Here is a 144,179-nt window from a genome sequence, read left to right on the forward strand (position 1 = left end):
GTAGCACCCGAACTAGACAGACTGGAGCACAGAGATGCTGCTGACCATCCTACACTGCATAGGACAGCTCCCCCCAACAAAGAATGATTTGTCCAAAAATGTTAGCAGTGCTGAGGTTGAGAAACCCATGAATGAGTACATGCCGTAGAGAACAATGTGGGTTTGGGAAGGGAACTTGTTATGAGCAAAAGCTAGCAGTTATTTTTTCCTGGGAACATTTTGCTAGTTGCCTAGCTGCAATTTTGCAATGTTGATTATTACTTAAGAGGAAGCAAAGCATTCTCAGACTGAGTGGGAGACACAGATGTGAACCTTCCTAATTATGAGAAAGTTTCTCTGCCAAGGACACTCAGGAATACAAGTTGTGCACTTACACAAATAGAAGACATTCAAATTATCCATCCTCTCAGGTTTCCATTTTTATTTTTTTCTGAAAGAAGCGCTCACAACCAATTCCTTTTGCCTTAGGCACAGCAACAGAATTCTCTGAATGGAACTCCTTACCATACCAGGAAAGAATGAATTCCCCTGGAAAGTCTTGCATACCTCTCTGCTGGAGGCTCAGGTCCCCACACATCAGGCCAGGGTGTTGTCTATAAGTGCTTGGTATTCAAAAGCAAAGGACAGCAGCTGGGGTGCTACCTGCGAGCTAGTTAGAAATACAGATCTCAGGCCCAGCCCTGACCTTCTAAATCAGAACCTGCATTGTACCCAGATGGGGGCAGGGGTGGGGTGGGGGGGGTTACTCTGTACTTTAAAGATTAACAAGTACTTCTTGATAGTCTTCATTCTATGGTAATGAAGCCCTAATTTTTTGAGACTGAATAAAATGGACTTAACTGTTATTAAAAATAGGCAGGCATTTGCTTGTGACTAGGTATGTTGTATGGGGCAGCCTGGTTCACCTTTTGGGCTTCAGTATTCTCATTTGTAAAAAGAGAGTAAAGACAAGAGGACCTCTATGTTCTTTTCTACTTTTGACACTGTGGGAAATACGATATTTTTCCTCCAGTGTAAACATGGTTTTTAACTGAGTTGTCTTGGTGAGGGTAAACTTCAGAAAAAGAAGGTCTCTGGCCAGTACATAGATACACAGACCCAGGTTGATCATCACTGATTTCTTATGCAAAATATCCCACCTCTAACCTTGAATCTGAGCCTACAAAAGTCAGGGGTGTGCCTCTTGGTTGGCACTTGGGCCTACTCTTTGCAGTGGCAGTCCTTGCCCCCCACCCCCACCCCCACCCCGTGGCCTGGACGTCATGGATTATCGACCCACTGTCAAGCGCCAGCCTTGGCTGTGCAAGTAGGCTCTGCCCGGGTGTGCAAGGTGGGCTCCTATGCAGTGCCTACTTGCTCCTGGGCATCCCAATTGAGTCCTAAAAGAGAGGCTGTCCAGCTACCGTCTAGCCAGGACCCCTTGAAAACAGAAAGGTTGGGCATAGGAAGATCACAAAGATGAAAAGTGTCTGCAATCCCACGTCTTCCAAGAGCTTCCTCTGGAGAGTGCCTGGGGAGGTGGTGCTTTTGATTGTTTTGTTTGCACAGTTCAAGAGACTGAAAGATCACAATGGCCCGCCAAGTCACAGAATTACCACGCCTCTCTCTTCCCATGAAGTACAGTGTATAGGTGTGTTGGGGTGGGGGGGGGGGGGGGAGGAGGGGTGCTCAAAGTGACTTTTCCTCTGGAAAAGATGGAATCATTAAAGCAGAGAAGTTAAACTTATTTTTATTATAAATCAGGGCATAAAATAATAGCTTATTATTGTATAGGTAGCCAGTGTAAACTGCTCTATGATCTAGCAGTGAAGTAATGTCACCTTTCTTCATTTCCCAAATCAAATTAGAACCAGGCTCAGCTGCCCACCACCAGACCAGCAAAAAGGCCGGTATTACTCCCTTGCCTCATGCCATGCAAGACCTCAGAGGGTTTCTGCCTTGTTTCTCCAGCAGGTAGTGAGGTGGGAGGCATGGGTGGCGTCCAGACTGGTGGCTCCTGTAGAGCTGGACTGTTCCTCACATTGGCTCTGCTCTCCCACGTGCTGGCTGGCCCTGCAGCCTCATGCATAGTCAGCTCTCTGCCGGCCAGGGGGCTCTCGCAGATAGCTTAGTTCACTCCCCTTGTCCCATTAGGAAGAGTTTGGACTCTAGAAATAGAAAAGAATAGCTCTTCCACCCCCACAAGAAGGAGGAAGTATCTTTCTTTCATTCCTTGCTAATGAGGCACAATGCCGCCTCCTCGTGCCCCTCAATGAATAAGGCACAGAGATGGGCACACACAGAAAAGACTAGTAAATGGAGGTTAAGCTCCCAGGGGTCAGTCTGCTCCACTTAGAATGTTAGGTTTAGAATACTCTCCACAACTGACCATCTGAATCAGCTGGAGAACTTAGCACATACAGATCCACCTATGGGGGAGCTCATCTGTATCTTCTCAGATTTCCATGGTTGTTCCAGATGCTTGGCCTGGCTGGGGAATCACTGGAGAAGGAGAAAAGCATGAATTTGGGAACCAAACTGCCTGGGATTGCTATTCAGCTCTGCCACTTACTATCCTTATGAACTTAGGCAAATAACTCTATTTCTCTGGGACTGTTTCTTTTTTTAAAATATGTACTATGTGTTGGGCGTAAAAACAGTCTGTCTTCTATCATAATGGTAAAAATTGTGAAGTGATTATTAATGCTTGGTGCATTTTAAAACACTAGTCGGATTTGCATTGCTACCATGTTTTGGAGGGCAGTCTGGCAGCTGTCCTTCAGTATTTTCAATGTGCATGTCCTTCGATGTTGATATTCCAACACGGATTTATCAAACAGAAATATTTCCAGAAGTGCACAAGATGTATGTATAAAGGTGATTATTTTTGCTTTGTTTGTAAAATAGTAAAAACACCACGTGTAAACAAATTAAATTTTCATCAATAGGGCATAGATTGGCTAGTGTATGGTATATGAATACAGTAAATCACTACCCAAATCCTAAAAAGGAAAAAGTGAATTATATGTACAACCATGCAGTTGGGGAGTGGAGCAAATTCTTCACCTTCCCTTCTTTAGTGCTTCTGTCTGACTAGTCCTATCAAATAAAAGGGTAATATGCAAATTAACCATCACTCCAACACATAAGATGGCTGCCCCCATGTGGACACAAGATGGCTGGCAGGGGAGGGCAGTTAGGGGTTACTAGGCCTGCATGGGAGGACAGTTTGGGGGGACCCAGGCCAGCAGGGGAGGGCAGTTGGGGACAACCAGGCCAGCAGAGGGCAGTTGGGGGTGACCAGGCCTGCAAGGGAGGGCACTTTGGGGGGATCAGGCCAGCAGGGGAGGGCAGTTGGGGGTTACCAGGCCTGCAGGGGAGGACACTTTGGGGGGACCCAGGCCAGCAGGGGAGGGCAGTTGGGGACAACGAGGCCTGCAGGGGAGGACAGTTAGGGGTGACCAGGTCATCAGGGGAGGGCAGTTAGGGGCAATTGGGCCGGCAGGGGAGCAGTTAGGCATTGATCAGGCTGGCAGAGGAGTGGTTAGGGGGTGATCAGGTTGGCAGGCAGAAGCAGTTAGGGGCAATCAGGCAGGCAGGCAGGCGAGCGGTTGGGAGCCTGCAGTCCTGGATTGTAAGAGGGATGTCTGACTGCCCGGTGGGATCGGGCCTAAATGGGAAGTCGGACATCCCTTGAGGGGTCCCAGATTGGAGAGGGTGCAGACTAGGCTGAGGGACACACACACCCGCCCTTCCCAGTGCACAAATTTTGTGCCCTAGGCCTCTAGTTATCAAATAATATAATAGACACAAGTCTAGATTAACAGAAGAGAAGAACAATTTAATACATGCACACCGAAGAATCTCGAAATAATTCTCAAATCATAAAATGAGGCTCAAATGAGGGCATCTTTTTATACCTTTTAGATGAAGAAGCAATAAACCTGCAAGAAATGAACAGGACAAAGAAAGTGCTCATTAGAAAGGAATCTAAGCAGATGGGGTATTCCTTAGTGAGGAGTCTAAACGAAGTTTGGGCTTGAGTTGTAAATTAGTAAAGGCAGCACGAGGCTTGTTTGCACATGCTTTTGCCTCTGGTTTTATAATTTCTGTGATAAAGTTGTCTCTCAGACCTTCAGGAGCGGGGAGGGCACCTATCCTGGATATTTATTTCCTGCTTTTCAGGGGGACAGAAGGGTAACATAGAGTTCTTCCTGCTCTTGCTGCTTCTCAGGTAATTTTAGTTCAAAATAATCAGGTGGCTCAGTTGGTTGGAGCATTGTCACGTACACCAAAATAATCAATATGCCATTCTGGGATAACTTAGGTCAGCCTGCCCTGGGCCCTGACAATGTCAACAATATGTTGACTGAAAAAGCTTTACACACACACACACACACACACCACACACTACATGGAAATGATTGCATAGGAATAGAATATGAAAGTATACATCAATATATCAGGCCGCTAAAAATGGTTGCCACTGGAGCATGTTTTGGGGAGATGATATGTTTAGTGCTGTTTTTATGCATTTCTTTATTCTTAATTTTTTGCAGTAGCAGGTGACTACTTTCATAAACATGCTCAATGTTTGGCTTTTTACATTGCGCATATATTACTTTGGTAAGCTAAGATGAACAATGAAGGCGAACACTTTTTAATTACATAATATTACCCATCCCACTACTGTTTCATAATCAACATGTTATCAAGCCTTACTCATCGTGCATAATTTATTACATCAAAGGCCTCTCTTCTTGGTCTCTGTATGAATAATTGGCTCCCTTCTAATCGACTCTCTCTGCCAGGTGATCTATTCTAGCTAGGCCGCACAGAGCAAAGAGCTATTGACTAATTTCATGGGGGCAGTTGGTAAAGAGAAAGATACAGGAGTAGTTAAAACCTCTCAGAAAATCACCATTTAATGCCATTTCCTGGACCATCTCCAACACATGAAACTGTGTTCTTTTTGAAATGTTCCTTCTATTAGTGATTTTTCAACCAAAGGCACCCCCCCCACACACACACCCACACATACACACACACAATGCCAAGGGGCATTTGGCAATATCTGGAGAAGTTTGGGATTGTCACACCTGGAGGTAGGGCTGTTACAGGCATTTGTTGGGTAGAGGCCAAGGAGGCTGCTAATTACCCTACAAGGCACAGCACAGCCCTCCACACAGGGGAGAATTTTCTGTCCCAAATTGTCAATAGTGCCATGAGTGAGAAGCCCTGGTCCACATCAAGATAAAAGAGGCACTCCTTTTAAGTTGGTTTGCCTCATAGTCAGCTTCTACCACTTAAAATTATATTCTGCCACCCAGTTTTATTGAGGTGTAATTTATAAATACAACTGTAAGATATTTAAGGTATACAACATTAGGAATTTATAAATGTATACACTGTTAAAGGATTCCCACCATCAAGTTAATTAACACGCCCATCACCTCACATACCCCCGCACCCCCTTTTCCCTCCGTTGATGAGAACATTTAATTTCTACTCTCTTAGCAAATTTCCATTACACAATACAGTGTCGTCAGTATATTTCATATTAGATCCTTGGACTTCATTCACCGTAGAGCTGAAAGTCTGTACCCCTTTACTATCTTCTATTTTCCCCATTCCTGAGCCACTGCAACCACTTTTCTACTCTCATTTCCATGAGTTTTGACTTTTTAAAAAAATTGATTCAATATATAAGTGATACCATGCAGAATATTTCTCTGCTTGGCTTGTTTCACTTAGCATAGTGCCCTCCAGGGTCATCCATGTTGTTGCAAATAACAGGATTTCCTTCTTTTTTAAAGGCTGAATAATAATTGCATTTATATATACTGCATTTTCTTGATCCACTCCTCCATCAATGAACACTTAGTTTGTATACACTCCTTAGCCATTGTGATCAATGCTGCAAATGAACAAGGGAGTCCAGATAACTCTTCAAGATAATGGTTTCATATCCTTTGTATATGTATCCAGAAGTGGGGTTGCTGGATCACATATAGTGCCCAGATGCAGGCTTAATGGAAGGGACCCTCGGGCAGCAGCTGGGAATGTATGTAGTTAAATTGATCTCAGGGAGAAACTTGTAGATGCATATTTTCCCCGTACCAAGCCCAGGTGATCCTGATTGCTAGTTTTATTGGACTTGTGAATGGAGGGCCCCCCAGCTATCAGAGCCAGACATACCAGGGACTCACCCCTTGGGTGGCAGCTTCAAAAGCTGGGGCACAGACATGTGTACAAGCTCCTTCCAGGGACATACCGGTGGCTTGGGGCAGACTTCAGGGAGCCAGTGGGAGAGGTGTCTGTCAGTTTCCCTGGTCTCCAGGGAGGATTGCCGCCAGCCCCCATATGTGCGCAAAATTAGAAGCCTGATCCATAGGCAGCAGCTTTCAAAGTAAGTAGATGGACCTTTACTGGGAAAGACTAGGACAGTGGTCGGCAAACTCATTAGTCAACAGAGCCAAATATCAACAGTACAACGATTGAAATTTCTTTTGAGAGCCAAATTTTTTAAACTTAAACTTCTTCTAACGCCACTTCTTCAAAATAGACTCACCCAGGCCGTGGTATTTTGTGGAAGAGCCACACTCAAGGGGCCAAAGAGCCGCATGTGGCTCGCGAGCCGCAGTTTGCCGACCACGGGACTAGGAGATTGGCAACTTTGCCTGTTCCCTCTGCACTGAGCCCTGGGGAATAGCCATACTTACCAGTACTTGAGGCCCATTAACAGTTGCCCCTTAGTTTGCTGTTGTCTGATGAACAGACTTGTTGGCTTTAAGGACTAGATGTTTTGGGGAGCCTGTCCTGTCCCTCAGTTGGGAGTCTTAAAATTTGGGGTACTAAGTGTTGGGTCCAATAGTAATCCTGCTTTACTAGCTGAAGTTTAACCCACAGTTCAGCAGCTGAACTTCAAGGGAAATTGTACTACCTCATGCATGTATTTAAATTAATGATTCAACTCTTGCTGTGGCTTACTGAAGACCATCCTGAAATACTAAAAAATGTTTGGATTTGGAAGTCAGATGACTTGAATGCAATCTTTGCTGCCATCAGTCACTAGCTATGTGGTGTGGAACAATCTTCACGGGTTCTTCCTTTTCCATAAAAACTCCCCGTGTAATGTAGTAATCAGAATCAATTCCGGTCACGGATGTGAACTGCTGTGCAAAGCAATGAACAAGTGTGAGCGGCCCTGTGTTCAGAAAAGAAAAGCTTTTCTGACCGTTTTGGGTCACACATTCTCTTTTTAATGGTCTTTTTGTAGAACCAACTAGGTGATAACATCGTAGTACAGGTAAAAACTTACTTTCTTGTATATGCATTAATATGCATAGCTGCAGAAGGCATCCTCAAATAGCTTTGTTGTTTTAAAGTGCAGGAAAAATAACACTTAAAGATGTATTAACTGACACTGCTTGTGTAATGTCTAACTTACTGTAGTGAAGCCCTTTTTCTTTGAGGAATCAGTTTTTCCTGAAAAATAAAATACTTTAGGGTCATTTGCAAAGACCAGACACATTTCTTAAGACCCTTCTTCAGAAGCACATGTGAGGCTGTAAGCAATATGATTTCCTGGCTTCTGACATAACCCACACATCTGGAAAAGGCAAAGTGTATTTCTTTGAAATGCCAAGGCAAGACTGCAGCTCATCAGGCACACCGTCTTCTCATAAAGTGGAGGTTCTTTTGCAGGCCCAGATGTAGCTGAGAATAAAGAGGAGGGATGGGGAATACCCCAGCCCTTCCTGGTCCTCCCTCACAGGATGGCCAGTGAGAGGTACAGAGAACAGCGTTTCTATTCTTTAGAAATGATTATAATAAATGTTTTCTTCCCAAATGCCTCTCTTATCTTCTTAAAATCTAGAACCACTGTATTAGTTTCCTATTGCTGCTGTAACAAGTTACCACAGACTTAGTGGCTTAAAACAAATTCATTATCTCATGGTATTGGAGGTTAGAAGTTCTAAAATCAAGGTGTGTGTAGGGCTGTGTTCCTCCTGAAAGCTCTAGGGGAGACTTGGTGTCTGTGTCTTCCAGTTTCTAGAACAAGCATGTCAAACTCAAAGGCTAACACGGGCCAAATAAATAAGGCATGCTTGTTTTACATGCTGCCTGCATTCCTGGACCTGTGGCCCTCCATCTTCGAAGGCAGCATCAGGGCATATTCAAATCAATCAAGTGGGGGTGGGTGTGTACGTGCACGTATGTGGTATGGTGTGTAGTATGTGTGTGTGGTGTATAGTGTGTGTGACCTCTACTTCTACAAAGCCAGCATCAGGGCATATTCAAATCAATCAAGAGGTATGTGTGTGTGGTGTCCTGTGTGGTGTAGCGTGAGTGTGTGTGTGGTGTGTGACCTCTACTTCTATTATCACATCCCCTTCTCTGACCCTTTTGCCTTTCTCCTACAACGACTCTTGTGATTCCATTGGGTCTGCTAACATAATCAACGGTAACTTTCCAGAGTAAAATTAGGGTTCTCTTGCTGAGCATAATAATATTGGTGTGGACAAATCTCTGCCACACACAGGCAAAAGTCTGTGGTAAGCATCATTATTTCACTTTTGTCATTTTTTTCTAGCAAGACTTCTTATCAGAAAGTGTTTGGCCAGAGTGATGGGTTAGAGTGGCTGTTACCAATAAGGGAGTGGGCAGCTCCAGAATATGAGCAGAACTATTTCTGAAATCCTGATTCTAAGGTCTAGGCCAGTGGTCGGCAAACTCATTAGTCAACAGAGCCAAATATCAACAGTACAACGATTGAAATTTCTTTTGAGAGCCAAATTTTTTAAACTTAAACTTCTTCTAACGCCACTTCTTCAAAATAGACTCGCCCAGGCCGTGGTATTTTGTGGAAGAGCCGCACTCAAGGGGCCAAAGAGCTGCATGTGGCTCGTGAGCCGGTTTGCCGACTATGGGTCTAGGCTAATGGATAATGTGTGCTCATGGCCTGGAGATCACCATGGAGTAAAGAGCTAGTTGAACAAAGAAGAAAGGGTTGGGAAAGGAGAAAGAATAGGCTGTGATTAGAAGAGGAAATTTCAAGTTGACGTAAGGCTCACAGTCTGAGGTGTGGCTGTCCTTAACTGGCATGGAAAATAGGTTATTATGGTTGATGTATAGGTGCTATGGAAACAAGGTAATTGAAAAGAATGATGTCAGGGGATCACAGTGGAAAGGACCATTGAATTGAGATGAAAAACCAAGATACTCATCAAATCAACAGTAAACAGGAGGAGGATTGGTGTCAGTGCACAGGTTTACCTCCAATTGAAAAGGTTATTTTAGCTATCAGGGAAATAGTAATGGCAGATATTTATTGTATGTGACAGTCAATAAACTATTTTTTTTCCAATTCATCTATTGATGGACATCTAAGTAGTTTCCATGTCTTGATATTATTACTAGAAGTGTTGCAATGAACATAGGAGTGCATTTATCTTTTCAAATTAGTGTTTTTTTTTTCTTTGGATAAATACCCACAAGTGGAATTGCTGGATCATGTGTAAATTCTATTTTACTTTTTTCATAAATCTCCATGACTTTTTCCAGAGTGGTTGCACTAATTTACAATCTCATCAATAGTGTACAAGGATTCCCTTTTCTCTACATCCTTGCCAAACCGTATTTGTTGATTTATTGATGGCCATTTTGTCAGGTGTGCGATATCTCTTTGTAATTTTAATTTGCATTTCCCTGATGATTAGTGATGTTGAGCATCTTTTCATGTCTTTTGACCATCTGTCTTCTTGGGAGAAACGTCTCTTCAGGTTCTCTGCCCATTTTTCAGTTGGATTTTTTGGTTTAGTTGTTTGAATTCTTTATTTTGGAAGTTAACCCCTTATTGATGACATCATTTGCGAATATCTTCTCCCATTTAGTAGGTTGTCTTTTCATTTTGCTGATGGTTTCCTTCTCTGTGCAAAAACTTAGTCCCATTTTTTATTTTTTTCCTTTGCACAGAGATATAGCCAAAAAGATACTAAGAGCAATATCAGAGTTTACTGCCTACATTTCCTTCTAGGGGTTTTATAATTTCAGTTCTAACATTTAAGTCTTTAATCCTGGACCTGTGGTCTGTGCTTATTTTTGTATATGGTGTAAGAAAGTGGTCCAATTTCATTTTTTTGCATGTATCTGTCCAGTTTTGCCAATAATACTTAAATAATTATTACTCCATTGTTTATCCTTGCCTCCTTTGTCATAGATTAATTGACCATAAAAGCAGGGATTTATCTCTGGGTTGTCTCTTTGATACCATTGATCCATACATCTATATTTATGCCAGAACAATACTGTTTTAATTATGGTAGCTCTGTAGTATAGTTTGTCATCAGGGAGCGTAATATCTCCCACTTTGTTCTTCTTTCTCAAGATTGCTTTCACTATTTGGGGTCTTCTGTGGTTCCATATAAATTTTAGAATTAGTTATTCTAATTCTGAGAATGCCACTAGTATTTTAATAAGCATTGCATTAAACTGTATATTATTTTAGATAGTAAGGACATTTTGACAATATCAATCTTTTCAATCCATGTGCAAAGTATATAAAATTATTTTAAAACTATTTTAAAATAATTTTAGAGTTACATAAAAGTTGTCAGGATATAGATAACTTATTTCCTTCATCCAGGTTCTTGTAATTTAATGTCTTACATAACCATGTTATAATGGTCAAGACTAGGAAATTAACATTGGTATAATAGTATTAATAAAACTGAACTTCATTCAGATTCCTGCAGATCCCCTAATGTCTTTGAGGATGAAGTCCAGAATGCTGTGTTGTATTTAGTCATCATGTTCTTGGTCTCCTCTGATCTGTGACATCTCGGTCTCTTTCTTGTTTTTCACCCCGTTGATACTTGAGACTCCTCTCAGGAATTTTGTGGAATGTCCCTCAATTTGGGTTTGTCTGACATTTTCTCCTGATTAGACTGGGTTTGTGGTTTTGAGAATACACACAGAGCTTAAGCGTGCTTGTCATAGCATCATATTAGGGAGGCAAATTGTTCCAGTTTTGGTCATTGGGTACTAAGTGGTTTTACATGAATTACTTATTGATGACTCCAACCATCCAATGAGGCAGGTATTACCATTATATTCCTTCTGTATAAAGGAAACTCAAGCTCAGAAAGAATAAGAAACCTTTCCAATCATTCATATCGTATGTGCGTTGAAGCCAACAGTCTGACTCCAGAGTCTGTGTACTTTGCTATGCTCTCAAAGGAGAAGAATGCTCCATAAACATCGGAGATAAGGTTTCTTTTTATTTCATGTTTTTAAAGAGGTGAAAGATAGCAGTTGCAGAAGGGATGAGTTCCTAAAGGACAGTATGTGGAGGTAGAGAAAGAACCACAAATGGTCATAACCAAGAATGCTGCTAGGTGGGAATAGTGGTGGTGGGGGGGGGGAAGAGTAACTAACAAAAGTGAAAGGTGCAGCACAACTAAAATCATGGAAGTGAAAAGGGGGGAAAAATGTTCATTGAGGGTGCATTTTGGTTGCAGGGCCATTGAGAATCAGCCTATGGTAAGAAGGGAGTTAAGCTTCAACAAAACCATACATAGAAAGGTAGAAAACAAAACCAGATTTCAGGAGATCAAAAATTGTTTAGAGACAGGAGATAATGAATTTAATAAGAAAAGTGATGTAGGAGGGACAAATTTTTCTTTCCAGGGCTCTAGGGAAGGAGAGAAGGCTCTGTACTAGGGAAATGTGGATGCTAAATGCATGAAAACTGCAAAGGAAGGGTGGGAACCTTGGAGTTAGGGGAACCTTGCCTCCCCATCTATTGGAGGTGAGCCTAACAGACCAAGGATAGTGGCATTGTTGAGGTGAAGGTACAGACACACCTAGGATGTTAGGATTTTTATTTGATGATCTTCATTAGTAAAACTGGAGGCAAGGCCATCTGCACACATTGGGAGAAAACTTAGGAGAGGTGTCACCTAGTCCTGGAGGCAGCTACCATCCCTGGGCCAGTGCTGGGCAGGCTGGTGGAAACAGGGCAAGCAGACGTCATTCATGCTGACAGAGGCATGTGAGGGAAAGCAGAGATCAGAAATACGACTATCTGGATTTTTACCTGACAAAAGACTCAGTATTAGTTTTTCTAAAATGTTCAAAATTAAATATGATGCTAACTTGCTATTAGGTTGTTGAGAAAAATATCTAATTATTTTAAAGGATAAGCCTAAACCATAACAAAATATACTTACTGCTAGAATAAGATACTGTTTTTCTCAGAAATTTGTCTTAAGACAATCTTAATTACAGAATTATTGGTGTTTAGCAGTCATAAATTTAACAGCAAAGGCATAGTGTTTCCTTTGTATGTTAGAGAGTGTAGGTTGTGGACAGTATACTCTAATCAAAGCACTAAATATAACTAACACGGGTTAGGGTTAGAATCATCCATTTCAGAAGCATTTTAAATCTGTAATGTTACTGAAAGTGTTTTTTTATATATCCAGGGGCAGAACTTTATAAGAAATTTATTAATTACTGACAACATACCCTTCAACATTATAGATTGCCTTTATAACTATGTTACTTAACATAGTTATAATACTATACTAACATCCTTTATATGAACCAGAAAGAATTTAAAGAATTTACATTGAACGATATCAATATTTGGTGATTATTTTATTACCATATATTATTACATACCATTTTATTTAATAGGATATTTATAAATCATATTTTTTAAAAATGTATGCATGGCATATGTAAAGCAGTAACATTAGAAGGAAAGAGAAAAGCCCTGAAAGCATTTACCTACAAGTTAGTAATACTGAAAAACACTACGTTTGTGCATAGGAACGACTGCAAGTTTCATAATACATCAGAACACTGGTCCATGTTCAGGTGCTGTGAGAACCACTCGTATAGGAAAAGTTCAAATCAGACGCATCCAGGTTCTTAGAAGTGCACGCCATCTAAAAAAACAACACTCCCTCAACATAGCAGAGTTTTCTCTTTGTTCTGGCACACTCAGCAATGTAGACAAAGGTGTATTTGGTTTAATGTGATTTTATTATTCTTAGATAAGCTTTAGTTATTTTAAGGAGATATAAAATTTTAAAGTAATATTGTATATTTTTTATGTGTACAATTGCTTGTCATCATATTCACAATTTTAAAAGCCTGTCTTCCACTAACCAGTTCATCCAGTGACACGAAGGAAGACTAACAAAAATGCTGTAAGACTTTCAATGAAAGGTTTAAATGTAAAAATGGATTATTAATCTAGACCCTCTGGTCTAAATCTTCAGTGACACCTCATGCTGGAAACAAAATATGAAATGTTTTAGGCAAATTTGTTGTTTTCAATACTTACATTGACTCTACAGATTCAAAATTTTGACTGAAAATGCATAGAACTGACATACATATTGTCTGAAGCCACTTTTATGTACATTAACTTACAAAAAAAGAAAAATGTATGTTAATCCTACATCTCAGTTTAAGATTCCATCATGTTTTTTTTATAACACATGCAAAATCTGTCTTACACCCTTGACATCACAGTTGAATAAAAGAACGTCAGATGGTGGCACTTCTTTTAAATCACCTGAGGACAGTAGTTAGGAGGGTGATTAATTTGCCTTACTGATAATAAAGGTCACTCTACCATAGAAACAACCTAATGTTTGAAATTAATAAAATTGCACGATTATCTTTTTTGTAATACCAACTTAAATGGGTTGCATTCACTATTTGATAAAATATGTAAAACATTATATGCATACAAAATATGAAATATTTTTACATGAAAAATTAAAAATATTTTACAAATAATTTTGTTCATTGTAAAGCATACAATGCACCATTTATTTCATTCATAGCAATACTTTGCACCAAACATTGCTATATTCAATCTTAACACTCCACAAATATAAATTTCACTTCTTAGTACAGTGCAAACTAAGAAGTGAAATTTATAAAGTCAACATACCATTATCTTAAAATATTATAGATGTAAAACAGTTTGTAAAAAATGTACACACACTGAAATGGGTGCTTTGCGGTAATTTACTCAGTGGCCCAGAAATCAAGCCCCTGCTTTCTTCACTGTAGGCTGAGAAACGCGGTCACTTGAGCAGATTTTCATGCCGCACCATTCAACTACCAGGGTGAAGACTTTAGCAGAGGTAAAGGGCGGTATATCTTTCTTCTGAAAACACTGTTGAAGTTTTAGTGCTATTAATATTTACATAATAATTAAGAAATAACTTGAAAAGACATTTTACTTTAAAATATTTTTCAATGTAAGGCACAGAGCAACATTTACAGTCTAGAAGCAAGTAGTTTATTCATAATAAATAATTATCTTTTCAGTCATTATTTATTCTTTACCTGAAGAAAGTGGGTAAATAGTGCAGTTAAAACATGCCTGGATTAATAAAAATGATTGAATTTAAGAAATGCAAATAATACTTGTGTAAAATGTTATTAACTTTAAAAAGAAAAAGCATTATTTTGTATATAAAATATACATCCTACAGTGTTATAGGTAGAAAAAACTTTGAGGCACTTACATGAACAATGAAGAAGGAAAGCACCAAACCACTTAATATGAGAAATAGTTTACTTTGGTAACTTTGGGGTTCATAAGTCGAAAACTCAAAAGCATTTCCTTTTTATTCTGACAGAAATAATTCCAATAGAAAAAACTTTTTCACAGAATGTGAAATGTAGATGGTATCTCACCAGCCTGTGGCATATCCTTTCTATTTGAATGATTACAGTCTATGTAATTTTGATGTTTTTAATTCCTCTTTGAAAAACATTAAAATGTGGTTTGGGAACAACATACATCAATGCCTCCATGTGAACTTGCTGATGTCCAACATTGACAGTTTAGTAACTGTAATCTTCCACCTTTTAAACCAAAACCAAGGTAAAAATTGGGCTTTGAATTACAGGAATCTACTGGATGTCAAGTCAGGGAAAGGTCTGTTTTCTGATGGATGGTGAAGAGACTGAAGATGTGTGGTGGTCTGAGAGTTATTTATAGTATTTAACTCAGCTGGATAGGTTTCATTTAAAACTCCATTCGGAAACTGAAAACAAAAACAGCAATTTATTAGAATGGATCTTTAAAATGTATTTTTAAAATCTTCACCCTACATGATGTTAAACTTCAAATTACTGTATTATTGCTAAATTTTAAGTCATTCAATGAAAATATACTGAGCACATATATTAGCACATTTATAACCTTTTGGTTTCTCTAATAGATGATACAGATGAGTAATGTAACTGTGTCCTTCAGATTTGGTATTCCATATATCAGGAGAGCATTTGATCAAGGCATTGCCTTCAGTTTGGATAGAAACTAATCAAAGAGTAGCAGTAATAAGTAATACGGGGTGAGGTGAAAGTAGGTATACAATATGACACAGAGTTTATTCGTATATTATTTTCTATCTGATCAACTATAAGCCTACTTTTGCCCCACACTGTATAATCTCTGTAATAAGTTGACTTTGACCAGATTTCATCTCGGTCAAATTCTGGGGACCAGGGAATTTATTACACTTGAGATTATTACATTGGAACTGCAGATGACCTAAGTATTTCCTACTACTCAGACCATGGGTATGATATCCTAAACCAATTTCTTAATTAATAACCTGATTCTGTAATTAGGGCCACTATGATTACTGTCCTAATTTCAGAATCAAGTTATTAAAATGCTTTCTTGCCATCTTACAATGAAATTGGTCTGGTTTTTATAACTGCTACGGGGGGAGATGGACACACAGATAGTTCTGTAGTGTTTTATAGATACCAGAGCCTTTAGAGTACATACTTAGAGTTATAGAAACTTTCAGATTAAATTAGTTCCTTCAAATAAAATCTACCTTTAACACTAGGCTTCAGTAATCAAAATATTGATTACTTTCAAAGATCCTTCAAAACATATATTAAATATATAGTAATACCCACATAATCTAGATCTTCAATGATGGCAACTCTGTCAAGTCTTCAAATGGAAGGTATATTATTTGCCCAGAGAATGTTGGATCTTAAATAAGTTACTCTAAATGTATTATCTAGAGCAGTGCTGTTCAATGGAAATGTGAGCCACATAAAAAAGTGAAAATATATTTTCCTTAACCTAATACAGCTGAAATTCATAATTTCAACATTCTTTTTTTCAAATTAAATCCCCAAAATTGGCAGATATTTTTAGTACACCTCATCTGGGACTAGCCACATATAAAATGGCTACCCAGCAGAGAGGGGGAGAGATATAGGTCTACAGAATTCTTATTATTGATTAAGAAGTAGTGAAGGGATCACTGTAGAGAACTCATGAGCTAATGCGAGCCCTGTTCAAAATGTAATATTACACAAGTAAGTTCTCTACCACTTAAGAGAATGAGTTAAGGTACCTACCTATGATTAACTTCACAGCAAGCTGAAATAGTTAGTCAGGATGTTCTTCAAAACTAAACTTTTAAATACATTTTTAAATGAACTATTTTATAATGGAAAAGCATAAATGTAAACATGCTGTGTTCCTGCGCGGCCAGAGAGAGCAGATACGCTCAGGTTTACTTAGGTTAACATTTTTTTAAGTGATTTAGATTTAAAGTGTGCTTGCTGCTAGAAGGGTTTTGATGACACATTTAAACAGTAAAAATACAACATCAACCTCAGGCCCCGTGATAGAAAGCCAGCTGTATTGCCCCTTTAAGAACATCAGAAAAAAACATTTCCCCTCATGGGATAAAAGGAGGCTGTGGCACATAAGACAGAGGGATTGCTAGAGAATACGAAGGAGCCTAGAATTAAATTCCAGTGACCTTCGGAGGCAAAGGCATGCAAAGAAATACCTTTTAACCCAATTTCAGCTATATATCAAAACACCAAGAAAATTATTTTTAAAAATCAAGAAAGATAAATCAAAATCTCTATTCTAAACAATATACTTGTAACTACTTTTACTGGGTAACTTAAGGACATATTCAGCCCTTGACTGCTTTCTCCTTTACAATTCAGCTAAATAGGATATACTAGTACTTGCGTTCGTAACATACTGGCTTATAAAAAAAAAAGTAGGTCACAGACATAATTAGAAATGTTCTGATATAAATGCTGTAGATAATAGATTAAGTCATCCTGACATAAACTAAATAAACTCTTTTAGTGATTCTTCTTACATGATAAATACATCGTTTGAAAACATCCTTACCTTGGTTAAAAATCCCTGTGGGCCTGGCATGGTTGGATTGTACTGCATCTGAGCCATATTGCTCTGCTGAGGTTCCAGCCGATATGGGTACATGGACACAGCCGCAGCATAACATGTCTGTGGAGTTACTAGAGTGGACTGTAGATTTAGTTCATGCTTTTGGTTTTCAGGAACTTGTAAACATGTGACAAAATCTTCTAAGTTAGAAGTAGTAGTAGGGTATGGGGATGGTTCAAAATTCCCTAGGGGAAAGTCTACCTGTGTCCGCTGGGACTGTTGTGCTAACACAGACGAATGACACGGAATAAAGTTCTCTGTGTAAGGCATAGTATCAATCTCAGATTTGTAGGGAAACTCTTGATTTGTCCCAGGTAAGTCTGAAAAGACATTATACTGTTGTAGGTCTTGCTGAGGACAATTAAAAGGCACAGATTGGTTAGAGCTCCAATTTGCAAACATGCCATTGACTTGCATATGCTTCATTTTCTGGCACAGTTGCTGCTGCTCCAACTGCAGGTGCTCCTGGACCATACAGCTTGAGTTCAGCGCCCTGGACGGCTGCTGCTGGTAACCTGGACACGCAAAGGTAGACTTATTTAAAGAATCTTGGACGAACGTCAGGATTTCATCTGTTACGTCAATGTCTCTGAAGTCATTCTCACCAGAAAAGTCAGTTCTGAAAAATTCCTCATTCTGCTGCATGTGTTTGTCTTCAAAATCAACACCTAGGTGTTTCATAATGCTGTACAAGTCACTGTTCTTATTGTCTGGGAAGAGCCCTCCATGAGCTTCAGAAAGTGTCGGGTTCATTTCCTGAGAATGACCAATTTGCTCATGTTTCAGGATATCATTGCCCGCTGGTGCAATACTGTCCAGCCAATTACTACATGTGTCCATAGATTCGTTTAAAAAATTTCTTTCGAAAGGAGCACTACTTGAAGCAGGAGAGAGATAAATAGACTCATCTTGTTGCATAATGGCACTGAAGACAGAACTGGGATGGGGAGAATCCTTACTGAGAGTTGACTGGGTAGCAGAATCTTTTCCATTAGCACCATTTTTAGTCCTTATTGATAAGGGATCCGTCATGGGAGGAAAGGGGTTGGTTACCTCGTACAACAAAGCTTCTCCAGTGGCAAACATAAAAGGCAACTTAATATTTCGTTTTTTTAGATGCTCTGTTCCTTCTTCATCTCTAAAATTACAAAAACAGCAAGGAAAATACAGTGTATGTCAAAATAAAAGTGCTTTTCCCTACTGTCAATTACATTTTCCTAGTGCCATAAAATTTTTTGGAAAAATTTAAATGATTTAGAATTTGTCCCAAAAAAACAGTGTAGTCGTTAGGACAAAGATCTCAACATAAACACCAACTGCAAGAATTTGGGAATGTGAGTGGGGGAGACATCGCTAAATAAAACACAAAAGCCAGAAGCTATAAAGGAAAAGATTAGCATAATTCACAATATGAAAATTGTGTGTTCACATCATTTAAAACATCAAATATCGAGGAATAGCATTAATAAGATGTACAAGATTCAATCCATAGGTAAATATTACACAACCATGTACCCTTATGTAAATATACATACATCCACCGTGTTCATGAGTTGGAATATGAAGTATTATAAAAATGTTAATTATCTCAAAATGAGCTAGAGTTTCACTGTAATCCCTTTAGATTTTTCTGGTGGGAACTGACAATTGATTTCTAAAATGTATTATGAAAATAAAAAGTGGTCAAGAAGAGCCAAGGCAATGTTGAAGAACAAAAAATCCTATACAATCAAAATGGAAGGCATACACTTAGATATGATGTGTGCTGTGATTGCAAAAGTATAAACAACCACAAACACATCATCTGATCAAAACGCAGTGCAGGAGAGGAAAGATGGCATTTTCAATAAATGTTACTGGTCAACTGGACATATATATCCAACTTTTAAATAGTGTACAAGCTTTCATTTTAATCCATTAATATACTCACCACAGATGATTTGGGAGGTTTATGATTCCCCCTGCAAAAATTATCTACTACAACCTAAAATATAAACATAAAACTTTGTGGCACTGTAAATTATGGCTAGAGGCATTGCTTCATAAATATTGTGGGGCTTTAATAGATATAAAAAGGAAAAGAAAACTGATCTTGATTTCTTATCTAAAGCCACCTACAAAAATCACTTCTCTAGAGAAAATTTACAATGCACATACTTGACAAAATACTCATTTCCAGAATATGTAAGAAACTTAAAAATCAATGCTTGCTTAGAAAACCTATGTTAAGCAAAGCAATGATATATTTACTTTACAGATGGCACTAGATTTCCATCTTTCCTGAAGTTTTCTTTCTTCTCCTCCCATAGATCTACATATTTAGTTGTTCAGTAAAGTTTGTCAATTCTGTCTTAATGTTCTTCACCTATGTCTTCTCCTTTTAAACATACTAGTATTATTCTAACTTTTTAATTTTTATTTGCAGAGTAAATTCTCTTAGAATTTAAGTTTTTAAGCAAGAGTGTTTTTAAAGTGTTATTAAAATAAACAATGACAGCAAGCATTCTAAGTCTTTGTGCTTACGTTAGAGGTCTCTGAGTTGCAATGATGTAATCTGGTCTTCCATTTTTATAAACCAAGCGGGCATTAGACTGGACCCAGGCCCATCGATTGTCTTTGGTAAGAAGCCTGAACACTATCATGCCACTCTCTCCAGTCTTAATCACTAAAATAAAAATGAAAAAAAATTATCTATGTCAAATTTGACATATTTATCACCAAAGATCAACTACTATATATTCCTGTGGCAGCTGTAGAGCAGTTAATCATAAAGGTATGATATTGAGTAGACAATTATTCAAACAGTTTCCTGAAACATGCACAGGGTATATGCCCTTTTTATGGACATGTTAACAAGGAACTACAACTTACTCCGCATATGGTACTCAGCACAGTAGAGCATATCAGCAGCATGAAGAAACTGATACCCTGATCCTCTCATGCACAGCTCTGCTTCAGAGTAGCCCAAAACAAGTTTTCCTCTGTGAAAAAGATAAATGAAGTTGAAATTACGTTGTTACTTCATTCATATTAAATGGTGTCAGCTATATGCTATTTGCTGCAATAGGTTTTACTTAACACTCAGAATTTTACATTAGCAGGTGGAAATCTCTGTAACTGCTCTCTTTTGCTTTGGCTACAAATTTCAGTTTTAGACCATTTTCTTCTCCTGAATAAAGACCACAAAAGTTAAAGATAAAACTAATAGAGCAGATTATGTAGGAAAACAAAAACTTTAGTAAAAATCTAGAATGCTTGTACTCCATTTTTAAAGGGAAAAAAGCAATGACATGGAGTATGATATTAGGCATTCATATATCAAAACATAATCTCTGGAAGTTACTAAACTTCCAGGGCTAAAATTCAAATAAAGTTTGTATAATTTAAAATGTAAAACTAACAATCTTACTACTTAAGCACATCATCGTTGACATAGAAATTGGGGCAAGTGGTATAAAAAAATTATGAAAGAATAAAATTATTTGATGAACCTGAAATTATTTTAAAGATGATACTGAAAGAGCATGAAATAACAGCTACTATAATAATGTACAATATTATAATCTACACTTTATATTTTACATTCTAGGAGAGACTTGCTGCATTGTACAATATATACATCTAATAAAAGCAAAACTGGAAAAGTTTTACTTACTTGGCGTCACAACCAGTAGGTGTGAAGTCTAGTTTGTGTTTTGTTCTAAAAATGAAGTTCTTGGTTCGGATTTCAAGTATGGAGGGTGGCTGAAGTGGAGTGGCTATGGCAAACAAGGCTAACTGAGGGGGAAGCACCGACCCGTCTTTCCCTTTCTTGTTCTGGCCGTGCAGGTACTTTAACCTCCCTTGGAAATTCATTGCCTTAAAAACACAAGAGTTAGCTCATTAAAATTAACAGTTTAAAATCATTCCTTTTTAAAAGGCTCAGTCCTGGCCACATCTAAGATTCTTGAAGCTGACAACTGCTATTTTCTTTCATTCCTTTCTCCACAGGAAAACAATCCTCAAGTAGTATGAGGGCTATTCTGAAGGGAAGGAGAGGTGAAACACTCCTGGCTTTTTAATGGTCACAACAAGAATACCTGTATCATTTTCTAAGTGTGCAAGTCCCCCATCACTGACACCTAGCACAGCTGCTTGCACACCATGCACTCAAAATATATTTCCTGACTGAATAAATGGTGATCAAGTACATACTAATTTTCAAACACACATGAACTATATTCCACAGCTCAAATACAGTTTTATTAAAACATTAAAATGACTCATGAAATCACAAAGAATGCAGAGCTCTATCAGAGTAGAGATAGAGAATAATTGTAGAAGACAGAGGAAACAAATGCAATTTAAGCAGGAGCATGATCTATTTAGTTGTTTAAAACAGTAATAATGAGGCCAAGGAATAATTCCAATATCAGTATGATAACAGCACAAGAAAGAAAAGACCCAATTACACTCATACTCCATCTCAGAAAATACATACTAATTGATCATCAATACTATGAAAACTATCCCAAAGCAATTCTAACTCTGGGTCTGCAACATTAGGACATAAACAAAAATCATTGTTTGGTAATGTTTAAGATTTGATTATCTGTTTCAAATTCCTGATAACTCACAAAAGTAATATGCAACATACCTTGTAGTCTCTTTCTTCTGTGCTGGTGGGGTGTGCTATATTTTCTGGGGAGCTGGGGATACACTTTGGGATAGCTATGCTGCCCTTTATTTTCTAAATAAAAAACAGGGCAAGTTTTGACACAGATTTGCATGCCTCTTCATGTGTCATAGGTAGCCTAGGAAGCCAAGTATTGCAGTTTGATGAAAAGCTCCAAGATGAATGGAACTAGACCTTCTCACAAAGGGTTCAATGATCATCTCCACTGAGGATCACAGCATAATATGTACCTTTGGTAAAGGCTCTGAAAAGTCCTGCAGTAAGAAAACTCATCTAAAACTTGAGAACTGTCTCCCAAACTTAGTTGGGCACTTTCTCTTCTGGAGTGTGCTATATTAAGGGTGCAGACCATCTGCAGTCTCAGTATCCTACCCAGGTGCTCAGACCAGGCAATAGCATCTCATACCACATGATGGTTCTGCAATCATGAATGTACAACCATTTTTCTACATGGCAGTTTTTCTAGCCATGTGGAAAAGGCCAGTATAATTTCTCTGTCTAGGAGGCATTACATCCAAAGAGAGTAAGCATTCTTCTATTAAAGAAGGGCTACACAGTTCATCATCATATTCCTAAAAAGTCCTAAAAGTAGGCAAAATACAAGCTTCTAGGTTATTTCCCTCAATCTGTGTGGTTTTGGAGTTATAGAAAAGATTAAAAAATCACAAATAATGATATTTTAAAAGTTATTTTCCTTACTTAATGAAATAGATTTTTAAAGCCAATATAACTCAAATATAACCAAATAATATTGGTTTCATTTCAACTATTTTATTTCTATACATTAATAGTAAAAGACAGGGTCGTAAGATTTTGCATCTTACCAGAAAACCAGACGAATTATCCAGCAGACACCGCAGTCGGCATATGAAGCACCTCTCCATAAACGAAGTGTTTTCTGGAGGAAGCTGGTCTGGGTCACAGTAGACTTCTGGCTGGGGGAGGCCATTCACTTCTGGAGAAATAACAGCAACACAAATTTATTTTCCACTTTGCTGTAAAATAAAGTGTTTAGATAGTTGAAATCTGTGTTAATTTCTAAATTGGAGTCTGTACAAAAAGATAATCATTTTTACAAAAGGAGCTAATGAAAAGAAACTAAAATTTACTCAGTTTTTTTAAAATTTCTATTGACCAATAACTGCTAACAGTTTTCCCATTTTTTAATGCCATTTTATTTTCTTTCTAACACTTCCACAAACTTCTGGAAACACTGTTTACATTGAGAAAAGGGTGTGTTTTTTTCTATACTTGGATATGCTAGTTTGCTTTTTAAAAATTGTGTGCCTTTTGAAACACAGAACATTTTACACACACTCCTTCCCATTTTTCACAACAGTATGAGTAATTTTATAAAATGCATTACTGAGTATGGCAACACTTTCCCACTTGATAGTCATCAATGGCTGTCATATTCCTTAGATATATTCATTTTTTTATTAATAGCAAATAAAATCATTATGTAAATAAACAAAATAAATAATACAATCATTCATTTTTTGTAGAAAAAAACATTCCATAGCTCACCAGCCTGTGTGAACTACAGGTACAGACACATGGCTTCCCACTACCTTCCTACCCTCACCAAGGAGTTCCTTGCCCCTATAGGCTCTCTGCCTCTTTTCATAGAATTATATCAAAAACACCAAAACTACCTTTTTTAAATTTTAGTTATTTAGAGAGTGAGAACGAGAGGGAGGGACATGGATTTGTTGTTCCACTTATTTATGAATTCCTTAGTTTCTTGTATGTGTCCTGACTGGGGATCGAACCTGCAACCCTGGCATATTGGGATGGCACTCTAATCATTGAGATACCCAGTCAGGGTCCAAAGCTATCTTTTTATAAACATTCTTACCATCAATTCTTTGTCCAGAGTCTGTATGTTGTAAAGGGTTTAATGGCCAGTGTAGCTGACGCTGAAATTCAGCTCGGTCTTCAGTATGGATAAGTTCATACACACTCTGATGTATGACATCAGACTAAGGAAAAAACACACAAAGAAATAAAACAATAGTACCGATTTAAGAAATAAATATGACGTACTAATGTAATTTCAGAACCTAGCTAGATTAGTGATGAATAAAGCAAATGGCTTGCAAAGCTCTCCAGTTACCCAAGACAGGAAAAGCTAGAAAGAGACTAGCTCTAATTGATAAGCCAGAAGTTATTTGCCACATAAATGTTTTTCAGTCAAGTAAGTCACCTCTTCACTCCTTAACTGCAACATAATACATCCTGCTTATTTTTATCCCTTTTTGATCTTTTAAGTCCTACGTTTTTAACAAAACCTTATGGAAATACCCAGTTGTCTCTGACTTCTCTAAGCTGAATAGTATTCATTATGTATTTTCTTCACTGTTTTCTAACAGTTTTCTGTAGATTGAATTATTCTAAGTAGACTCCACAAAAGTAAGGAATATGCCTTTACCAGGGGAGAATTCTTCCTCCACTAATTGCCTTCCAGCATTTATTCCAGTGATGAGCCCTTAATCCTTAAATCAGTATTTTTCTATTTTTTTTTTTTTTTTTACTGCAACTCATGGTACTGAATACATTTTCCATCCATCACATATGTACATATACATACATGGAAGTTTCACAAAACACTTTGTGTATTCTATTTTATGCCATACTAAGCAACTAAAAAGAATGGTTGATGGTGAATCACTATATCTACATCATTGCCCACTAAGGAGTGACAACTTGCAGTTCAATGGTGCCTAAGCCACCACCCATGTCAGACACGAATGTTTTCTTAAAGAACACCTAGGCTAATGTGTACATATAGGGGAAAAATAGATTGGGAAATAGCTAATCTCTTTGATTTCATGATGGATAGGAATTACCTTATCAAATAATTAAGATAACTAGGTAATTAAGTTTCAAACAGGCCTTTCAACAGACATCAGTGTATTTTCTTCATAATTTAAAAAGTCTGAAAGCAATTTTAAGGCTGGGCCAGCAAAATTATCTTCGGGAATATCTTTAGAAATTGTGGTAACAGCTAGATTCCATTAGTTTAGCTCTTTAGCGAAATCTCCCTATGAACTTGACCTCCTAGCATTAAGCCATCTCTATGACAGCCATTACACAATTGCCAGAGTTATCATCTGAAACACAAGCTGGAGTATACACATTCCCTTTAACATAAACCTTTAGTGGCCTCCAGTGTGTATAGAGCACAGATTAATCTTCAGTTTAAATACTAGTGTGAACAGTGCTTCTCAAACAAGCAGTTGACATCACCTGTGAGCTTGCTAGGAATACAAATTCATGGGTCCTGCTTTGATCTACTGAATCAGAATACTTGGGGGTTTGAGGCCTAAAGATTTTATAAAATTTTATCAAGTTCTTCAGGTAAGTCTTATGCAGGTTAGGATTTAGGAACTATTGATTCATAAGTATACGTAGCATTCAACTGTGCTCAAATCACATCTTATATTCTTTTCCCTCAAATATATCAAACACCTTACTCACCAGTCCACTTATTCACTATTCATTCAATAACATTAAACAAACCAGACACATTCAACTCTTTGAAGGACTTCCAGTCAACTGCTTATAGTACTTCTGTCTTTTCTTCCCTGTGTTCCCTCCACAACTGTCAACTCATCTGAATCCTACACTTTCTTTAAGTTAGCTTAAATACCATTTCCCTCAGCAAAGATTCCATAATCCCCACATAAATCAGAATGAAAGGTATAAGCGATGGTATACATTTACATATTACCTCATTTACTTCATAGTTGCCATATGTTCTCCAGGAGATATCCATACAAATTAAATGGCAAATATCCTCTTGCCTGCCCCATTCAAACCCTACCTGCCCCTTACCTGAATGTTTCTTTTATATAGGAGTTCCTTCATAAGTGAAAGGAGAAAAACAATATGCATAAATCCCATAAACATTTAAGGAAATTATAATGTAGTAAATTATAAATAGTATAAAATATATTAGCTGAAAATACATAATTTTTCTTCTATAGCACATATTTTGATATTTTATATATAGCAATTATCAATTGTGTCCCTAAAGTATAAGATACATAAAAAGTACAATTTTTTTAATGACCTGAGAATAAATATTTACCTGCTGAAATCCCAGATAATCTTGTATAGTAGAAGAAGCATAAAAGACCAAGGCATCTGTAGTGACAACCAACACAAAGCCATTCAGAGCCTACCGAGAAAAGTTATAAAATCAGTATGTGACTAATAATATTGTCACTCATAAATATTGACTTCAATTAAGGCTGTTACTTTTATTGCTAAAAACTCTTCTCTTTAAAATGGCTAAATGATTACAAATCACACACACACACACTCACAGACATACCACACATCTGGGGACTGGAGCATTACACGCTACTGCAGTACAAATACAAGTGGAATGCGACTCTGGGTGACTTCTAACTCAGAATGAACTGGAAATAATTAAACGATCCATGAATGGATTCTCCAGTTGCAACTGTCATCCTAATTATAAGGAACTATATTTATTAAAATTTACCTGTAATAAGAATTCTCCTTCATGAAAGTTCTGGCCTTCCCCAAATTGTGTTCTACAGTTATCCTGGATTCCATTTCTGTCAGTTGGGGAGGATTTTAGTGCAACTTTGGAAAAACCAGAAAAACAATGTAAGAAGTTTTAAAAATAAATGGTTTCCAAGGGCTCCGAAGGAAAACCTCTGTGTACCAAACCAAACGAAAAAAGGAAATGCCGGTGTGTACTATAATGACAGTAAATAACCCTTTGCCCATGGATGATTTCCAACTCAGGTGACAGATTCTTATAATTTTTGATGGGTTCCCTATATAATTTTTGGAATATAACTTAGTTTAGGAATTTCAAAGGATTGCATGGTGCTGTTATAAATACTCCTCCCATTCCTATACTAGTATTACTTATGAGAATAAGGTTCATCAAAACATAACCCATAAAAATAATTTTAATACCTACAAATAATATTCTAAACATCAATGAACTAGTGGGGGTCAAAAGAAAGAATCAACCATACACCTTATCAAGAATATATTTCCATTAAATTTAGAATGTCTTGATGGTTTGGGGGTAAAATGCTGTCAGTATTATTATTGGGTGCATGTTAAATCTACAAATCAACTCATGAAAAATTATCATATTTATGATGTTGAATTATCCTATCCAAGAACATGTATGTTTTCCCATTGGCTCAAGTCTATATTCTTTATCCCACTAGAGTGTATTAAAGTCATCCACAATAAAGAGTCACACATTAATTTTTTGTGTTTAATCCTAAGTATCAGACATTTGTCAAGTGGCTTCTCCTTCATTACTATCTTCTAACTGCTTGTGAATAATACAGAGTGTCCCCCAAAAATGTACACACACTTTTTTCTGATGGCTCAGTTGATGTTTGTTTCTTTTTATATTTAACCCATGGAATTAATAATTATTCAAAGTGTGTATACATTTTTTGGGATACCCTATTTTCCGGCATATAAGACAACTGGGCGTACAGAAGATTTTCCTGGTTAAAAAGTCGTCTTATACGCCGGAAAATACGGTATATGAAAGGAAGGCTGATGGCATGGTGGGATGCTTACTACTAGCAGTGGCATATTGTAATGTTTTTCTCCTCTTCTTTTTTTCCTCCCATCTCTTTTTCTCATTGTGTGTGCATGCACACACATGCATGTGTGTATTTGTAGTCTGGGAGGCAACAGCTGAACAGAAATAGTAACTACTATTTACCTATATAGAATTTTTCCAAGCACTCTCAGATATTATCTTACTTAGAAGCATGTGAATGTTGGTGTCTGATATAATTAAGTTCACATCTTAGCTCTGCCACTTAACGTGTGAGCTCTTGCAGCCTGTCTCCTAATATGTTAAGTGATAACTGAAATCAACCAACCATCGTGCAGGATTGCTGTTAAGAATAATGAGAATATAGGTGAAGTTCCTGGCATATGTTCAATAAATGGAAGCTTTAATGATTAGCCCCATTTCCCAGGACTTACGGACTGACTAGTTACAAGTATAACCATTCAGATACAGCCACAATATCTTTCCATTTGTCTATTCTCTTTTAACCTGTGATGGTTAAATAAGAGAAACCATTAAACAAAACGGACTTTGACTTTACTTTCAAGACTTCTGATTTCAGTAGATTGATGTGAGAAAGATAATGAGGCTTGGTGAAAACTGGAGACTTACTAATAACCAGCTTTTCTCTTGATCTGAGTAAAGCATCCTATACAATCCTATATAATAAAAGCATAATATGCTAAGTGTCCGACTGATCAGTGGACTGCTGGACCAGTTGCTATGATGCACACTGACTACCAGAGGGCAGACGCTCTGACTGGTAGGTTAGCTTGCTGCTGGGGTCTGGCCAATTGGGACTGAGCGGCCGTATGGGGACTGAGTGAGAGGACCAGACACGCCCTGGAACCCTCCCACAATCCCTCCCCTGCCAGCCAGCCAATCTCTCATGGTCCCTCCCTAGCTGGCCAGCCCCCATTGACTCCAATCAGGACTGGGTGAGACTGCCCCTATTGCTGGCCAGGCTGAGGGACCCCACCCGTGCACTAATTTGTGCACTGGGGCACTAGTCATATAAAACCATTTCTTGTTTGAAGTTTATGTTCTGGTAAATCATCAAGTGCATGTGTCACACTGGGATCTCATGCCAAATTCTTGCCTTTGCAGAACCTGAAACATATATCTTTGAAAGAAGAGGCCAAAAGTCTGGCCTCTGAATATAACAACTGCAAAAGGCCAGATAACAGATTTCCTTAGGCCAAAAAAATACTTTTAGGTAAATTAATTGATCTAACAGTTAATCAAGACCAAAGGAAATGCTTAATCTCTTCTCACTGAAAAGGCTTTTTCTCCTTTTCTACTCTGTACGTTTTGTTGTTGCTATTTGCTTTCTAATGGCCAAATTTGCTTAAATGCATTAAAACCTCATGCTGTCAGGGTTAACTCCACTTCTTTTCCAAAATCTCCAGTATGTGGCACAATTTAAGAGTTATACCAAATATCAGTAAGATTTCTATTAAAATGATATCAAAAATGTACACACAAAACTAAAACTCTTACATTAGGAAACAAGTGAAACAATCTTAAAAATTGACACACTAACAAGTGTCAAACTTAAACTCTCTAAATTATCTTAGTAGGAATCGTTTACAATTAATTTTTAATCAATAGAATTGATGTTAGTTCCAACTAGAGTTATTGGTCCACTGAGAAGATGAATAAGGAATGAAAGAAACCATTCATCTCAGAGTAATATACAATTTGTTTTTGGCTTTGCATTGGGGATATTAGCCAGTGTAATTATACATTAGACAGACTGCCTTTAAGTAGGGAATCTAAGTTATGGAAATAAAGAACTAGAAAAGAATGTCAAAAATATTAAGTACCAAATGAGATTTAACTAAAGTATTACAGGAACTTGAAACAGAAAAGAAGAAACTTGTTCTAAACAGCAACGCCTACCATTCTAAATGTTGGAAGGATATTTAATGTGTATAACTATTGCTTAAGAAGGAAAAGTGACAAGTGCATTTTGGGGAAGGATCACTGGAGGGCACTTGGAAAAACAAACGAATGTTTCTGTTGCTCTCATGTTTAAGGTTAATAATCAGTAAAGGATTTAAGTAAATATTGTGCAAAGATGAGTCCAGGAAGGGTGAACTCCCTTTCCACTGTCATCTAAAAAAATACAATGTGACATTTTAGAAAACTTCTTTTATGTCTTGGCCTTTCAACCCCAGCTATGTAATTTATGCCTTCCATGAAGTTCGATCTCTCTTTCTTGATATACCCACTACCTCTCCCTTAAAATTACTAGAAGCTATAGTAATTACTACTACTCACTTTCACACATACATCTCATGCCTTGGTTAGAAAGCTGAAGAGTCAGAAAGTGACCTAGGGTATTGTCATCAGTGCCTCTCCCTAGCATCTGAGTGGCCTTCAGTAATTTCCTTAGTAGTAATATACATACTGAGCACACATTGTATGTCAAGCAGTTTCCATGTATTATATCTTATTTAATGTTCATAATAGTCCTATGAGACTGGACGTTCTTGACCTTTCAATATTTTCGGAAACTGAGACTTATGGAGGTTAAGAACCTTTCCCAAGGTCATAGAGCTCTAAGTGGCAGAGCATGGATTAGAGGTAGCCTGACCCTGAATGTGTGTGCTATTATTAACCAGCTACCAGACGTCTCCCCCTGCTAACTCCCTTCGACCTTTAGTTCCCTCATCTTTAAATGAGGAAGTGATAGATCGGGAGACACATTCTTGTGAAGCCTAAAATAACATGTAGAGTACCTGGGTGATAAGACCTGGAATCTATAACTCACAGCTATATGCTGTGTTTACACACCCTCAAACCATTATGGAAAACTAACACGAAGTGCACACCAGGAATAGTGGTGTATTTTCTCACCTCTAAACAGAGAGTATTAATGAGTATCCAGTAAGACTTCTGTGTTACCCACAATGTTATCTACAACAAAGATTTGAAAGTACCACAAAACAGTAAATTGTTATAAAAACTATATGCCTAGTCAGATGCATAAGGACACTTTTAACATATACCATGGGAATTAAACACACGACAGTTCATAGAAAAAAACTGTAATCTCTGAAAAAAAGTCACTAGCTGATTCTGCTGCTCGGGGAGCATTTGCGTACTAAACAGACATTTGTTAAAACCCCACGTGTGGGATTACCACACCTTCCAAAGTGTGCAGAAGTGACAGTGAACATTCCGTGGAATGTTAGTAAACTAAGAATATTTCAACTATTTCTTCACTGAAAGATCAATGAAGTACAAGTAAAACTTTAATTGATGATGGAATTTAAGTGTAAATATGTTAAGCTTATCAAACTGTCCCATTACAGACTGATTCAAGTCTTATTCCCACATGCATTTAACCATATCCATATTTCCTAGTACGGCACTTTTCATCCTTATATATCTAAGCTCAGATTTCCATTTTCCCCTATAAGCCAAATATTTCCTCTCCAGAAAATAGACTGAATTGTTAGAGAAATTCAAGGGGAAGAAATATTGGCATGTGGTAAACTATATTTTGTATTTTGTTACTATAGTTTGCATTTAAACAGAATGAGGACATGATAAATGTCTTGCCAGGGAAAATCATAAGCCTTTTAAATCTAATTGTTGCTATAAATTCAATTTATTTTATAATATTTATCATCTCACTTCTGGAAGAAAAAGTTAAATTCCATTCCCACACTGATATAAGCATAAAAGAGAGCAAAGCTATCACTTATAAAATTCAACTACATAAACTTTTATAAATTAGGTAGGGTTAAGTAATGCAGTATTTCTTAACAAAAAGGAAAACATATTTGGTTTAGCAAGCACACTGTATCTATACTTTCTACCCTCATCAAAGCAAACTATGTCACTTGTCCCTGAACAAAGTGTCTAAAGTTGAGTGTGTGCCACTTCTGAAACAGAGGGGGGTAATAAATTATTACACATTATAACAAAAAGGCTGAAAAATACAAAAGTAATTCCACAAAGGGATTCTCAGATTATATTAATATCAGGTCCATATGCCTCTACCTATATTCAACAACAAAATTCTCCATTAAAAAAAAAAGTAAAATATAATTATTCTGCAAAAATTCTTTATCATTGATGTAACAATTTTAATTGTAACACTTCCTTCACAAATCTCTTATTTTTAGGACAAATCCACTGCCAACTCAAAACATCAGGCAGGCAAGCACTTTTCCTGTCCTGAGAGGACGAAGACAACGTGGACCGTGGAGGTTAAAGGTCTTACCTAAGGCCACAAGATTAGTGAACTGAATTCGCTGTATGTCTCCTGCCTGCAGGTGCTTTGGTTACATGACACTCTCCCTGTACCACGCTGAGATAAGGAGAGGGAATGCTGGCTTCATCACACACGGACTAGACACCTGAAACTAGACGCTGTCAAGAATCCAGCTGACACTGAAATATTCTCTAAAACTGACCATAAAGGGCACCCCCACATCATGTGGGCAAACTGAAGGCTAGAAGAATCAGAAAGGATTCAATACAGACAATTTGAGGTTGAGCTGAGCCAATTTGACTGCTTACCACCCACTGCGGGCACCTGAATGGTTTGATGGCTTCTATGGACAACCAAGAACCAGAAATTACTTTCTCTAGTATTTTTCTGTATGGACTTCCAATCCATTTTTGTTTACACTTTCATGTGCCATTTTCTCTTTGGCCCTCTAATTTAAGAACTTGAAACACCAAATGAAAGCAATTTTAAGTGAACTCATTATCACCTTACCATGGTTTCATATTTCACACATGTACAAATTTGCTTTCCTCTACCTCTGCCCATCATTAAGACATTTCATCTTTGCTATTATTCCTCTTACGCTATATACTTTCCCCTGGAAGTTTTTATTAGCTTCCATGGTTTAAAATATTAGTCCAACTATATTATAATGACTCCAAAATCTAAATCTCAGCCATGATCAAGCAAATTTGAGCTGATTAAAACTGGTTGATCAAAAAGTCAAAAAGCTGTAAGAGCAGGATTTAAAAATAACACATAAAAAGATTAATAAATAAAAATTAGTCATAATGTGTGTCATTACAGGCCTTAAGGTGATTAATGTTATATTATATGAACACAGTTTCTAAAACACTGTAATGTGAAGATGTAATTTTCCATTAACCAGGTCACAAAGCATCACAAAAAAAATCAAGTGATTTAATTATAGACATGTATTTGGGAAAAAATTAAAAAGTCGCCTAAAGTTGGCTGGCTTTTAGTATTATCTCCTCCCTCCCCCCAAAATAAGACTAAAGGATAAATTTATGACCAACTGGACCTTTCATGGCCAAGCAATTAAGGATCCTAGAGTCATAAAACACTTGGTAATGATCAAAGAGAAAACCCATTAAAGTAATAAATTTAAAAGACAGGAAAGAAGCAAAACATGTAATAAAGGATGTAATGAGTTTGAATTACAGTTTGAATCTTTGATATATATTTGTCACTGTTTTTTTTAAAAAAAAATGTGTCAAAGCAAACAAAACCACTCAGAGATGAAAGTAACCTATAGAAAATCATAAAATACTAAACTTAATCATAAAATCTAATAAACTTCACACTTTAAATTAGAATATGGGATGAAAAAGAGATTACATTCCTGATCCAAAGAGTTTATATTATTAAGTGTAAGAGCCAAGATTTGAATACCACCTTAACCTGACTCCATATGAATGCTATTCTTTTTATTCATCCATGTCTCAATTTGATTATATAAAGTTCATAAATTAAAATTCAAAAGAATCTCTAAATTTTATCGTTTTAGATATTGAAAGTGTCACAAATATTATAGAGTTTCATATTTAAATGTGAATTCTGGGGGGAAAATACATAGCTAAATTACAATGTAAGAAGGCTAATGCCATGGGTAAATGAAACTGAACACTATTTGAAGATTTCAAATGTGCTGATGTTTTAGGCCCATGGTTGGCAAACTGTAGCTCGTGAGCCACATGCAGCTCTTTGGCCCCTTGAGTGTGGCTCTTCCACAAAATACCACGGCCTGGGCGACTCTATTTTGAAGAAGTGGCGTTAGAAGAAGTTTAAGTTTAAAAACTTTGGCTCTCAAAAGAAATTTCAATCATTGTACTGTTGATATTTGGCTCTGTAGACTAATGAGTTTGCCAACCACTGTTTTAGGCAAACAAACCCACTTTGAACATTTCTAGAATTAGGAGAATATGAGGTATAACTTCCAGTTATAAAATAAATAACTTTGGGGATTATAATGCACTGTATAAGGAATATAGTCAATAATATGGTAATCACTTTGTACAGTGACAGATACAAACCCATTTAACTTTATAAAATATCAACCCTTCAAATGGCTTTTTACTTCATTCATTTTTACTGCTTGTTCAAGCTCATTCTTGGCATTGATATATGCATATATTTGTTTTTCAAGATAATGTTCTTGTTACAGATACCAGAACAGGATTGAAATCCAGGGAAACATGCAAGCAAAAGATGAATAAACACAATAGCTCTCTTTTAAAAACCCAACAGGAAATGAACCGTTAAAGCACCTACCAAAGGAAGACTAAGAAGAGAGCACAAATAATTTTTAATTTAAAATAAAATCAACGAAGACCCACAGTAAACAGTGAAGTTGAATAAATGTTGGGTCATCACGTAATGTTAACTGTTCTCATCCTCTCCTCACACAGCATTTTTAGACTTACTGAGATTTAAAATATTCCAGTATGCAAATAATACACTTTATAAAATGGTGAATATTTTAATGATTCAAGACTCAGATTTCCCCCTACATTACCTAGTTTACAAAATAACCAGAAAACTATTCCCTATGACATTTGCAAATGCAAGATTCTGGAATTAGAAACTCAGATCCCTAAACTCACTTTTGTCAGACAATGTATTTGCATAAAAGCATCTTTCTGTTTCTTGTGGAAAGAAAAACTGTTCCCTTTCCACAAAGTAAATTTCTTCATCTATTTAAAGGGTCATACGGAATAACCCATGACTCAGATAGCATGTTGGAGGTAAAAGCTTTCACAGTTAATGATTACATTTTAAATGATGCAATACTTACTCTGAATATTTTACAAAATTATCAAATACTACATGCCATTGACCCCTACTACTGTATCATAGAAAGAAGACTTTTCTATCTTTTTACCTCAGATATTTGTGTCTCAACAGAGAACATGGATTAGTTATTCCCAAGTTTTTAATTCTGGGGATTGCTGTCCAAAAGGAGAATAATTTAAACACAATACTTATATGATGATGAGTATTTTAAAAGGTGATAATGAACTCTAATTCAAATTTTCATATGCTGAAATTACTCTTCCTAACAATAAAACATTACCGTACCTATTCAGATTGGTCAACAAGACCAATGCCCACTGTTTCATCCTGACACTGAGAGAGACAGTAGAGGAGGAAACTACCCTTTCTCTGGAGATCAACCAATTTCAAAGGCTGGATCGTAACTGCCCACATCCTACTCTCTCTTAATAAACTATTATTGATCACAGTCATGAAGTTACTTAAACTTAGTAAATATTTTCCATCTCAGAGGTATTTGAGTTTAATACTCATTTTGTGGTTTCTTTCTTCCTTTTATGTTCCACCTTTTTTTTTTTTTTAATTATTATTAAACAAGGACAGTATCAACTTAACATTCTGGAATTTGGTGAGAAGGTTTGAAGGTGACGTTAAGGATTTTAGGACCCCTTCCAGTCTGCATCTCCAGCACGGAAGTGCACACATAGCTCTACTTAGCTGTCCTTGGGCTCCCTGCTGCTGTGACTTAATCTTTCCTGAGAGGTGAAAACTGACAATGTTTAATTGCCAACATCAGAAAACAGCAATTTGGATCTCTGTTATTTGCTAAAAACAGAAAGGATCTCCAGCAATACTTGAAAAATACAATAATTTAGAGAAGTCTTTAAAAAATAAGAATAAGCAAGGAGGAATATAACGTAACACAGAAGAGCAGTGCTACTGAGGAAAACTGACTAGAACTTAAGCAGCTTCTACTGTCTTAATTAATATAGTATTTCTGTTATTAGTATATGACTAATCTCAACACGTGTCTAAATGTGTCCATTGAGCAGAACTAAAAAAAATTATCACCTTATTCTGTAACTTTTCATGTCTCAAATTTGCAAAGGAGGTGATTTTTTTAAATCCAGAGGCCTATGTGTACATCCCATCGATGCTAACAAATAAAAAATGTAACAAGACTGCCAGACTGCTGTGAAGCACAAAAGGAACATCCAGCAAAGAAGAAAAGGTGCAGTGGCCCAGGAACAAGATGACAAATATAAAGTGATGACAAAGGAATGCAGAGGAGGGCTAAGGAAGGCACAGGGCAGTCTGAAAGCACCGAGAAAGGAGAGAGTGATACTAGTAGGTTCAAAAGAGGCGACAGAGATTTGAGTCCTTGAATACGCCTACCTGTCTCACTGTCCAACCTAGCCAGTCACAGACCATGTAAGAACTCTGACTACAACAATTCAATAAAACAAATTATTTCTTGCATCTGGATATTTATAGACAGAGAATAAACTAATTGGTACAACCAACAATGGCAAATTGGCTATTAACAGAAAGATTATCTGGAAATAGTAAAAAAAAAATACTAACATCTTAAGCAGAAATATATGTCTAAACACATCAATCTAGAATATTCAATATGAACTTTACATTGCTTTTCAGACATAAGTTAATGAAATTAAGTTAATAAACATTTATTGAATGCCTACTATGGGGCGGGCATTGTTTTAAGTGTTTAAGCTATTGTCAAGGAACCTCCATTGTAGTGAGAGAAATAGGCAATATCTGGCATGTTTGAGTACACCCCCCAATAAAGCACTATATTATAACATTTTTATAATGATTATGTCATTTGTAGCATCAGCAAAGAGTATAAACTGAAAAACGATTCTCTGAGCTTCACTGCCTAGAATATATATGTAGTTCAAGAGTTTTTAAGGATTAAACATTCAAAGTTTCCTTCAAGTATGTCTTTAACTGAAGCCCGAACTAATAACACATCCCTTGAAAATATTCCTTAAATGTTGCATTACAAGTATTTAATGGAAATTATTAAATATACTGTATGTCAGTTTCTGAGATACTAGACCTTAAACTATTAGGGCAGAAATGTTTTCCCCCTTTGTTTCTTCTTTGTGCATTCAGAACCCACACAGTGTTTACAATAAAGCACAATCTTGAATTACAAAATTTATTATAAAACAATTTAAATTTAAGTGTCAAGGAACTGCTTCTAACCTTAACTGAAAAAATGGCTGTCTTGTTCAAGCACTTCAGTTATATTTTAGAATGTTTTAATTAAATATGTATAAATATTAGTGTTGTACTTAAAAACTTTTAAGCATTGCTTAAGCAGGATAGCAGAGCCCCGAAGTTTAAAAAGATCCATCCAAGTTATATTATTTAAACTTGCAATAAATAGATGTATTTTCTTGGAAAAATATCTATTGTTACAGTAAAACTTGAGTTTCCTTTCTAACAAGATTGTATGATTACTCGTTTATATTGTCCTTTCCGCAGGAATTCACACACCCCCTGTTTGCATCCTGTTATTCACTTGGAGCTTCCCTTAACTTCACTAGACTGTTTCCCTAATAGTGGTTTTAGCACACAGGAATCCTACTGACTGCCAACAGTTTGCATTTCATATGCCTTCAGGTCATAAGGATTACCTTAAAATTTTACCCTGTGTTCTCTCAAAAGATAATATTGCCATCCTAGACCACTAGACACGACTTTGGGATCTTCTTTTACTGATTTTTTTCCCTTACTTCCATCTAACGCTGTTCTTGTACTTGGCACAACCTAAGAAACTGTTTAGTGTACGCTTGCCACTGAAACCCAAGCAAACACATTTGTCATCTTCCTCAAATTTTGTACACTTGGATTTATCTTTTTGAAGGCAAAGTAAACAATGTTTTTAAAATTTAATTCAGGGTTTTATCAAGGCCATAGTAAATCATTGCCTCAGATTCATCTAGGCTGCTTATTAAAAACTAGAGGCCTGGTGCACAAAATTCGTGCACTGCGGGGGGGGGGGGTGCTCAGCCTGGTCTGTGCCCTCTTCCAGTCCAGGAGCCCTTGGGGGATGTCTGACTGCTGGGGAGCGGGCCTAAGCCAGCAGTCAGACATCCCTTAGCGCTGCCGTGGAGATGGTAGAGGCTCCCACCACTGCTGCTGCACTCGCCAGCCATCAGCCTGGCTTCTGGCTGAGTGGCGCTCCCCCTGTGGGAGCACACTGATCACCAGGGGGCAGCTCCTGCATTAAGCATCTGCCCCCTGGTGGTCAATGTACGTTATAGTGAGCGATTGAGCATCCTTAGCATATCATTAGCATATTATGCTTTTATTGGTTGAATGGATTACTGGACGACTGGACACTTAGCATATTAGGCTTTTATTATATAGGATACAGATTCCTGATTTCAACATAGAACTTATGTAGAATCAGCATAAAAGGTGCATGCCCTAGAATGTGTATTTTTTTAATATATTTTATTGATTGTTTACAGAGAAGAAGGAAGAGGGATAGAGAGCTAGAAACATCGATGAGAGAGAAACATCGATCAGCTGCCTCCTGCACACCCCCTACCGGGGATATGCCCACAACCACGGTACATGCCCTTGACCGGAATCGAACCTGGGACCTTTCAGTCCGCAGACCGACGCTCTATGAGCCAAACCGGTTTTGGCATAGAATGTGTATTTTTAACAAGCTCTTCAGGCTATTCTGAAGCACAATAAAAACCAGTAATACAAAGGACCTACAATTCAAGATAATATAACTGATTAAGGAATGATGCAAATAGGGGAATAAGAAACTACTATCAAATGCACTGAACCAGAACAAAAAATAGTCATTAACAGAGCTAAGAAAATCCTTTGTAACAACTAAGAGCTCCACAATGAGCCTGCTAAACTATGGCATTCTTTGGAAATTCCTTAACTTGAGGTACTGAACACGACACACATCTAATCATGAAAAAAATATATATGTAAATGTATACATTAAATACACATATATATTAATGTGTGTATATGTGTGTATGCATGCACACATAGCCTAGAAAGCAGGAATTATGTAAGTATTAAATAGCACACTGGCTACACATCCACTAAGCAGCTTCGGCTCTGCTCCACTGCTTCTAAATGGGGAACAACTTGTACACTTTTCTCTCTCTCTGTAATATACAGTTTGATTTCTCATTATAGAGCAGCAGGAAATGAAAAGGCAAAATGACTCACATCAATAAATCTTTATCAGAGTCAAGGAATACTAATGCCTTCCTGGCTTTCAGACTGTTCACTAACTCTCTAACTCTCGAGACCACACCTTACATGTCATGGAACCCGACCATAAGGCCAACCAATAAGCACAGCAAGTGAAGAAATGCTGGGGATCAGGACAGCATTCCGTGAAGCTGGGAATGGCCTCGGGGTACAGTCAACCACAGGGGCTCCTAAACTTCCACATGCAACATCTAGCCCCACCACCAGAATGTATGATGCCCTAGGTCTGGGGTGGGGCCCAAAATCTGACACTGCTCACAATACCCAGGTGATGTGAATCTGCTTGTCTGCAGACTACACTTGGAGCACTATGAATCCAGGGGAAAATTCCCATGTTTTTGCCATGTAAATGGTTCCCAGAAAAGAGAAGTAATTGAGACATGGTCAGGAAAAACAATGTAGGGAATCTGGAAACTTGGGTTCTAGTTCCAACTCTCTCATAAAATGGCTCTACAGCTGATAAACACACACAACATACACCAATGACTATCACATAACTCATCTAGATGAAGGGTCTGATACAGATGAAAACAGAAAGTTCAAAGACTTTTTATATAGATCAGAGAAAATTTGAATGTCTACTATGAACCCTTGAAATTATTAGCTTCAAACCCATGTTTATTGCCTAGATCACAACCATTAAACCATATAGCTATTATCCAAAATAAAAAACAAATAGCAACAAAAAAAGATGCTCAGATTGAACACATCAAACCATCTAAATATAAACCTAAAAGGAAATAACTGTTTTGCAATATTCTAAACACAAATTACAGATTCAAGTATCTGCATATGTGACCAGGGCAGCAGTATCAGCACCATCTGAGAGCATGTGAGCAGTCTCTGGGCATACTTAAACCTCCTGCATAAAAACCTTCCTCTTTCAAGATCCTAAGTGATTTGTAAGTACACTGCAGTGAGACGCCCTGACAGGCCACTGAGATTTTATTAATCCTTTACTGTTTGTAAAATAACATTATACATTTAAAACACTGAACATTTCCTGAAAAAAAATCTATTTCTGACATATAAACAGATAAAAAGAAATCAATAAATGATTTAACATGAGAAGACACATTGAAACATTTCAAACAAAAACTTCCATTTTAAATGCTTCATGGAGGAAATACTGTATGATTTAGTATTAGCTCAGTGGTCGGCAAACTGCGGCTAGCAAGCCACATGCAGCTCGCGAGCCACATGCATCTCGCAAGCCGCGGTTTGCCACTCTGTTGACTGAGTTTGCCGATGACTGAACTAGCTCAAATCTCTAACTTTGCAGCTGGGTATACTGAGGTAGCGAGCTGCTAACTAGTTTGACTGAATGGAGACTGAAATCGAATTCTATTAACTCGTATAATGAAATGCCTTTTTCAGTGGAAAAGAAAACTTTTAATTACATGTTCCTAACATACAGTTAATATAAAGCAGAAGTATACATAATTTTGAAAGGATAAATGAAATGACCTATCTATAAAAACATACTGAAGGAAATCCATAGTGCTTATTATGTGTTTTACTCTTTCCATTAAAAAAAAAAAGAGAGAGAGAGAGGGAGACTTCCAAAAAGCAAATTGGAAAAAGAAGTGGAACTGGAAAGTGAAATACTTACTATGAGCATAAGCTCCAAATACATAATTATCAAAGAATGACACCACATTATCATTTAGTGGCAGCATCTGTTTAATGAATAAATCTGGAAAACTGACTTTTGGAAATATGAGAAATTTGGCTTTGCTACTTAAGTTTTACCATACAGCAATAAACAAAACTTTTTCACATATGGTTAATTTTTGCAGTTTTCAACACAGAAGCAGCCAAATTCAACGTAAGCATTTTATAAGCGACTATAGAAAAATTAAAGCCTTTTGTCTTACCATCAAAGAAGCTCTTGGCCCTTAGGTAACTGACACTGAGCCTAAGAACGGAAAGTTTGTCCAGCTTATTAATAACATCTTGTGGAAAAGGCAGCAGGTTCGCCAAACGGTCCAACTCTGTATTGAGTCGGTCTCTATGTCGCTTGGAAGGATTTGACTTGATTCCTTCAGCTGGGATTGGCTTGATGCTGAAAAACAAACAAAATGTCATGAAATACTCTAAAATATATAAATCAAAATTTTCTATTGCCTTATAGCATCTCCTCAAATATTTCTCTCATAAAACAAACATCTGAAATCTACTTTCAGTTTACATAAATCCTTCCAAAATTATCCTTTTTAAAATCTTAATTAAGCAAAACAAGGGAATGGGTAAAATTCTTCATAATTTAGTTTTTATTAAAAGCTTACGAATCCATGATAGGACTAAGTATATCGTATATACTTTCTATAATGCATACATTTGTGGTACAGTGATTTCCAACTAACAAATCTACTAGGATTGTATTACCTTTAAACGCAACCATTGTTAGGGAAGGAAAAAAAAATCTGTAATAAATTATGTGAAAATCATGCTTCGCAATCTTCTGGAAGCATTTTGGCATCATTTATGTTTGTAGATAAATAAGAGCAACCCTAAATAAAAAACTTATATTCATCACCCCAGCTTCCTATATTTAACAATTTCATCCTGTTAGGGACAGCTTCTCAAAACTCTTTGGCACCTCCAGATGGTCCTAATGCCATCTAATGTGTCTTCCAGTATTAAAATAAGAAAACATTTGACTTTAGATATTTACATTTGTTGAATGACAAATATTGGAAGTTAACTGTGATTACTGGAAAATCTTGCTCTTATGACTGGTCAGTAATTCTACTTTATTAGCATCCATAATTTGTGCCCCAATTAGAAAATTCAATGACATCCCAACATTTAGTTATGATTTTCATCTGAGAGAAAAGAAACTTATGGTTACAAGTAGACCTTGAGTTTAGAAATGAGAAGCTGGACTACTTTACACAAAGGCCTTAGTCAGAAATTCACAGCAGAAATTCACAATGAAAAGAGAATTTACAGATCCTTAGACACTCATGCTAAAATATAGAGAAGCTATTAAAAAACCAAACAAAGTAATTTTAAGCTCATGCCTGCACCTTTCCATTTGACAGAAAAATAATTATTTTGAGTGTTCTTATAACAAACACCTTTTTTCCAGTGTTATTGAGAAAACAAAAACATTTTGACAGTTCAAATGATAGTATCTTTAAAAGGCAGAAATTGACTTGAGTATAGTGCTATTGATGCAATCTAAACATTTCTAGATAATTTATTCTCAATGTTATATGTGAATTAGTAATAGTTTATGCAAAAGATAAAAAATACAAAATTTTAACATTTTTTACATTGTCCCTAATATGTCATTTCTTCAGAACGTGCCTGTTTCTATTTTAGTTCAAATTATTTCTGCAAAAAAGATTTAACTGGTAAAATGGCATACATACAAGTCAGTAGAACTACCTCCAGACTGTTTGTGTAACTGCATAATTAAATGGTGACTGTTTATGTATTTTCCCTTAATCGTATTGCATTTATAATCAAACTGAAGTCACACCTTAGTTACTACATTTCTCCAATTAATCAACTGAATTTCAGTTTTTACCTACAATGCATGTGTACCTCATTGAGTAATTCTCTATGGATCAATCACTTGTTACTTATTTGCACCTGTCATGTCCTTGGCAGGTCAGAAAAACACTCTTCTACATATTCCAAAAGTGTTATGGGAGCTAAGTATCGGGAACAACTACCTGAAAAAAGATTTTTACAGAAAAGGTGGTATATGAGATGGATCTTGAAAGATGAACCGTATTTCAGGAGGCGACATGACTGGGGAAGGGTGAGCTGCGAGAAGTCCCCTGTGTGAAGTGTGAAGCACAGAGTGCGAGAGAGAGAAGGGGGAAGTTCGTTGCGGTTCCTGATGAAGTGGGGGTCCTCTTCCCCGCTGGGTGCTGCTGGAGGTGGAGTTCTTAACAAGAGCCCCAGAAAAGGAATTTTCTGAGTCCTGCATGGGAGAACGGGTGATTTTTATTTGTGTGGAATTAAATCCCTGCGTTTCTAAAGTCCCATTTCCCTCAGTCCAGTCATAGAAGCGCAGGTGGGGTTTCAGCAAAGCTAGGAGCAAAGCCAGTGTCCAGAGTTTCCTTTCCATGTAGGAGCTGGGTCCAGTTCAGCATCAGGCTAGTTCCGGTCCATTAGTCCGCTGTGTGTGCGAATGCAGGGAAGCAGGAGCAAAAGAGCCCCACAAGCCCAGAATCACAGGGGTCCCAACAAAGCCAAGTGCATAAGAGGTCAAACTCCTCTGTTTAGGGGATTATGTACCCCAAATCTTCCTGCCCTTACAGTGGCCACACCCATTTTGGCCCATGATATCTGTCCCCAGGTATGACTGACAGAAAGCACCTCCGCCAGTCCCCCAACTTTTCTGGGCATGCACCTATTCTTCCCTTTGTCCACTCCCCTTGCCCCAATGCTTTGCAGGGAACATGCCTATAAAGTCTGGCCTCCCCCCTCTTCCGTTCCTGTTATTAGTATCAGTTGGGGCCACATTCTTTCAACAAATATTGACCACCCACCATGTGGCGCAAACACAACACTCAGCATGAACAAAACCCACTAAAGCTGCGGTTCCCATGAACTTACATTCCAGTGGGAGGATACATACATAAACATATAACGTTTCGGGCTGTCAGTGTTAAGAAGAAAAATAAAACAAGGTAAGGAAGTAAGGAGTGACAGGGTGCTGATTTTGACAGCTAGTGATGTTTCAGCACAGACACGAAGACAACAGAGGATGAGCCATGTGGGTGTCTGATGAAAAAAATGTTCAAGGTAGCAGACTCAGCAACTCTCCTCACAGAAATAGCAACCAAATTGGACTTTGGCATCTGGAGTCATCTTGAGCTTTCAGCTAGGATTGGCATGCCAGTCTAGTATTTTTATTTTACTAAGCTGACTGGTGACAGTGAGCACAGAATGCACGGCAGACCCCTCTGAGCACTTCTTTCTAAAATATAACTCCAGGTCATTCCTCTTATTTAACCCTTTCAGTAGCTCCACACAGTCCACATTCCTTAGCCTAACAAACAAAGTGCTCCTTGATCTTCCTATGGCCCCTAACTATTCCTCTGGCCCCACTGTTTCCAGCTAAAGCCTTCTTTGTCCATTATATGCCAGAGCTAAGAAATGACTTGCAGTTGCCAGTATGTACTTGGGTGCTTTCATAGTGCTACTCCCCTGCTGTCGCACCAGCTTCAAAGCCCTGCTCAATTAGATCACTTTTGTAAGGTCTTCCCCTACCTACTCACAATGGATTCCTCCTGTACTACTTCAGCACCTTATGCATCTTATGTAAATGTCTTACACAACCATTCCATTAAGGAATATTCAGTGCAGATAACATTTCCCATAAATTAAAAATCAAATCCAGCCCTGCACTCTTGGTAGCTTTCCAGTAAAGATTATGAAACACTGGGGAGAAAAGAGTAAAACAAACACTGAAGCAAGACAAGACAATCCGATATGACACAGGGACAAATTTCAACAGTACAAGAGAGACTTAGAGGTAATCTTCCAAGTAGTATTGCTGCCTACCTTGTGCTGGCTCTTTGCAGTATTCAATCCTGAACTAGATGAGACTGATTCTTTATACAATGCAAACTTGTCCACAGCTCTAACGTAGTAGTATGCACGTGATGGAACATTTACCATGAGTTCACATTTCCTAAATCAAGCTTTCTATAACCTATATTGCATATACTTGTTTGTGGCTCTTGCTATGAAATATTAACCATTTCTGTAACCCCACTGCTCAGCATAGTACCTGACACAGAGTGGACTCTCAATTAATGTTTGCTGATCAGAAATGTGCAGAAAAGAAATTACAGGAGTCTGACTGAAGGCATTAATAGTAAGTATAGACTGCCTTGAGATATTTAAGCACAGCACTTTGTGTCTATCATAAAGCTGGGCACATAGCCAGACTCAGATGTTCACTGAATTAAACATACTTGCTGACCAATCCTATCTAATAAAACAGTAATATGCAAATTGACTGTCACTCCAACACACAAGATGGCTGCCCCCATGTGGACACAAGATGGCCACCACAAGATGGCCAGCAGCAGTTGGGAGGAACCAGGCCTGCAAGGGAGGGCAGTTGGGGCGATCAAGCCTGCAGGGGAGGGCAGTTAGGGGTGACCAGGCCAGCAGAAGAGGGAAGTTGGGGGCAACCAGGCCTGCAGGGAAGGGCAGTTGGGGGGGTACCCAGGCCTGCAGGGGAGGGCAGTTAGGGGTGATCAGGCCTGCAGGGGAGGGCAGTTAGGGGTGACCAGGCCTGCAGGGGTGGGCAGTTAGGGGCAATCAGGCTGGCAGGGGAGTAGTTAGGCATCAATCAGGCTGGCAGGGGAGTGGTTAGGGGGTGATCAGGCTGGCAGGCAGAAGCGGTTAGGGGCAATCAGGAAGGCGGGCAGGCGAGCAGTTGGGAGCCAGCAGTCCTGGATTGTGAGAGGGATGTCCGACTGCCCTTTTAGGCCCGATCCTACTGGGATCGGGCCTAAAAGGGCAGTCGGACATCCCTCAAGGGGTCCCAGATTGGAGAGGGTGCAGGCTGAGCTGAGGGACACACACCCCCATGCACGAATTTCATGCACCGGGCCTCTAGTTTAAGTATAGGAGATAAGGGAGAGGAAAACGCTGGGTAGGAAAGGTTGCAAATGACTAGAGTCTGTAGCTTAGGATAACAACTGTATTTCCCAATGCGAAGTATATCAAACAATGAGAAGAGAGATTTGAGCACACCCCTCGGTAATACCAACAGTTAGGTGTAAGGTTGAGGAAGAGATTCAGGCAAAGATGGAGGAGGAGGAATGATAAGACCAAAAGGAACAGGGTAGACTATTTTGGAGACTAGAGAACAAAATTAAATGCACAGAGGTATTAAATAAGTTAAAGACTGAAAAGTACCCACTGGACTTGGCATCTCCAATCCAATGATGTGAAAGCTAAAGTAATAGCTTTAATATAATTTTCCACTGATTCTGGGAGAAATATTCAGAAGTATTTTGTGAAAACATTTCATACTTATCCATACATACTGAAGATGTACAGAATAATAAAAAATAAAAATCTTGTATCAATTACACTTGTCTTGGGTTATGCTGGTAATTTTACTTTTGCTTTGTCTTTAAACCTATGCCAAATTATACTGCCAAGTGCCTATTTAAATAAAAGGCTATATCTGAAATATAAATAAATGTCCCAGTAAGACTGGATTTCAGAAGTCAGCTGAAATAGTCTGTAAGATGTTGCTCAGGCAAAGAAAAAAAATGTATTATTTTTCAACCTGAACCTCAAAAGTCTTGTCTCAACCTGTAACCAAAATTGTTGTGAAAGCAAGACTCCAGCTGACTGCATGCCATGCCTCTGTCTTAGAAGCCTGCACGCCGTAAGTACCGGTGGTGACAGGCCCAATGGCATGCCCAATGCCAGTTTGAATGTTATCTTTAAAGCCTTAATTTTTCACTTCCCAGTCTAAAATGTCTGTTAGGCTCATCACTTGCGCTCAGTGTTTGAAACAAAGTTGAATAACTTAGCAACCCAGTTTAAGTTACTGTAATTGCATTTACATTTTTAAATGAGATTTATCATAAAGTCTCAAATGACATGCAAAGATATCGACTCAGTTATCCTATGAGAATAAAGGGACGTTTTCTAACAAGAGATTACCTATCACAGCACTGAGCATGGTTTATCAACTTTCCTCTAGGTGATTTAATCCACCCCCACTGCTTCAGGCTGCACACCAGTAACTTGTTTATCTTTATTTCCAGCCCCTGTACCTGGACGTCCTCTCATTCCTACTTCCCAGAACTTAGGCACTCCTTCTCTGCATCTACTATGATACTACTTCCATCCAACAGGTAGGAAATTGAAGTTTTCCTCAGTGAATCTCACTACCATACCAACTACATCCAGTTAAGCCCAACTTTTAAACCTATCCTTTCTTCATTTTCTCCCTATGGTTTCAGTACATAATTATTGATCCCTGAATATAAATGCTAAATGTTTAGTCTTAAATTACATGCTTAATATAATATTGGAAAGGTGATCTGTGGCACCAATAACATTAAATTCCATTAATACACCTGGATATTTTGCTTCCTCATATGAGGCAAAAAAACGTTTCCAACTTGAGAATCCTGGCTGGATGTCACCTGTAGTGAGTCAGAATTCTATGGCCACTCTCCTGCAGCTGGCTCTACATCTGTCGTGGGTTAGTCCCGTCTCCTCTTTTTTTACCTAAGGAGAGGCCCTGAGGTACAAACAACATACTGGTATCATCTCCAGCACAGACTTGAACAGTGAAAACCTGGAATATGAAATATGCCTTAGAAATCACTATTACTTGCATGATCCTAAAAAAATAATTAAGAATGTTGTTTCCTTTCTCCTCCTGTATGAATATACTTTTTTTTTTTTTTAGTATTTCCCTTTAAACCCACATAAAATGTACCTACTATCCCCAAATCACTAAAACATTAGCAAAAAAGTCTTAAGTAGTGGTCAATTCTGAAAGGAGTGAATAACTCTCCAAAACATACTATGTGCACGGTAGTACAAATCTCTGGTAGATACAAACACAAAAGACAGGCCTATCTTTAAGAAGCATATCTTTTGTACTAGGAGGAGATTCATTCTATAACAAGACAAAATCAAACATAATGTATTGCTCAATAATGTAGATGCTATAAAAGTGATGCTCAAGAGTTCAGGAAAGTAAGAGCTCAGGTAGAGTACTAAGGGAAAGTTTCATGGTGATGTAGCATCTAAATCAGGTCTTAAGGACAGGTAAAAGTCACTTCTGATTTCATGATGTCAGAGTATATCGTTTTCTGCAAGTACCCTTCTCTTTTAGAAAATCACAAGGAAGCCCTAACCGGTTTGGCTCAGTGGATAAAGTGTTGGCCTGTGGACTGACGGGTCCCAGGTTTGATTCCTGTCAAGGGCACATGCTGGGTTTCGGGCTCGATCCCCAGTAGGGGGTGTGCAAGAGGCAGCCAATCAAAGATTCTCTCTCATCATTGATGTTTCTATCTTTCTCTCCCTCTTCCTTCCTCTCTGAAATCAATAAAAATATATTTTAAAGAAAAAAGAAAATCACAAGAGACAGAAACACAAAGTCTATCTCCAATAAACTTAAGAGACAGCTAAACCCAGATGCAAATAAATATGAAGATGGAAAATAGGTAGAAAAGATATCAATGACAACAGAGAGCAAGAAGGGAAGTGTAATAATAGTACATTACTTCGCTGAGCAGTAAACAATGCTTGCAGTTTAAAAAATTATGAAACGCTGAAAGTAGATTTAATCTAAAATTGTGATAACATTATATTGGGAGGATGAAGAGCCGTGTAGGAGAGAGGAAATAGCACTAACTATCTTATCATAACGAATGTCAGGAGATCAAACCAAGCATGCTAACCTGAAGACAGCATATATATTAATGGATGTTTTAATGTGCATGTATTATTTAATAGAAATATTTTAAATAAATCAAAAAACAAGAAAGGAGCAAAGTGAAAATGACTACAATATATAATACAAGACATTTAAAGTACATCTCAAGTAGAAAAACCTTCGAACAGACACTACTACCACTCCACACATACACAATCCCAACAATAAGTTCAATTAGCTATCCCATCATTTTTTGTCTGTGGAAAGCCAACTGTCAAAATTAACATTTTTAGGCAAAAATGCAAGGACAGATTACCAATGGGAATGTGAACACTTTGCAAAGCAATCTGGCACTGTGTCTCAGAGCATAATATTTGACTCAGTCTTAAAAGTATGCATACCTTTGCACCCCCAAACTTCATGTATGGGAATTTTGCCTAAGGAGATAACTAAGAATTTGCATAGAAATTCACATACCTCAAAGGTATTCTCTGAAAAACTAGTTAAAATATTTAAAAGTTGGAAAAAACAGAACTTCCCCCTAAAAAAGAAAAATAGTTAAATTATAAACCACTAAGAGAACAGAGTACTAACAGCCATTAAGAGCAATGTTTTAAAGGAGAGAGGGAGGGAGAAAATCAGTAAGATAAGAGGAAAGACACTTAGAGGGAAGGTTATGAATGCACATATGGGTTTAAGTATGGAAATATTATTGGGAAGTTGGTAAAAACCTAAGTTTTGGGATCTGATATTCAAACTCAGCTTTTCCATTTCCTACCTGACAATTTTGGATCTGAACCTCGGGTCCCTGTCTATAAAGCTGAAATATTACCTTTTCATAATACTATTATAAACCTAAAAAAATGTATACAAAACACAGTGCATGCTTGTATCATAGTAAATGCTAATAAACAGTTGTTTTTTTTTTGTTCTATTAAACCACTATATAGATAAAATCAACTTTACAGAAGTATAAAAGTAAAAAGGTACTGTTGTTAAAGATTTGCAAGGTACTTATTTCTAAGTAACTGTCTTAATTATTTACATCAATAAGCATGCACTATGTAAGTTTATTCACCAGTGAAGTAGCACATTTCAGCCATATCCAGAATTGAGAATGTAATCATCTACTGCCTCTTACTGTTTCACAGGAGAACTGATTGTTCTGGAATAATGTAAGCTAAAATTATTTAAATAATAGAATTATGTTTCTGTTTCATTTATACCTTTAGCTGTCTTTGAAGTTTATAAAGTGATTTTGTTCTGCTAATTTTAGTTGTGAGAGTGGCATTTTAGTTTTAGGTTTTGACTATCCTGCAACATTGGTCAAGAATTTGCCCAAATCTATAAAAACAAAAAAACTAGACCTTATCTTTTAGTTTAGACCTAGTACTCTTTCCATTTATATCTCATCGTTTCCTCTTCTTGACATTTTTATAAATGTTACTGATAACTAAGCCTTTCTACTTACTCATTTTATAGTTCCAATATGTAAGAGCCTCTATAGTCACTATGTAACAGCTATCTAAATAAAGCCATTTGAAATAAAAATTATGGTGGATTAAGAATTATGTTACTTTGAAAAGACATCCTTTTATTTTAGAGGCTACTTAGAAAATGGTATCATACTACATTTGTATGAAACATTGCATAATTTTATTTAACTAAGTAGGTATTACCTAAATGAGGTTCCTGAGATTTACACAGAATGAACAGCAACTTAGAAAAAGCAGCAAGGAAGACAATGCTTTTGTTTTACGGTAACATTACAAGTATGTTAACAAAGTGGGAAGGATCAGCTAAGGCTCACAAGTCATTTCCAGTTCTTCATGGCTGGTTTATTCACCACTACTGCTGATACCACTTCTAAGGGTAGAAGTTATTGACTCTTTTTGCCAAGCCAGTATCAAAAATAATACAATAGTAAGTGGAATACCACTCAAACTTCATTGTATTAATAAAACTTCAAAAATACAAAAATATATCCCAAGTTATTATCACTAGGGAAAAACAGATTCTATTTAATGGTACACTTTTCATTTATCTCCAGGAGGCAACATAATTAAACAAACGGACAAAACATTATCATCTCCAAAGAAAATGAAACAAGAACAAAATTTAAGTAAAAACATTTTTTTTTGAGGAGGGTTGTTAAGTATGGAACATTTTAAGGGAAGTTATAGTAGAATCTATGCCTAAGGTTATCATGAAAACGTGTTCCTGAAGGTAGGGAGGAACATGGATCAGATGCAAGGCTGCTTCAGATGCTTTAATTTCCTCACTTTCATTACTCAGAAAAGAAAGGAAACATTTACTGAGCATCTACTACGTACAACATGTTTCAGTGGGATTAGAATTAACACACTAAAGATGCATTTCCTACAATAAAGATAAATTTCAATTGCCACTAGGGGGAGTTTATCTCGTTTAATTAATTCAATTGAAGGTTGGAAGAGCTTCAGGTTAAAATTGTCACATACTTAATTCCAAAATTGTATGGAATTGTATGTTTAAATGGGCATCTTATCAATAGTCCTATACGTATGCTATAACATCTTTTCTCTTTAAGTAAATTAAAATGGCTTTCACTTAAAGGATCAAAGTTCAATCTTAATAACATTTTCAGCTCAAACAAGAAGTATTTTTTCTGACAATGCTAGCATATTTTTAACTTCATTAGCTATAAACTATTAATTTAACTAGGAAAACATATTAAACTTAATATTAGGCTTAATGGCTGCATTCCTAAAATGAGCTTTGATTAACTGCATTATAAAGCTAACCATTTTTCATTCAGGTAAAAATAATTTGTAAACAATTTCACCTGAGTCTATAAATGTCAATACTAAGCTTTTCTTCTGGAGCAATGCAGTGACATTTGAAGGCATTTACATGACTAAAAGTAATTCATGGTGCTCAATAAAGACCTGACAAACATATACTAACTAAATAAAATAAAGGTAATGTGGGAATGCATTAGCCAACACTGTAGTACAAGAGATCTTTAAATGCAAATATATTAAAGTCTTAGGAAGTATATTAAAATGCTAAGTTAAATTAAAAGGTACATCTTACATAAATAACAGGAAAATGTAATATGTTTAAAAGGAAAATCACTAATAAAATGTTAATTAAAAGTCCAGAATGTTAAACTTTATAATAAATACAAAAAATAAGGCGTCTGACTTTTCTTTAAAGTCATCTAGGCTCTTATGTAACACACTGACATGAACTCAGTAACTTAAAAATCCATTGGGGAGATCTTCAAGTTTTATGGCTATACACATAAAACCCATGATACATATATTATAATTTATTTTAAGTGTACAATAGCTACGTAAAACAGACATTTGCAATGCCTCTCAATTTTACCCAAGAACAAAGTCAAACTAGACAAAAACATTTCCATATAGGAAATCACTCCACAAAATGCAAGTTTGTAAATCAATGTCACAGAACTGCCAATGAGAGAAAATTGCTGACTCGGCAGTATTCCTAATGTCAGACACACTGCAGGATCAGACTTCCAAAATATAATCAGTCATATATATGTTAATGTCAAATCTAGATCTGAAGAACTATGATCTTCAGATTAAAATTCTAAAAGAAAAAGAAAAGTCCAGAATAAGGAAAACTTTTAACCAGTTAGTGGTTTTTAGATATAAATCTTAAACTGCTTTTTTTTTCTGATTTGAATTTTTGACCTAAATGAAGTTTTAAGCAGAGTGCATCACATACTTCTAATTGGCTCTGAATAAACTCTGTGTTCTTACAATTGTTTATAAAAACTTGAAAAATGTGAAGCAAAGCTAACGCAGAGATAATAGGGATAAACACACACATACAGCCAACTCACAAGAGTAAATCTGTCTCAAGCATGGATTTATTTTTCTGGAAAAAAGAATTTTTTTTTTTTAAGTATTTGCCATCTCACACAAATATCCCACCAAAACAAACAAACAAAAAAAAAAACCTGTTTGTCATCACTCTATTAGAATGGACAAAACTTTGGAGGAGGGGAAAGGGAATTGGAGAAAGTTACCAAGACTGAAAACGTCTGTTTCACTAATTTCCAGTTTCAAATCTGTTCTCCTTTAACAGAACCTAAAACTACCGCAAAAGTGATCAACTCTCCAAAAAAAAAAAAAAAGTAGCTCAAAAAAAAAAAGCAATTCCCCCGCTGTACCCTGCCCACTACCTTCACTCATACCTGCTACCATCTCTATGCTTTTTGCCCATAGGGTCATGTTGAGCCCTAGAAAATCACTTCCAAAGAATAAAGCCGACACACAGCTGCACCGAAGAGGACGTCAGAGGCACTCGGCCCCTCGGCGCAGGTGGCGCGTGGTCAGCCAGCGCCTGGAATCACCTGGCCCTGCCGGGAAGGAGAATCAGACCGTCCTCTCACCTGCCCTAAGAGGGTATTAAAAAGCAGAAGGGGATCCCAAGACGGGCTTACGTTCGCTAATCCACCAGCCCCACCGGCAGCCCAGAGCTGTCAACAGATGAGGACCACAGAAGGGAACACAGCTGCAAGGGGGTGGGGGTGCGAGAGGGTGCTGGCTGGTGAGCTGGGCCCTGGGACAACTCTTTACATGCAATTGATTAAAAATGGCAAAAATCCAACGCCTGAGCGTCTCCACCCGGCCCCGAATCTCGGTTCCCCTGGGTCAGGAATGGACCTCATCCCCACCCCGGCCGGGGTTTGGGGCGGGGCGGGGGGGGGGGGGGGGAGGGGAAGGAGTGGGGGCGCCTCCCGCATCCGCGAGCCTGAGCGCCCAGCCCCCGCGGCGAAGACGCGCGCTCGGACCCGCACTCACGTTTTCTGCACGGGCTTCCGCCGCTTGCGGCTGGCGTAGGTGATGTTGGCGCTGCTGCCGTTCATGGTGCCCAGCCGCCCGCAATTCCTCCCGGGCTACGGGTGCCGGCCGCCCGGTCTCCGGCACCCGCGGCGGGCCCGGCTCCGCCAAGCCGCGCTCGCTCCACCTGCGTCCTCCCGGGCGGCGGGGAGACGCCGCGCCGTCCGAGCCGCGGCTCCGGCGAGCCCCGCGCGGCCAGGTGCGCTGCCTGGGCCTGGCGCCGGACGGGGGCGGGAGGGGCGGCGGCGGGCGGAGACCCGGGAGCGAGGCGGCGCAGGTGTCGTCTCCACCGGCGGAGGCGGCGCGGCACTGCCCGCAGGTGAGGCGGCCCGCGGCGAGGAGGAGTCTGAGCCGCGCGTTTGGAAGCCCAGCCTGGGTCGCGCGCGGTGGTGCCTCGCCCTGTGACCGTGACCGTCGCCGCGGCCCCTTGGGTAAGGGAGGCGCCGCCGCACGACTCCAGGGGCTTCCCCAATCCTGGGTGCTTCCCGCCAGTAGCTGGGGCTCCGGCCGCCACTCCCGGTGCCACCGGCTTCCGCTCGGCTTCGCAGCTGCCCCGGGTCCGAGCTGACGGTCCCGGGCACGCTCCCGGACGGACGTCAAGTGGACCCTCCCGGCGCTGCCTCGCACCGCCGCGCGCACCAGCCGACTCCCTGAAGCGCCCCCGACCCCTCTCCGGCCACGCCCAGTCCCTTATAGCCCCGCCCATTCCGAGTTGACCACGCCCCTAGAGCGCCTTAAGGGCCCCACCTTCCCAGCACGTGATGACGTAAGACGTAACGACGGCCCGCAGTGGCCATGTTCTTGAGGTCAAGGGCTGGCTTCTGTGGTCACAGTTCAGACCTGAAAAAGGTGTAATAACAAATGGTGCGTGGCCATACTCTTTGTAGCTGGAGGATCTTAAGCATAGACGTGCCAGAGGGTGAGCTTAGCTTCACCTACAGGAGAGGCAGTGACTCACCTCTACTTTTGGCTAAGAATTCCTTGTAGGGAGCTGGCAGGTAAACAGGGGCTCCAAATTTTCCCAGAGGGGAAGGCTTCAGGAGGCCACAGAGTTAGCCTTTAACTGGAGAGCATTATGCTAAGCGAAATAAGCCAGTCGGAGAAAGAAATATCACATGATCTCACTCATTTGTGGAATATAATGAACAACATAAACTGATGAACAAAAACAGATCCAGAGACAGAGAAGCATAGATCAGACCATCAAACCTCAGAGGGAAGGTAGGGGAGGGTGGGGGGTAAGGAGGAGAGATCAACCAAAGGACTTGTATGCGTGCATATAAGCCTAACCAATGGAAAGGAACACCAGGGGGGTGGAGGGGAAGGAGGGGGCAATGGGGGGGGTAAGGACACATATATAATACCTTAATCAATAAAGGGGGGGGGAAAGAAAAGCTAGGAGTTTCCTTGGCTTTTTTTGTTTGTTTTGGGTCTCTATACTTCAAAACTGCTTTTCCCCAGCCAGAATCACTTTTGCTATTTGTAGTCAGATTTCAACTAGGTTGAAAGGAAGGAAGCAAAAAGAGGGAAGCGGGAAACATTCGGGGATAATAAGTAGTCAGCTATACCTGGACAGAGGGACTGGAAGGGACGTCCAGCAATTTTAGGGTCAAATCATAAAGCCTTGATAAAGGGCCTAGATTTCATTCCCTAGGCAACAAAAGCTTTTTAAAGATGTCCAGCAAGAAAGTGACATTCTCTTGTCTTGGAAAAGTCACTCGGAAGAAAGTGAAAACTGGATGACAGGAAATCAAGACTGGTTGCAGGGAGAGTAGTTAGGGATTTGTTGAAATAATGCAGGTGTTCAGTCCATGGGAGTGGCAGTGGAATGGGCCAAAGACAAAATATAGATGACAGAAAAGAATAAGGTAATAGAGGAAGAGAGAGCAATCTTAAATGGCTCCAAGATTCCTGACTCTTTCTGTGCTGTTAACCAAGACAGTGAACACAGAGGAGTGTGTTTGCTTGTCAGGAGCAAAAGGGCATCCAGGTTAAGATATCTGGATGGCAGTTCACACCATGTCCATTCCTAAATTTTAAAATGTATAAGCCATTCCCACCTGGTAAGTCTGTTACCTCAAATTCTGTGTACCAGTAAATTAAATTCATTGTCTTTAGCTGAAACTTTTTCATTGGCTCTGCCATTCTCCTGATCAACCCATGAATCATCTTCAGTTCCCCTACAATTTATATCTAAATATTCCAGCAAATACTATTAAATTTTGTTCTTTGCGACAGTCATAATTTATCTCCCTCTGCCTTATTCTTCAGTACTATTAGAGAGAGCATGCCCAGCTAAATGTCATACCATTTGGGACTCACCTGCAATTATTCCCTCTACACATTAAATCAAGAGATATTTTGGGTGGTAACTCCCAGTGTGCCAGAAATTGTGCTTAGGACTGGGGAGGCAATGGTGAATAAAAACAGCAAGGGACCGTGCTCTTGGTGAATGCTGTCATGGAGAAGTACATGATTTAATATGATTTTCTACTAGATAAGATTGACTTGCTCATTGAGGTGAAAAGAGACGTTCCCCCCCAAACTGATGATTAAGCTGAGGTCTGAAGGACAAAGTAGGCTTAGCTAGAAGGAAGAGGTGAAGAGCGTTTCAAGCCAGTGAAACAGTAAAGTGATGTCCCTTAGGCAGGAGGCTAGCAGGTATAAGGGACTAAAACAAGTTCAGCATGATCAGGGGAGAAGGGCACACATGATCATACTTGTCTTTCAAAAATAATACCATATTGTGTGAAGAATGGATTAAAGAGGGAGGAGCAGAGTAGAATGGGTGGAAGTAATATTCCTTAGAAAACTATTTACAGTGGCTTAGCCAAGAGGTGGCAATTACTGATGCTGTGGTGGAGGTGACTGTGGAGGTAAAGAAAACGGAATCGATTCCCAAGGTATTTGGGAGGTCTTGGAAAATGGAGCAGATAGACGATAGTGAAGACAGAGCCTGTGTCAAAATTATAAGTTTTTTTTTTTTTGACTATGTGTCTGGTTAGGTGATAATGGAATGTACTGGTGAGAAATTATTAATTCAGCTTTGGATTTCTTACCTATGAGACATCTAAGAGAAGATGTCAAGTAGACCATAGCACATACAGGTTTGTAACTCAAAGAAGGTGTATAAGCCGGACACAGATTCAGAAGTCATTTGCATTTAGGTGGCAAGAGCATGGAAGTTATAGGGTGTGGATATATACTAGAAAAGAAGGACTGGGCCCCAAAGAACTTTCATATGTTACATATAATCGGTGGATAGGAGATGATGGTCCTGCAAAACCAACAAGAAAGAGTTGCGAGATTGGTAACAGGACCATAAGGGGCTACTGTGTCATAGAGGACAAGACAGAGAAATGTCAGGAGTGGTTAACAGTATTGAATGCTGTTGAGAGGTTCCAATAAAATGCGAAATGAAAATATATTTTTGACTTTTCAACAAGGAGTCATTGTGACTTTTGTGACTATGTTGTTGGGCTAATGGAGCTGCAATTCAGATCGAATTAGAGATGAAATGATGTTGGCAAACACAATTTCTCTTGAAAACGTTGGCTGTGAAAGAGAGAGACCTAAGATGGTAGCTAGGGGGCGTAAAGAGTTAAATTTTTTTTTTTTTTTTTTTTTAAATGGGTGATGTACTTAAGCAGTTGAGAGACAGGAGAGAAATTGAGGTTTGCTGTGTAAGAAAGACAAGGAGCAGTAAAGGGACAAGATATACATAAAAACAGGAGGGATTGGTGCCAAAGCACAAACAGGAAATTAGGACTTTAGTAGGTTACGTAAAGCAGAAATAGGTCATCTACTGCTTCACTCTTCAAAGTGGTCCACAACTTCTCTGGATGGCCTTACCAAGTCAGAGTCTCACTTTAACAAGATCTTCCAGGTGAGTCAAATGTACATAAAGTTTGAGGAGCATTGCTGTCCAGAAGCTGGAGATAAGGAGGGTGGTGGGTGAAATGTAGCAGGCTGGTAATTTAGGATCAGAAAGATGAAGTTGTTGTGATGGGGGTATTATAGCATGAGCTACAAAGAAACAGGTGTGTTTTATGGTTGATGGGTTTGTTTTATATTTTAACTTTACAAACTATAAAGTAAAAGGGATCTGGGAGTGGTAGCAGGGAACTAGGCAGACAGCAACACTGTATCGTGGATGTGTGATGAGAGAAAATAATTAGGCACCATTTGGGAGAACTTCCCAAATGTTAGGACAATGATAGCCTCAGAGAGAGCCAGCTTTCAATTTAAGGCAAAAGATGGAGCAATTTCCCAAAGAAGACAGTGCATACAGGGGAGTTCACTGTTTATGAATTAGCAAGCCCACAAACACTGAAACAATGGTAGTATCAGACATATTCCTACCCTCTTAGAGCTTACATTGCAATGGGAGACACAAGAATTAAGTAGTTATGCAAATGAACGCATAATTGTAACTGTGATAAGTGCTAGAAAATGAGTACTCTGAGAATATAACAGGTGAATTTGACTTGGTAGTGGAGGTTGGCCTGAACAAGCTTGGGCAGAATTCTGAGGCATGAGTAGGCTTTTTTTTTTTTTTTAAAGTAAAGTGGGGAGGAAATGGTATTCCATGCAGATAGAACATTTATCACAATTTTTATCTCCTCTTCAATCCTGCAGCTCCTTACCCCAGGCCTTCAGAATGATCTACTAGTATTTCATTCATATTCTTTTACATATTAGATTCACACATTATAATTATAGTTAACTAGAGGCCCCATGCATGAAATTAGTGCAAGGCCTTGGTCCAGGTCGCCAACGCCCCTCCCCCCACTGCTGCCACTGCAGCAGCTGGGGGGGCCTGTCACTCTGCCTCCGCCCTTGCCCGCTACAGCTTTGTCCAGAAGGAAGGATATCCAGAAGGAGATCCAGGCTAATTAGCATATTACACTTTTATTATTATAGATATTTTAGAGAGCATACCCTGTGCTTTACAAAGTGTGTACCGAGGCACCCCAAGGTTGCCATAGCCAACACCAAGGGGCATCATCATGGGATATTTAAAATTTTCAAGGCCAGCACAATGATATCCACTGAAAACGATGCAAATCATTAGCTCCAGGTAGTTCAAAGAACGTCAACATTCAATCATATCATTGATGACATCATACCTTTGTGAGGCTGGGTTTTTGTAAGTTGCTATTATAAAACACAAGGATCATAGAACAGGAAACGAGAGTAGTGGTTTCCGATCCAATTCCAGGGTCTGAGAAGTTGTAAAGTGCCAACCAGACATGGATATCCTGTTAAGAATGAAATAGACTTTCAAAAAATGTATGTGTATTATTTTTTTAAAAAAGCTACTAAGTAGTTAGAATAGACATATGTAATAAGTTTGGTCATAACTAGTTAGTGAATAGTACTGACAGTGTTTCTTTTAGCATGCCACACCATGAAAAAATTACTGAAACACAAAAAGTGCCATGAACTGGAAAAGTTTGGGAATGTTTGGCATAGCTAAACCCTTCATTTAACAGATGAAACACCTCAGGCCCAGAGAAATAAGTGGCCTACTCATCATAGCCTAGAATTCAGGTCTTGTGCCTTCTCTTCCAGTCAAAAATATATAACTTACCTCACAATGACTGGTTTGATTCATTTCTTTAAAATTATCAGTTTACACGATGCTAATTTTGATTCTAATCCTAAAGAACAGATATTCTTACCTAAGGGCTAATTCTAAAGCTTAATGTCTTCTTTCCTTGCTTGGATATTTGATAACAATACTGTAGTCAGAAGCCCCAAAAAGTACTTAATAGGTATTCATGAATTTTGGGAATATTTTTTAGGCAAATGCTAATCTTAATACAGAGAAGGAAACTACAATAAATAAAATGTAGGAATAATTTGTTATTAGTCAAAATTATTTTTATTTATTTATTTACTCAGGGATAATGTTTTCTTGTAAGAAAGGTTTTTAACACACGAGAAAACATAGGTAATCTGTCAAAATATTACCATGTATTAGGCTGAGATTTTGGTTTTTGCTTGCTGGACCCTCTTTATTATGAATCCGTGCGCCAGTAGGTCACTGCCGCCCTCCCGTAGCTCCTCCCCCGCATTCCCCCCTCATAGCTTGCTGCCCTGTCCCCTCCTGTAGCTCTCCACCCCACCCTCCTGCAGATCCTGATCCGGTCTTTACAAGGTAGTTACACCTCAGGGCGTAATGGATAATTAGCATATTCCTTTCTTATTATATAGGATATGAAATTTAATTATAAGAAATGTTACGAAGAAGCTTTATGTTTCACATGCTAAGGTAAAGTGATTTATTAACCATTTTATCAAATAAGTTATATATGTATAAAATTTTTGTTAAGAGCCATTTAGCTTTAGATATATAGGTATTTAGGATCTACATAACAATACATATTTTATGCATTTTAAATCATGATGAAGAAGAAACTAAAGTTCAAATACATTTATATTAAAGAAATATTTAAAAAGAAAATTGACCTGGCCAGTGTGGCCTCAGTGAAGAAAATTACATTAACATAATATGAAACACTTAAGGACATGTATATTATTGTGACACTGATTTGAAATCTATAATTTAGATCTGTTAAACTTTAAGAGGCTAGTGCATTCTTATGCACATTGAAAAATAAAATGTGTTCTTGAAAATGTTTAACTTGAATTTTAACAACTGTAGACAGTGGTGCTTAACTCTGTTGTACATTGTAATCACCTTGGAGCTTTAAAAAATATTGATGCCTTCCAGAGACCTTGATGTAATTGATATAGGTTGTGGCCTGGGTATTAGGATTTTAGGGGGTAATAATTATATTACCCCCTATATTTTAGGGGGTAATAATGTGGTCATATAGGAGAAAAATCTTTATTCTCAGGAAATGCATGCTGCAACATTTAAATGTGAAATATCCTGGTACTGGTAACTTAAGAATGGTCTAGCAAAAGATACACACACACACACACACACACACACACACACACACACACACGTATATTTATACATTCATACACAATTGTGAAGGGTTTTGAGGTATTTATTGTATTATTCTTTCAACTTTTCCATATGTTGACATTTTTCCCAATAAAAAGAGAAAACAATAAGAGTGAAAACAAATAGCCATTTACCCTCAAGTTTAAAAATTCAGAGACAAAATCATTATCTGAAGCCTGATAACTGTTTCACTGAGAGGTGGGGCCAGGTCTGCTATATTAATCAGCCAGCGCTTACAGAAGATAAAGCTTTAGAACTTGCTCTAACCCTTGGGATTCCAGGAAACAGATGGATGATAAGTGAAAGATGACTCAAATGAAATGTCTGCTCTCCTCCAGGTTGAAAACAAACTTCGAAGCCCAAACCCTCGTTTTTAGCATCTGTGGCTGAGGAATGTATGTGTAGATAGTTGTGCATTTCAAAAATTTAGCTGGTTTATACTAGCCACAAAGTATTCACTTCGTTGTAGTCACCAGTCAGTTATATATACTAAAATGCTAATAGTTTCTAATACCTTACAAATATTTTTTACTTATTCTTAAAACTGTAAATTTGAAATGTCTTCTTTATCAACTTTCTTGCATATACTCCTTGACTTGTGGTAAGATTTTATAATGCATCCATAACCAGGATTTATATCTGTAAACCATACATGCTAAAACAGTAGCTTTTAAAAAAAATCTTTGGGGAAAAATGGTCACTTGTACCCCCAGTTCAATCTGTTCACATCAATGCTATGCAAAACAAGTATACTAAGTAAGGGTCTCAGGACACTCCTTACTTAAATTCTATATAAAGCGTTGGGGAAAATCTGCCATTACCTGATTGGTAAGTTGATAATGATAAAGGAGATCTGGTTACATAATTAATCAAGGGGATGTAGCTGAGGGTGGAGTGTCCTGTTCTCCACCCTTCCCTCCTAAGGCAGGGTGGAAGAATTTCCCTTGTAAAACTTTAAACTTTATTTGAGCCTCTTTCCTGCCTGAACATAGATTGACTTCCCATCTGCCTTTACAGATCAAGGAGTCCTGATGGAAATGCGTTAGAAGGATTCAATTTATTCCCAGTTTTGGGACCAATTTCTTACATTCTTTCAGTCCCTGCTTTGGGTCGAATCCATTCTGATTATCTCAGTCTATAAATAAAAAATCAGATAAAGTAATTGTGTTTCTGAAAAACAAAAAAAAAAAAAGCATGGAAATTAAATAATTATTTTGGAGTACACGGGCATTGAAAGAAATACCAAACAGATTATTTTATAATGCAAATAGTTTAGGGTTTTCAAATATTTGTGAGATAATATATTTCCCCATATTTACTTATTTAAACTAAGATGTTATGAGCACACAGATTTATGCCAAGTTTTAATGTGATCTTTTGAAGCCAGTCACCACCACTACCACCACATCCACCACGAAAAACAAAACAAAAAAACAAAAAACACAAAACACACACACCACAAAACAAAACAAAACAAAAAAGAGTCAGCATACACTTATATTAAGGAAAACACCAATCTGAGTCTTGCTAGAGTGCTTTAGAGTGTATATGGAAAGTATCCGAGTGATTTAATGCAAACTTTGACTTTAATTTTTAGTGATTCTTGAACAGCTCAGAGTCAAATATTAACTTTAGCAGAAAGTGAATTTTTATATAGTAACATGAATTGAACTTGTTTAATTGTATCATTGTATCATTGGTAAGTCTAAACAGAAATGTATCTAGTAACTTATATTCTTTTTTTAATGCACAGATAAGAAATTTCTATACTTACATGATTGAATGTGCATATAACCTGTGTTCACAAAAAATCTTTAAAAAGCATTTGGAATTATAGTTATGATTTAAATGAGATTACTGATACATTAAACATTTACCATTTGTCCAGATATTTTATTTGCATATTCCATATTTTTAATATTAAAGTACAAACTTAGGAAGATTTCCCTAAGAGAATTTTCATTCTTCTATTTTTCTTTTAAGTATGTTTAACATTCAAGAGGATTTGACATCCCAGCTCTTTCCTTTTTTATGATGAGCAGAAAACACAAATTAAAATAATAATAAGGTACAAACGTTGCCATATTGGCAGGCTTTATCCAGCAGAAAGAAAGCCACTAATGCAGTCTCTAATAATGTCCTTCCCCCCTTTTAATAAGAAGGTTTGTGTTGTTCTGACATTAAATGGATTAAGCAGCAAGCCTGCTGAGAAAAATACTCAAAGGTATTAAACCCTTGCAGTGTTGGTTTAACTGTAAGTACTGTAAAATAAGATTAAGTCTGAGTTTGGAAGAAGAACTAGATTTGACACAAGACTAAAAGGTAACAGTATTCACAGATGCCTGAATTAATGGTTCAGTGAAAAATATAATTAGCACCAGATTTGAAAATATGTCTCCTTTGGCAAATGTCTTCCGAGAGTAATCAGTGCTGTAGACTGATGTAGTGGAAAGAGCACTGGGCAAGGGGCCAACATGTAGGAATTCAAGTTTGTTGCTCTAGCACTCACTAGTTCTATGACCTTGGATACGAAATTTCTAGTCTCTGAGTGACAGTGTGGTGGATGTGGCCAACTGGCAACCATCCTCCTCTATAGAGTGTACATTTCTGCACGGCAGAAGCTGGGAAGCGAAAAACTGCATTTCCTAGATTCCTGTGCTATTAGCGTTGCAGATGCAAATTAGGTTCAACCAATTGGATGCGCTTGTTGAGATTGGGAAAGCAGAAGTCAAGTGGAGGTCATCTTCCTGCTGCTTGCATGGTTTGCTGCTAATACGTGAGACTGTGAAGACACCAGTTTTATGTGACAGGTTCCAGCATCCAACTTCCAGGGTTTTGAGAGGCTCTCGTGGTGGCAGCGGTGCTTTATTTTTTTTTTTTTTTTTGGATCCCTTGACACAACAGCAGTGACTTCTGGATTCCTCACCTTTCTGACTTAGCAGTTCGCAATAGGTCATTTCTGCAGTGTTCTGTCCATGGCACTCACCCTAGAGCCTCAATATCTCTGCCTTTCCCATTATTTTTTAAGCTTTTTATTCTCTCTATTAACTTTCTGTCTACTTAAAGTACCTGGAGCTTATTCTATTTCCTTACTGGACCCTACGTGACAAACATGTGCAAATTTTATCCACCCTCCCACGTGTGAATAAAACTGAGAAGACCAAAGCCAGCTATCTAAGTATCTTTAATATTGTTTCCTCTTTTTTGAAAGGTGGGCATTCCTGATACAAGCAGTTATCAAAATCGCCTCACGGTATTTTCCTGTCATTAATTTTATTCAGATAATATTGGTCTAAACACATTGGCAAAGTATGTATTGGTTCTGCTGGGCAAATAACCCAGAAAAAGCAATTGCATATTCAACAGGTATCTAGATATTCCAAATCTCTTGTTCCCCAAAATGTCCATGAGTTTAACAATGATACTTTTTAAAAAATATGTTTCTATTGATTTTTAGAGAGAGAGGAAGGGAGAGGGATAGAGAGATAGAAACACTGATGAGAGAGAAACATCATCAATCAGCTGCCTCTTGCACATCACCTACAGGGGATTGAGCCCACAGCCTGGGTGGGCATGTGCCCTGATCAGGAATCAAACCTGTGACCTCTGGGTTCATGGGTGGACACTCAACCACTGAGATACACCAGCGGGGCGATACCTTTCTTGTAATTAAAATGAATAGTTGTCACTTCAATTTTATATTTTCTTAATATTACATTTTTTTATAATGGCAATAATTACAAGCATTAAGGCGAATTCTATAAGGAAATGGACAGATGAACATAACTCCATGTCTGTCAAGATTTTGAGCAGATTTGGAAAAATTTTGCTCTGTGTTCTCTGAGCTCATACTTTCTAAAGGAATAAAACAATCCTTTGTAATCACCTTTTGTCTTTTTTTTTTTTTTTTTTTCAGAAACACTTGTTAGATCTGTGGAGCCCAGAGACTTTTTGCCTTTAAACCCGCCCACATGCCCAACCCCCGTTAGGGAGCCAAAGCTCTTCAGATCAGTTATTTCTGACGAGGCCTCACTGCTCTCTGGTTTCAGCCTGGCTCCTGACTGTCTCCATTTATGTTTGTGTCATCTTCTGTGCCCTTTCGACTTGTATCGAGTCCTGTTCTGCTTCTCCTAAAAGAACTCGTTCCACTGGCTTTTCTTCCTTGAGACTTTTTTTTTTTTTTTCTAGTTTTGGGCCCTTAGGACTTAAATTCATTTGAGCCTCAATTATGATAAACACCTTTTAGTTCTCCTGGGGAGGAGAATTCAGAAAACAAGAGATTTACACTGAGTCCCCATTACTTTCTAACATAATTTTAAATATTGGACAGAATAAACTAGATAGAATTTTCTAGTGTTCTGTGGATAAAAGCTTACTTATTTACTTGCACATATATAAATAAACCCTACTTTCATAACTTCATCTATAATTTCTTTATAGGCCAATTCTAACCTTAATATAATAGTTCCTAATTTTCAGACTTACCTCAAATTTCCCCATCCCATCTGAAATGCTACCACAAGTTTTGTTCTGAAAATACTTTGTTCTTTGTTCTGAATACATATGCCACTTCCCTTCTCAAGAACCTCTAATTGCTCCTTGTCCATTAAATCAATTTGAAATAGCTATCATAAGATACTCCATCAAGTAATTTAACTTTACTTTCTAATTGTATCTTTCCCATTCCACAAAACATGCCTCCACTTCAATCAGACCACTTAGAGAGGAAGGGAGAGAAGAGAGAGAGAGAGAGAGAGAGAGAGAGAGAGAGAGAGAGAGAGAGAGAGAGAGAGAGACATCTATGTGAGAGAGAATATCCATCAGTTGCCTTACACATGTGCCCTGACCAGGAATCGAACTTGCAACCTTTTGGCATACAGGACAATGCTCCAACCAATTGAACCACCCGCCAGGGCCATACTAATTTTCTTATGATTTCCTGAATATGGCAAATTCTTACTTCCCTCTTCATCATCATGTTTAATTGTAAAACCTATTCTCTACTTACTCCAATTGAACCCATCAATCCCAAAAAGTACTTGCTTGTGCCATAAGTTCTTCGTATTAACATGTTTTATATTATTTGTAATTTTTCATTAATAATCCATATTTCCCATGAAATTGAAGAACATACTGGTGAAATATTAAGTACTTAATCAAAATGTGTTGAATTGAGTTGAATTAATATTGAACATTTTATTGTTGAAGTTAAATATCCTAAAACCTACACTCATGTTATGTTTAATTGTTGGTTCGATCACTCATAGGTTTTCTCAGCTACAATGTCCCTTTTTGCAGATGGCAATAACAAGTTTGGTATATTACTTGTCATTCAAGATGAACTATATAATTTAGTTTACATGCTGAAGCCAGATCATTTCACTAATGGCAGAGTATAATATACATTCGATAGTCATATAGGGTGCATACTTGCAACAAATAAATACTGAGTAGTGGAAACAGCATAAAGAAGAAGACATCATCCTTACCTCACATCCAGAAAACCTACAGGGTATGTACGCAGGGTGAGGGGAGTGAGCAGGAAATCACCATGGAATATGATGAGTCTGAGGGTTATGTACAAGGTACTCTGAAAGCACATACAGAGGACACCTAATCTAAACTCAGGGGTTCTGAAGGGACAAGCTGATCCCTGAAGAGTAGGCATTACCCCAGCCAACAAGGCTTGAGAAGGTCAGAGGAAACCTGGGCAAGATCTGAAAGCAATGAATACAGGGAAAGTTAATTTGATTTCTTAAAATCTCCACTGGCATATTTAGTTCTGATTCAGATTTTCTATGATTCCAGTTCACATCTTAAAATCTAACAAAATTACTTCAAACCAAAAGGACATGCTGGGTATATTTCTTAAAATGATATTTCATAAGGAATTATTATTCCTAAAATATTTGCAAGGGGAAACTATTTTTGATCCTGTCTTAGGTCACATTCCTAAGGACTTTCACAGAGGGAGTGCTCCCAGGAGAAGGGATGTGAGAAGTAGGAGAGGACAGGACGAGGAGCTAAACAGGAGTCTAGCTGCAGCCGGACCCACCTTCAGCCTGGTCCATGGTCACTCGGGAGCATGAACTGAATCACAGAGGCAAGAAGTCTGGCTGCTGTGAGGGTGGGCAGGAGGGAGGATATGGCTTCCACAGGACACAGGAAAATGTTGAGGAGGGGAAGCAGTGAGCCACGCAGCCAATACTCAGCGCTTCAGGGGGATGGGTGCAGCGGGGTGTAGCAGCTGGTAAAGGGGGTCTGGATGGAAAACTAGCAGGACCTTTAAACCTCATTTCTTAGGTTTTAAGGCAAGCATGTCAAACTCACAGCCCGCAGGCTGCATGCGGCCCACAACAAATATTTTTGTGGCCCAGCCAATATAATGGTATGTAAGAAATGTTTTCATAAAAATTTCATAACTTAATTTGTACAATATCCTGTTATACATAATTATTAATAACGAACTACAACATTTGCTAATGACTGATTACTATAATTGTGTTGCATTCATTTCCCTTATGCGCAGGCGCACCATTTCTCTCCACTAATACTAGCAGGGAATATTTTAGCAGCTGATTGCCACCTCATTAGTCTTGTACTGACTTGTTTGGTGTGCACAACAGGAAATATTTCGCTTTCAAAGAACAAGAAAAATAGGTTTATTTTGCGTTACGCTTATTAATTTGTGCATTATTCAGTGTCTGGTAAGTTAATGTTCAAGAAAAAATATTAATTTTTATTAAAATGTTCTGTTATTTTATGTTAATGATTACTCATTTATTTCAGCCCTTTGTACTCAGCATGTCTATCAAAATCAACCTACATTTCTATGAAAATTGAAGCTTTTGTTTTTTTGCAGCCCACATAAACTTAAACCTTGTTTATTAGGCCCGTGTTAGCCTTTGAGTTTGACATGCTTGTTTTAGGGATTTTGAGGTCTAACAAAAAAAACTTGTGGAAATATCTAGTATACTTTTGTGTCCAGCAGGTCCTTGAATGATGTTTCATTCAATGTCATTTCGTTATAACATTGATGAGATGACACAGGAACTATGTTTCTTACCAATTTTTGTATAGAATCAACTTGCCATCGAAACAAAATTAATATTACACTCTCCTTTGGGCCTGGACAGGTTAAACTTTCACACAGCAGGTGCATTTTTCAGGAATGCAGAACCACAAACAATTAGTTGCTACACCTCTTATGACATAATGTGACTTTTACAAGTTGTGTTGCTACTGTTAAAAATTAAATGCTCACCACTACATATTGCACCCATGATTTGCCTAATAACTTAAAACTTTTTTTTTTTTTGGTACAGGCAGTGACTCTATTCATGATAACACGAAACCATGACATAATTATTGCAATTGCATTGTATTTTTAATAATATCTATTGTGAGATGGAGCAACCGAAATATTAATCATAATGGTAAAACAGTAGTTGGATGGGGTGCGGTGTCCATCTCTAGGCCAATCACCTGAGTTTGCTATTGTGGAGATTTTTGTTTGTTTGTTTGTTTGTCTTGTCAATCCTCACCTGAGGATATTTTCCCATTGATTTTTAGAGACAGTGGGAGGGAGAGGGAGAGACACACAGAGAGAAACACTGATGTGAGAGACACATCGATTGGTTTCCTCCCACACGCACCCCGGTGGGATTGAGCCTGCAGCTGAGATACATGCCCTTGACCAGAATCAAACCCTGGGACCCTTCAGTCTGTGGGCTGACGCTCTATCCACTGAGTCAAACTGGCTAGACTATTATGGAGATATTTTTAAGAGGCACAAACAGCTCAATGCACTCATGTAACACAAAGTGCAGCAATCAGGAAAATGTTGATAAAGTGGGCATTTGTCTTACCATTGGCACATAAGCTCTGTAGATGGCTTTTGATTAAAAAAAGTTTTAGCACATTTGCATTTACTTTCCATATAGCTTATGTAAACTGCAATTATTTTTAATTTTCAAAAATGAATAAAATCTATATTTCCCATTCAATCCATTTTTATAAAAAATGAAAATTAGTATTTATTGAATAATAGCCCTGTGCATTTTACATACTTTCATTTAGTCTTACAACCCTGTGAAACAGGTGCCTTTTTAAAAACTTGAAATAGAATTCACCACTTAAAAGCCTATAATTGAGTGGTTTTTAGTGTATTCACAAGGTTATGAAACCATCAATACTATCTAATTCCAGAACATTTCCAGCACCCCGAAAAGAAACCCTATATTCATTAGCAGTCAATCTCCATTCCCCCTCTTGCCAGCTCTTACAAAACCATTCATCTACTTTCTCCCTCTGAAGATCTGTCTATTCTGGCCATTTCATATAAATGGAATGGAGTTAATTTCTTTTATTTAGTGTAATGTTTTCATCTACGTTGTAGCATTTATCAGTATTTCATTCCACTCATCAGTTGATGGACAGATGGATTGTTTTAATTTTTTGGCTAATTTGAACAATGCTACTATGAACATTCATGTACAAGTTTTTGTGTGGACACATGTTTTCATTTCTCTTGGGTCTATATCTAGAAGTAAAATTGATGGGTCTATGCTAACTATGCTTTACAATGGACTATACCATTTTACATTCCCATCAGCAGTGTATGAGGGTTCCAACTTCTCCATACCCTTGCCAACACATTATTGTTGTTCTTTTTACCATAGCCATCTTAGTAGGTATGAAGGGATATTTCATTGTGGTTTTGATTTTCATTTCCTTAATGAATAATGATGTTCAGTATCTTTTCATGTGTTTATTGGCTATTTGTATATCTTCAGAGAAATTCTATTCAAATCCTTTGCCCATGTTTGTTGTTGTATTAAGAGTTCTTTATATATTTTGACTACTCAACTCTTATCAGATACATGATTTGCAAATATTCTCTTCCATTCTGTGGGTCTTTCTTAATAGTGTCCTTTGATGCACAAAAGTTTTTAATTTTGTTGAAGTCCAATTGGTCTACTTTTTTCTTTTCCTGTTTGTGCTTTTGGTGTCATATCTAAGAAGCCATTGCCAAATCCAAAGTCATAAAGATTTGGCCTATATTTTCTTGTAATAATTTTATAGTTTTAGTTATTACATTTATGTATTTGATCCACTTACAGTTAATTTTGTGCATGATGTGTGGTAAGGGTCCAACTGCATTCTTTTGCATCTGGACATCCAGGTATCCCAGGCCCTTTGTTGAAAAGATTATCCTTTCCCCCATTGAGTTGTGTTGCACCCTCCCTCCAATATTAATCATTTTCATCTTCTTTTTTCTTTTTTTCTTTATTGATTAAGGCATTACATATGTGTCCTTATCCCCCCATTGGCCCCCCACACCCCCCACTCATGCCCTCACCCTCCTGGTGTCTGTGTCCATTGGTTAGGCTTATATGCATGCATACAAGTCCTTTGGTTGATCTCTTCCCCTTACCCCCGCCCTCCCCTACCTTCCCTCTGAGGTTTGATGGTCTGATTGATGCTTCTCTGTCTCTAGATCAGTTCATCAGTTTATGTTGTTCATTACATCCCACAAATGAGTGAGATCATGTGATATTTATCTTTCTCTGACTGCCTTGTTTCACTTAGCATAATGCTCTCCAGGTCCATCCATGCTGTTGCAAATGGTAAGAATTCCTTCTTTTTTACCGCAGCATAGTATTCCATTGCATAGATGTACCACAGTTTTTTAATCTACTTCATCTTCTTTTAAAACAGTTTCTTGAAATCTCTCATATCATATCACTCCTCTAATTTTTTATTTTGACATTTCTGAAGTGTTTTTTCTTGCACAATACAACTCTTATACCAAGTTAGGAAATATCACCTTACTCACATCCCCTTATAACAACTAATTTTCCCTTCAGATTTGTATCAGCTTGTCTAAGAGTTAAAGGCAAACTTTGTGAAAATAATATAATAAGTGCGAATAATTTTTCTTTCAAATTCTCATTTTGTGGAGCATTTACATAATATTATTTAAAGTATATATGTGTGTAAGGAAAATGGCCATATTAAAGGTATATTCTGTTGTGGTTTCCTCTATACACAGATGATCAATCTCCTGAGCAGATAAAGATGAAATATTATTAATTATATAAAAATTTATTGAATACCTGCCACTGCACTACCATCACTGATGCTAGAAAACCTAACAGCTCCTCTTCTCAAGGGACTTATCTAGGAATGGAGAAAGATCAGTAAACCTATGATTACATTCAAGCCTTGTGGCGGGAGCATGTACTACAGGAGAACAGGGAGCAACTAATTTAGATCTTGAAAATAAAATACGTTCTTCTAAAAAATGAGTTACATGACAATACATAACATCTTTCGATCCATGTTTCTCAACATGGTGAAGTGCAGGGGACCCCCACCCTTTATTCCTTGCTTCTCTGCCCTAAACTGATGAAAGGCAGCGTTTCTGGGACTGTCTCCTCTTATAGATACAAACTCCGTATACCCTTGGGGTGTCCCAAAACCAAATTAGGGAAGGGGTAAGGAAGGAGGAGAGTTTGCAAGCTGTTTTGCTGCAGAGGTAAAGCCATGTTCTCCCATTGATTCATCTAGCAGTTTCCCCAACAGTTCGAGGCTCGTCCAGCGTCCAGCCTCCATAGCAGCTTTCCACAGAGCACATGCTCAGGGGGCAGCTAGGGAATGATACAGGGCACACAGGCCTCTACACAGCTCTGATAGTCTCAGTTAGACTCTGGGATCCAAAATAAAAAGAATGTGATGGATTATATAGTTAAAATACAAAATTGTTTCTAAATTCGGCATTTGTAGAACAAAAACAAATTGGGAAGCGTGTGTCTTTTAAAAAATACATTTTGAGAAAAACATTTGCCCATACCAGTTCCTCCACCTCAAACCAACAGATGACACATATAACCTGAAGCTAATAAAACTGATGACAGATATATCTATTTGAGACTATGGGCTGTGACTCCCAGACAGCTGGAGAATGATTTACTGGAACAGTTGCTAAATACAGTAGCTGCCTTGATCAACATTACAACAATTGGCAATAACTGTGTCCATAGCAAAGCGTGAGCTCAGGAAACTGGCAATGTCACGTCTCAAAGCTAGATCTGTAAAGGGTGCCTATGATGTTAGAGCCAATAAACTTCAACCTGAAAGTTCATCTGTGTGACAGCTAACCCTGGAACTTTCCAATTCCTTTAAACAGATCTGTAATTTTGCAATAGGTACTGAATTGAAAGTATAAAAAATAGGATATTTTTTTAAAAATCTCATCAACCTTAACGGATATTCAATTCAACATTTTATTTTGGTGAGAACCTAACATTTGCTAGACATTTGCTTGAACATAACAGGTTCAAGATTTATGAGATGAAAAAACACTTGGATAATATGCAGACCTTCCAAGAGAAGAATAAGAAATAAATACAAAGAAAATAAACAAGAATGCTAGAATTTAGGCATTGATGTTAGCACTGTTCCTCATTCTATTGTTCTACCTACTCTGATGCTACTGCTCTTAGCACTAGCTAAGGATCATGCTAGTGGTTCTTCTCTCACCTCAACTTTTCTCTCTTCAAGTTATTGTTGTTTAAGGACCTGTTAAACAATGAGAGCTAAATTCTGTTCTTTTTCATCTATTTTTTTAAGAAGTAGAATCGAATCAGAAGGCTACATACTTAACAAGTCTCCAAAGGCAGATCTCTCCTGTGACTAGTTCAGATGTGCTTGAGGACCCATGCATTTCATTGTGGGCCGTGAAAAACACTAAAGAACAATTCAAAATTCCAATTCAAAATTCAAGAACAAAACTTCAAGAACCTTAGGTACTCCAAATTAGATTTATCATGATTCTTGATTCATCACCACCTTCATCATTGGTCCATGTGATTTAGATAGTAGTCATCCCTATGTCAGATTAGTGGTGTCATGGAACCAGGGATTTAGTGTAACCAACTATCCTGTTTGTATGGGATTGTCCCGTGAGCGCTGAAAGACCCATGTCAGGCAAGTTGGTCACTCTAAATCACACCCTATGTAATCTCAAATAGTTCATTTTTCTCTATTTAAACTTAGCCAGAGCCTGTAACTAACATTTAATCATTAGTATTATTGGGTTCTCAGTATGTGCCATATTCTATTCTAACCATTTGAGAAAGATACTATTATTAATCACACTTTAGTAATGAAGACACTGGGCACTAAAAATTTAAATAATCAGCTCAGGTCTTACAACTACGATAGATTCCACTGTCCACATCCTTAAGGACTTTGCATTAGGGCCTAGGAACAAAATAAATAATGCATCAGCATATTCCTCAATGTACCTACTTTTCTTCACTGGAAAAATAAACAAACATGCATGCTGCAGATTACAGTGTTAGATTGAAATAGAATAGTGCATTTCTAATAAACAGTGTTTAGCATAAGTATCATTCTAAAGAATATGACCCTATTTGAAATGCCAATGTATGACATACCCCATTTTTAAATTGTAATAAATAGTATTTTTGTCAGTTACCTCAGGGCAAGGAGGCAGAACGTAATTGGAAACACAGTATTCTGGGGTTTTAAGGTTAACTTTTCTCTGCTTGTTTTAGGATCTGGGATTCCTGAAGGAAGCATAACATTTGCATGATATTGGAATGAGGTTTTTTTTCAGTTTCATAGCTTGAATCTTCGTTGCCTTTCCTCTAGTAAAAGACCATTATCTTTTATCTTTAAATGTTTTTATGCACGTGTTGAGACAGTTTGTCATCCTACACTTCTTCATGGATGATCTGTTCAATGCCCATCTGTCTGAGGAGACTATTTGCTCCCTCAGGGCAAGGATCCTATTCAATTATTAGTGTCTGACACAGGGTCTGGTGTAGAGTGGGCACCCAATAAATATTTGTTGAGTAAAACAATGCCTGAGGAATTTAATAAAGGGTCATTTTGAAGATTTATTAGCACTGAGTCAGAAGTAAAAATTACTGCTGTTGAGAAATAAGAAAAAAAATAATTTGAGGTTGTTGAAATGAAAATGAACACAGTAAAATGATGCTGTAACATAAAATTCATGTTATTTTATTATTGCAGTTAACATTTATTGGGTGCTTATTATGTGTTAAGCACTGTCCTGAGTACTTTTAAAAAAATTTAATCCTCATAACAAATCTGTGAAGCAGGTATTATTATTGGCCACAATTTTACATATGAGGAAATGAGTCTTCGAGAGGTTAAGCAACTTTATTTCAATCTCACTGCCAACAGGTAGTGGATTGAATTGAGATGGTAATATTAATATCATATGCTCCCACAGAACTCTGTACTTCCCTCATCATGATACTACTCACTCTATAAAGACAGAGTCTGTGTCTATCATGGTTAACATTTTATTCTCAGCACCAAAGGACCTGGCATCTCATAGTAGTAGCTCAATATTTCTCAGATGAATGAATCCATAAGTTGAAGAACCAATGTGCTTATGAAACAATAGGATTTAAAATCTATAGAAAAAAATAATAGATTACTAACATTTTTCTAGGGTTATAATATAGAAACCTATTCCCTGAGATGATTACCCATACTTGGCTCTTAAAAAAAAGATTGCAGTTATAAATCCCACAGAACGATGCATACATTTGGCAAAGAAACTAGCTTCTCGGAGTAGAGCAGCCAAATGCTATGTTGTTGGAAGCTGTACTACATAAAGGGAAGCAACTCTTCAGCAAAATCTAGAAATGACAACTAGATATTATGAATTAACTAGAGGCCCGGGCATGGATTCATGCACCCGTGGGGTCCCTCAGCCTGGCCTGCACCCTCTTGCGATCTGGAACCCCTGGGGGGATGTCAGACTGCCAGTTTTGGCCTGATCCCCACTGTTCCCACTCAGTAGCGCGCTGCCATGGAAGCGGGAGAGGCTAGCACTGCTGCAGCTGCACTTGCCAGCCGTGAGCCTGGTGTCTGGCACCTGTCAGTCAGCTGAGCGGCACTTCTGCAGTGGGAGTGCACTGACCACCAGGGGGCAGCTCCTGCATTGAGTGTCTGCCCCCCGGTGGTCAGAGCATGTCATAGAGACCGGTCAAATGGCCATTTGGTTGTTTGGTCATTCGGTCGCTTAGGCTTTTATATACAGGGATAGTTCTCATGAGTGAGGATGACTTTGGTATCAGAAAACTATTAAATAAACTAGCATTGTGAGGGGACATTTTTCTCCATGTTTTTTATTCCTAACTGAGTGGTTCCCAACCCAACTAAGAACAAAGGACAGGCTGGTCTCCCACTATTACTGTTCTCAGCCTTTGTAACAGAAATGTTGGGTGTGTGGTGCTTAATTTAGAATAAAGTCAGGTTAAAAGCAGGTGAAGATTAGCAATGCTACCAAGTGGAACTACTTGATATACTCAAGAAGACTTCGTATACTTAATCCAGTAAAACCTGGCAATGAAGGTTGCTTGTACAGACCACTTCCACGTAGGTTTGTCTGGAGGAAAATTAGCCAGGGGATGACGGTGGGTTGTTGGATGGATGGATGGACACATTCTATATCTGATGACAGCATGTATAGAAATAAAGGCATTCACTAAGAAAACTCAGAAAAAATAATAAGATTACCCACAGTTCTTCAAATATGTTTTTAAAGTAGGAGCAAAATTAACTATATGTTTGAAGTGCAAAAATTTAGAAATTTGTAGTTTTATTTTTTTAATGGTGTATTGGAAAGGGGGTGATGATTTTAGTTTTAGATATGTTAAATTAGGATATGGCAGGAGATCTAAGAGAAGAACAATTGAAATTATAAATTACAATATTCATTAGAGATCGGGACTAGGCACCAAGATTTGGGGATCATCAACATGGATGTGATGATTCAGGCCATCACCATCGATAAATGTGTTGAAAGAGAAGAGTGAGAAAACCAGTGAGCAGGAAAGGGACGGAAGGATGACATGTAATTGGAGGGGTGGTCAGGATGTTTGTTGTTAAGGATTATAGAATTCAAGTGATGAAAGAAGGGCAATAGCCAAACCCGTTTAATTTAATGACAAAGAAATCAAAGAGTAAATTAAGAAAAGACATTTGAATTTGTCTAGCAGAGAAGTCCCTGACACTCAGAATATTGGCTTATGGAAAACAGCCAAAAAAGCAAATTAAGGGGTGAGAGGTAAAGCTGGTAAAATATATAGGAGTCATCTAAGGACATAGGGGAAAGAAGGAAGGAAAGAAGTATAATAGCAGGAAATGTTAGGGGCATTAGGTTAACAAAATAAAGGAGCACTGATATAATAAAGAAGAATCTAATCTTCCTGAATTCTGAACTACTCCATCATAGCAAATTAGTAGCCTTGGGAGGCTCATTAACTCCACTAGGGAACTGGGGTATTGTTCCCTGCATTGTAGTTACAGCGCCTGACAAAGCATAGAGGCTATTATTCATAGCTTTCGGAAAAGCACTTCCTGTCACATTGGAGAGACTCCCTAGGAAATAAAGATACCATTATAAGAAACAGAAGCAGCAGTGTCTGATTTTCTAGAAGAACAATATATTCGAAGATAACTACAAATCCTTTAGCAAAAAGTTCATCTGCCGATATCAAATTTTAAATTGCTATGCTATTCCTGTCTCATCTCTGCATCTCAGTTTCTTCAACTGTAAAATAAAGAGCTTGAAGTGGATGATTAAAGAAAACTTTTAGCTTTCAAAATCTATGTTCCCTGATCCTTTTCCTTCTCAGACACTATCACCTGTAAAGAACAAAAGGGGTATCCACAATACAAAATTCAAAGATGTACATATTTAAGAATGAACAGAGGAAGCTTCTCTCTTCTTTTTCTCTTCCTCCTTTCCATTTTCCTCCCTTTGGTTAAAAAAAAAATGCATCTTAAAAACTTCATACATTATGGATTTTATGAAGGTTAAAAGGTATGAAAATTTCTTCCAAGCAGTCACTGATTTTTTAAATATGTTTCACCTATCATGTAGCTCCTAGGATTCTTGTAAATAGCATTATTATTAGCCATAATATCAGAAAAGTAGTGATAAGTCAGTTATTACCTATACGAGTAGTTACCTATAAGAGTTAAATATCTAATGTGGGATGCAAATGGCCATATTTATAACCACTTTCACACAGATGCTCATTTACAGCTTAATATGTGCTTTCACCATTCTTATCATTTGATCCTGACAGCTGCCCTGTCACATAAGCATGATCCCTCTATAACTAACTCATAGGACTGTGGGGCAGGGGAGAGGCAGCAGCTGACCTTGGCCTGCACCTCTGGGAGACCCCCGAGCCAGCACACCAGATGGACAGACCACCCCAAAACACCAACCACCTCCACCAGGGACACACTCAAGGGGCAGATTCAGTGGGCACCAGAGCCCTGCTGAAGTAAGCCCTGCTCTGTGGGGTGGACCCTGTACAGGTGATCCTCCAAGGTGGTCAGCAGTGGCAGCCAGGCCTTGCAGCCGATGGGCTTCTAGTAAGGCCTCAGATGAGTTTCACTAGTGATGGGGAAATCCCAACTGATAGATGTTGAGAACTGGAACTGGACAAGAAAAGTGTGAATTTCTCTTTCAGGAACATTAACCTCACACTATGACTTGTAGCGCATCCAAGGGCCTCATAGTTCTCTGTTGTGTTTTAAAGTATGTCTCACCCTGATGGTTTTCTTAATAACTTCAGAAAAATTTGTTAGTGAGAGCCCAGACTGAGACCAACAATGAAACAAAAATCTCTCAAACTGAAAGGGAATTGAGGGGGAGTTTTTTGTTTTGTTTTGTTTTGTTTTATTGACTCCAGAAATTGTGCCCCAAGAGAGCTGTGTCATTATCATAAACTTCTCTTATTTAGTTTTGGGGTTTTTTTAGGGGAAGAGTGTTAGTATGTTAGTTTTCTATAGCCGAGTGTATCCAATTACCAAACTTTAATGGCTTAAACTATACAAATTTCATCTTATAGTTCTATAGGTTAGAAGTTCAACATGGGTTTCACTGGACTAAAAATCAAGATGTCAGCAGGGCTGCGTTCCTTTCTAGCAGGGGTGGGGAACCTTTTTTCTGCCAAGGACCATTTGGATATTTATAGCATCATTTGCGGGCCATACAAAATTATCAACTTAAATATTAGCCCGCTATATTTGGTCAAACATTTAATTCACTCACCTCTAATTCCATGGCAGGGTCAGACCAAATAATTTCTTGGGCTTTATATGGCCCACAGGCCCAATGTTCCCCATCCCTGCTTTCAGGGGAAGGATTTATCTCCTTGCCCTTTCCAGCTTTTAGAGGTTGCTTAGATTGTTTGGTTCATGGCCCACTCCTTCCACCATTAAAGCCAGCAATAGTGAGTCAAATCTTTTTTGAGTAGCATCTTTCTGACCATTATTCCATCATCATCTCTCTCTGACCACAGCCAGGAAAGGTTCTCTGCTAAGGACGGGAATGAGATGGAGCCTACCAAGAATCCAAAATAATCTTCCTATCTTAAATTCAGCTGGTGAACAACCTTAATTCCATCTGCAACCTAATTCCCTTCTGCCAAATAACACAATATGTTCACAGGTTCCAGGAATTAGAGCATGGACAGTTTTGGGAGACCATTGTTCTGTCTACAATGGTTGATTAAAAATAAGGAGCTAAGAATCAAGAAGACATAGGCATTAGAGTGAAAAACTGGACCAGAAAAAAAAAAAAAGGCAACAGGTTCTTGAGATTTTTCATCAAAAGGAAAGCTGATAAAATGTTAAAGAAGTGGGGGAAGGGGGAAGTTTCTTTCAAATAAGAGCATGTTTATGTTTTCATCTTTTAGTATTTTATGTAAGTTGAGTTCAGGAAGAAATAATGTTTCACTTGTCCATAGTCTTTGGGGCTTTTGTGTGTTTCATGGTGCAGTCTGGACTAGCTTGTTCCTGTCTTGATGCCCAGTCTGCTACAGAGATGCTCTGGTGGGACAGAAAAGGTTGGCCTTAACAAGTTGTGGGCCACGTTATCAGCACTCCACACTCTTGAATGGGACAGATGTATCCCCAAAATTATGCATTGTAGAATGTTTTCCAAAGTCACCTCAACCATTGAAATCAAAGATCTTTCTACTCCCTGTACCTTCGTGGGTGTGAAGTGTAGAGCTTAAGCTGTGGGGATTATGTATGTTGTAGACCAAAGCCATGGGCATAAGCTGTGGCTTTGTGGGGACAGGTATCTTCAAAACATGATGGTAGTTATGTCTGAGTAACTGGGTGGTAATGGCATCCCTCTGGTGGAGTACTAGAGTTGAAATGGGCAAAACTGTATCTGAGGGGTGGACATTGGCATAGTGGCCAGGGGCTGGGTCCTTTGCTCTGCCTGTTATCTTAGGTGCTGGCACAAACACTCATTCAGGTTTGCCATGAATGGGATTCTACCCCATTTTGCTTGGCAGACCTACACTCAAAATCCCTCAGCAGGTGACATTGTGTGGGCCTACGTGAATCAAAACTAAAGCAAGCCCTAGAACTGAAGAAGGTTCCTGGAGGCCACTGGACATGCTCTAGTTCAGGCATCCTCAAACTACGGCCCGCAGGCCACATGTGGGTGTTTTTGCCATTTTGTTTTTTTATTTCAAAATAAGATATGTGCACTGTGCATAGGAATTTGTTCATAGTTTGTTTTTTTTTTTTTTAACTATAGTCCAGCCCTCCAACGGTCTGAGGGATAGTGAACTGGCCCCCTGTTTAAAAAGTTTGAGGACCCCTGCTGAGTTCGTGGCTTGATTGTAAGGAGGGTTACTGTTTCCAGGAAAAGAAACAGGGCAAATAAAGCAGAAAGCAGCCATATACTCACTAACAGAAATATTTATAATTTCACAACCGATATGGCCATATCACATAAATAGCAGCCCTGAATTTGGTTTAGCTAACGCCATGGGCAGTTTGTCTTTTCAATTCTCAAAACCCAAAAGATACTCACATAATTCCCTCCCAGGCAAAGAGGAACCTCCCATTATATCTATCTTTCTACGGGATGCTACCCTTGGTGACCCTAAAAGAATTTGCTATTCTTATTGCACAGAGAATGATCCCCTTTCTCACTAAAGAGAAAAAACGTATACATTTAATTTTTTGTAGTGGTATATATCCTTTTATATCATGTTCATCTAAATATTTCATGAGATTCTATTGGATTCAAATTGTATTTACCAGCTGATTCCAAACTCTCAAAACCTTCTGAAGACTGTAGCTTCAAAAAGTAGCATGGGGTAATATTATCATCCAGTTTTCGAAACTTTTATTTTAATTGCTATGACCATCTCTAGCAAATTTATTTATGCTAAATTGACTGATATTCCCAGATATTCCCCCAAAGTTAAGTAATATCTTGCAATTAAACTTGATTTTCCTAGTTAAAAAATAACAATAACATTTATATCATTATTCATAGCTATTGTCATATCTGCCAGTTGATAAAGTAGGAGAATACTGTGAAAATCGGTGACAAACTCCAAGAAGCTATTAGGAATTAGAGAAAAGACTGAGGAAAAGAGGAGTTGGATAAAAGTATAAGAAAGCATTTACAATGGCTTTCCTGTAAGTCCTTTGAAGTTATTATTCATTCAATAATAGAGTTTTACTGGAGCTACTAAAACAGGCATCATAGTACATGCTGGAAATACAAATAGGACAGGCAGAGATTATATTAAAAGATATGCAGTCACTTGATGAACAGTTATTGATAAAAGTGATAATGAAAATGGTAGGAATGAAAAGGCTTAGCAGAGGAAATGACTAGTCAAGGTCTCGTGGATTTAAGTATATAATATTTGTACTATTTTACACCCACATCCTCTTTCTAAAGATATATAATCTTCTGCCACGGCTGGTGTATCAGTTATTAAGATTGAAATGTCTAGACTAGATTGACATTCTCAAGGTTCTTGGCAGAATGATTCACTTGGGTATGAAACCACATACCCCCAAAACAATCACACTTTGGAGTCCAAGGTGATATCTGGTATTTCTCGACATTTACGATTTTAGAGGTGAGTAACCACAGAATGGCAAGTTGCTCTACATGGTAATCTGATAAAAACCGTCAAGGAAGAGGCAGAGAAATTACAATGAGTTTATGTCTCTATCTTCTAGTTCAAACGTCCTTTCCCACTGATATGACTAGTACTTGTAGTCAAAACAGCGTCTATCACTTTTTAAATGATTAAGTCACACAGTTGAATTTTTGGTTCACTGACTCAGAAGTTTGCAGTGTTTAACCTCAAATTTAAATTTTTTCCCCTGCCAAAAATATAGCTGTAGTTTAAGTGTTTAAAAACAACTGGAGTGGAACTACCAACTACTAAAATGAGTTCAGAAAAAAATGAAAGGTACATTACTATAAACATTCCTAACGTTTTTCTCACTATCAAAAAAAAAAACACACAAAAAAACACCTCAATAGGTAAATATAATCAAATACTATTAGGAAAATAAAAGACATCCTCTTTAATTTTGCAGATAACACCAGGCAGTGTTCTATAAAAGGGTATGATATGAATTATACATGGTGGAACCAGCATCTTGGAAGGCAAATATGTGAATTAAAGTCACCACTGTGAACTGAAGTGCCATAAAGACAATACATAAACACAATGGAGCTCAGAGAGGTATGTAAATGCCAGTATATATGGTACAAAAGTTTCATAAACCCAGTTAGTTTTTATCTTTAAGATGCAGAAATTAATATGAACAACTTAGTAAGTAAAAGTAAACATTGTGCCGAGACCGGTTTGGCTCAGTGGATGGAGCATTGGCCTGCGGACTCAGGGGTCCCAGGTTCGATTCCGGTCAGGGGCATGTGCCTTGGTTGCGGGCGCATCCCCAGTGGGGGGTGTGCAGGAGGCAGCTGGTCGATGTTTCTAACTCTCTATCCCTCTCTCTTCCTCTCTGTGGAAGATCGATGGAATATATTTAAAAAAAAAGAAAAAAAAAAAAAGTAAACATTGTGTTTTTACAGCATCAGAAAACTAAGAAGTTAGTTACCCAGGAAGAAATAAATGAATATAAGCATGGAGAAAATAATGAAAAGGCGAGGAAAATACTTTATTATAATGATGATGATGTATATCATTATACATTTGTCTAAACCCATAGAATGTACAATACCAAGAGTGAATTTTAATGTAAACTATGAACTTTGGGTGGTTATGATGTGTTAATGTAGGTTTAGCCTCAGTAAAAAAAAATGTACCATTCTAGAGAATGAGGTATGAGGTTGATAAGGGGGCGTGGGATTGTGCATACGTGGAGGCAGAGGGGTTATATGGGAAATCTCTGTACTTATTTTTAATTTTTTATAAACCTAAAACTGCTCTAAAATATAAAGAATTAAAAAAGGAAAGGGCATTAAAAGTTTAGAAATCAAACAAACTTCCGTTTTCTCTTAAGAAAAATGTCATAAAGCACAGCAGTACTATTAGAGAAAGACTAGCATTGTATGAGACTATAATGAATATAATATTTTGAGAAATGTAATGTGCTTATGATTTTTTTCACTTCCTGGTGAATGGTTGTTTCCTTAGACACACTTGTGAATTTAGGGGAAATTAGGAGATTTGCAGTAGAAAGGCAAAGAAAAAAGAAAGATACTAGTATTCCCAAAGGCAATAAGCAGGCAGACACTGGATTGAAAGCTAGACTTCGAAATGATTTTCTAAATGCCTATATTTTTCCTTTGAACACTTTTAGAAACTGGCCTAGCAAGATTGATCATAGAGTTTTGCAAAAAAAAAAAAAAAAAAAAAAAAAAGTTTCTAGTCAGAAAGAAAGAGGAAGAAGGAAAGTCTTACCCTTTTGGTTCCAAGGGTTGATGGGAAGAGAAAGAGAGGGGCAGGTAGAGGAATCCAGAAAGAAATCATGTCTACGTCTCCCCTTTCCAGGCTGAAGTCCTCCTGGGGACAGGATGACATGCTCTCAAAAGTCTCCTATCAACCTGGGCCCGACATAGCAGATAAGTGTGGTGCTGAAGAGTGATTAGGCAGAGAGAACATCTGAGTTTGGCTTTCTTCTACATCTGCTTCCTGGGTGTCACAAATAAGACCTCTAAGTGCCTGTCTTTCCTAAGGGGACTTGTGGAAGAAAGTTGAGAGTTAGGCTGAGGGCTGCTCCATGGAGCTCAGAAGTCAAGGCTCAGTAGCTGTGTAATCTAGTGCTGAAGGTTACTGTGGGGCTGAGTCAGCAGGAAGATGACTGTGCCCTGACCAAGTCCAGGGTGCTCAGACCCTGAGTTCCCCAGCTCGCGCTGGCACAGCAGATGCTTGAACACTGCTCAGATGCTCTGGGTATCCTTCTATTGGCCCAGGAGGCAGCCCAGGGCCCAGGCCAGCACTCTCCATAGAGTTCAGAGAGTTTCCAGAGGCGACCCCTGCCCACAGCCTCTGTGAGATCAAATCAATCACGTGCCCCAAAACTGCAAAAACCATTTCTGAAAAGGATGAATAAGAGAGCCTCTAAGATATCTCTCATTTTTGCCAAAGATTAATGTGTTCGTGGATTTAGCTTTTTTATGAGATCAAGTTTTAGACTTTTCTTCTTTTATCTCCTAGGTTTTAGGTATATATCATCAAGATGATCTGTTGTTACAGAGATATGAAAAGGCTATATTTTCTTTTCAAACCTGAGTGAAGATGTAAATAAATCGCAATTCCATTTCATGCATTTGATGATTCTTTACTTCCTCGGAGCTTTCTAATCTTTTTCTGGAGATGCAGATTTTCTTTGTTCATTTTCCAAATAAGAATCTTGTTTCTTGGCTCCCCTGACACCGACCTCCTTAGTCTTTGCCTATCTATCCAGGATGTCTCATTCCACATGTCTTTATCCCCAGATCTTCAAACTCAGCCACTTCTCAAGGCTCAAATTTTGGCACCACATCCTGATTTATTCTGCATGAAGTATTGTTTCAAGGGAAAAAAATTTGATATACAGCAGAAACTATTTCATAAAGAGTTCTAAATATTATATAAATAACTGTGTCATGACCAATGTATTTTATTGCCTTTAACTTTACATTGAATAATTGTTTCACTGTTGTCCTTAAATGAGTTCAGGTCTTTATAGTTGACTTTTATTGACCATGTCTAAGTCTTTCAAGAACAGTGACTGTCATCAACAGGATACTGCACAATCAAAGGTATCAGTTAGAAAATTGAACTGTTTTGCTTATGATGAATAGGTCAAGAAGACATCCGAGAGAAATCAAGAATATATTTTTCTTTAAAATAAAAAAACATATAAGAAACAAGTGGTTAGCAGCTAATTTCATGGTAAAGCAGTAAGAAATGCTGCTTCTTAAAGAAAGACAATGGACAAATAAAAAAAAAAATGTCTTTCCAACTAGCCAGGTCCAATTTTAAGTTTCTATGTCCACTTTCTTTCTTCCAAATGAATGGAGCATTTGAGGAAAAATTATAATAAACCAATGGTTTGCAAAGCCCAGTTGAGAAAGAAAATTCCATTTTAATAACTACAAATCAATGTGTTTTAATGTAAGCAGCACTGACTGGCCATGTACTATATGATTGATACATACAAAGAGGAAAAGAGCATGAGCTTGTCCTCAAAGAGCTTTCAGTTTAGCAGGCAGGACTAGGTAGAAACTAAGGCTAGAGAGGAGTACAAAAAAGAGGAAACGTATTTTTAGGCAATAGGGAAGGCTTCTGTCAGAAAATGCCCAATGAGTTGGACTCTGTAGACAGACAGACTTTGGGAAATATTCTGAGCAGAGAGCATAGATGCAAAGGCATTTCCACAAAGCTTATTTCCTGCCTTTTTGCTTTTATGAATAATAATTAACTGTGATATTAAAATAATTCTTTTAACTGTAATACAAAGGTATCAGCAATGTTTACCAACACATGTGATGTTTGAAGTAAAAACACAGAAAATGTTTGTAACTTGATAGTGTTTATCTTCACTGAGGTAAAATCCTATTTAATAAAAGGCTAATATGCAAATCGACTGAACGGTGGAACGACATGTCGCTATGATGTGCACTGACCACCAAGGGGCAGACGCTCAATGCAGGAGCTGCCCCCTGGTGGTCAGTGTGCTCCCACAAGGAGGAGCGCTGCTCAGCCAGAAGCCAGAAGCCGGGCTCACAGCTGGCGAGCACAGCTGTGGTGGCGGGAGCCTCTCCCGCCTCCTCGGCAGCGCTAAGGATGTCAGACTGATAGCTTAGACCCACTCCCTGTGGGCTCCCAGACTGCAAGAGGGCACAGGCCAGGCTGAGGGACCCCCTCCCCACTGAATGCACGAATTTCGTGCACTAGGCCTCTAGTTAAGAAATAATTGATCACTTTAAAGTACCATTCAATGGAACTTAGCACATTCACAGTGTTGTGCAACCATCACCTCTCTTTTCTCATTCCCAAAGCCATTATTAGCAGGAGCCCTGCTTACTAGGAGTCTTCTTTCTCAGGTTTCACACTATAAATTTGGGCATTTGAAAATGTAGCAGGGAAACTGGAGAAATAACTTATTTAGAAGACATCCACCAGTAATTCAAGAAACTGAGGACATAAAAGATAAAATGCTATCAAGTTATAGTCCTTTCAATATTATATTTCTATTAAAACTATTCAAAGGCAAAATTATTTTTGTCAGTATTTTTTATTTATAGCATAAATATCCTATATAATAAAAGTCCAGCAACTGAACAGCGGAACAACCAGAATAACCAGTTGACCAGTCACTATGATGCACACTGACCACCAGGGGGCAGATGCTCAACACAGGAACTGTCCCCTGGTGCTCTGCTGACTGGGATGAGCGGCATTCCCACAGCGGGTCTATCCCCGCAGGCTACGCCCCCCCCCACCAGTGTATGAATCCCGTGCACCAGCCCTCTAGTTATCAAATAATGTGGCATATTACAGGTGCACCAACTGCCTGAGTCATAAATATTTTTTTAAGTGGGTATCTGCTTTAAAGTTAATTTTAAAAGTCTTTTTAGGACCTTTGGGAAAGATAGTATCTTCAATGTAAGTCCAATTGAAAACTGTCTCAAAAATAAAAAGAAATATAAGAATAGATGAGAGTATTTTTTTGTTGGTGGTACTGGAGAAAATTGGGGAAGACATAATGCCTTCTGTCAGGAGAAGCTCTGATGTCCATGAATTTTATTTTGTGGTTTCTATTTATTCCCAGAGTCACCACACCTGGTCTACAAGCAGCAAAGAGGACCCCAGTGGAGTGTTTCCAAGCTGTCCCTTTGCCTTCCCCAATTAGGCTTCTTCCAGAATTTCCCCTTCCCCAGTAAGGTCGTACCACTTCTTAGGAAGGAATTGTGTATTGGTTTTTTATGTGTTCCTTTAGGCTGGCTTCTGCATTATTTTTAGAAGCGTCATCAAGGAAAACCTGAATAGCTTACCTGGACAGATGTATTATTGTTAGATCATGTGGTAAGAACCTGGATTATCATTGCTTCCTTACCTTTGACTATCTCTAAGGGAATAAGATTAGGGTTTCCTATTGTTTCAAATCCTCCTCCACCCTGAATTTTGCCCTTTGCACCTAGGCTGTTCCTTTCTCTGCCTCTGGCTGGTCACTGACCACTCACAGCATGCTGCTGAAATCTACCAGTCCACATCAACCATGATCTCTTAATGTCTAAAATAATTGGAGACTTTGGGATACTTATCCTACCTGAAGTCTCAGCATCCTCTAATGATGCTGTGGGCAGATCTCTCCTCCTTAAACTCTCTTCTCTTTTGGCTTCTTTAATGCCTTGCTCCGTTCTTACCTCAGTTTTTCCTTCTGTTCTTGGACTTTCTTCTACCCATCCCAAAAGATTTCTTTCCTTATCTGTACATACTCTTACACACAGTGGGTCTTTTCTTCCCATTGACAAAGATTTTTGTCACAAGTCTGCCTCTTTAGCCCAGGTTTTTCTTCTATACCACCACCTCCACAGATTCCGGGCCTCCTGGGAATTACCACTTGAAAGTCCCATAAGCACCTCTCACTCAGACTCCTAAATCTAAAGGTTTTTTTTTTTTTTGCTGCATCTTAGTTCCTATTTTGGACGTTGAGTCTGGAATTAGGGGTTACTATAAATAAGCTACAGTTGAGAAAGTCAATCGAAATTACTTATGCCTAACAAAATATGAACATTTCTGTCATGAGCATGCATTGTTTGTGTAATTAACAAGCCAAAATGTCCTTTATAAACTCATCATTTTCAGCTATCAATTTTATACATTAGGACCTTGAAATTACATTTGACATTCTCCCTGCAAACTCAAGATTGGAATAATTGCTTTCTGTTTTTCTAAGCACCAAGCATTTTGCATTTCAATGAGGCTATGATAGGAAATAATTCAATAAATATGGTCTATGTATGAGCCTTATCTGTGTGCTGATAATAAACTAAAGTCTTGGTTGGGTGCTGACACAGAGACGTTGGTAGAAATAGAAATCAATCCCAGGAAAATATTTTTAGGACTGAATTTTAAGTAGCAGAGTTTGTGTTTGGAAAGTATTTTGCTTAACAGCAATAGCCCCAAATACAGTCAGGAGAAATGATTGTTGATTATTTATGCTGACAGTGTCAAACATTTATCATGATCATTTTATGCTTTATATGCCTTTTTCTCCATACATTAGGCAATGTTTACCAGGAAGTGAACAGCACGCCAGTCACTCTTTTGACCTGTGGAGAGCATGACTTAATTCTATAAAGTCTCAAGGAAAAGTTTTAAATCATGAGTTGACCTTTGACCTGTGAAGCTTAAGTGAATTGTTCTGAGCCTTTATCCTAAATTTCTTATTACACAGCCTGAGCAGGCACTGGAAAGGGCAGGTTAGATTTATAAACAACTCAAGACAGACCACTGGCAATTAATATGAAGATCTCACATCATCCTATTTTCACTTTAGTTAGCCTTTGTGTTTTGAAAGCTGACTTTAGGCTCAGAACTTAAAGTGGTCTGTTTGTGAACAATGGAAATGTTCAGCATGGAATGTTGAAAATATTCTCACCAAACAAGTGCAGCAGTTTTACTATAATTAGCTAAAGGGCATAACACTGTAAAAAAGAAAATGAACCACTCATTTGCTGTCATCAAAAATGAGGAAATGGCTTAGGCAAAAGCTGAAGTCCTTTTGAACATGAAAAGTTCATTGATTTGGCAGTGAGAAGGATCTTGTTTGTCCTGCTAGTTCTAAAGAACTATTTATCCTCAAATAATTCCAGTAAGTAAGGTGCGAGGAAAAAATCATCAATCTTAATATTTTCTAAATTCCTCTCCTTATGTTATTATGTTTTATGTCACATCTAAAATGTCGCCTTGATTTTTTTATCTTGATATGGGCTGCATCTTTCTATTTAACATAGGTTGTCTCTTTAATATAATATTGAAAATAGGACAAATGTATGCTATAAAGTCAAAATTGTTTTGAAAAACTATATATTGTTGAGTCATAAGAAATGAAGTCAGGAATATTATCATGGTCTCCACATTCTGATCTTTAATGCATTCCCACCAGCAATGTATGGGCTATTCCACATACTCACTAGCATTTTATACTGTCAGTAATTTTTATTTTAGTCATTTTAACATGCGTGCAGTGGTAACTCATCGTGATTTTAATTTGCATTCTCCAACGGCCAATGATGTTGACTATCTTTTCGTCTATTTTCCTTCTGAATATCCTCTTTGCTAGTTTTTCCACCTTGTGTTATTTGTGTTGTTTTCTTACTATGGGATTTTCAGACTTCCTTTTTCATTCTAGTGCAAGTTTCTTGTCAAATATATGACTTCCAACTATTTTCTCTCAGTTGGTAGTTTGTCTTTTTATTCTCTTTGATAATTGATTTTTGACAAAGTTTCAAAGGCAATGTAGCAGAGAAAGTATAATCTTTTCAATAAATAGTCCTGAAATAAATGGACATTCATATACAAAAAAAAAAAAGAACTTTGATTCATAGCTCACCTCATATGCAAAATTTAACTCAAAATATACCATAGACCTAAATGCTAAATTGAAAACTATAAAATGTCTTGAAGTCAATATTGGGGAAAATTTGTGTGATCTTGCAGTAGGCAAATATTTCTTAAATGAGACATTAAAAGCACATCCATAAAAGAAAATAATTGAAACAGGACTTTATTAAAATTTTAACAGCTCATCTAAAGATAGACACTATTTTTAAAAAATATATTTTTATTGATTTCAGAGAGAAAGACAGGGAGAAAGAGATGAAACATCAATGATAGAGAATCATAGATTGGCTGCCTCCTGCACATCCCCTACTGGGGATTGAGCCCACAACCCGGGCTTTTGCCCTGACCAAGAATACAACTGTGACCTCACAGTTCATAGATTGATGCTCAGCCACTGAGCCACACCAGCTGGGCAAGGCAGCCCCTATTTAAACAATGAAAATACAAAAACTTAAGAAGAAGGGGAACCAGCCAAAGAGTCTATAACAAGTGGCTAATGCAACAGGAAGACCCAGGATAGTATGGTGTCCTCAGAGTCAACTAAATATTTTCTAAATTCCTCTCCTTAGTGTCAAGAGGGAAGAAATGATTTACTGGGTCAAAGCTACTGATGGGGAGTGATTATTTAATTTTGAATCAAGGAGTAAACAGAACAAATGTCTCCAGACTCTAATGGCTCTGGTCACAGTTGTCTTCCTAGTTGACTCAGCCATTACACCAAGGTCGGAGTTAAAGTAGCAGCATTGTTACATGAACTGGCAAGCTGGACTTAAACTTGGTGCCATAGGATTCATATCTGGTACACAGGGATGGAATTTAGGGTTATGTGCACTGAAATTTTACTATTATGTCTGCATTTATTGATTTACTCCTTCAATATTTATTGAAATCCTTCTCTGGTGCTCAACATTGAGCACATATTAAAACCGGGTGTACACTAGTGATTTAAAACAGGCCTAGTACAGATAATATGGAACTTGTATAATGGAGAAAATGATAAGGATTAATCCAATAGTCATACTAGGTGAAACTGTGATGTTCCCCTTGGCTACATAATGACAATAAGTTTATTATTGATTCTAATATCATGGGGCAATATTAATCATAGTATTATGAGGACTGGGTTTGGAATTACTCTGTCGCCATCAAGGGCAAATGTGTATGAATTTGGACCTCACACTATGAATGGGACCATGGGTGTGGATAGATCCTTGTGTTTTAACTCATGTTTATTTTTCTAGCGGAGATTTCTTTATCCTTCCCAAAATTGAAATTTGTCATCCACCTTAAATCACTCTTAGCCCCCAAATGTCTCTCCCCTTTTATTTGAATCCTGTTTAGAATAAATAAGCCAAATATAAATGTAAGCACTAGAAAAAACAATCATGATGAATTGGAATGAATACAAAACATATGTGTAAATCGTATAATACAAATGTTCAAAGGTTTTGCCACATCTGAGAAATTGCCAATTAAAAAAACATTGGCAATGCAAGCGGAAAATAAAGATACATCTGAACAAAAATAACATATTCTATTTCTGCAAGCATATCTTTGCATAGGTTTCTATTACTTTAAATGGCAAGTTTTTTCTATGACCATTTTTTTCTGATGAAAGAGAATATCACATAATGACTAACAGCACAGATTCTGAAACTAAAATGCTTGAGCTCCCCGTTTGTCTACCCACCAATTGTGTTAACAAGAGCAAGTTAATCTCTCTATACCTCAGTTTTCTTATCTATACAGAACACATGATATTTATGCTTACCTAAAGGTTATTATGAAGATTGAGTTAATACATATAGAGCATTAGGAGAGCTGCTGGCACATAGTACGTTCATCATTCATGTATAGATGCAGATAGAGAAGGGGAGAGAGCAAGTCGCTAGACTCTGGAGTTAGACAATTGGGTTCAAAGCCTGGTTTCACTGCTTATAACCATATGACCTTGAGTTGTTCAATTAACTTCTTCACGCCTATTTGCAAAACAGAATTAATAATCATAGTATTCATTCCTAGCAGAGTTACCATGAAATAGTACATGTGAAACAATGAGCACATGCAATTAATATTAGCTCTCCTTTTCTGAGAGGTGGTGACGTATTTTCAAAAATATAAATACAACCATGCAAATGGAATGCAATCAACTTATTTACAATATATTAAACTAAATTTTTTTAAAAGAGAAAAAAAAATGTGGGGGAAGAAAAAAAATATAACAAGCTTTCCTGGATTCTAGCAATTCTGAGTGAGTTTGGTAACTCAGACTAGTTCCCACAGATAGTATCTCCAATCCAATAAGAAATGGAACATAAATGTTAACTGAATAATTTTAAGGTTACCAAAGTAAGTGAATGGCTTGTCATTAACTGGTGGCATCCCTTGATTACTTTTCTGTGAATAAGAGAGATTTATCATGAAGAAGATGCTGAACACGTCACTGCTTTTGGTGGAATGGCTATATGAAACACTATACATCAACAGGACATTAAACTAAAGGGAATAGCCATAAGTATGGAGGTAGGCAAAACACACTTTTTTGATCCTCTGGGGTGAACTTGTATGAGAAATTAAATAGATGAGAAACCACAGCAGCCTCCATACCAACTGGCAGGCAGCCATAGGAAAAGAGCAAAGGCTGGGGCCATTGAGCATTTATGGGACTGGGTGACACATAGCTACAGGCTCTGTGAACAACCACAACAATCAAAGGACAATCTGCATGCATAAAGAGCATGGAAGGGTCTGTTATGACCACATTAGTCTTCCCAGTGATACCTGCATATATAAATGCTATCCATCATCAACAATCCCACCGTCTCAAGCAACAGCATGACTTTCATCGAGAGACCTAAACACTTTTTAACCAAAATAATTGAACTACTTGTCCTATGTAAACTCAATGCCATTATGCCAGGAAAAGAAATATGGGCTTTTTCACATTTTCTTTTCTATGGTGGTATATATACTGTATAGAGTTTTTACTTTTAAAGTTGTTTTTTTAAATAAAACTTCTCTCAGTAGGTTGACAATAGACAAATATGGAGAAGTATTTAAATTAAGGAAGTTAAGACGTTTTAACCCACAATTTAGAAGTTTTCTGACATACCACAGCAACTTTTCTCCTCAAAACAAGATTAATTTAACCATGATTAAAGTATGTGATTGTGCCCAAAATAATTTGTTTTCACACTGAAAATTTGTCAGGGGCAGAAATAGAATAGTGGGGACTGTCTATAATTATGAGAAATAGTAATCATGCTCTGTTAACCCTGATGGTTCTGTTTTGATTTGAGAAAGCACATTCTAACCTGGCTGAGAGCTGTATGCCCCGGGAAATGAGAGTTAACCTGGGAGTGCAGTCAGTCCATTCTCCTTTTCCCAGAACTGCCTCTCATCATGGAAAGATTAGCAACCTTGTTGCTGACACAATCTGGTCCCAGAGGCACCCGCCATTTACCCAGCCTGCATTGCCTATAACCTGTAACCATTATACCTTGCCTACTTCCCCATGCCTGTAATTCCTTCTTTCCCATGTCATCTTTGTCCTTCTACCCAATATAAGCAGCTGGCTGATGGTGAGGTGCAGAGCAGATTTTTGTGGATGACCTGCTGCTCTCCCATGCTGCTCACATTTTTTGGAATCAATGCTCAAATATGATTCAACCCTGTCTCTGCGTAATTGGCTCAAGTAGGGACAGGCAGCCCAGGCCCATTGGTTGTCCAGTTTCAAATTCACCTGAAGATCAAGATCATATTCTCTGACTTGGACCAAGTGATGGCAGAAACTGTATTTGAATTTTGATCTTCCAGTTATTGCTCTGGCTATCATTTAAGCAAGCAAAATGTTTTAGATAAGTGGAAATATAAAACCTTTTTAAGTTACCAAAATTCTATAGTATTTACTAATTAAGGGTCAAAGACAGGGGTTTCTTTTTTTTTACTCATAAAAGAATAAAAATTGACATGAGTGTACATTTTTAAAAATGAAAACTCATAGAGTTTCTCTTTTCTTAGACCTCTTAGTATATCATTGTCAGGGCTTTAAATTTGCCAACTAATGACTATTACTTCTCATCTAGAATTTACTCTTACTATGAATGTTTTTGTTTTGTCTTTTGTTTTTAGTGACCATTAAATGTTACAGTTGAAACCTGATACTTGTGCTTAATTCTCACAAGCTAGAACACAATTATATAGTCAAGGATTAAAAAGAGAGTTGAGCAATTGTCTATTAAAAATCAGTAAATAAAGTCACAATATACCTATACCACTCGGAACCCAAAATAATTCTTTGTAGGCATGGTGAGTTATTTGCAAAATATTATCTTTCTTCATTTAGGAACAATGTCACTATCAATCACTTCTGTGTCACATTTAGTTTATCAATTCTTTTATTACATTCAAGGATAAGTGAGTTCTGAGTGGGAAGAAATCAGACCAATGTAGCTAAGGTTAAAAAGTGAGTGTCCAATTCAAATAAAATATGAACGTTCCCGGACTTCCATAAACTTTTGAACTCCCTGCAGCTTGCCCAACTTAGTTAAATTTTAATTGAAGTGCAAATATTATTTACCTCAGAATGAAAAGGAGAATTAATCCAAATCTTTTAAAGCAGGTAGAAAGTATTCTGTGTAATGTTTTGTTAGATACATATCAATAGGGAGCAAATACTGTTTGGCCTGATAACTTTATATATCCCATGCATTTTACTTCCTAATGGTATCAGGCAGCGGAGCGGTCTAACAGGTAGTTCTTAAAACTTTGTGGTGTAAAGGTCATGGCTCTAACAAGATTAGATTGATAGCCAGTCATCTCCAAAACTGTGTGTGGAAAGTAGGGGAAACAGAAAGACTGTGCTCTGCAAAAACAACAACAAAAACAAAAAAACAAAACAAAAAAAAACACACAACAGAGTTTCTAGCTCTCTAAAACCCCATAAGTTGAAAGGTGATAATGAAAACATAAAAAAAATAAAATGTCTGCAAAACTGGGTTTTGTGTGAAACTTACCTTAGTCAGTTCCATTAGCAGAATTCTGAGTTAAGGTGGTGTAAGAGAGGATATGAGTGTGCACAAATATTTTTGTTAGAAAAAGCATAACCTGCCAGAGATATGAATCCTGTGGTTGTATTTCACACCATTTAACCAATTCTTCCTTTCCCAGGCACAGAAATATTTCCCATCAGCCCAATAGATTTCCTTACTAATTTAGGGCTTCATATTTGGCTGGGGCCACTACAAAAAGAAAAGAAAAGAAAAAAGAAGTAGTGCAACTAACACTATTGGACTTTGAGCATAATTAGAAACAAAAAATTTTTGTTTTAAACAGGATGACTATGGATCCAAAATATTAAAATGGTAACATGTTGAATCTAGCATTTTACTGTAAAAAAATAAATACAGCATGACCAAGTAGGGATTTATCTTGGGAATGCAAAATGATTCAACATTAGGAATATTACAATGGAATGGAATACATGAAAATATTAAAGGATGAGAAACTATTTGATCATCTCAATTTTGAAAAATCAAGGAATCTGACATGTTCATAACAATTTTTAAAAAGCTTTCTGTAAAATAAAATCAATATGTAATTTCTTTGACTTTATAAAGAATCTACCAAAGACCTACATCAAGCACTATCCTATCCCTTAATAATGGAATATTGAAGCAGACCCATATTTACAAGAAGCACATACCTGTTCAACCTTTACTCAACGACCCAGCCAGTGTTACAAGGAAAACAACTCAAATATTAGAAAGGAAGCTATGAAACTATCACAATTTACAGATACTATAAGCATTTATCTGAAAACTCCAATGGGCCAAATTTTAAAAACCAACAAGAAAATTTAATCAGGATGGCCAAATGTTATGTACTCAGCATATAACGTAACCTGTAGTTTTTATTCATACCATTAAGCCAATTGGAAAAGAAAATGGAAGAATAGGTTTATTTATAACAGTAATAACCATATCAAATCCTTAGGTATAATCCTAACACTCACTGGAAGGCATATAAGAAAACCTAAATAAATAGGGAACAAACCAGCAGTCGGACATCCCTCTTACAATTGGGGATCACTGGCTCCTAACTGCTCACCTGCCTGCCTGCCTGATTGCCCCTAACTGCCCCCCCCTGATGGCCTGGTAACCCCCAACTGCCCCCCTGCCAGCCTAGTGATCCCCAACTGTCCCCCCCCACACCGGCCTGGTCGCCCCCAACTGCCCCCCCACCAGCCTAGTTGGCTCACGCAGCCTGCTGCTCAGTTGTTTGGTCACCCCACACTAACCCCCCTGCTGGCCTGGTTGACCCACGCAGCCTGTTCAGTTGTCCTTTGGTTGTGATGGTCACTTAGCTTTTATATATAGAGATGATAAAAGTAGTATTTTTATTAAATGGGTAAAGGGCACATTTTTAGTTCAAGTTCTTGGGAAAATCATTTACATATTTAGAAAGATACAGTTAGTTCATATCATTCATAAAGACAAATTTCAGAAGGTTATGATCTAAGCATAAATATAATACTATAAAAGTATTACACTAAATTATAGTATAATTTATTTTTTTATGTTGGGATCACGAAGGTGTTCTGAAATAAAAAAATATTAAAATAAGTAAATTTCTAATGGCAAAGAACTGTAAGTGAACCTAATAGACATTGTATAGAGAGATTCATCGTCTGTAGTATGGAATTTAATGTAGTAGTTTAAAGGAAAGAGGCACTGATAAGGCAAACATTGGATTTTTGGTATTATGGTAGATGTAATACAATTTATATAAAAGAGAAAGACTAAAACAATAATATACATTTTTCTCTGTAATTATTGATCTTCACAGATGCCTGGAACAAAGTCTAAAATATCCACATTAATCTAATGGCACTGGTTAGCTATGTAGAGGGGGCTAGAATTTAGCATTATTGTCAAAAGTACATTGACCTTTATATAGTTTTTAAATTTTATATAAGATGGATATATAAAAATAGATATATTATAGGTAGATCAGTAGTGAGGTAAATAAGCATCGTGGGGAAAAGCTGATTAATCTATCTTATAATTTCAACAAAGAGGATGACAACTATTAAAAAGATAAAATGCTATTAGAAATAAAGCAGCTGTTTGATCTGACAACTATAGGAAATGATTTATTTCATTAATTCTGCTAAAATCCCACAGAATCAAGCAATTTTCATTTAGTCTACATTTTAGTAAAATGAAATGTTTCCAAAATATTTCAGAGGATAAATTATTTCATTTATAAGTAGTTTAATGAAATAAGCATAATTTATATTGCAAATCAAAATGCTTAAACCTGCTATTTGTGTTACAGCCTGGGGAACACTTTAGCCAAAAAATCTTTGTAACTTACATGCATAATGTTAACACATGGTTCATATTATTTTAGGTACATTAGTGCCTAAAAAGTACCAGAAATAATCTCTACTCAAAAACAGCCAACTTTGTGCAGGATTCAAAAGCAGTATTAACCTAAAGTCACTGAAATGGCCCTAAAAAGTACTGTTCCTGCAAATTAACACATAGGCTAATCCTGTGCACAATTTAGAATGACACACTCTTTTTGTTGTTTATTTTTAACCATGGCTGGCCATTTTGTGCTTGTTCTAGTTCTAATAGAAATCTTATTTTGATCTCTCACACATCACTCCAAAAAAGCTATAAGAAAAAATAGAAAGGAAAATAAAAATTGGCTCTTCCTCCTTACATTTTATTAAATTAAAGCTAGTAAAGACTTTTGTAAAGATAGTTAATAATGCTGGGTTTAATGAGAAGGGTATTCTTAAATATTGCTGTTGTGAGACAATATGGGTTAAAAACCTTGACAAATTGTCAAGTGATTGACCATAGTGGGCCGTGTCAGGGCCAGAAGCATCACCGCCAATTCCACTACCCACCCCAACTTCTGTCCTCAGAATAAGGTGACTTTCTCAATGGTCCCTTTCCCTCAAGGCTGTTGCTTCCAAAGTGGGGCAGAGCTATATCTCTTGGTGTAACTGCTTAGGGAGATAAGATCTGGTAATATTTGAAATTAAAAAAAAAATTTCTTGGCCATATTGTTCTGACCACTACAACATTTTTTCTGATCAATTGTAACTTTTAAACCAAAACATGCTTATTACCATGTGAACTAAACATTGGCATGACTTCTGCTTTTGCTTCTCTTTTTTTTCTAAGCTGAGTCGACTACCTACTTTATTTAACCTCATTTCAGAAAGGTTAGGTAACCACAAACAGAACTTAAAAAACAATCGGCTTAGGAATAGACCCATATATTAGCAACATTTACATTTAAGTTTTTAGATTGTGGGTAAATACTATTTTATTTAAAATTTTTATTTTCTAAACCTTTTTTAAGAATGAGTATCGCTTTCATACTAAAAGGAAAGAGATATGAATCTTCGGTAATGTTTGACCTTTGTCCAAGCTTATTTTAACTTTGAACCAAATCAAATTTACAGATAGAACAAAAAATATACAGAAAATGAGCAACCCGCCGTGCCCCCCCCCCCCAACAAAACAAAAAAAAACACAACAAAACACAGTTGGCAAATTATCTCTCTAGGTTGATGTTTCTTGACTATTTTTCACAATGTAGTGTCTTTAAGGGTTTTGCTCACACCTTCCCAATTACCCTATTTAAAGATGCTCCTCCACCCTCCCACTATCTAGTAGGTCACATCACCCTCTACAGGTCTTCCATAACTTCCCTCTTAAAACCTGCAATTATTTAACTTGTTTACTTGTTTATGTCCTGCCTCCTTACACACTTGTAGGTAAGCTCCACGTGGAGAACATGGTCTGCGTCCCTTTTCTGGAATACTGCCCGGCACCCACGAGTGCCCAGCTGATACTGATAGACCCCATGATTAGATCAATCATATGATATTTTTACAGCCTTGCTAGTTTCTCTCTCACAACCAGACATCAAAATAACTCCCAATATGGGTTTGTTTGTTTTTTGCTATTGTTTCTTTTTAAATATCTTTTTAATGATTTCAAAGAGGAGGAGAGAAGGTGAGAGATAGATAGAAACATCAATGATGAGAGAGAATCGTTGATCAGCTGCCTATGGCACACCCCACACTGAGGATCAAGCTCACAGCCCAAGCATGTCCCCCGACTGGGAATTGAACCATGACCTCCTGGTTCATAGGTCGATGCTCAACCACCCACCTTGGCTGGGCATTTTGCCCTATTTTTTGAGGTGATTCAAACCCCAGTGATATCAACTTTGCTTTTATTCCACATGCGAACCAATGATACCTTTCCTGAAAATACAAAATGAGTTTAGATCATGTTGTTTCACATCATTTTAAATTTCTGCATCTGACAGTATTTTAGACTCCAGCTGGAATGGAATAGAAATCACTGAATTATATGAGAAAAGCTATTCTTGTAAAATGTCCAATCTGATTTTGCAAACTAAATATGTTTGGAAAGGTTGTGGAGAATATGACAGAAATTTTAGATGCCAATGCCATAAAAATCTTAGAACTAGTCTCAAGAACTGACCCAAGAAGTCACTGAATATTTCTGCTTTTCTTATTATGCAAAATGTATTACATATGCTCTATTTTAAAATAAATTATCAAAGTAGTGGCAAAAGCAAACCATTTCATATAGTGCATACGATATGCCAGGAACTGTTTTAAATGCTTTGTGTATATTAGCTCATCTAACACTCTGCACAACTCTATGAGATATGGGTCATTATCATTCTTATTTACTGATGTGGAGACTGAGGCACAGAGTGAGCACATTGGAGAGCAAGGAGCTACCACAGCAGCCCATCTGAGTTGCTTCAAAGGGTTTTTCTCCTGAGTGATTGTTGGCTGGCCAGGGTCATGCCACTAGCCAGAGCAGGATTTGAACACAGAGGCTTTTTTCTAATGCTCAAAGCTGTAATGCTTCTCTACAGTTTCTATAATGGATGAGAAGTATTAGCTGAGCTAAGTCTGTCATAACTTACACACAGGCATCTGTGGTGTAGATGGGATGGACAATGGAGTTGGATTCAGAAGTCTTAGGTAAGGTAGAGCATAGGGAATATAATCAATAATATTGTAATAACCATGTACGGTGCCAGGTGGGTACTAGCCTTATTGGCGGGATCACTTCATAAGCTATATAAATGTCTAACCACTGTGTTGTATACTTGAAACTAATATTGTATTGTATGTCAACTGTAATTAAAATTTTAAAAAAGCATAATTGAAAAAAAAAGGACGTCTTGGGATAAAATTCTTAGCTCTCTTCCTGACTCTGCTGCTCATGTAGCTTCAGTTTCCTTAACTCTAAAACAAACCCTCCATTGTTGTTTATTCGTGAGCAGTAACCCGTTAAATGGTGACACATGCTACATAGTTCTGGAAGTCTGAAAGACCTATGTGCGTACTCCCTCCGTGAGTTGTAGCTGCCTGTTTACAGACCTCTTTGTTCCCTCTATAAATAATGGAGCTTGTGAAGTCATTTGAGCAAATAATGGACACCAAATATTTGATACTGCTGTTCTCACATGTCATTTACACCAAGTATTAAATTCAACAAATGTTTCAAGTGTGCTGAGGAACCAAACCCTGCCCAAAATCTGTAGAGAATAGCGAGAGGAAAAGATCTGATCAGTGTTCATACAAGTCCTGGACAGCAAAGGAGGTAGGACACCAAAACCAAAGCAGATCATGATTCGTGCTGTGAAGTGGGGGGAAAAGAAGCTCTGTCAATTCCGATGAAGAGAGAGCACTTTTGGGTGGGAGAGACCAGGAAAGAAGACTTCAATATATGAATATTAGCAGAACAAAGGAGCCACATACCCAAAGAAATTAGACTCTCTCTGATTCAACTTCAGACTTTCCCTGAACATCTATCTACTCTTTGTAAGGCACTGTGCTAACTGAGGAATCAAGGAGAAGAAGACAGTTGCTGAACTCAGACCTTAGAGTTTGGGGGAGATGGTCTAAGTAAGATTTCTCTCCATAGTAGCACGATGCCAGAAGAACACACAAACTAATAACTATACTCCACAGAGAGGGAGTTAAAAAGGAAGTAGATACAATGTCCTGTATGAATACCGGTGAAGCATTTTATTCTATGGGAGACCAAGAGAGGGAGTCCAGGGAGTGCTACAAAGAGAAAGGAATGGCTGAGCAGCATTGCAAGTGATGCTTAGGTAGATCGTTTCTAAGTAGATAAGAGAAGGGAACAATATTTCAAGCAAAGGATACAACATGACCATGGATTTTAGATGTTTCTCTTGAGCTTTTAGAAAATCAAAAAAATGGGGACATGATGGGGTAGAAGGGTAACTCTCAATTCTTTTATTTTTCTTTCAGAATAGAGTTTTTGCTTTCAAAAAATATTCTTCAATTGCTTGGCTTGACACCTGGATATACTGGTCATAAGAGCAGTTAAACTTGCTCAGCCTCGAATGTCAGTCCCTGCTCCCCCTCTAGAGACTATCTCACAGGGCTGGGGCAGAAGTGGGGATGCATGATGCATTTAAGCAAAGGAGAAGCAGGTTTGGCATGGCTGAAGATAAGAATAGAGGAAAATGATTCAAGTTAAGAAGACTGTATTATAAAAAAATTTAAAACACATAGTACATAGAGTAGCATAACTCCTTCCTTTTATCCCTCCCATATTAATTTGAAATAAATTTAAGATAGCATTTTTCATCTATAAATGTATCTCTGAGGGCAAAAAAAACTCATTATAATAAAATACAATAAATATAGCTAAAAATATGAACTAACTTTTGAACATTTTGAGCCTGAGAAGCTTATGAAACACCATGTTTTGATGCTCTGAGGAGACATCAGGGCTGGAGATGAAGGAGCTGGTGTCATCAACATGTGGAGGATACCAAGGATTAGGAAATAGGTGACATCACCCAGGAGTCAAAAAGGAGGCAAACAATGGAAGAACGCATCAGGGACAAAATTTGAATAAAGGCCATAGACATGATAAGCTTAAAGAATATAAAGATCTGTGAGGGCTAGATGAATGAAGTAGTCTCTTCATTTATAAAGAGAATGACTTAGGCAGGACCTTGAGGAAGGACAGAACTTAAGTAGGTGGTAGGAATGGTGCCAGAAATTCATCTGAGTGAAATAGTTTGAATGATTACCTGGAGCTTGACTGGTGCAAAGGCTCACCTCACAGGAAGGAAGGGAGTGGTAGGAAATGAGGTTGCCTAGGTAGGGTTGACTACAATATGCATGCCAGAGTCCACGTTTTAAATTTCATTCCCTATTTCAATAAATGTTGGTTAAATGTGTACAACATACCAGAGACTAGGAGTTAGGGATACAAACACTTGTGAGATTAGACTTGTATTCACAAGTAGATTTATATCTATTGCAGAAGGCCTATAAACAAAAATACCACAATTATTATAAATCATTCAACCAACATTTTTTGATGTGTACTGCAAATACAGTGATTAATAGGTCATGCTCCTCAGGAAGCCATTGAACCATCAACAAGCTGTGACTGCGCTACTGACGTGAGAAAAAGCATTTTTCTGGGAAGTGATTTTTCTCCCTGCACAAAGAATGGAGTCAAGGACAACCTGAGCCCAAAAGACAAAGGGGTAAATGTGAAATAACAAGAATGGAGATACAGGGATCATACAAGGGATGTGTTAGTGAAAAAAGTCGTAGGAGAAACTGGGTAACTGATGACTAGAAGTCTCAGAGGTGTGTGTGTGTGTGTGTGTGTGTGTGTGTGTGTGTGTGTGTGTGTGTGTGATTACGTGTATCTTTCAGGTCTGAGCCCTATCAGTTCTCTTTCAGGCTGTCTGAAAATCTCTGTAACTAACACTGAGCGGTACAGAGACCACCTTTTCTAGCTGCTAAGAAAAAGTTAGTTACATGCAGCAATGTCTTGAAACATCTTGCTGGGGACATAGGTTCCTTGGTAGAAGGGGAACTTCCTCATTGCCGATGCCGTGCTACACCCATCTGTTCCCCTCAAGTGCAAGTGTTTTGTCTTACTAAAGGAAGCACAGTGTTGCTTGGGTATCCAGAGGAAGGTCCACTTGGAGCATTCTGAATGTTTTTTAAATGATGAATCAAACTCAACTCTTACGCTCTCTGTGGTGTTTACTTAAAGTCAGCAAACATCTCACAGATTAAAAAAAAACAACAACAATCAGTAAATTCTTTTCAAGGACTGGAAACAGCAATCCTCAGATGATTCACCGATGATTCAGATTTCTGTGTATGGCTTCTGCTCACCCTGTTGCCAAGGGAACTTGGGGCCTACTTCCTACCACACCATGGCTATAAAAAGTACCAGCAAAAGCCACAGGAGAGCAACTTCTCTACTCTTTTATTAAAAAAATGGCTAATGAACGGAACGTCAGCTGCACAGAGAGGTGTAAGTATCTGTGAAGGTCCCATCCACGAGACACTGAGAAGCCAGTGAGAAGGCTGTTATTCTATTTATCTACAAAAGGCTTTTCCAATGCTTTTCCTCATGCAGGGGATGTTCTATAAAGAACCAAGAAGCCAACAGAAATTGCATTTTACTCCAGAAAATCTAGGCTGATGGGCCTTGGTAGTAATAGCCATGGCCTGTGAAGTCTGAGCCAAGCCCGGTCATGCTGCCTGCTTCTCTGGGTCATTTTGGCAAGAGGAGGACATGAGACGGGGAGGGAGCTAGGTTGACTAGTACGCGTGGGTCCTGCACACCTTCGCTCCTGTAGCCCTGGTCTGTTATTTCCCTCTGACAATCCTCTTTATCAAGCAACACAAAGATATCAGTACACTCAAATCGTGAGAGAAGGCCAGTCATAAATGGACACTTTCCATTGCGTATACAGTCTCAATTTTTCCTTTAATATGTGCTTTGAGTTAAATTCTTATCTGGAAATAGGGAATAAGACTGTCTTAGGGGTAGTTGTCAGGAAGACACCCACAGGACATAAGTTACAGCACAGAGAAGCCCGCGCTGTGCTTGCAGAGGGCACCGTCTCCCATCCCACTAGGAACACGGCAGGACGGGATAATTGCAAGCATTCTAAGAATGGTTTTCTTCATTTGACTTCGATACCAACTAGAAAACTTGTAAAAAAAAAAAAGATTCTTCTTATAAAATGGACATACTTTCTCTTTATGTTTCCATAAGGCAAACAAACGTTTCATGAGCCCCACCTGAGAGGTATGAGATGTCTAAGAATTTTTATGCTTCAAGTTATTTGACATTAGAGCCCTTCTTCTATTTGAAGGGGGGATATGATTAAGTATGAGGTTATACATTTAAATTTACTAAATGGGTGTTAAAGTATTACTTGTGATAAGCTGTTTTTTCTAAAATGCAAACCTGATTATATCATCTCTTCCCACTTTAAAATCTATCAGAAGTTTCCTAGTTCTTAGAGAATAAAATCCAATGTCCTTTTCAAGGGATGTCAAGCGCTTGCTGGCCTCATCTCACACCCATGTGTACATGAGCAATGCAAAGCTACTTACAGCTTTCAACTCCTATTACTGCCCCACAGCTCTGTGGCGTGGCACATGGACCTTGCTAAGGCTGGAATGTCTTCGCTCCCTTCCTATGTGCTTGGTTTCTATTTATTCTCAGCACTTAATTCACAATCACCTGCTCTGCTCAGTCTTTCCTGATTTAACTGCCTGTCAAAAGCAATCTAGGGTAAGGACTTCTGGCTTGCCCATATTATAATATTGCATTTATAATAATATATGTTAACTTTTGTTCAAGTGTGTACTAGTATGTAATTTGTATGCTATTACACTGCAGAATTCTTAGAACCCAGATCCATATTACTTTTTTATTCTTTCTAGTACTTTGCACAGTACCCAGAATATATTAAGTCATTTGTAACTGTTTGTTGAAATGTTTTCTGTTTGGTAAACCTTCTGGTTATTGTTAGAGGAAAATTTGTCTAAAATAAATGTATCACTAGAAAATGTTAGGGATATATTAAATAAACATTGCATATCTGCCTTAAAATGCCTCATAGTAGGGAACTGCGTCCACAATTTCTTGTTTTAACAAGGAAAGGATCAAAGGGTCATCGGTTAGATCGTGATGGCGAAACTATGACACGCATGTCAGCACTGACACGCGTACCCATTTCTGATGACACGCGGCCACATGCCGAGGATGAAACATTTGCTGCTCCTGAGGATGAAACATTTGCGACTAGAGTCTTGGAGTTAGTTTTTTCCTCAAAGTCACACACTACCCGAGTTATGCTCAGTTTTTTGGCGAAGTTTGACACACCAAGCTCAAAAAGTTGCCCATCACTGGGTTAGATGAATGTAAAACAAGGGGTATTTGTTCAATAAAGAAGAACAGCAGTGAGGCCTTCCCAATCTCTGATGCTGGGACGAGCTGGTGGAAAAATTAAGATGTAAGTTTTTTTATTGTCTTAAGGACTCTCTGTGGGACCAGCATAAACATCTGCTTTAATATCTGATTCAGAGCTATGAAAGCTTTGTGACAAGCCTGTCAACCAAGAAGAATGATTAAAAAAGCTCATTCCATCAAATCCAGTTTTTCGTGGTTTTTGTTTTTGTTTGTTTTTGTTTTTGTTTTTGATTAGGGCACTCACAGGCCGTGGGCCCAAGCATTTCAGAAGCCCCTATCCCTAAGAATGAAGGATAAAGATGAACTGACAGGGATAGATGTAGTTTTCTTTTGAAACAAGACTTAATGTGCTGTACTTCTCCTGTAAGTTCTGAGCTATCAGTAGTGCCGGGCTTGCTCTAAAGGAAACTAAATTAGTGCTGGACACTGTGACTTTTCATTGGCAACTTGGACCCTTTTGCCTGGCAAAAGGTGCTATAGCACCATCTTGGGGTTCTTAGAGTCACATATCCACTAAAATGAGAGATGCAGGATATGCTGAGAAAGCTACACTTGCATAATTGAACCCAATGCTGGAGTAGGGTCGTGAAAGAAAGAGAAACCAGGCTGAGATGTAATTGAGGAGTCGGGGGAACTTTGAACAAGCATCTAAAATACCGATTAGCCTTTGAGCGGTGTAAACTGCTTTGGAAATAATGACAAAATACTATCCACTTTCCCTACAGGGTGAAAATATTCCTCAAAAAGAAGTAAGACTGGAGAACCTATTTGTGCCAGGGTTTCTAAAGCCTCAGTGTGGTTACTATTTGGAATTACTGTCCACTTCCCTGATAGTGGGACTCCTGGACCAACTCTGGAGCCTGGGTTTTCAGTCTCACAGGAAACTCATCATGAGCGTGAGAAATGGGAGGCAGATTTCAATAAATGCATCAGGCAATTTGAGTTCAGGAAAATGTCCACTGACCTGTGCTGTGCTTCCCTTGTCTTCCAAACATTGATAAATGGACTTCTGTTCACCAGGGTATATCTTGCTATTGGTTGTTGTCATACAGATGTTCCCCTTCCTGGATATTCTCTGGACAACATCCTTGTGTATTTAGTAATCAAGACTCCCAAGAACTCTTTGGAGGGATAATTAAAGACCTGAGCTGAATTCTAATTCCGGAATAAGTTCAACACACTCCCTTTTCTCTGCTCTTCAGTTGGGTCTTCCCCAGAAGATCATCCAGTGATGGTAGGTAGCTAAGAAAGTGCCTTCCACTCTCAAAAATGGCACCAGAAGAAACTATGCAATACCCAAACAACATCAGAAGAATAAAGTTGAGCAGAATAACATGGCAAAGCCTCAGAAAACTAAAGCCAACCAAAGTAGACCAGAAACTATCAGGTCAACCTAAACAGAAGATATAAATAGGATCAAGAGTCTCCTAACATAATAACCAAAATGCCCAGGATATAATAGAAAATCACTCATCATAACAAGAACCAGGGAGACCATAATCTGAATGAGAAAAGATAACCAACTGGTACAATTAGATGTTGGAATGTCTGACAAGAATTTTAAAGCAGCTGTCATAAAGTGTAAAAATCAATTACATATCCTCTTGAAACAAATAAAAAATAAAGTCTCAGCAAAGAAATATAAGCTATGACAACCTATGGGATGAGAAAAATATTTGCAAACAATGTATCTGACAAGGGGTTAATATCCAAATATACAAACAACTCACACAACTCAATAGCAAAATAAACAAACAAACCCCACAAATAATCCAATTACAAAATGGGCAAAGAACCCAGATAGACATTTTTCCAAAGGGGATCTGTGAATGTCCAACAGGTAAATTAAAAGGTGGTCAACATCACTAATCATAAGGGAAATGCAAATAAAAACCCATGATGAAACATTACCCGACACCTGTTAGAATGACTATTATAAAAAAGATAAGATAAAACAAAAGCTGGTGAGGATGTGGAGAAAAGGGAACCCTGGTGCACTGTTGGTGGGACTATAAACTGATACCACCACTGTGAAAACTATATGAAAGTTCCTCAAAAGATAAAAAATACAACTACCGTATGATCTAGCAATCCTGCTTTTGGGACTATCTCCGAAGGAAACAAATACACTGTGTCAAAGAGATATCGATATCTGCACCCCCAGGTTCACAGCAGTGTCATTCATAATAGCCGAGATATGGAAACAACCGAAGAGTCCATTGACGAATGAATTGATAATGAAGGTGTGGTGTATAAACACACAATGGAATCTTATTCAGTCATAAAAAGAAAGAAATCTCTACATTTGTGACAACATGGATGGACTTTGAGGGCATATGCTAAGTGAAATAGTTCAGACAGAAAAAGACAAATACCATATGATCTTACTTATATATGAAATATAAAGAAAAAGAGAAGAAAGAAAACAAGACTTATAGAAAAAGAGATCAGATTTGTAGTTACCAGAGGGGATAGAGGGCATTGGATAAAGGTGGTCAAAATTTTTTGGGGGGGAGGGATAGAAGTTATAGAAAAGAACTGGGCAAGCTTGCATAGCATCATCGCAGGCCAACTTCCATGACTCTGGTTGTATTTCAACTCATTATAATTATTAGTCATGGTATCATGAGTTATGGATTGGAATAAGCCCCTGGGACAAATAAGAATATGAAATGCTTCTTAACTTTCCTTTCACCCCTCTCTCCTATTTTCCTAATCTGCCTGAGTAAATTAAGAAAATGTCAGGCTATAGTATTCTAAGAAATAAAAATAACATTTAATAGTGCCCTGTACTGGAATTGCTCAACCCAACCCGACTTGTTATTGCCAAAATGAGGCTCTGCAATAAGGAGAAACAAGCCATCCTTTTGTAAGAAGTCCCTGGTCTGACTATCTCCAAGCCCACATCTAGTTTCAAGACAGTTGGTCACCTATACCAGTGGTCGGCAAACTGCGGCTCGCGAGCCATATGTGGCTCTTTGGCCCCTTGAGTGTGGCTCTTCCACAAAATATCTGTGTGATTGAAACATACAGTGCGATTGAAACTTTGTGGCCCATGCGCACAAGTCGGTTTTCGGCTCTCAAAAGAAATTTCATTCGTTGTACTGTTGATATTTGGCTCTGTTGACTGATGAGTTTGCCGACCACTGACCTATACTGAATGGAAACTAAAGTTGGTGCTAATGATCAAAACTACCTTTGGAGTTCAGAAAACTCCCTCAAGTGAACAATTCAACTTGCACTAGGTGAAGTGAATTTTACTATTAACGCATTTTAAATTCACACCTGCTACATAACAAGCAGTCAAAACGGACAGGCAGATACCCAAGAATATTGTTAGCAAGATCTCTAAGCACTGGCAAAGTCATCTTGCCCAGAAAAACCCTTGTGTTAAGAAATTTTCAGCTAAACATAGTTGCAACTAAACAAGGCAAAATGGAAAAATCATACTATCTACATGTTGGTCTGTCAAGTCAAGAAAGCTCAAGCCCTGGCCAGTGTGGCTCAGTTGGTTGAGCACAGTCCTGTGCACCAAAAAGTCACTGGCTCGGTTCCGGGTCAGGACACATAACCAGGTTACAGTTTCTCTCTCACATTTTCTCTCTCTCCCTCTCGCTTCATCTCTCTCTCTAAAATCAATAAGAACATTTTTTTTTAATTAAAAAAAAAAAAAGAAAGCTCAACCAGTGAGCTTAAAGCAGCTTGAGATCAAATGCAGTGGTGGGTAAGGCATCCTAAAACAATGGCCAAAAAACTCTTGCTTCTATGTGAAGCTGATGTGTGGCCTGGCGTAAAGGGCCAAAGAGGGAAGACAACTGAGAGAGCAACAGCACAAATAATTATTCCAAACCAAGATTTTGAATCGTAGCTTTGATGGTGGGAAAACTGAAATGCTTATTTATGGATAACTGAGTGTCAACTATTTTGTGTCATTTCATATCACTGGAAGAGGTACTTTTATTGTATTTTCAGTTTGTTCCAAAATAATGTGTTATGACAGTAGAAAGAAAATCAAATGTACCAAGGGTCAGACTTGTTCAATTTGCCTAAAGGAAAGATCATAATGAAAATTCTTAGAGAGGTTTACTACGTCAAATGTAATTATAACTCAGTCAGTTGTTCAAAATACAAAGTTTGGTGTAAATTGCTTTAAATCTATATTTTCCATCAGACTTTTTATTGGTACAAGTTTTATCTTCAGATAAAAAGAGAAGTACAATTCTCAAATATCACAATAGTTCTCATATGAATCACTTTTTGGTTCTTGAATTTCTATATTCAATAAAAAATAGTCCCTTTATTACAATCTTATATTTCCATCTCTTATCAGAAATATTTTGACATAGGAGCAAATATAAGTAATAATTTATAAAGGATAAATATGACTGACTATATGATCAAGGATAAATAAACATAGTTTATATTACAATAAAATAATTTTGAAATAGAAACATAAATCTAAAGTTAACTGAATAAATCTTCAAATTAGTAAAGGTAATATGACATTTGGCTACAAAAATAATTATTTTTTCACTCATTATGAGGAAAATAAAATTTCCAACTATAAACATTGGTTTGTATTATTCCAAGATCAACTAGTTTGAAAACATTTAATATCTGCAGTAATTAGATGAATTAAATACTATTTTAGGATACTACTTTAGATCAAAGACTTAAGCAAAGATGCAATTTTTGAAATGAATAAGAAAATATTTGTTAGCCTGACTGGTGTGCCTCAGTGGTTGAACATCCTCCCATGAACCAAGAGGTCACTGCTTTGATTCCTGGTCAGGGCACATGCCTGGGTTGAGGATTCAATCCCCAGTAGGGGGCGTGCAGGAGGCAGCCGATCATTGTTGCTCTCTCATCATTGATGTTTCTATCTCTCTATCCCTTTCCTTTCATTCTAAAATAATCAATAAAAACATTTTAAAAAAACTTGTTTTATTTTACACGTGATATTTATAAGACATTTTTTCTTTGAACAGTATATACTTAAATGACAGAGACTGTATTTGAATTTATGTTCTGAATCAAGCTTTTAAGCTTTTATTTTCAGGTGGAATTCTTTGCATTTAAGCTACTTTAAGTTCAATGTGAGGAAACCTCTTATTTGTTCTTTCTCCATGAAAAGACTAGTCTTTGATAAATTTGCCTCTTATCATGGCCTCTAATCCTCAGTGTTTACTGGAAAAGATCAAATCTCAGGTTTTCATCTAGAGATGACATTTAAAGGGTGTAAATTAGACCCTGCCTAGTATATCACATAGCATCAGTAAAAGGCAGAAGAGGCATTTACTTTGTTAGTTTTGATTATAAGCATTTCCCCCTTTTATTCTTTCATGTTTTTACTATCTCCATAACCCCATGATGTAACCTACTGGTCGTTGAAGAACACAAATTACCAAATGTAATTTCATTTAGTGGATTTTCCGGTTCCGAAGGAAACTTGCATTTTAGCATAATTTCAAAATGACTTCAGAGGAGAGTAGTTTCTGATATTTGAAGACAGTGGTTTGTGAAATTTGAAATCTCAAATATTACAAATATAATTTTTTATCGGTAAATATTCTCTCAGTGATGTCTTGCAACATTCCATTAAAATGGCCTAATGAATAAATTGTGTAGTCCTAAATACACAGGAATACTAAAGTTCTTACAATTATTTTTAATCTTAATTCTTTATAAATCCACTTACAGACAATGTCATCTTCCTCTTGGATGATTAGTGGAAAGAGTGAGCCGCTTGTGATCTTGCAGTACTGAGTTCAGATCCTGGTTCTGCCTCTATTGGCTATATGACAGAGAACTACTTACTTCCCTGAATCTGGGGTTTGCATTTTTTTTTTAAAGAATTAGGCACAAAATGTATAATGTAAAGAATACTCTGAACATAATAACTGTATAATAAATGGTAGCCAAAGTTTAAATTATTAAAGCTATTTGTTGAAGTTATTTGAAATAGGGTTTCTGGAACCACTTTATTTTCATGTATATTTGTATATTCTCATACAATATTATCCAAGTGTCATAGAAACATGAAAATGAATGGATGAATGTGAATAATGCATTCTGAATGAAAGTAAATGTCCGACAAAGGAAAGTTTATTCGTCTTAATACCAAAGAGTTGTTTTGTTTTTTGTCTACTTGTTTTCTGCCACAGTTTTTGTGAATGTCTCATGCATGCTGCTGTGTGCTGCCAGGAAAATATGTCCTTTAGAAATTGTCATTAAGTCCTTTGGAAATTAAAAAGTAATCCTGAGAGGTGATGATGTTTTGTGATTATAATCTAGGAGTTTCTGAAGAAATTGCTGGGAAACAAGTAGGGATCGTGTAGAGTTCCTTTGTCTGCCTTGTTTCTGTTCCTCCCTGGGCGCTGTACCAATGTGGTCCCGTGGGCATCAGGTGGTTTTGGAGGATCCTGCTCTTTTTTCTTATGGAAAGAGAAAAGGAAGAATTTCAAAAGCTCCTCTGCCAGCCTATTTCCTGCAGGAGATTCTGACCCCTGGCATCCCAGGCCACCTGTCACCTTCACACACAGCCACCTCTGCCCTTTATCCACCAGAGTTTGTCACAGTGTCCACGTTGGCTCACTGGACCCACTCTTCTTGCTCTCATTCTGTTACATTGCGTCTATAGCGTTAAGTTTGGGGAGGAAGCCAGCATCGTCCGTAGTCCAGCTCTCCTGTTAGTACTGGGATTTCTCAAAATCTGCATGGGGTCATGTTAGTCCGTGCAAGAGTCCCATGGTGAAAACTGCTATGAAGAGTTTTGAATCACACATCATGTCTGACATGGAGAAATTTTTAATCATTTAGGAAAATAAAACACCTTTTGACTCTCAGAATATTTTAGTGTAACATGTAAAGATGTTTCAGATAATCTATTCAAAACTCATGGAAAACAAAATACCTATTCTATTGCTTGATACAATTTTTTTTTCCAGGAGAAGTTAAAAAAAAATAAATCGAGAAACATTCATTTTTATAATTTGCTGACACTGACTCTGATGTTTTAAATGTTTGAAATTTCTTAAAGCACATGTCAAAACACTTTCTGTGAAACAGCCTACTTGGAAGCCTTCGACCTGGGGGTGGAGAAACACTCAGGGGAAGAGCTACTTGGTGGTGAGACTAGGCCTTCGGGCCAAGGGTGTGTACCACTGACCACACCCACTGTTTTGATTGTGGGGGAACACAGTCATGTAAAAGTCACTCTCACATCTAAGGGGAATGAAAGAAGCACTGACTGAATCTTAATTGTTTTATCTTCTCTATTTCTTAGTATAATCACTTTTCATATTGTCTGTATTACGTGTTCACCTATGAGTTCAGCTTTTCCTTTTTTGGAGAGAGAACAGAGCTAGCTAAAATGAGGAGGTCCAAAGAGGTAAATTTCCTTCTGTTCTTTACCAACATAAAATAGGCATTCCAAGGAGCCGAGGAGACTTCGCTCAAAATGGAAACATAAGAGTTACATGTCCATTCTCTATCATGTCCAATACATAGTTTGTCTGATACATGTCCTGTAATTCTGCATGGCATAAAAAGACTGAAAATCCACACAACTGCAAAACTCTAAAGCTGCAAAGCCTGGAGTAGATGAGTTAACAGAGTTACTAATAAAACGATACCTGGATCTCGTTCAAGTTCTCTACAGCGCATAGGGAAGACAAAACTTCCCATCCTGTTTAAAAATCAATATATTTCACAAGGCTTAAAATAAATATAATGAAAAATAACACAATGATAGGTCCCATTGAAAATACTCATAAAAACTTTTACATAAACACTGTCGTTGCATCTCCATTTTCATAGCCCAAAGATTGAGGGAAATTTAGTACAATTGAGTAGTAACATGATAGACCAAAGAATAACTCTAAAGTAGCCCCATCTGTCTTCACAGCTCATGTTCTGATAGCAATGGTTTCTGAAGAAAGGCTTTCAGCTCAGAAGTCCGTCCATAGATTTGCAAAGCGTATGGATCTGAAGGAATTATGGGTTAAATAAGTATACAGATGATGCCTTGCAAATCCAAGCCCAAGTGACAAAGCTTAATGCAAATACCTACCTACAGACATAGACACAGAATCATTTCTAGAATATCATATAACCCTACTGTGCATACTATTTTGAAACCTGTTATTTTCACATAAGATGTGACAAATAGTCATCCTTTTGTGGTAGGCAGTTCCACAGACCTGAGCGGAGCAAGGACAATGGGACAGGTACAGAAAGTCACCAGGGTGGAAACCTCTAGGTGCCTAGTAAGGACAATTGTAGGGTGGCACTTTGCCTCCAGGGTGACTTTTGCTCCCCTAGCATATTGCTGGTCATGAGGTTTGGACCCCCTGACCTATCCTCCCTAGAGGTAACATCTAGGCCTCAGTTGTATTTCAGCTCTAGGTCCACAACAGCAGCAAAACCAGACCAGAGACCCCATGGCTGCCCTCAGGACTAGCACAATAAACAATGATCTCCGCCCTGGCACCAAGCCAGTGCACTTTCCCTCTCATGCCCCTGCCTTTCCCTTCCCTCTCCGCCTCCCTGCCCCAGGCACATAACCATTAGCTCCCTCACTCCCAAGCTCCAGGGGCCCTTCTTTAACCTCTATAACTTGTTTCCTTAGCCCATTTCTTCTAGGAAATACTTCTTGTACCTCTGTGATTTTATACAGAAATGTCCTCTCATAGTTGGAATCTTGGCTCTGAATTCTTTCCTAGCCAGAACTCAAGTACCAAAGTTGCTGAACCCAGATCCAGTCTGGCCCTATGGGTCTAAACCAGGCGTCCTCAAACTACAGGCCCGCAGGCCACATGCGGGTGTTTTTGCCGTTTTGTTTTTTTACTTCAAAATAAGATATGTGCAGTGTGCATAGGAATTTGTTCATAGTTTTTTTTTTTTAAACTATAGTCCGGCCCTCCAACCGTCTGAGGGACAGTGAACTGGGCCCCCTGTTTAAAAAGTTTGAGGACCCCTGGTCTAAACTAACACCCAGTGCTGTTCCCACCACTGACAACACTTTGAAATCATAAATTTAAAAGGTACAAACCATGGATGTGCTTAATTTATTTTTTAAAAATATTTTTAATTGATTTTGAGAGAAAGAGAAAGGGAGAGGTATAGATAGAAACATCAATGAGAGAGAAACATTGATCTGCACCCCCATCAGGATCAAGCCTGCAACCCAGGCATGTGCCCTGACCAGGAATCACATTAGCCACCTCTTGGTTCATGGATCAACACTCGACCATGGAGAAACACTGGCTGGGCTGGGTGTGCTTAATGTTGTTTATCCAAACCATCATTATTGGACATTTAAGCTGTTTTTAAAATTTTATGATTACACATAATCTTTTGGTCAACTTTTATTAAATAAATATTTGGAGATATGTCTCAAGATTCCTATTGTTCAAATTCCTGGAAGTGGAAATGGTGGGTCAAGAGTTTAAGGCTTTTAAAACATTTTATCAAATTTTCCTTCAGTATGATTGTATGAACAAATACTCATCAGCAGTGCTTAAGTTGCATGTATAGTGTTCCTTATAAATACCTGTATACTTTGTATTAATCATCTAGATAATCTCATATAGTACCTTTGCAAAAAAGAACTTATCTGGCTGCTAATGAAAATGCTACAAAGATGTCATATGCAGAGGTCAATAATCCAATTAACTGTGTAACCTCAAAAACATGTATGAGAGGAGCCAGTTCATATTAGCTGTGCAGACAGCTATAGAAACTCTAAGGAAGCCTGGCCAGCTCAGTGGCTGAGTATTGACCTATGAACCAGGAGGTCACGGTTTGATTCCAGGTCAGGGCACATACCCGGGTGTGGGCTCAATCCCCAGTAGGGGGTGTGCAGGAGGCAGCCGATCAATGATTCTCTCTTATCATTGATGTTTCTATCTCTCTCTCCCTCTCCCTTCCTCTCTGAAATAAATAAAAATATATATATTTTTAAAAAGAAACTCTAAGGAAGACCCGTGGCTATTATTCTCTATTTCTCGTGAAGATTAAACTCTAGATAAAGATTGAAAGCTAGCTGCTTTGTAAAGTTGTTTTCAGATTTGATTACCTAAGACATGCTATAGTAATGAGTCATCAGATCAGATTAACACTTGCAATAGGTTTGAATGTCAAGTAAGAGGGAAAATTCAGAGGAAAGAAAAAAGATCCCCAGGGCCTAGACGTAAGTACTGTCTTGGCAAAACTGTATGTCTAAGTGTGACAGGTGTATTACAAGATCTTTTTAAAACCTTAAGAGTGGGTTCATGCTGGCTGGAGACTCAAAATCATAGAAAAATCAATTGTTTTCAAGTGATTTGTCTTCAGAGATATTCAAATTCTTTCTTGGTAAATAATCAATCTTTGGTATAATGAAAAGAACATAGGAAGAGAAGTTGGAAAACCTGATGTTATATATCCCAGCTGCAGACCACTGCAATCAAGTGAGTGTCACAATAAAACAAGTTGTAATTTTTTGCTGATGGAGGGTCTTATTTTCAATTTGTAAAAAATGCAACATCTATGGAAAGCAATAATGCAAAGTGAATAAAACAAGGTATGCCTTTATACAATTACCTTTTTCTTATTCTAGCCTATCTTGTGTGCCTACTAATTGTATAACCAATGGAATACTTTTACTAATTATTCAATACATTAAACCAAACAAACCATCTATAGACATCAGTCTAAATAAAAATGAATTAATCATAAAACATTGAGCCCCTTTATTCATTGCAAGCAATCTCTCTTCTAGATATCATGTTCATGTTGCCAACTTCAGAAAACTTGAGAGGCAGAAAAAGAAAAAGGCAGCCTTCTGTCTGACCTATAAACATGAAAACTTCAAAAAAAAAAGTTCTGTTTTTCTTCCATTAAATGATTATTAACTTAATCTAATCTAAGGCTCATTTTTTTCAGTTAAGGTTTGCAAGCAAACCTCTATAAAAATGCAAATTATATAATAGACTCTTGGATTTTTCCTGTCCTTTTCCTTCATCTTATTAATCTTGCAAGAAACATCCTCTATGTCTTTCAGAACATTGAATTTTACTGGAGATGTTCCTGAGGAAAGAAAACTAAGTTCTACATAAGCACTTAACAAAATTACTATGAAAAAAATCTGGAAAGAACTTTGAGAAATCCAGGCTCCTCCTTTGTTATTTGAATCGATGACTGTCAAATTTAAAACACTGGCTTTCATTTTTACATAGTATCTTTTAAAATTTGAAGTTATACAAAAGCACAGTAATTTAAAAAAATACTACAGAAAAAGAGCACCCCCCCCCCACACACACATATAGAATTAAGACCTGAAGTCCCAATCAGTCTACTTATTTAATAAACTCCTTTTAGTTTTATTTTGCTTTTTTAGATATTCTAGCTCTGCAGAGATTAAATGAGAAAAGTATGATGAACATTCGACTTCCATCATGAAAGTGAAAGAAAATAAGGTCAGTGATCTAAATGTTTGTTAGGAAATCTGTTTAAGACTTGGATTTGTATGTATCCCCTATTTCTTTGGCTATTAATTTAATTAGCCCTTCGACTAGGCTTAACCATATCAAGTAACATTGCCATCAGTGCATAGCAAGTAGCTGAAGAAGATCTCGTCCAGGATAACTGAGACTCTTAGACGGCAGGCATTACGTGGGGTTTAGGAAAGATTACACTCTTTGTGCTCTGCCAAAAGCAATAATTAAAGTGAGTGGAATCTGCTTATATAAACAGCTGTCATTTCTTCTTCAACAAGGAATTTTGCCATTTGCCAGTATCAAAAAGGCTAATCTAGAGAGAACTTAACTTTCACCATTTCTCCCCCCCCCCCCCCCCCCCAGTAAGAACCTCTGAAAGAACGAAACAGAATGTGCAGTCTGAGGAAGGGTCCAGCAATCGCAATGCACACCAGCCACTGCCCAAACCCGGGGAAACTTCAGGAAGACTCAGTGCAATACTTGGTCTGATTGTTGTCAAGATTGGCACTCTTGTTTATCATCTTCCTCTAGCATTCCTTCACCAGTCTTGAGATTCTAGGTGACTAGTAAATACATTTCAATCTTTGAAAGGCATACCATAGTTTTTATCTAACCCAAAAGGCATAACATTAAAAGGTAAAAGGAATTTCTAGATGTTTTTGAAGTAGAAGACTCCCTTCCAACTTAAATGATCATCAGTAAAAACCAGTTGTCTGAGAAGCTGGACATATAAAAACCATGAGTGTTTCATTCCAGATGTTATGACGACTATATGCTGTAGGACACAGACGCTACATGTTAGGAGAGAGGAAAGAGTACTGAATCAACTGTGAAATACAGATTACTGAGATGAGGAAGAGCATGCTGTGTATTATAGATCCACAGATCCTGTTCACATACTGTATTTGTTTTATCCTCAGAAACCCTTTGGATTGGTAAACAGTAATTGGGCTCAGAGAAGTTTTATGGTTTGCCAAAGAACCAAGACTAGTTCACTGAAAAGTCATGACAGTTTATGAGTCCCCACCTTCCAGGCCAGGGCTTTTTCCCCCTTATTTTTCCAAGAATGCATTAAAACAAATGAAAAGATAGATCATAAGAAAATTATACAATTGGCCCTTTTGCATATGAAAAGATGTTTGATTTCAAACATAAAAAAAAAAAGAATTGCACAGATATTTCTCAGCCATCAGACTAGCAAAACCAAAGTAGAAAACAAAGACTGTCAGGAACTAGGAACTATCATATGCTGTTGGGAGGACTAGAATATGGTACAAACCCTATGGAGGAGAATTGGCAAGTCTAACCAAAGTACAGATGCACCTACACTTTGAGCCAGCAATCCTAGGAATTTAGCTTATAAACACACCCACACAGTCCAAAATGAAATATGATCAAAGTTTTTCATTGTGGCATTATTTGTGTAGCAAGAATTAGAAATAACTCAAGTATTAACAATATGGAGTTGCCTGAACTAACTATGGTACATCCATATAATAAAGTAATATGCAGCAATAAAAGAAAATGAGGACTATCTTTATGTACTGTATAGAAAGAGCTTTGGGATATATTCCTTAATGAAAAAGCAAGGTACAGAATATATATATGGTATACTATCTTTTATATAAGAAATGGGAAATGTATCTGTTGCAAACAGGACAACATTGGAATGATTTTTTTAAAAAGCTAATAAATGGTTAACTATGGCGAGCAGGAGGGGTAAGTGAGGAAGAAAGGTCAGGAGAGGCATCTAGGTACACATTTTTAAAATATAGTTTTGACTTTCATACCATGTAAATGCTCTGACCTTATTTTTTAAAGGAAGATTTTTAAAAATCCTTAAAACTCAAAAGAAACTTAAACAAATATATATAATTCTATGTAAACATATTAGAGGGTTAGTTTCCATGAAAGAAGAGTAGATTAATGTGAAAAAGGAGCAGAGAACAAGAATTCTTGAAGATTAATGACAGGATTTCCAGGGTAAGATTGCAAACTAAAATGCAATCTAATTTTGAGTATTTGCTGGAGTATAAGAAAGAAACAACCCATGTGGCTTTAATGCTTAAGACATCACTATAGAGAAATGCACCCATTGCTAAAGGATTGTATTTATTTCTCCAATCACATGACTTGGATCTGTAATGATTAATATGTACATAATTAAAACATTCTAAATAAAGAAATATCTATAATAATAAAAGCATAATATGATAGATAGACTGGAAATCCTTCCAGATGACCTTCCTGACAAAGCCAGGGCTGTGAGGGAAGCCCAGGTCCTGGGTGCCAGAGGGAAGCCAGTGCCAGCAGCTGGGGGAAGGAAGGCCTACTTTTGCATGAATTTTGTGCATCGGGCCTCTAGTATTATATTTGAATCTCATGGTTTCCTTGTTAAACATTTGACCTCCTCTCTATAAATGATATTTCCATTTATATTTTCCATTGCATGCTGAGGATTAAGTAATTCCTGAGGGTTATTCTTTCTACACATTTACATATGTTATACACTGTGTCTAGTTTTCAGACAATGAGGGCATGGCAGTTGATTAAAGGGCCTCATCTTTGAGGCTTTGGAAAATAAGAGGATTACTTAATCCTAAATCATTAACTGGGTCAGGTATCCGCCATTAAATCCTGAATATTTGCTTGGATTTGAATTAAGGTAAATGTCCATGGACACGCTAAAGGCTGGGCCACAAGAGGTGGTTCCCATAGGGATAGGACTAGTGTTAGGGGGAAAGAAAAGCATGCATGCAAGGCTGGCCCCATGGCCATGCAGTATGGGTGGTTGCACAGGGTTCCATATTAAAAGAGGCTAGTGCTTGAATGAATGCTTGGTTGACACCACCTTAAAATTTTTAACCATAATCGAGCAAGGGGCATCACATTTTCATATTGAACTGAGCCCCACATATTATTTAGCCAATCCTGCATATGTGGCTTGGCCCTAGGCTTATCTGTAGAGCTGGCTGTCGTTCTGTTTGACTTCATTTATGTTCAGCTATTGCTACCCCATTTCCTTCCTGCAGATAAAGGCTGGGGTTGGACTGCTCTAGCTACTGCAACAGTACAAAAGGCATGAGCATACATATATCGAGGAGTGTGAGGTAGGGTGGAGAGGAAGACCTAAACATTAAATCATTAACATCATGATAATTTCATTCAATTTTTATAACTCTCATTGACAATGCGCCTTTTTTAAATTTTTAGTAATTCTATCCTTATATTGATTCTGACACCCCTATATTAGAAAAGGTCAACCCATATTTTCTTTCTAAAAATTTAAAAGCATTGTTTCTCAAAATACAGTTGAAGACCAAAAGTGGCAATATTTTAACCTAGCAACATTTAAATGTTTGTACAAACAATGTGATGCTTTTTTGGGGGGTCACCAATTTGCAGCTTACCAGAGCTGCTTTTTGGAGTTGTGCTGTGCACAGCATGCTCAAGGGAGCTGAGGCACCTAACAACTCTGTGTGTCTATGGGTCTATGACATTCCTGGCCTCTTGTCTGATCTAGTCTCCTTGTTATAACTCTAGTTTTACAGCAGGAGAGTGCTCGTGATAAGTGCAGTAGGCTTTGTTTTTTTATTTTTCTCTAAGGTGGGCAAGTAGTAGCAAACAGGAATAATCTATATATATAAAAGCCAAGTGACTGGAATGACCGGAATGACTGGTCACTATGACGTGCACTGCAGCCAGCCAACCAGCCCAATCGGGGGCGGGGCTGGCTGGCCGGCCAACCTCCCACAGCCCTTATCCCCAGCCAGCCAACCTCCCCTGGCCCCTTCCCCCAGCCGGCTGGGCCCCAATCAGGGCCGATCGGGGAGGGCCAGCCAGACCCCATCCAGGCACAAATTTGTGCACTAGGTCACTAGTATATTTATATATGGTAATAGTTGTAATGACATTATTATTATACCCATAATGAATAATTACTATATATGAGGCACTGTCATAAACACTTGGTGTGCTCCATTTCATTCAATGTCCCCATCTACCTAAGAGGTAGCTACTGCATTGTCCACTATTTATAAAGGAGAAAACTGAGACTCAGCAAAGTGAAGTGGATTGATCAAGATTGGAGAATTGGAACTCTGGCCAGAGGAATTGAGAGCCATACTCTAAAGTGCTGTAGTGCCCTTACTCCAACAGAGAAACCATTTGAGATTCAGTCATTGGGACTAAGGAGGTTCTGGCTATTTCATACCTATCTGTTGAGTGAATTAAACAAACAAAAACTATCACACACTGAAAGTGATTCTACTCTTTTTAACCTTATCTCTTATTCCTAAAATATAACAATTGCTGTTTGTACATGACTTTAGTTTTGGAAGTTTCATGGTGATTCACCAGGTAGGACTTTAAAGGATCACAAATTGTGGACCCTTGTTGTTGGCTGTTGTGAAAAAGGGAAGAATTGAGGAAGTAAGCTGCAGATAAAGCTAGGAAATCTAGTCCTTTTCTGAGAAAATGGTTTACTGTTTCTTATTCACCTCAAAGCATCATCGCATTGATGTCAACAGGTCACATATGTATGGAATTTAAAATATGATATTTAAGAACAGTCCAAATATCTATCTTACTATCTTTGTGTTTAATTATTGGTTGTTTCACTTTTATGGGTGATTTAAGAAAGCACTTAATGCACCAATACTGAAAACCCCATAAACACCATCTTCCATAGAAATAATAAGAGATATTAAAATAGGATACAATGAAAACAATGTCTAATCATTATTCAAAGCAACCTGAAATTCTCTAATGCAGGATTATCTTTCTAAAATTTTGCTTCATCCAGATAAGAAGGATGAGAGTAAATTGTAAGGCTATATCCTCGGAGATAATTCTGATTTTAGAATTTTTCTGTAATTGCACGGTATGTTTAGCTGATGAATGTGGAGATTCAACTAGCCTTAATTTCCCAGCTTCTCATTTTACTAGTTACCAACCAGCTCTACAGGAAAAGAAAAAAAATCTGGGAAGCCAGATACCAATAGCAGAACAGGTTTTGTTTCTTTTTATTTCTAAAGGTGCTCTAAAAATTGCCCCCAAAATTGCCACAGGCAAAGAACATGGGATTGTAGGTAAATATTAGCAGAATGAACACATTCCATACTTTTCTCAAACAGTAGAACTAACTCTCAAAAGGCTAGTGTTCAATAAGATAAGAAAGATGATGTCAGTTAAATTTCATTTCCCCATAGAAAATATTAACAAAGGCTTATGTTACTAACCAAGTTTTCAAAAAATAACAGCAGACAATATATCTATATCTCTTAAAGTATTTAAAAATTATATATATATATATATATATATATATATATATATATATATTAAAGACAGAATAAGGTAGTAATCAATTAAACATATCTTGTTTATGGTATATTCTGGATTTGTTAGTGATTAAAGATTCATTGCAGGTGTCTTGAGTCTTTTTATTTTTTTTAACAGAATCATTTCATGATTATTTGAGGAACAGATCTAGTGATATGTGTCTTACTGCCCTGTTTTCAATGGAAATTTGTCTTTCACAAGAATTAGCATTAAAATAAATTTCTTTACTTTCCTCTGTGTTTGAGATCATGGTCACCAAACAATTGACATCCTTGTTTATTTGATGGTTTCAATAAGTAAAAGTGGCTGTAGATATAAATAGAACTGCTGAGAAGAGAAAACTTTATGCATCATGCCAGATTCACATGATAAATTTTGAGGCTGAAATACTTTTAGTTACTAATTGAATGACACTAATAAAGGATAATGAAGCCAAATATATGGTTTTGGAAGATGATTTGACTTTGGGTGGTAGGTACTGTTAATATATTCTCTCTAATCCTTACAACATCCTGTGAGGTAGCTAGGTATTATGATCCTGAAGTACAGGAGGGAGAAACTCAAGTTCAGAGACATTAAGTTAAATGCCCATGGTTACAGAAGTGGGACTCAAATTCTGATTTATATGCTTCAAAATCTCAGGTCCTTACCACTACCAATGCTCCTTTACCATTTTTTCCTCTCCCAATAGACAGAAAACTATGTTTTTCAATTAAGACTGCAACTATTCTGAAACAGTATTTTCTCTCTAAGTAATACATAAAGCTTTTTTTGCTAAATTGTTTGAATGATGGCTGCCTCTAGATAACCAGGCAAGTATGGAAAATAACGTCATCAAGCTGACATTTATAGTTAGATTCAGTTAGATTAGATCAGCCAGTAAGTGCCTTTGAAATGCTGTTTATTAATTTTAATAACTTATTCTATGTAATTAAAGGGTAAGAGATACTTCACAAGCTTTTCTCCTACTTTCTTGGACATGAAGGTAATTTGCATTCACCAATGGTCAGTTTTTCTTTTGTTACTTATTGTAGTTTTGATGCAAGAACTCAGTCACTTTAGAGGAAGTGTTATAAAGCCCTTAAGAATATGGATCAAGTTGAATAAAGCATGAAACCTTTGTCTGACCTTTTATTATTGTGTGTTAATATTATAATAAGTAGCTGAAAGAACAACATATTTCACTATTGCATTAGAGCAATGATAAGTCTGGACCAGAATTCTGATGCGAAGAGAAATCCCAGGATATGGACCTTGGTAGATGAAGGGAGGGGTTGTCAGATAAAATATAGTTAAATATTGTTTAACTGTATAAATATTGTTAAATATAAAATACAATTAAATACACACAGTTAAGTATCACATGTAACACAAACCTATACTAAAAACATTATTTACCAGAAATTCAAATTTAACTATGTGTCCTGTATTTTTATGTCCTAGACCTAGCAACCCTACTTTCAAAAAGCATTGAATCAAAAAACCAAGACACAAAAGGGTACATACCAAACCATTATACTTATATAAAACTCAAAACCAGACAAAAATAGTTCCACAGTTCTGAGCGTGATTAGTGGTATATTTGGAGAGACCAGTGACGGTGAGAGTCACTAGAGTGATTTGGGAATGAGTTAAGCTCTATTTCTTGACCTGGAGGTATTAACTGTATTAACTTTGTGGGGAAAAAAATGAGCTGCATATTTGGATTTGTTTTCTTTACCTTTTGGAATGTATATTATACAGAATTAGTTTGTTTTTAGGTGTCATGATCATATTTGTGAACCACAGAATAGTGGTCGGGAGGCAATGCTGAGGCGAAGTACTAGGGAGCGAGGCTGCTGTTAAGAGGCTGATGTACGGATCTAGAATAAGAGTTTGAAATGGGGCATGGTTCTAAATTATGGAGAATAAGGGTCAAAATGCACATTTCCTGAGATGCTTATATTGGCAAGACATCTTTCTAACTGATACACATTCATAAAGAATGGAGGAGTCTGGGAACACCCCCAGGTATTTGGCATAGAATATTAGGTGAAGCGGTCAGGTCATTATCTAAGGCTGAAGAGTTTTTGGACTTCACAACCCTCCAGGGCCACATTCCAATCTCAGGCATGATAGGTGTACATATTTATTATGAAAAATTTCTGGCAAACAGTGATAGATTTTGAGGAAATCTGCATTTAATATTTTTTAAAAGAGTGATCTCTGCTCAGTGTTAATTCCCACAAAAGTTCCATTTGGGCGAGTGGAAGCCCTGATGAGGTGCTTAACACCCACAATGAGAACGGAAGATGACTACATTTTATAGGTCAGTGGGAAGGAGAAATAAACAATGAGCTCACTTTTCAACTATTATACCTGATGTTCATAGAATATTCAGTTACAAATGAGTAGGAGGAAGTTGAGTATATGGGTATGAGTTGCAGAAGCCTTGTCTGGGCTAGCAATATAAATTTGAAAGTCATCTGTATGAAGGAGTTCATTAACACTGAGCAGAGATCACCCAGCAAGAATCAGGAGTAAGAAGCGAAGAGGAGCAAGGGTAAAATGCTGAACAACACTCATCTAAAGAGTCAGAAGTAGTAAAAAGAAGGCTAAATATGATGCAGCCAGACAGGTATGGGATGAAAACTAGGAAAGAATGGTGAAGGATAACTGTAAAATGTGGACTGAAGAAAAATGCTATTGGGCATCGGCAAGTAGCAAGAGCGATCTCTGGGACCTGATGTAAGTAGAAGCTATTTGAGCAGGATGGAAAAGTATTAGGAGATGGGAAAGTAAAATCTCAATTTTTTAAATCTAGGAGTTTGGTTATAATTGGAATGAGAAAAATAGAGTGATAGATGAAAGACTCAGAACAAGCGAAGTGATTTTTTTGTTTTGTTTTGTTTTAAGATGGGAAAAACTCAAGCATGCTTGGGTACTGAGGAGAGCCAATCAGTTGAAGAGTTTGAAAAGAGAGAGTTTGAAACCTGGATCAAGATCTTGGGGCGGGGGGGCGAAGGGGGAGGGAGCAAATATCTCAGAGCCAAAATATACATGAAAAAATTGGTTCTGATTATGAGGTGGAACACTTCATATTCTGATACTGCACTTGATAATATGTGATAATATGAAAGGGTGAAATGAAAGAATTCATTCCTAAAGCTCCTATTTTGTACATAAAATTGTGTGGAAGGTCATGTGCTAAAAGTAGGAAAGAGAACACAAAATGCCTAGGTAGAGAGTAGTAAACATTTAGAGGAGTTATGGAGGGTAACAGGAAACCAATCAAGCAAAAATAATAACAGAATTGCCTAGAGAGATTACCAAATACCTGAGCTTGGAGGTCACCCACTTTCAATAACAACAAGCTCCATAGCAGCACAGTTGTTTTCAGGAACACTTAGCAGCTCTAAAGATAAGAAAGTGTATTGTGGTCCTTGGTGGGGTATTCTGTGTATGGAGGACACAAGAACCTCAGAGTGGAGGGGGTTGAGGCCTTTTCAAGAGAGTGACTGAAATGATGCCCCATAGTGTAGATGGAAGTGAAGCCAATAAGAACCTTCTGTGCTTGGAGAAAGGAGGTCGTGGCGCAAGACTGGAGATCAAGATGTGATCAGAGGAAGTGTCGTGAGAGTAAGCTGTGTGAGAGCGCAGGAAGCAAAGGATGCTGTGGTCAAATCGTCAGTTCTTGTAGTCATAGATTTTGGAGATGCCGCTGTTCCGGCTAATAATATTTCTAACAAAAGGCCCTGAGAGGTATTGCTGATATGGAGGAAATTTTCTATGCAGAGGATCACACAAAAGAACTATGAGGTTACAGAGAGAAAACATCTCGGAGATGTTTAGGAATCCCCAAAATGATGGCTGCAGCTGTGTGAGAGGGAGAGATTATGATATGGGTCGGTGCCATTGATCCGTGTTAAGAATGAGGAGGAGGCCCGTAGGGGCCAGTTCACAATTGTTGAGCTGGGTGAATAGTATACCAAAGCAGAGGGTGATGTAGAAGAGTTGAAAGGGCAGATCCTTGGATCTGTGTTATGGACCTGGGAGGAGGTAGTTCTTGGAGCATGTGAGAATAGCACCTTCATCTAGAAGGAGCTGCAAGAAAGCACTACTCTCTGGGAAGAATCAGACTTCAGAGAAGGCAATTCGCTAAATCGAGCACTCTATAGAGAGGTGGGAGGGACAGAGAAGTTATTTCCAAGGCATCATGAGATGGAGGGATGCTGATAATGGGAAAGTAAGTCCAGAGGAGCGAGTCTAGAACAGCATAGCAGACCATAAGAGAAGATAGGTCGCAGGATACACCTTCATATAAATCAGTGATTTGCAACCCTTTTCATCTCATGGCACACATAAACTAATTACTAACATTTTGTGGCACACCAAAAAAATATATTACATTTTATGCCAATCTGACAAAAAAAAAAAAAGGTTTAATTTTGATTCATTCACAATGAACAGTTATTGTTGTATTGGCTGTTGTCATTTTTTTTTTATTTGACAGTCTAAGGACAAAAGTCAGTGCCCCTGACTAAATAGTCAAGTATTGCATGTTTTAACAATTCTTGCAGCACACAGGTTGAAAATCACTGATCTACTAGTAAATGTGTGGCAACTTTTGATCATCATATGCAACCAGGTCCTGGGATCATTGTAGAGGTGGAAAGATATGGTCAATAGTGAAGCAATATAAATTTGAAAGTCATCTGTGTGGAGGAGTTCATTAACACTGAGCAGAGATCACAGGTTCTGGCCCTCAGGCTCTGGAGTACTCAGGTTGATCAATTGTGGTTGATAGCCCACATTAGGAGGATTGAAATGAAGCAGCCCATCCATAGAGGGCTGAGCCTCTCTCCAATATCTCCTACCTTCTATATTTAGCTATGAGGAATTAGAATCTATATTTAGAATAATTACTCTAGACCTAGAGAAAATTCTCAGTGATCAAAGAAAGATTCAATAATATTCTTCAAACAGCAAACATTATTAGATCACGAGACTGTTCCTTATTTTGTACTTGCTAATCTAGGAATGTGGACAAAGACTATTTTTAAAATTATTTTCAAAAATTATTTTCAAAAATAGTTGGGACTATTGGTACCCAGAAATCTCAGTTATTAAAAAGAGCATTTCATTTAAGAGATTTCAAATATCAATGGTATTTCTCAGTGGTAAACTAAAAGAAGGTAAAAAGATAAAGGGCTGAGTGAACCTTTTTTTTTTTTTTTTTTTTTTTTTTCTGATACGTCAACTAAATGAATCACCTTTTACAATGACCGCTGAACAGGAATGGTAATCAGAATTTGCCGCAACACCACCAGGAAGAGCTGATGAATACATGCATGAGCACACGGGAATCAAAGTTTCATGCCAGATTAGACTAGGGAAACTTCCTATAGCTATTCTTACACGTTTAGGAGAGAGCACTTTGGAAGTTTTCCATATACAGGGTACAATGTCTGCCATAAAGTTATAGTGCTCAGAATGAAATTGGAGTCTACGGGTACCTCCACAATGGCAGTTATACCTTCTCCTTATAAAACAACCATACTCACATACATTCGAATTGAAGAGTTAATTCTTCAGTCACCCTTGATTAATATCAACTGAACATATGTTACAAAATTGGGAAACTTGTTTGGGAAAATAGTTGTATAAAGGCCAACCTTATAACTACAAATCAAAATTGACATAAATAGATGGGAGTCCAAGAGGAAAGTTATGATGGAATTTACCAACTTGGTATAAGTTCATTTAAGGTCAACACAATGTTTGCCTTTAATTCCAAAGAAAATTGTTTCCACGGGAGCATATCCCCAAATTTGTACTTGCAACTGATGCATCATGAATCTTTTTTTAAAAATATATTTTATTGATTTTTTACAGAGAGGAAGAGAGAGGGATAGAGAGTTAGAAATATCGATGAGAGAGAAACATCGATCAGCTGCCTCCTGCACACCCCCTACTGGGGATGTGCCCGCAACCAAGGTACATGCCCTTGACCAGAATCGAACCCGGGACCCTTGAGTCCGCAGGCCGACTCTCTATCCACTGAGCCAAACCGGTTTTGGTGCATCATGAATCTTAAAACATTATTGTTAGAAGGAAATTCGAAAACATCTATTCTCTTTCCTCCCTCATCCTTTTCTTCCTCTCAGTAGATTAAGGAAGGAAAGACTAGAAAAGTTAAATAGCTTGCTAAGGTCATGACATGGGTATATAAGGGAAGAGTTCAATGTAAAGACATGTATGACTTTGGCACTTAGCAACGTAAAAGTCATAATTTATAGTACTTTGAAAAGATGATAAATAAATAAAAAAAGCTGACTGCTTGGGCTTGAAATGTCTTATATTATTTGTGGCCCAAACTCTCAATTGGAATGCTCTGAAATTAGTGTTTTTGGTTGCATGCATGACCAAAAGCACCTTTGGCTTCAACTCTTCATGCTGAAATTTTTTTCTTCCAGAGGTTAGGGTGCTTTCTGGCCTTCAAAAGAAGAATATCTTGTGTCCAAACAAATCATTTCCATGTCTGAATGTCTGAAGCTGGAAACTTTTTATTTTTATGCTCTTCCATGGCCTTTCCAAGTTCTTCCTCATCTTATTTAATGTGCTTTTAAAGAACTCAATGGATAATGTATAGCTGATGCCCTGGGATGCCCCATCCAGGACGGACCTTTGCCACATGAACCCATACTCCATCAGTGGTCCCCAAATCTAGCTGCTACATATTGAAGTCAATGGGAGCTCATTACAATCCAAATATCTGGGCCTGTGAACCTGTGCGTAAAATGCATGCATATGTGCTTTATGTTTTATACCTAGCATTTAGAACACAGCTTCAGATTAATCTCTTCCCCCTTTACTCCAGTGAAAATACAATATTTGCATAGGTGACTGGCTTATGTAATTTAATTTTGTTTTATTTTTTTTTTTTCATTTTCAAAGTATCAAAGGGAGAGAAACTCAATAAGACTAATAATGCTAAGGTTCAAATAGTAATTAAAGGACCCTTCCAGGATAATTTGCAATTTGGCTGTTAATCTGTGAAGAATAAACTTCTAACTCTAAGAAATAAATCTCTCAGAATTTGAGACACCAAAGCAGCCAGAAGGTTGTTCTTTAGAAAAAGGAAAATTAAAACCCACAGCCTTTTATTTAGGCCAGTTCTGATTTTGGTGATCCTCAGAGAAATCATTGGAATGGTATTTATTATTCACCAACAGTTTAATATACTAATTTATTCCCATCCTTATCACAAAAGGCATTTAAGTCCACACTTAAGGATACATAAAATATATAATTTATAAATGAGGAAGAAAAAAAAAACAAACCAGAACCAAGAGTGAGAATGAAACAAAAGGCCCAAAACACCAAATGCTATGATGTCTCAGTATAATTTATTCATTCACCCATTCATTCATTCACAAATAGTAAGTATTCACCTTTGGTCTGGTATCCAGCTGGGTGGCTATGCACTGACTGAGTCCTATTGGGTGTTTACTTCAGGTGTCTATTCTGATTGATTGGTGCCCCTGCCTCCTGTTAATTTAATATTTTGAATGTTACTTATCCCCTAGTGCTGGGACTATAACAGAGAGAAAACAAACCCAAACCGGTCCCTCCCTTCCCAGGCTCTAGCTTTTCATACAGACAGATATGATCTGACAACTATAACAGAACATGGCAAGATCGAATATAATATATTTAAAAAAGGAAACAAAACAACAAGTATAAATAGGAAAGATAGTCAGACAATATATCATGAAGGGCTTTATTACGTTTATAAGGAATGGTTGACATGATCCTTGCTGGGTTTTAAGCAGGAGAATACAGTAAGTGGAGTTGCATGTGAGAAAGAGCAGTCCAGCTCCAGCATTAAACATCTCCTGCTGCCCCCACCTGGCCGAATCCCACCAGTGGGAACTGTGTAGAGCCCTCTGTACAGAGGCCAGTTCAGAAAAGCCGTGGTTATGCTGTGATCTGTGCAGCTAGGACACCTGCATGAACGCTGACTTAGAAAGAGTAGCTGCCTTACGTGGACGAGAAATGTAAACTTCCCTTGGCTCCCATTTCCTTAGCTGTAAAATGAGGTTAGGTCCCTCCCTTATCGGTGCTTGTGAGGAATAACAATAGCAGTAAAAATGTACTTGTCTACATAAGACTCCCTGGGTGCTTCACGTACATTCCCCAGACTTTATGACGACACTTCAAAGAACAGATTATTGCCCTTTTACCATATTAACAATTTCTCATCATGCCATTCTCAGCACTGGTTTTTAGATTTTCATAAAAGAAAAATTGTTTTTGCAATTCCTCTCTATTCTTCCCTGTTTTGGGTTTCACTTGTTAATCAATAATAATTTTGACTCTTGGCTTTCCTTTTTTTTGTGTGTGTGTCTGTTTCATCAGAATGGCTTTGAAAGTTTCATTTTCCAACTTGTAGTTTAACTTCCTAGACTGAGTCTCAACAGGTGATCTCCTAAGAGACGGGGGCCTCTCCCTGTAGTCAGAAAAAAATAGGTGATATCAGCATCTCCTGCGTGTCCAAAGCAATGGGGAGAAGAGGAACGCCATGCAGCCTGCCATGGAGTATTTCAGGTTACACACATAGAAGGAAGTGCTGCTGAGATGGCCCTTGACATTGGCCTTCGCTGACCTGAGGTTTTATGCAACTTCTGCAGAAGGGAAGGAAAAACATGACCTGGTTGAGCTAAGACCTGCCAAACTCAGAGCAACATTGAAATAAATATTTCAGCAGACATAATATGGAGGTTATTTGTCTATAAAACTTGGAAGCATTTATGGGAAAGGGACCAGTGGAACTCCCATATTTTCCTGTATTTGTCTGGGATGAAAACAGAGCAGTGTGTGGGTGTCAGATACCCTGCAGAAAGCTTCATTGGAACCACTGGGCTTTGTGTCACTGTGGGTAGACAAATTAATTGGTAAAGTCATTCTATTAGGAATTTTAGGAAACAAGAAATAAATAATTTACACAACCCACTTTCCCCCTATAAGACAAGTGGCACTTATGTCAGTCACCAAATACTTAGAGGAAAGGCGCCTGTTATGAGACGTTGGTGCTGTACATAGTTGGCTACAACCAGAGATAAAATCCTAGCACCTCAGAAATGTCTTCTGTTCTTTCAGGTTCAGTACCCTACAAGCTGTCACCTCTCTTGACTAGCCCTTTTGGTTTGAAGCTTCTCTTATTTATTTATTTTTTCTACTTTAGCTTTGTCTGAATTTTTTTTTTTTCCATTTCTTCTCTCTTTTTGGGAGGGGATAGGTAGGAGAGGAATAGTTCAATGCAAGCCTCATTTCTATTCTACTGTCCGGCCCAGGATCATAGAATCTAGTCTAATTTAGTATGGCTGGACCCAGATTTAGGATGGGAGAAAGCCTAAACTCAGTTTGGGGTGCCAAGTCATTACCCTTTGACAGTCTTTGAAGTCCCCAGAAGCCAAGTCTTGGTTCCCATTGTAGCAACTGCAGAGGCTACCTCAATTTCAACATTCCCTTTTCCCCAATCCATCAGAGATGTTTCCCCTGCAGTGATTGCTTGCCTAACTCTTCCCCACTATATTAAGAAGACCAGTCCATATTCCTGAGGAGATTATCCAGACAGCAAAACCCTCTCCATTCAGGTGATTTGGTCCCACACTCTTCCCATTACCCACTGTACCCTGAGGCTACCAAATAGAGGCGGCGTGCTCAGTTTCCGTCTTGGAGCTCTGGAGACAGAAAGGTCTACATTCTAGTTCGGCTCTTCCACTGAAACCATGAACAAGTCATTTCTTAAATTATTATTAGAGTTTATAAATGTTAAAAATTTACTGGAGTATAATATACATAGCAGGTATATAAAGCTTGAAATTTCACAGAGTGAACATCCCAGCACCCAGATTAAGAAAAAATGAAGACATAGCCAGCCCCTCAGCAGGTTTCCATGGGCTCCCTCAGTCACTACTCTGCAAAGCAACCACTATCCCAACTTCAAACTCTGTAGATTATTTTACCTTGAACTTAGGGCTTTAGTTTCTTCATATGTAAACCTGGGAAAATAAGAGCACCGATTTCAAAGTAGATAAGCATGAAATGAGATAATCCACACAAAGCACTTTGCACCGGATTGGATAGTGAACCAGGCAGCAGCTCTTACAGTTTATCTGATTCCCCTACTTGTTAGACCTGGGTCTGTCACCGCCCGCCTGTCTGATGCATGAAGCAAGCGCCATCTCTTTCCAAGGACTGGAAGCTATTTTTTCGCAATGTTCCAGGCTTTACATTTGGCCAGGGGAGGGGGGGTTGTGGCAACCCGGGGAGAAGAGAGAAAAGAGTGAACACAAACACACATATGAACAAACTGGGGGTCCATCCTGGAGAAACACTGGAAATTATCACAACCAGCCGGAGTGGGTTTTCCCAGTATGAGGAGAGGGGAGAAGATGAGACATTAGATCTCCAAAACCGGAGACATTAAATCCGAGCGGCCACGCGAACCATAGCCATGAGCCTTTCTGACACGGCGGGGGCACCCAGGGGCAGTCGGAGCACAGGAGCTCGGACGGGGCCTTGGTAGGTCAGTTTATTTTTAGGAAAAGAGTATGTTCAGCATAAAACTTCTATTGAGTGCTGACCTCTGTGCTTCCTTGAATACTAATTTAGAGGTATAGATTAACATCTAATAGGCTCTGCCTTGACCTCTGACCTCCCAGACGGTTTTTCATCTTTATCTTCTGGACATAGCCTTCTCTCTCCTTATTTTAGTTCACATGCCTCCCTCCCCCTTCCCAACTGTGCACCATTCGTGGCCTCATGAGTTCAATGCTCAAATGATCATATACCTATCCTGAGGATGCATGAACACCATACACAACCCAGTCCCGAGGACATCCCTTCTCTGTAGAAGCAGAGGATTCCTTTTAAAAGGCTCAGTTCCTGCGACACCACACAAGTGTAGCTGGAAAGTGAGTAATCTAATGCAATGGTCACGGCAGAGATTCAGCTCTTTGAAAGGTAGTCATTTTTAACCTTCTCATTGTTTATTGTATACACCTGACAATGAGGTTGCATTTTTAGATATTTAGGCCTTTTCCTTATGCAATGGTACCCCCCCCAGGCAGTCATTTCCGATGGCATTTGGAATTCCGGATCTTAATTCTTTTCCACGCACAATGGAAATAAACAATCCATTTTCGGTCTTTCCCTGTTTCCTTCCTAAATAAAGCCTTTTTATTTATGTAGGTCCATGCTCTCCCTGGGAATTCAGGTTTCATTCCCACTGGATGTCTTTCTCATTTAAAGGGTGCTTGAAAGTGGTGCAAAGGAAATTTTCCATTTTGATTGCTGTATTATTCTAGAAGGGAAGAAGGTTTAATGCTTTAAATTCACCCCCCCCCATCTTGCTCGCTCTCTCTCTCTCCTCTCTCTCTCCCCTTCTCCCCCTCTCTCTCTTACACACACACACACACACACACACACACACTTTTGATTGGGTATCTTGAGGCTTTGAAGTTCTTAAACTAAGAAGTAATGTCAAAATAAGCATCATTTCACCCTTTGGAATATTTGAAAATAAGCTGCCACCATGAGACTTCCAATGTCCCCTCTTTGAGTTTATATCTACATAAAAGCATTTACCACACCATTGAGTCCACATCTGTGTGAGGGCCATGTGCCCTTTCGGATGGGAGCTCCAGGGCCCGAATAGATAGACTTAGCGCCAAGCTATCTTTAGAGCACCAATCAAGTATGTGAGTTTATTATTTCTGTTTATAGAGGCAACTTAAATGATTTTACATGGCTGGAGATCTTTATCATCTAGAAAAATTAATCCCAGATGTCCCCTTTTTCTTGTTGTCCTTGTTATTTCCCCAAATTAGTTGTTAAATACCCATTAGAACTTTTGTAAAATACATGAAATTGTATCCTTATTGACTTTAGGTTAACTTTTAAGCTGAATCTAGGACTGTGTAAAATTTCAAAATAATTTTATTGTTTTATATGAAAATTGAACTAAGTTCACTTTTAAAAATTCATTAGTGTTTGTTGCTAGTCTATCTTCAGAGGCTATTGTTCTAATGACAAATTACATTGAATCAACAAGCAGTGTATTCTTTTTTAGTATCAGGAATTTCCTCTTTAATACATATTTTAACTTATAATTGATCCTGTCACACAGACAATTATTAAACAAAACTGAAAGAACACACAGATCCAATTTTCCTCTGAGCAGGACAAGTAATCCATGCCATTTTGACCTGCTTTCTTGTTCTCAAGAATCTTTTTTTTTTTTTTTTCAGCTTTGCTTAGAGCATTGCATTTTATCGCTAGCCAACTTAGGTGGTCATATTAAGGGAATATTTTAAATGCCACACTTAAACTGACAAAGTTGGAGAGCCTAGAAAAAAACAATAGTGCTAAGAGCAAACAGATGTCTGGCCTGGGTGAGAGCTTTCCTCTCTAGAGACAAATAAAACAGCCCAAGCTGCCGGAGATTGTCATGGTGGGCCAAGACCAATCAGGAGAGTGAAATAAATGTTACAAGTCAGAAAGTGAAGTTTGAGCGCGTGACGTACACTTTGGTTCTAACATGAAATGCTGATTTAAATGCCTGCTCTGGTCACTTTCCGATTGTATCTGGCATTCTGTCTGGATAGAGAGTTGTTCCAACAGATCAGACTGTCAGCAATGACGTTAACACACCAAAGCACTCATCTTTGGTCATCTGCTTATATTCATCTAGTTTGTCACATGCATGATGCTTGTGATTTATTGAGCATTTTTATAAGAACTTCAGAGCTTTGAGAGGCAGTGTGTCATCCCTCAACGGAGCTATACTTCATGCACACAAGTTAGCACAAACTCCCCCAGGACTGTGCTTTTGTCATGTGACCAAACAGGACTGTGACCTTATCTATTTTCTCATCAGCAAAAGTGAATGCCCATTCCTCCGCTCCTTTCCCGAGCTTCTCAGTGTCTCCAGTCATTCCCTCCCATAGAATACATAGGAGAGACACATATGTATGAGTGATGAAGAAGCATTACTAAGGCAAATAAATATTATAAATATAGAGTCTACTCCTTAGCATCATGTATTCTGAAACAGAAAAGCAAACATATAATTTCACAGACATCAAAAGGGCACAGTATCTAAAGGATACACATTAATAAGTAATGTACATACAGCATTCTATGTGATTTTTATATTTGATATATGTTGTCTAAACTTGTTTTCCTCAATGAAAGCCAGTCAAATAAGGAATAATCAAACTTACATGTAGGAAAATCTTATAAGAATTCCCTTATTCACTTTCTTCTTTCAGAGGATGCTATACATTTCATAACCTCCTCCCACCCAAAGGGCTTTTGGTGTTCTCAGTAAGTGGTCCACCCAGTTAGGCCCATTTTAGTTAATTAAGTCAGTTCAATTTCCACCAACCATCCACTCTCTCTTGTGTAAGCACTGCTCTCATCGTCACGCCACTTATGGCTTCTTATAAACTGGCCCGTAGAGTTCCAAAAGCATCTCACTTTGTAGCAGAGACCATCTGTCCAGTCTCGCAGGTCTGTCTGCTCACTCACCTTCCAATCAACATGTCCCTGAGTTTGGGGAAGTCATCAGAGCCCAGGGCTTGATCATCACACCGGCTTAGATCTTACTAACATCTCTAGGTCTGCTCTTGAGAACCATCCAGAAACTACTTGTCCTCTCCTCTACTTTTAAATCAATCCCCTATTGTTGGATAAATTCTGTTTTCATATTTTGCAGTTATTTTAATTAATTGCAATGGCAACAGGTATGAATTTAGAACACATCATATTGTTTAAATGAAAACTTTTCAGATGGAAAAAAAGACTTCTATGGGAGGGTGGTGAGAAGATCCGCAGTCCTTGTCAGTAAAAATATTTACTCCTGTCATATTTTATGAATTCCCCAAAGCTTTTGTCATGGTGCATGTTTAGTAGATGCAACATGAAAACAGGTAACAAACTGTCAAACAGGAATCCGTGAGTGCTCAGAGCTTGTGCCAGGAAGAGGTCATATTCTAATATAAATCATATTGTCATTAATAAAAAGAGAAAGTAAATACGTAACAATTATTCCCATAGCTTTTTTGTTGTTGTGTCATTTTGATAATACTCCAGTGTGGTTAACAGTAATACTTTTTGTGTGGGCATCCTTAAAATCTTTAAAAGAGAAATTTTTTTCAATGAAGTCCAGAAAATTAAAACAAAATTTCAAACAGAAATCTCAAATTTTTGCCTTACGAAATACAATTCGCAGATTTTTGGCATCTTGTGGTGTATATAACACATACACACATACATGCCTAAGTAATTTTCAAAATATCCTTATTTCTAATTTGAAAAATGTTCTTTCAATGGAATGGAGAGAGAGAGAAAGTTAGAGAGTTTTAACTTTATGGTAACCTAATTACAAGGTCTTAGGGAAAGATCTGATTGGCTGGGCTTGAATCTAGTGTCCTCTCTGAGAACCCTGGCCAAGGAGGCACAGCCAGGCAAAAAATCCAACTCCTGTGGACACATGCGGTTGGAGGAGGGGAAAGAAATCCCCAAAGAATGAAGATGATATTTTTAGAAGAAAAGAAAGGTGCTAGGTAGACCATATATGATAAGCAAAATGCATTTCTGCCCAAACACATTGTTTTTATTCTTGATCTACCAGACTAAGAAAGAAAGGTATAGTGTGGCATGAGTATTCTTAACCCCATGACTTCTCATACAGTATGGGCTGGCTACAGCCTTAATTTTTCCCCCAATTGGACTATTGGAAGATTTTTGTCCTTAATAAAACATATAATATAAAACAAAAAGAAAATAGGATTTATCAAAAAATAAACTTTTCAGAAAAAATATTTTTTTAAAATAATTACTTAATTACCCAAGTAGTAGCACAGCATTCATACTCATATAATATACTGCTAGGTAGATAAACCATAATTAGTTTTTCCAGTCCCATATTGGTCAAGCATCTAGATTGTTTATTTTTTTCCTATTACAACACTATTGCAATGAATAGTCATATATCTGCAAATATATTTCCATGATAAATTCCTGGAAATAGAATTGCTGGCTCAAGGGTATTTTTTTGTAGCTTAATTATCAAACTAGAGGCCTGGTGCATGAAATTCATGCATGGTGGTGGTGGTGGGGGGTCCCCCTCAGCCTAGCCTGCACTCTCTCCAATCCAGGACCCCTTGGGTTGGACCTAAACTGGCAGTCGTACATCCCTCTCACAATCCTGGACCACTGGCTCCTAATCGCTCACCTGCCTGCCTGCCTGCCTGGTCACCCTTAACTGCCCCCCACTGCTAGCCAGGTCGCCCCCAACTGATCCCTCCCTGCCGGCCTGGTCGCTCCTAACTGCCCCCCCCCCCCCGCCACCAACCTGGTCACCCCTTACTGCTCCCCCTGCCAGCCTGGTCACCCCCAACTACTGCCCCCACTGGCCTAGTCGCCCCTCACTGCCCCCCCTGCCAGTCTAATCACCCCCAACTGTTCCCCCCGCCAGCCTGGTCGCCCCACACAGCCTGCTGTTCAGTGGTTTGGTCGTCCCTCACTAGCCCCCCTGCTGGCCTGGTCATAGCGAGCCATCTTGTGAGGGTGTGAGGGTTAATTTGCATATTACCTCTTTATTATATAGGACTGTCCCCCTTGAAGTGTATCAACACTTACATTCCTACCAACCCAATATAAGAAGGCTAATTTCCACACAGACTTAGTGTACCATCAATTTCCCTTTATCTTTGGCAACCAGTGGAATATAGTACACAATTGTGTGGCTCTATTTATTCACCTTGTGAATCACCATAACCAGTGATATCCTCTCAGGAGCACAATAACTACGTCTGCAGCACAGACATCTTCCCCTCTTACAAATATTAACTTTTCCTTACTTCCATAAGGTGAAACATTTGTCACGTTCTCCTGAGTGTTATCCTCAGTTATGAAGAACAGGGAGAAAGAACGTAGCTTAGACCTTAGACCCTGGTATAGACCAATGCTTTATGTTAATACCACCTAACACCCCAATCAAAACAGGAAAATTGTTCTTAAATGAACGCTTCGCCTTTTAGAATTAATTAGTTCTCCTGGCTGGGGTAAACTCAAAAAGGCAGGCCTGAAATGCAATCATGTTAAAGAATCTTATAGTGAGCTTTGTCTTTTAGATGTGACTTGGGGGAAAAAATTGAATTTCCTGATTTCGAATGGCAGACTCTGCTATTACATACTTTGTAATTTCAAAGAGCATCTGTCATCACACAAAGACAAATATATTTCCCAAAGAAAACATCTGGTACTTTTTAAAACAAGCCTCGGGCCAGCTCTGCACGATGAATGGAAAATGTGCTATAGATAGAGTGTTATTTCATGTTGCTTTTCATTTAATCAGCGAGTGAGGAATGTTTGCATTAAATTAAGCATCTCAAAAATCAGCTCTCTTCAAGGCCTTGGAGAAATGTAGAGGGTCTTTCTAAAAAACATATATTCTCCACATAATAATAAACAACACGGGCATAAACGTAGGTTATGTTAGTCCTCTGGAGAAGAAGTTATTTGTTGGAATAACATTTGTTAGGGGTGGAGGGGCTTAATGCTTGGTGACTTATAGTTTTCCTCTGTGATGGGTTGTGTTAAATGACTAAATCTCTTTTCCATGAAAAACGTCCTAATCCGAGAGCTATCGACATTGACTCTGATAAGGCTCTAACAGTCTTTGTCATCTAATGCACATTTTAAAAATCAAATAACATATGGCGACAATTCGGAGAAATCTGTTAATTTAGAGGAATATCCTTTACAGCTCAAGACACAGGCCAGGTCTGGAGCCAGCTTTTTCGTTTGTTCGTTTTTCTGCTAGGACTCCGCTGGTGCAGGGCCCAAAACCCTTAAGCATTCATCATGTAGACCTAGCTCTCTCGGGACTGATGGATGGAAAGACACCACATTGCTGACATAGGACACATTGCCAACAGTGAGATGAGTCCTCTACATGGAACTGAACATGAGGGCAACACTCCACTTTATCAGACATTTAAGGTTAGTGAAGCTCAGGGAAGAGACTAAAGGGACAGCAGTCAGTGTCTGGCCCTGCAGTGCCAACCAAATTCAAAGGGCAAAATGCCAAGTTCAAACTGACATGCCTATTGTCATTTGTACAGTGTTGTGAAGACATCCTGGTAGCATATGATCCCGGGCGTGTCATTATATTCACAGGATTCCTTTTCTGCCCCAACAGCAAGCAATTTATGCATCAAATAAATATATTCACTGAATTTAGAAATCATTCGAAATAACCACAGTGAGCCTGAATGGGAGGGTGGGTAAGGATGCTGCTAGAAGAGTTGTAATTTCTTGGTGTGAAGGTGAGAGGTTAGGGTTAGGGTGAATGCTCCCAACCAGCCCATCACGGTATCCCAGTTAAGTTTTCTCCATCCCCTCCTTTTCCCCTTGGAAAACACGTTGGCTCATCGGTGACGTGTTTGGATGTACAAACGCTGCTTCTGCTGTGGTCTGAAGGCTTTCCTGTTTCTTGTACAGTCCCGGGCCCCTTTGGGTCCATGCTATTTTGTTGGGTGAACCCAGTATTTACCCTGCAATGGGATTTCCCACTTCTCACCCTGGAAGGCACCGGCTGCCGCTCGCTCAGCGAGCAGAGGTACCGAGCTGGGGAAGAGAGACATCCTGCCCAGCAATCCTCAGCCTGCTCTCCAGCGTGAGAAGCTGCCTTCTTGGTTGTGTTTGGAGATGGGAGAGTAGCTGGAGGATGTTCTGTAGCTCCCCCCCCCCCCCCCCCCCCCGAGTTTCAAGGGATGGGAAGGGGGCACGAAGATAACCGGCCTGACCCCCCTGGAGAGAGCCACCCTGTGACTCGCTGCTCCGGCAGGGCCCTCGCTTCCCTTCGGACGTGGGGCTGAATGTCACATCAGTGACTTTCCACACAGGATTCCTCTCCCCTTTCACTGTCTCTCTGACTTCGCAGAGGACAGATGGCGTCTTTGCTCCTCTGCAGCCGCCACCACCGTGCAAACACTGCAGGCAGCAGCGTCAACCCCGTCTGCCTTTCAACCAGACATCAATAGCCTGTTTTCCTTCTAGAATTCTTCCAGGAATGACTGCACGTATTTTCTTTTCCCCACTCCGACCTTATTAAGGTGCCTGTCCTTGGTTGTGCCCTAAAGTGTTTTCACTTATTTTATTTCCTCCTTGGTGTGTCTTCAACTTTAGAGCTCAGTATGCCTTTTGGAAACTCTCTCCGAAGGCCACTGAGACCTGGTTTTTCCACTGCTTCAGGCACGAGCAGAGGCCTGGTTTGCATTTAAAGTTGCATTGTAGTTTAGATCTTCAGAGCATAAGCTGGAAAATAACCTTCACCTACAAAGCAACCTCCACACCTCTGAACTCAGTCGCTAAATCGAACTCACCCCCCAGCTAAGCGCCAGCTCACTTATTAAAGGTTCGTGAAGCCACTTGGATTTACACCCTGATGAAAATTCAGAATGAAATTCGAAGGTATAGATGTAACGTCTGGCTCAAATGGCAAAATATTAGCATTGCCATACCGTCTTTTATACTGACTATAAAACTTCGGGAAGGGATTCAGAAAAGTCCTTTGCTGTGCTTCAAAATGACCATATCCTTTATGATAACAGGGTTGGCCCAAGATGCAAGGCATGCTGGCAGTGACTTCTATGCTGTGAGCTGACAAGTGCCAAAAGACCCACCCGACCGAAATAGCCTCCCTGGGACTTGCATGCAGGCTCGGACCACTTTGCCTTCGGCCTAAAGAATCAGCTCAGGCCCAGGCCAAACCCTGGTCGTGAGTGCAGTTCAGTCACAGAAAACAAAACACTTGTAGCAATAACTTCCTGCCGAGTGCTTAGGGGAAGGGAGCCTCAGGTGCTAACGGATTCGCTGGAGAAAAATATTAAAATGATTAACAGGGTTTGCAAACTCTAACAATGGACATAGAACCATGTCAGAATCATCACGGGCCGTGAACAGCCAGGAGGGAGGAGAGTGAAGAGCTCACACACAGATGGTGCTTCCGTGGACCTTGAAGGGTCCGCAGACTTTCTTCCGGGAAAGGAAAAGCATGGAAGGAGGAGAGCAGAGCATCCTGGAGAGGCCTGGAAGACAGGACATGATCTGGGAACAAAACAATCTCCACCTCCATGAAAAAATTCTGGATCAACACTGGACCATTGGATGCAGGTGGAAGTTAAGCTGAAACGCAGCTGGAAAAGGAGGCTGTGGAGCATCTGCAGGACCTTATACGCCAGGCCAAGGAGTGTGGGCTCTGCCTAGGGGCCCTGGGGAGGGCCTGGCAGCTACCAAGTGAAGTGGCATCATTAGGCCTGCGTATGAGAACGTTACTCAGAGTACAGGGAATGAAGAAGCCAAAAAAGGCTAGAGTATACAGACAGGAGCATACTTAATAGCTAATTCTGCTTTAATTGGGGGAGGGGGAGGGGTGGGGCGGGGATACTCTAAACTTTCAGAGGATAGAGTAAAGGCCTTAGAGTTGAAAATGTGGGACATATTTACTGAGGCTTTTTTTGTGTGTTTTTGTTTTGTTTTGTTATTTATCTTCATTGTTGAAAGTATTACAGATGTCCCTCTTTTTCCCCCATCGAACCCCTCCTCTCCACTCCCGGCCCCCACCCCGCAGGCCTTCACCCCACTATTGTCGGTGTGTCCATGGGTTATGTACATATGCACATTAGTTCTTGAAAGTACAAGGAAAAGGTAGCTTAAAAGAGATCTGAAGCAAAGGGTGAAACTTGAGAGGCGCCATGGTAAACTAGAAGCATCTAGTATGTTGACTAAAAGACAATTTGGGGCAGGAGAAAGGTCACAGAGAGGTCAATAGAGTCTAAATGTTACTACTGAAATGTCCTAAGCTTAGATAAATCAAATTTTGCCATTACATTTGGATGTAGTATTAGCTTTAAGTTAAGGAAGGAGAGGAGGGAAAATTTGTTGGCACTGAAATAGGGAATATACAAGTATTATTTTACAACAAAAATTCTATGGTATGTTGTGGTATGATAATATCGCTGTGTCAGATGGTTCGTCACGCTGGGAATAACCATGTAAATAGGGTAAAGTATGAGCACCGGTTTTCTGAAGGTATCAGAGAACAATTATGGCAGCCAGAGCAAGGGGTCAAGAACAAGGAGCAGACAGAACCGCAGAGAAGTGAGCCTTAAATTGTGTGCCCCTGTTTCCCTCAAAGCATTTGCTGATTCTTAAATTATCATGTCATCCCATTAACAGACAAGGGAGGACTCACATAGCTGAGGACTTAGAAACGCTGAGGAAACGAGCGCAGGGAGGACCAATGGAATGCTTTGCTTTCCAGGTCAGGCAGTCCTCTGAATGGAATAATCCATTCCATTCAACGTTCCTTTAGAAAGAAATCAACTTTCAAGCAAACCAGACCACTGGTAGGCCCTGAACAAATTGCAAACATGAGCCAGGATTGTCAGATCAATTTGAGCTACTCTGTAATCCACTGGGCATCTTTATCCTTCTAAATAAGTGAAACCTCACTACTACATATGGATATTTAGAAAGAACACTCTTTGAAGGTTAAGCCAACGCCGTTGATCTTCTGTCAGAAATGTATCCATTATACTAACAGCTTTTTCGCCTCCAAGAAAACCCCTAATAAAGCAACCATTTTTACCTGGTTAAGATAATTTAAAAGTATTGATAATGAACATCCCTTCCCATTTATATGAGATCCTTTTTATAGCGAATCTGTTACTTATCTTCTGTAAGTTTAAATTCAGGTTCAGATGTAGTTCAGGCAAATCCAATTATGTAAACAAGCTACAAAATAATTTAATTTCCTCATGTCATCTCCATGATGTAAACTTATCAAAATGATACCAGCCCAAGGTTGAAGAGAGTAAACTAATCAAATCGAGTTAGAAAAGACTTTGTAGATATATTCAAAATAAACTTTGGAATAAATACTGGAACTTGACCTAGGATAAAATAGTTGCCTGGTGAACTCAATCCCATATAGGTTTATTTTTATTTGCCTTGTCACAAAAAGGTCTTAAATTTCCACAACCAAATAAAGCAATATAAGGCAAAATAGAAATAAGTGTAAAAGCAAAAGAAAATAAGAATCAAGGGTAGGGATGTAAATTAGAGCCAGAAGTAAAGATAACAATGATCTGCTACCCAATGCCCTCCACATTAATGAAATTAGGCTACCCATTTGCCCTTAGCTTTCCGGCAGCCAGTTAGAAAAGAAAAAACTGATCCGTTGCAGAATTCACAATGTCCCTAAGACAGAACCAAGTAGTTTAGAATAAAACACACTATATACGGTTACAAGGGTTAGACAGACATGTTATCCTTATTGTCTCCATGAAGGGAATACCATGCCACACCACAGATAACAGCATCATGCATGTAACACACATAGTGGAGAATTTTGCTGCACTCGTCACAGGCTAACAAGGCGAATAACCAACCAGACTTCATCTTTTTATGAACTGAGAAGTTATTTTGACATAATAGATGCAAAATAGGGTTGTGTGTAGAGGAAAACCAACACTCGATGAGGGGTAAGTCCAATGCAGATTCCAGTTCTCGCTCAGCCACTAACGAAATCTGTGACCTTGGAAAGCTGCTATATTTTCTGGGTGATAGCTTCCTCATCTGTAAAATAACTGGACAGATTTCTAAGGTTCTTTCCAGCTCATAATTTCTGTGTTTCTAAGAGAGAAACCCCATGATTTACTGCAAAATTGAGAGTCTCTAAGAATAAAGCACTTTTCACTCTCACTGTCTGCACAGTCATTTTGAAACAAAATGAGAAAAAGTGTTCTTTCTAGAATAAAACAGAAACGGTTTTTACATCTCAGTTGGTAAAACATTAACATATTTGAGACTCTGCTGTACCTAAAATATATATACAGGTGTACCCACATCACTGACAATGATTTACAGGTCCTTACTGCCAACAACACACATATATCCAGCAACTTTTCAGTTACAAGTGGGGTTTTCCCCTTGCAAAGAGAGATTAGACTTGAGCTCCCCAAGGTTTGCAAAAGAACCATAAATGAAACCTCTATAAAAATCAACTAATATTTTACATGCACAAACTGTAAGATACACTATTCTGGGCATTGCAGAAAATATCAATAAATACATATGAAGCAGTGTTGGGAGCTTTCATCTCTTTTAGTATCACATTTTTCAGTTGCCACTGGTAGAAATTTTTTAAAACTATTCATGAGATTCTTCATTTAATATATTGCTGTACTTTTTAACCTTCAGTCAATCATGAATACACCTCAAAAATCAAAATAAGCCAGTCAGAGAAAGACAAATAGCACATGATCTCACTCATTTGTGGAATATAATGAACAACATAAACTGATGAACAAAAACAGATCTAGAGACAGAGAAGCATCGATCAGATACTCAAACCTCAGAGGGAAGATAGGGGAGGGTGAGGGTACGGGGAGAGACCAACCAAAGGACTTGTATGCATGCATATAAGCCTAACCAATGGACACAGACACCAGGGGGGTGAGGGCATGAGTGGGGGGCGAGGGGCAATGGGAGGATAAGGACACATATTTAATACCTTAATCAATAAAGAGAAAAATCAAAATAAGTGCCAAACAAAAATTCAATAAGTTCATTTGCATTTTTTACTGAAAAAGATGATGTAACAGAAGAAAACCTGTTTTGATTCAAGTAGCATTTGTCTGAGTTGCTTGGATTTTTTATTCCATAGATCACATTCAATTACATTGTAACTATGAGAGAAAACATTGTTGGTTTGTCAGGTTAAATATTTGAAATAGGAGAAGCATTTAAACTTGTTTATAAAATCTATATCTTATTTTATTTCAAATATGGAAACAAGGGAAGACGTGGAATGATTCATAGCTAAAAGTCCTATACTGGATGTACTTGATGAGCAAAGATTCTAGAAAGAAACAAGATGGGCTACAGGTACCCAACAGGGGACCCTGTGAGTCCTATGAATGTGGCTAAAGAACACATATTCCAAACATATAGCCACTTCTGGAAGTCCTAATCCCTCTTACCTATACTTTTAGTTCTGGAAGCTCGTGCAGAGAGAGAGAGATCTTAGAAGTACCAAAGGCTAGAGATTAGGGGCAGGGTAGGATCACATTGACAGGGAAGTAAGAGAGCAAATAGCTGGCGTTGGTGATTGTGTACACCTCCTCAGGTTCCCTCAGTCGCCTGTTTCTGGAGAACCCACCTCCTTGCACACCTCCAGTGACTTTGCTGGTGCCCTTGTCTAGTTCTCAGAGGAGTCATGGGTCAGATTTAAAAATCCTGGGCCTGAGTTATCCTCATTTCTCATATGCTGAATTCCTCTTTACCAAGTCATTTCTGGTTTTCGATCAAATGCCATACTCCCTGCTTCCCGCACAGCCAGACAATGCAACATAAAAGTGCAGGAAAATCAAGTCTCTATGTGGAAACTTTGACCAGTGGGAAGTGGGAGTCAAAAGGTGCCAGACAAAAACATTTCCACTTCTTTGTTCCTTTGGTGAGACTTTGAATGATGGCATTCCTTGAAATCCTTGCAAAAAAGTTCCTCATGCCAGAAGAACATACCTAGTGAGTACCCAACTGCATCTTTCTGCAGCTGGTTGAGAAGGGTGGCTAGTGCAATAGTGTATTCCATTGCTTTGCATCTTTCTTTGCCTTACCATTGTTCCCCACCATATCATTGCCGTAAGTTTGCATTGCCTCGATATAGGGTAAGCATTATGATCCATTGCCTTTGCGCTCTACTTTCTAAGACATGAAGTTTTGGTGGGGAACAATAATAGCAGTATTATGGGACAAGGAAAATTACCCAAAAGAACATACATACATGCACACCCATCCACACATACAAACGTCTGAACGCGTATTTAGCAAATGAAAAGTTTACTG

The 144,179-nt window shown here is 38.2% G+C and overlaps 1 protein-coding gene across 3 annotated transcripts; it reads right to left on the reverse strand.

Moving 5' to 3' along the window:
- Positions 1-14,294: 14,294 nt before the first annotated feature.
- AHR (aryl hydrocarbon receptor) lies at positions 14,295-53,757 on the reverse strand. Of its 3 annotated transcripts, none has more exons than XM_008148426.3 (11): positions 53,063-53,757; positions 40,726-40,913; positions 26,449-26,552; positions 26,029-26,118; positions 23,794-23,917; positions 22,760-22,890; positions 20,916-21,118; positions 20,132-20,241; positions 19,784-19,925; positions 17,204-18,398; positions 14,295-15,062 (listed from the first exon to the last, which is right to left on the reverse strand). In XM_008148426.3, the coding sequence occupies exons 1-11, from the start codon at positions 53,125-53,127 to the stop codon at positions 14,919-14,921; spliced, it is 2,496 nt and encodes an 831-aa protein (XP_008146648.2). In that variant the 5' UTR covers positions 53,128-53,757; the 3' UTR covers positions 14,295-14,918. The 3 variants fall into 3 exon arrangements, with proteins under 3 accessions (XP_008146648.2, XP_054582474.1, XP_054582475.1); XM_054726499.1 differs by lacking the exon at positions 53,063-53,757 and adding an exon at positions 52,099-52,127; XM_054726500.1 differs by lacking the exons at positions 26,029-26,118; positions 26,449-26,552; positions 40,726-40,913; positions 53,063-53,757 and adding an exon at positions 25,669-25,781.
- Positions 53,758-144,179: the final 90,422 nt, after the last annotated feature.

Source organism: Eptesicus fuscus, chromosome 14, assembly GCF_027574615.1.
Source record: "Eptesicus fuscus isolate TK198812 chromosome 14, DD_ASM_mEF_20220401, whole genome shotgun sequence".
Lineage (NCBI taxonomy): Eukaryota > Metazoa > Chordata > Mammalia > Chiroptera > Vespertilionidae > Eptesicus > Eptesicus fuscus.

Bases quoted from the DNA above. Each gene is read 5' to 3' on its own strand.
- AHR (XM_008148426.3), bottom strand. From the start codon at position 53,127: ATGAACGGCAGCAGCGCCAACATCACCTACGCCAGCCGCAAGCGGCGG. The intron at 20,242-20,915 runs GTAAGTAAAACT...TCTTTTTCACAG, and splicing joins CCTACTGGTTGTGACGCCAA to AGGAAAACTTGTTTTGGGCT. The intron at 18,399-19,783 runs GTAAGCACAAAG...TTGTAATTTTAG, and splicing joins GCAACTCAGAGACCTCTAAC to AGATGAAGAAGGAACAGAGC.